General features: G+C 42.6%; 6 protein-coding genes across 13 annotated transcripts; all 6 read left to right on the forward strand.

Moving 5' to 3' along the window:
* Positions 1 to 1,876: 1,876 nt before the first annotated feature.
* Positions 1,877 to 4,154, forward strand: LOC306894833 (uncharacterized protein). Of its 2 annotated transcripts, none has more exons than XM_079457668.1 (8): positions 1,877 to 2,144; positions 2,396 to 2,503; positions 2,580 to 2,690; positions 2,766 to 2,876; positions 2,950 to 3,060; positions 3,132 to 3,281; positions 3,706 to 3,821; positions 3,894 to 4,154. In XM_079457668.1, exons 1-8 carry the CDS (start codon positions 1,934 to 1,936, stop codon positions 3,960 to 3,962), a joined length of 987 nt encoding a protein of 328 aa, XP_079313794.1. In that variant the 5' UTR covers positions 1,877 to 1,933; the 3' UTR covers positions 3,963 to 4,154. The 2 variants fall into 2 exon arrangements, with proteins under 2 accessions (XP_079313794.1, XP_079313793.1); XM_079457667.1 differs by having other exon boundaries at positions 1,916 to 2,144; positions 2,956 to 3,060.
* Positions 4,155 to 8,292: 4,138 nt separating this feature from the next.
* On the forward strand, positions 8,293 to 11,666 carry LOC306894668 (uncharacterized protein). Its single transcript, XM_079457384.1, has 2 exons — positions 8,293 to 8,407; positions 9,236 to 11,666. Exon 2 carries the CDS (start codon positions 9,238 to 9,240, stop codon positions 10,381 to 10,383), a length of 1,146 nt encoding a protein of 381 aa, XP_079313510.1. The 5' UTR covers positions 8,293 to 8,407; positions 9,236 to 9,237; the 3' UTR covers positions 10,384 to 11,666.
* Positions 11,667 to 39,514: 27,848 nt separating this feature from the next.
* LOC306894863 (uncharacterized protein) lies at positions 39,515 to 94,606 on the forward strand (the record flags this gene model as incomplete). Its single annotated transcript, XM_079457702.1, has 11 exons — positions 39,515 to 39,750; positions 39,832 to 39,951; positions 40,024 to 40,142; positions 40,210 to 40,378; positions 40,449 to 40,567; positions 40,684 to 41,156; positions 41,769 to 42,128; positions 46,044 to 46,173; positions 89,546 to 90,005; positions 90,651 to 91,400; positions 94,599 to 94,606. Exons 1-11 carry the CDS (start codon positions 39,531 to 39,533, stop codon positions 94,604 to 94,606), a joined length of 2,928 nt encoding a protein of 975 aa, XP_079313828.1. The 5' UTR covers positions 39,515 to 39,530.
* Positions 52,400 to 54,716, forward strand: LOC306894149 (uncharacterized protein). 3 transcript variants are annotated; one of them, XM_079456433.1, is made up of 8 exons: positions 52,400 to 52,667; positions 52,919 to 53,026; positions 53,103 to 53,213; positions 53,289 to 53,399; positions 53,473 to 53,583; positions 53,655 to 53,804; positions 54,229 to 54,344; positions 54,417 to 54,716. In XM_079456433.1, exons 1-8 carry the CDS (start codon positions 52,457 to 52,459, stop codon positions 54,483 to 54,485), a joined length of 987 nt encoding a protein of 328 aa, XP_079312559.1. In that variant the 5' UTR covers positions 52,400 to 52,456; the 3' UTR covers positions 54,486 to 54,716. The 3 variants fall into 3 exon arrangements, with proteins under 3 accessions (XP_079312559.1, XP_079312557.1, XP_079312558.1); XM_079456431.1 differs by having other exon boundaries at positions 52,440 to 52,667; positions 53,479 to 53,583; positions 54,417 to 54,650; XM_079456432.1 differs by having other exon boundaries at positions 52,440 to 52,667; positions 53,518 to 53,583; positions 54,417 to 54,650.
* LOC306894404 (uncharacterized protein) lies at positions 58,822 to 61,739 on the forward strand. The gene is made up of 2 exons (XM_079456924.1): positions 58,822 to 58,936; positions 59,772 to 61,739. The coding sequence occupies exon 2, from the start codon at positions 59,774 to 59,776 to the stop codon at positions 61,253 to 61,255; it is 1,482 nt and encodes a 493-aa protein (XP_079313050.1). The 5' UTR covers positions 58,822 to 58,936; positions 59,772 to 59,773; the 3' UTR covers positions 61,256 to 61,739.
* Positions 94,607 to 98,657: 4,051 nt separating the features above from the next.
* Positions 98,658 to 100,901, forward strand: LOC306894150 (uncharacterized protein). Of its 5 annotated transcripts, XM_079456437.1 has the most exons (9): positions 98,658 to 98,728; positions 98,860 to 98,885; positions 98,975 to 99,079; positions 99,155 to 99,265; positions 99,343 to 99,450; positions 99,539 to 99,643; positions 99,716 to 99,865; positions 100,276 to 100,391; positions 100,464 to 100,683. In XM_079456437.1, the coding sequence occupies exons 1-9, from the start codon at positions 98,700 to 98,702 to the stop codon at positions 100,533 to 100,535; spliced, it is 822 nt and encodes a 273-aa protein (XP_079312563.1). In that variant the 5' UTR covers positions 98,658 to 98,699; the 3' UTR covers positions 100,536 to 100,683. The 5 variants fall into 5 exon arrangements, with proteins under 5 accessions (XP_079312563.1, XP_079312560.1, XP_079312561.1 ...); XM_079456434.1 differs by having other exon boundaries at positions 98,658 to 98,885; positions 100,464 to 100,901; XM_079456435.1 differs by having other exon boundaries at positions 98,658 to 98,885; positions 99,161 to 99,265.
* The last annotated feature ends 16,518 nt before the right edge of the window (positions 100,902 to 117,419 follow it).

Raw genomic sequence — 117,419 nt, forward strand, 5'->3', positions numbered from 1 at the left:
CCCCCGGAAGAGCTGGAGGAAGTGTCTAGGGTGAGGGATGTCTGGGCATCTCTGCTTAGACTGCTGCCCCCGCGACCCGGCCCCGGATAAGCAGAAGAAAATGAATGAATGAATGAATGAATGAATGAATATTTAAATTTAGGGTTAGGACTACACCTAACCATGAATGACTCTTGCATAGTGCACCTTTAAGGTGTAATGGATTAGTTAAAGCATTCTTTTAAATTCACAAACTCATTATGGAGGAAACACTGATTCAACCTTTTCCACCAAGGGAGAGCTGGTGCTGGTTCTGAGCCAGAGCCTAGTTTCAAATCGGTTCTTTGTTTTTCCACACACAAAGCACCAGCTCCGAACCAGAAAGAGTAGTAGCACCAGATCATTGCTGGTCTAGAACAGAGCCAAGTAAGAACCTCTTGCGTCAGGGGCTGGGTTACCGGGACCAACAAGACGAATAGAAACTTGTGAGCACCATTTTCAAATAGCAGCATGTCGAGTTAATAGCAGCTTGATTATAATATCCTTGTATGTAAGTTACTATTAGCCTGCCCAGCTAATAGTGCACCCCAGCTCCGTCACAAGAGCCTGCATGTCTGTGTAGTGATTGAGCTCCGTTGCTCATATACAAACCAGTGGCCTGGCCAGCTAGCACCATTGTTTCACTGACAGCCTTTTAAATGATTTGTGATTATCAAGTAAAGAATTATATTTTTCTGTACGGATTCACGTCTCATTGTCTTGTGATTGTGGGAGAGAGAGAAACGAACTTGTGTGCCCTTGTAGGGGTATTTCCCCAGCTGGGTCAATGCTGGGGTGGCGTAGTCGTGACATATTATAGTTTTGCTATTTGAGAGCGTGATCTCATTTACCCGTATAGTCGTGAAAATCGAAATCGATTTTTTCTAAAGAATTCTCATATTTGCTTTTTACACAATGTTCCGACTGGCTCAGAGCCATAACAAAAGATAGGAGACCATGCCTCAAACAAGCAGTGCAAAACATACATTTATTATACATGTAACACAAGTTTCACCGACAGAACCAAAATATCAGGTGTGGATGTAAATATCAGTAATGTAGTGCGAGTGCATGGATGTATTGTGTGTATGAATGTGAATGTTGAGTGTAAACATAAAAGACATAAACATGAAAATAAGTTCTCTATTGTGTCTTTCTGCGCGTTTCACTATGAAATACGAGGTTACGTCAAAAACACATGAAAACAGTCCGTTGTGTTTTAATGGAAAGTAAACAGTCGGATCTAAATCACCAGCCTTAAGTCTCTTTTGCATCTTTATTTTAAATCAGTGTGTTTATTTCATTCATACAGTGAAGAAGCAGTGTTTCATTTCTACATTATTCCGTTTCTTTCTTCAAATGCTAATGGCCTGTAAAATAGAGCCACAGTATTCATGTACAGATCAATATATCCTTGCCTGCTTGTGAGTTAAGAGAGGTTTGTACAATCTTCTTATATCGTAATAAACACCTTGAAAGAAACGTCGCATCTTCTCTCAAAAATGGTAAACCCTGAAGTGACATGTACCATAAGGCATCATGGGAACGCTAAAATATAAACACAAGACCTTTAATAAAGGAATAAATTGTATAAAATAAGCGATAATGTTGTGTATGTGCCCACTAAGTATCATAAAATTGTTGAAATATAAAAATAAACAATTTAAACTTATCAATAAATAAACGAAGTAAATACACATGGAATCGCAAAAGTGACCACGGACACATTTATCATACGTGGTTCCTCTGCTTAGAGTCTCACATGAAGATGAAACACCTGAACCTTATACGTCAGTGATTAAACTAAGTTTGTGATTGGCCATGGACATTACAATTGACCAAACGAGCAATATGGGATCTCATAAAGCAGCACAGTAGACTGTTTGTGCACTAGTAGCGTATCTTTGTGCACACAATGGCGTTTTGCAAAAGCAGAGGAAATGAATTTGTTATTCTACTTGTGTTTACGGTCAGTACACTCAGTACTTTAATACACTGCAGAAGTTTGTCTTGGACACAAACGACTAGTGATGAAGGGGAGACATTATCTGATATGTCAGATCAAGAGACACTTTATGACCAGTTTGCTGATTTTGACAACCCCATTGATGACGACACCTTCTTTGGTATGTAATGCACTTGTGCATCATTGCAGTGTATGTGGATTAAAAAAGGATTAAAAGTCCATGTGAACCGGAAGTTGCAGCTGTTCTCACTTCAGTATTTTGATACATTTCAGAGGGAAATGGAATTGTGACCTACACTGATAAACTAAAAACAATATACGCTGAAACATTTCTTGAAAAGATAGAAAAAGTAATTTATTTTCACTGGGACTTTAAATGTTTGTTACGAATCGCTTGCATTTGTATTGCAGATGAAGCTAGTGATGAAGGGGATAAAACTCTTTCTGATATGTCAGATCAAGAGACACTTGACCAGTTTGCTGATTTTGACAGCCCCATTGATGACGACACCTTCTTTGGTATGTAATAAACTTGTCACTGTTGTGTATATGGACTTGAAATGCCGGTGATGAATCGCTTGCATTTGTATTGCAGATGAAGCTAGTGATGAAGGGGATAAAACATTCTCTGATATGTCAGATCAAGAGAGACTTGATGACCAGTTTGCTGATTTTGACAACCCCATTGATGACGACACCTTATTTGGTATGTAATGCACTTGTGAGTCATGGTGTATATGGAATTAATGTCGGTTACGAATCGCTTGTATTTGTATTGCAGATGAAGCTAGTGATGAAGGGGATAAAACTCTTTCTGATATGTCAGATCAAGAGACACTTGATGACCAGTTTGCTGATTTTGGAAACATCATTGATGACGACACCTTCTTTGGTATGTAATATACTTGTCATTGTTGTGTATGGTATTGAAATGCCGGTTATGAATCGTTTGCATTGTATTGCAGATGAAGCTAGTGATGAAGGGGATAAAACTCTTTCTGATATGTCAGACCAAGAGAGACTTGATGACCAGTTTGCTGATTTTGGAAACCTCATTGATGACGACAGCGTCTCTTGTATGTAATGCACTTGTACAATGTTTATGGATTCATATACACTGTTACCAATCACTTGCATTGTATTTCAGATCTGCCGAGAAGCGCTGCAATGCAAGATCAATTTGAAGCCCCATCTGAAGTACCCTGGGATGAAATGTCTCCAAAGCTGAAGTGTGATAAAGATTTTATGAATTTGCAACTCTTTGGTTCTGGTGTGGACCAAGTTGAGCTTTGTCGAGGTAAGTTGGGAATTCCTGTTTGTCTTTGACTTGTATTACCTTCACTGGCAAAATTGACAAATTGTTTGCTGTAATGTTTTTATTTCCTGTGTCAGTTGGACTCAATAAATTATACTTTATATGATGCTCAAATATCCTATAAAATCGAACTGGTGCTTCTAGTTTTATGGAATTGGCCATGTTTCCACTGTAGCACTAAATGGGCAAACTTCTCTACAGAGTGTGTAGATCCTTCGGCAAAAGTGAAAACACAATGACATCTTTGGTCCTTTACCACATAGTGCTTTGAAAGGGAGGGGCTGCGGTGAGCCGTTGGTGGCGATTTGAAACCTCACCGCTAGATGCTGCTAAATTTCACTGGACCCTTAATGAAAAGTGTAATGAGATTTTCAGCATTGAGTCGCCTTTAACTTATTTCTCACAGATAGTTCTGCACCGGTTCCTCTTGGTCATTTGCCGCCTAACTGTGGACACACTTCACACACTCATGGAGGTCTTGTTTATGCTACACCCTATAATGGATGTGGTGTTACACAAAAGGTACTTATGGTTAATTTGCTCTTGTGTGAGGTTAAAAGCTTTAAAGCCAACTTGTGTGTTTGTGTTTTTCAGGGAGGGAAGTATGTCATGCAGATGCAATGGCAGGGAATCCCTGTTTTCCTCTCTTGTCCCATGTCCTAGTCTGTTGTGAATGTGACCATGTTTGGATATCGGCCTCCTTGATTTCAACCAGACACAACTGTTCCACCAGCTTCTACAACACCAACCCAAAAGCCACATCGTCCTTTCTGTCCTTCACATATCTTTCCACCTCTGATGTCTAAAATAAAGTCAAATGTAAGGAATGAAAGTACAAATGATTTTCTGTTTTTAAATTTGAAAGGCTTGGGTAAATGTCCCGAAACTCATAATATACATTTATTCATTTGGCAGACGCTTTTATCCAAAGTGACATACTAGTTTTTACAGTGGCACATTACTGCAGAGCAATCAGGGGTAAGGTGTCTTGCTCAAGGGCAGTTCAGTCATGACCTGCTGGTACTGAGATTCGAACCAGCAACCTTCTGATCAGTAACCCTTGGCTCTAACCACTCGGCAGCTGACCCACTCATAATACACTGCAAATAAAAACATAATACCTGCCAAAAACAATGCCACACCATGCACAAGTGTAATCCACGTGCGGCAGGCGTCAATGTGGTATGGCGCATGTTCTAATGGCCAGAAATGAGAGACTGGGAAGGGACAAGGTAGAAAAAATAAACCACCTCGCTAGTCAGTCCCATACATCACCATCCTAGCCCACAGCTAGATTGGAAACATACAGCACCCACCTACAGGGACAAACCAGCGAAGGGAAAACACAACCATAACCGGAGGAACAACTACACCTACTGCAACACTGGACCAATATCCTCTATCAAAACACCCAGCATTACCGATAGTCTATCAGCTGGTGACCCACTTATTCCCTCTCTCCAATGGTGTCCACTCAGAATAACAAGGAAGTACTTCACATCTGCTCTGGGCAATAGCCATGCACACATGACAAGGAGAGCTCACCCAAAGGCTTCCATACACGTGCAATCTAAACAAAGGGACCGGACCTCATATTTTAGTGTCCTCTCAAACCATGTACTCGGCCACACCCTTCAAGCTAAAGGAGCTAGCTCCCCGGCTACATTGTGTACAATTTGTCCCATTAAGGAATAGTTTATCTTAAAAATCAATATAGTCATACTCCCCATCGTCATTTTTAAGGTGAGATTTTCTGCCTTCTGCAAGACACAAATGAAGAGATTATAACCAATAATAATGTTGGTAACCAATAACGATTGTTCACTTTTATTGTATGGATATAAATCTAATGCAAGTGAACGGGGACCAAAGGTTTTCTGTTCCCAACATTATTTTAAAATGTGTTCTGCAGAAGAAAGTCATACAGGTTTGAAGTGACAATCTGTTGAGTGAATTTTTTTTTCCATAACATTCTATTACACACATGTGGCCATTTTAGTGTAGTTCAATAAGATTCTGCACACCTAAGGTGTTCCAGGTCTTCCTTACTTTACTGTAAATGCAAACGCGTGCACGGTTTGTTTTCAATAAACAAAGCATTTCAAAAACAATACAGAAATACACATACTGAAATGGAATAAAACAAAATGAGTTAAACACGGAGCGCCCACTGGTTTGTTTTCCCCATCATCCTGCTTACAAATATATTTGGACTTACTCTTTCAAAAGTTTGTGAGTTTTTAGTGCTGTACAAACAATACGAGGAATAAATGTTATCAATGGCTTTTCTGTCAGATGACTGCAAACATGCAGGTGTGCAGTCGCTCGCTCTCTTCCACACCACGTGGCTCAAGCTTCCGAGTCCGTTCGCTCTAATGCAGACGCGTCACAGACTCCCGTGAAATATTTGGCATGCTAAATATATATACCTGCTGACGGCGACTCAAAATCCTGCTGTGTGAAATGAGTTTTGACTGGAAAATGACATCTGCGATAACCTACAGCCAATGAGAAAGCAAGATACAAGGCAAAGTTAGGTTCCCGCGAGAACGCTAATATCACGCATCACTTCGCGCGTGCGTTTGGTTGTGAAACGTTGTTTGCGGAGCAGACAGTTGTCAGTGATTGTGACCTATTGTAAAGTCACACAGTGTGTAACCTCCTGTCGCAGATCCATCATCCAATGTGAACACTGCAGCATGATACATAAGTCACAATAACATAGATTTTCATACTATACATTTTGCAATAGATTTTTACAAATAAAAATGTCTCAAATAGAGCAGAAAATACAACTTGTTTTTAACATCCCAACACTCGCATACCAGTAGACACCGTTAAAGCTTCATTTAAACCAATTCCTATTATGTCTTTTTTACCATAATGTTAGTTTGTGCATACTTTAGATTGCATTTTAGGGAGACATCTCGCATCATTGAAATCACAATGAATGCATGTTACATGAGCGCTGAAACATGCATCAATAAAATCAAAGTGCATCCAGGTGGCGGCTCTGGAAGCTGGTGTGTCATGCTGCTCCCTCTTGAGACATTGGCCATATGCACTGTATGTGATGTCAAAACAGCTTTCCTGTATCTCAGTGGTAAGAGCATTGTGTTAACAGCGCAAGGTTGTGGGTTCGATTGCAGATACTTATGTATAAATGTATAGGATAATGCAATTATCTCATTAATGTAAAACACAATTTAAAGAAATGGTTGGACTATTGATACACTATCATGGAAGATTTGCAGAACCCTACATTATATACAGACGACAGAAACAAACTGAAAATCGACTGGATTCATTTATCATCAATTTTAAATGAAACAATCTCTGAATTATATTATATTATATCAATATTTAAAACACAAACATCTGTTTTGTGAGGACATTTCCATGAGAGTTTAAGATATCAGCATAATGAAGGAGGTGAAAATGGGAACTATGGGTGTAGAATAATGACAGCTGTTAACACTGATGTGTCTGTTATACTGAAACAAAAAGAAAACGTTCATGATCATCAGCAGAAGACCGGCAGCTCTATTAACACCAATGGATGTGTTTTCACTGTTAGGCTAATAACAGATAAGTGACAAATGTGACGTTAGGCTATTGAATTTTATTTTAAGTGGAACAAAAACACTTCACCAAATTACAAGCCATTTCCAAAAACCATGACAGTAGTACAAACAACTTACACTTGTCATGGAAAGTTGATCTTGTAGTTTCAAAGAATCGCTCAGACAAAGAAGGTCCAGGTGTCAAAGAGAAAACTTTATTTGTTTGAATCAAAGAAAGTTGAGATCTTCCCAAAGCATCTGAAATGACAGTGTTTTCCAGCCCATAGTTATATTGAAACTAATGCAAGGGGGTTTTCTGTTGTACCAATCAGATAAGTTCCTGTTATCTCTTATTTTTAATACCCAATTATTCTGCCTCGCCACCAGTAGATCCTAGGCAACAGGATACGTTTATAATCGTGGTCGGCGCATCATTACCTCATGTTTAAAAAGATAAGATACACTGGTCAGAGGTTTTCTGTGCCTCATCCTCTGAGCTTTATTCAACTTTAGGCCTCTAGGTCTTACAGACATCATTGGATTTTATGTTGCTGTAAAAGGTTGAAAAGTATTCTTAAACATGCTATAATGATTATTTACATAAAAATACTTATAAATCATTCGTATGCTGCACAGAAAAACTGTTTGGTGAAAAACCTCAAGAAAAGTTATTGTAATATCATCAGTCGACAAATATCACCAGTTCAGTCATAGACGACGGCATTTGATCACTATGGTTACCGCTACTACAGGCACAATTGAGGCAGCTAACAGGTCCTCGTAGGACCCCGGGGGCGGGGCCAGGAGTCGCAGCGGCAGCAGCACACAGAGACTGAACGTCGATGACCGACACGATTGTGAAGCAGTGACGGGAAAATACTGAAGCAGCTGCGGGCCTGTCCGTCACTACTCAGGCTAATGTACATAGCGGACATCCTCATGAATCCTCAGTTATCCTCAAAAATATTGATAGACTACAGCGCAATATTTTTTCATGATAGTGTATCGATATTCAAAACACTACAATCATTGATATATATAATAATATTATAATAATAATAAATAATAAGCAGTTTTAATATTTATCCATCATGAATAAGACCAAAGAAATTGATCATTGTTAGATGTTTTTATGACAACTGCTCTCACTTTGCTTGTGTTTCTGTAGTTGATTTGTGATGTGGCCGAGATGTTTTTGTCATTTTTGTTAAACATGGAGATTAATGTTGGTATTTGATATAGTGGACAGCATCTTGGTCAACAATTGTTGTTTTTAGTGATGTTATATAAGTGAAGCTGAGTTGAGTTATTGACAATGTCTCTCTAACATCTCCAGTTCACACCAACAGTGATTGACACCTTCAGTAAAGCTCCTCCTACATCAAACCACCAATAAATACCAGAAAGCAACAAGCAGAAGAATCACTTCAGGTGTAAGAACTGAAATCTTCACACAGTTGTTGGAGTTTGTGGAAGAGAAGCTTGAGAACACGAGAGATCCAGAACTACACACAACAGAAACTCAGAGGACTAAAGAACACAGAGGTTGGTTTCTGTTTTTAAATCTTTATTTCTGACAGTGGAGGAATTATTAAGCTTTCATTTATTTGATAAACCACAAATGCAGAAGATTAGAACTGAAAGTGAATCACTAAACTGCATCAAATTATCATAATGCATTTGTTCTTTTACTCGACTACATGAGACACAGTCTGTTGGTTTTTAGTTGTTATTCTTTCTTTTACTCGACTATATTTTTGGGGGCATCGTTTCTGCTGTACTGAACTTAAAGTGACAGCAGCTTTATAAATCACAGTCTGTTATTATTGTTAATAAAACAACAAAAGACAAAGAAAGTCGTCACTCAATGCTCTTGACTGGTGTGACTCTAATAAGGATTGATCTATATTCAATTTATACAGTGAAGACTATGTAGTGTTTTTTCACATCTGATGACTTTTATTTTGTACCTGAAAATATTTCGCATTGATTCTTGATATATACTTGATTCATTCAATCCAAACCACTGAGATATCATGACAGTAATGATTTTAATTATAAAACACATTATTCGGAAAAATAATAATAAACATACATTTACTCTCTGAATTGCACAATGAATAAATTTTGTCAATCAAATACAAATGTCAATAATGTACAGTCTAAGCTAATTTTATGTTGTAATTTAAACAGAGTAAAGTTAAAATATTCTCTTAGGATGTGTTCATCTTATATGGCAAACACTTTTATCCAAAGCAATACTCAGTGCACTGAATGACTGTGTTCCCTGAAAATGAAACTATGATCTTGTCTTCTGCTGTTGTTTTGTACAATTGTAAAACTGTGTTTAACAGATAGTTTTGTTCACTTCAGATATGACGGACAGTCAAGATAAAGTAAAAGATGCTGATCAGAAACATCAACGTGCACAAACGTTGCAGAAAGGCTCACTTGAAGAAGCTCTGAGAACAGGAGACAAAAAGAGTGAAAGACAGCACATGAGAATTCACACCAGAGAGAAACCTCACGCATGTCTACAGTGTGGAAAGACTTTTACAGAAACAGGTGACCTAAAGACACACATGAGAATTCACACTGGAGAGAAACCTCACGCATGTCTACAGTGTGAAAAGACTTTTACAGATCCGAGTAACCTTAAGACACACATGAGAATTCACACTGGAGAGAAACCTCATGTATGTCTACAGTGTGGAAAGACTTTTACAGATACGAGTCACCTTAAGACACACATGAGAATTCACACTGGAGAGAAACCTCACGCATGTCTACAGTGTGGAAAGAGTTTTACACAAACAGGTCACCTAAAGACACACATGAGAATTCACACTGGAGAGAAACCTCATGTATGTCTACAGTGTGGAAAGACTTTTACAGAAACAGGTGACCTAAAGACACACATGAGAATTCACACTGGAGAGAAACCTCACGCATGTCTACAGTGTGGAAAGACTTTTACACAAACAGGTCACCTAAAGACACACATGAGAATTCACACTGGAGAGAAACCTCATGTATGTCTACAGTGTGGAAAGACTTTTACAGATACGAGTCACCTTAAGACACACATGAGAATTCACACTGGAGAGAAACCTCATGTATGTCTACAGTGTGGAAAGACTTTTACAGGTACGAGTCACCTTAAGACACACATGAGAATTCACACTGGAGAGAAACCTCATGTATGTCTACAGTGTGGAAAGACTTTTACAGATACGAGTAACCTTAAGACACACATGAGAATTCACACTGGAGAGAAACCTCATGTATGTCTACAGTGTGGAAAGACTTTTACAGCTACGAGTCACCTAAAGATTCACATGAGAATTCACACTGGAGAGAAACCTCACGCATGTCTACAGTGTGGAAAGACATTTGCAGTCTTGAGTAGCCTTAAGACACACATGAGAATTCACACTGGAGAGAAACCTCATGCATGTCTACAGTGTGGAAAGAGTTTTACAGCTGCAAGTAGCCTTAAGGCACACAAGATAATTCACTGAAGAGAAACCTTTCGCGGGTCATCAGTGTCTTTTGCATGACTTCAGTGTGGAAGGATGTATGAGTAACCTCAAGAAGGAAACGAGAACTCAGAGCGGAGAGAAACATTTCACAGTTGAAGAAACACAAGATAACACTTACTGTTCTAGTTGTGTTTGTCTTTAATCTCTACTGTATCATCATACATGTTTTACAGGAGACTGTATGAAAGAAATGCATCAGTTCAAGCTTTAAAACTTGTTTTGGAATGTATTTAAGTTCTAGTTGTTTAAACCATAAACAGTTAGATTCTCTTGGGAGGTGTTCATCTTATATGGCAAGCATATTTTACATGTAATATTGTGTATTTTTTTACAGAATTTCCCAAGTTTTTCATTAAACAGTAAAATGTTGTTGTTTTACAGATATTTGCTGTAATTTAAAGTTTTAACATTGAAATGACAGTATTGTAATTTACAATTACATAAAAATTATGTTTTTAAAGGCATTTCATACTGTTGTGGTTTCTGTAGATATCTGTCATTTGTAAAAAGTTTTTCCCCATTTACATGTTTTATCTAATGTTTACTGGAGCTAAACAATGTAAGTAAAACAAAATGTAACTTGTGGAGAGGCGTTTGGGGTTCGGTGGCCGAAAAGTGAAGTGCCGCTTTAAGAGGGGTGTGCGCTGTGAACATGTGACCTTTGTTTACTACGATAAAAAGAGGCGCGTTTCATTCATTTCGTTAAGAAATCCAACCCGGTGTGCAGCCACTTGGTAAGCTCTCTTCATTTCAAATGTTGTCTTGTCTGCTTTATGATGTACGCTTCATGTTGTCCGCTGTTGCCACGCTATGTTGTTTATACTGCGGTTTCGTCCGTTGCATTTTAAAGGTAATGTTAACGCTATGTTTCGGTGAATCTAAATAAGTTACTGATTATGATAATGCAACTTATACGTTGATGAGATGGCGTAGCTGTTAGACATTAAATTAATCATACCACGAGTCCATTTATGCTTACTGTTTTAGCTTCATAAATGTTTGTCGAATTATGAATCGCGGACCGCTACTTCCTGGTTTGCCGCGTGGCATTGTGGGAGCTGTAGTTTTCTGCTTGCAGAATGCCTTTAAGCATTATACCTAATCCTCAAATTCTGCCAAATCCTATGCAAAAGTATGAAGCGTCTACATGAAAATTGTGAAATGAAGATTATTAGTATATGTATTTGACTAATGCTATTTATTATGGTTGTTGAACCAAAACTGTTATTGTTTCAGGTTTATTACCTGCTGGATTCCATTTGTAAAGTAATAAAGAAACCAAATGTGAAAAACAGAGTAATCTCCTTTTGTACACTGGGTTGCCCTTTCCGTGGGAGGAAAACGGAACACATACTATTTTTACAGATTCATTTTTTTTTCTACAGAACATTACTGTACATTTTTACAGATTTAAAAGATGTACTTTTACAGACAATTACCGTAAATGTTTTATTGATTATTTTCCTGATCATGACAGAAATGTATGTGAAATTACATAAATCAGTAAATTGAAAGTGTTTTAAATGTTTCCCCCTCTGAATGTTCCCTCCAGGAATAACTTTCTCCAGGGTGTGATGTCTGTTTATATTCGACTAGTGATTAAGCACATTATAGCAAACTCCAAATGCTGCAAATTAACTATATTTAAAATTTTGTATAAATTATCATTAAAAATGTAAATGTGGTTTATTTAGGGTTTTACCATGCCCTGGCAGGCTATGCCTACACTGTAAAAAAAAAGGTAAATCGCTGCAAATTTGCCAGACGGATTCCGTCAAATAACAATACAAAAAAACGTAAAAATACAGAGAATATTAGTCATAATTCATTCACTTATAGTATATTACGGTTAATAATTTTTATTAAACTGTAGAAAAACAGATCAATTATCTGAAAATACATTAAAAACAACTACCTTTCAGGTTAATCTCTGTAAATGTATGGCTTTTATTTGTGACTTTATTAAGTTTCTGTGTAATTATACAGTAATGTACTTTTAAAATATATATTTTCTTTGTAAAATAGCCGAGAACAATGGATAAACCCCAATAAGTACATAAAATCAAAGACAAAAATATTAAATAAATATATTTTAACAAAATGATTGGACAATGGAAAAATAATCAACAAATGTTGTTTCTCCCAGTAAAACAAAAACTATAAACATGTAATGGGTCCCTCCAATGAAACAGAAAAGTAATTTTTGTGAATTGCAAACAAACGTTTAATGTTAATTGGACCGTAGAAATACAAGCAGAGCATGAAAATGTAGCCCTAAGAATGTAAAAATGGACAAATAACATTGCACCCCCTTTAAATTTCCCCTTTAAATCTCAAATGTGATCATTCTTGTTAGGTAGTTACTTGCATTTCTTGATTACACTTTGTTCAATTTGGCAAACCTTAGAGTCGTCAGCAGAGGGCACCCGAGAGTTACACCGCGCATCAGTCGCTGATAGTAGAGTGAACGTAGTATTCAGCACGAGATGTATTGCGGTGAACGTGCGGAGAAATTGCTCTTTATTTTATCTGTATTTTCTATCTGTTTTCTACAGGTAAGCTGACAATAATCTTTATATTATTGATGCCTAATAATGTTATATTTTTATGGAGCTGTATTTCGTGTCTGGTACGTTGAGAAAAGTTTAATGTTAGCTGTAATTAAGAGTGTCGTGCGTGAAATGGCGGACGAGAGTGTTCATAACTCACGAGAAGAACTAGTAACTTTTAACGTGAGCAAAACGGAGGAATAAAAGCCTAAAATGATACATACTCGAGAGGAGTGTGAGAAGAGGGATAATCAACCAAATAGATGTGGACGAACATTGATTAAGTCGTGTGTAGGCGCAAGTCTGGGCAGTTTGAGTTCAGCAGGCGCACGTGTCTATTTTTAGTCCACAAATGGACCTGTGAACCCTCATTTAGCGTAACTTTGTCAGCCATTACATGTAAAAGCGCATTCAATACGGTTAACAAGAACTCCAGTCAGATACAGTGGTAAAATGCTTTTATTTAATCATTTTGTACGTTAATAGTGAGAACACGGTAAACGTTAATCCGTTAAAATCTAGTTCATTAGCATATTCCTTGGAAGATAAAAAAAACGGAATTGAAGACAATTAAAACAGTGATTGGAAGGAGTATTAAGAGATATGTACAGTTATTATCAATACTAGTTATGTGCATTTAGACTAAAATATTGTAAATGTCTGTCGGCATGTGAGAGAGGGCACAGTACATGTTCAGACCTATGTTGTGTTGTTTATATAATTAGAGCATGTATTTCTTGAGAGTAACGTGTCTAGTGTTATGTACCCTGTTTTTACACCATGCATCAGTCGCTGATAGTAGAGTGAACGTTCGGAGAAATTGCTCTTTATTTTACCTGTATTTTCTATCTGTTTTCTACAGAAATAAACGTGTTGCCCAAGGAAATGACATCGCTTCATTCTTAAAAGTGTAACAAAAACATAGCTACATTATGATAATAAAGGCCTTCTTAAGCAAAGAGATGTGTTTGTATCCATATTTATAACTTTATAATCGAAATGATCTAGCTATCTAGCGTATGCATTCATATGGTGTCAGAAGAATCGTCCATCATAGATTACACAGATTTCAGATTAAAAACAGTCCTCCATTTCCACACCTGGGTCGCCATGGTCATCTGATGTAGATCCACAAGCACATGTTTATCTATAATCTGAAATCACAAAAGAGGGACATATTATAAAATACTATTTAAATTTAGGGTTAGGACTACACCTAACCATGAATGACTCTTGCATAGTGCACCTTTAAGGTGTAATGGATTAGTTAAAGCATTCTTTTAAATTCACAAACTCATTATGGAGGAAACACTGATTCCCCTTTTCCACCAAGGCAGAGCTGGTGCTGGTTCTGAGAACGCATTGGATCCGCAGTGTTTGGATGCCGATGTATTTTTCGCAAACCCATGAGCATCCATAGTAACGCAACCGATCGAAACTGCGGGAGTGTTTGAAGAGCATTCGACTCGAGCTTTTGACTTGTGCTTTTGGATCGCTTTGGCAGTGCTTCTAAATTATGATCGGTCTGTGAGAAGATGCATCTCGAACAAGCCTGGTGTGTTTGGTGCTGCGTTTCTGGGAAACATGAGATGTATGCAGTGATGTAAGATCTAGCTCTGGGGTGGCGCTCTAGCCGGTGGAAAGGCAAACCGGTTCTTAGTAAGCTCGTCAGTCAAATCAACTCCGAACCAGCTCTGGCTCTGAACCAGCACCCGGTTCTTGTTGGTGGAAAATGGGTATAAAACAACCTGTTATTATGATTGATAACACACACACAAACACACACAACAAGATGCATCTGAATAAAGTGTGCTGTTGAATAAAAGTGTGAATGTTAAATAGTTGTGTGGAGTTGAAAGTAGAACAATGTCATTTTCATTATTCTGTGGATATTTACTAATTTCACTCCGTAACTTGTCTAGGATGCTAAAAAAAAATTTGTCTTCCTTTTAACTCCTTGTTCCATTTCTCCTGCCATATTCTTAAAATAGTTTTCTTTTTTATACACGTTAACCGAATATTTCAGATTATTACCTGCGAGTTGAAGGATGTACTGTTACTCCAATAAATACAGTAAGAGATCTAGGTGTTATATTAGACAGCAACCTGACAATGTCACAAAAACAGCCTTTTTCCACCTAAGAAATGTTGCCAAATGATGAAATATTCTATGTGTTGCTGACGCGGAGAAGCTTATTCATGCATTTATGACCTCAAGACTTGACTAATGTAATACGCTACTTAGTGTTTGTCCTGCATCATCAATAAACAAACTACAGTTAGTTCAGAACGCAGCTGCCAGAGTTCTAACCAGGTCCAGAAAATATCATCACATAACCCCAATTTTATCAACCCTTCACTGGCTACCCATTAAGTATCGTATTGACTTTAAAGTTCTTTAATCACTTATAAAGCCTTAAAGGGTTTAGCCCCTACCTACCTAACAGAGCTTCTATCACACTACAACCCATCACGCTCTCTAAGATCTCAAAACTCAGGACTTTTGATAACACCTAGAATAACTAAATCCACCAAAGGGGTCGAGCTTTCTCATACGTAGCACCTAAACTCTGGAATAACCTTCACGACTCTATTAGAAGATCAGACACACTCGCCCAATTTAAATCTAGACTAAAGACACATCTTTACAGCCAAACATTCACTTCATGCAAAATATGCTAAATAAACCACCGGGAGACTGATGACATTAGATATTATTTACTAGAATCATTTAACTAGTTATATAAACCCCATGTACTGTGTTTTACCTTTTTTTGTGTGTTTTCGTGTGTTTCGGTTTCTATTTTCCCCTGTAAAGCCGCTTTGGAACAATGCAAATTCTGAAAAATGCTTTATAAATAAAATTGAATTACACATAGAAACTCACACCGGAGAGAAAGCGTCCACATGGCATCAGTGTTTAAAGAGTTTCAGATGAGAAGTTTGTCTCAGATCTCACCAGTTTTAACTCTGATCGGTGCTGCTACAAGTTTATTTCTGCATCACATCAACAAGACTTGTGTGCTGTTTGAGAGCTCATGTGAAAATCAATGTTGTAAACGTTTATGTAAATAATTTGTTGGAAAGTAATATTTAAAGTTGTTCATATCCGTGCAGTGTTTTTAAAATGGGACAAGGGCGTAAGTTTGATTTTGACATTGGTGGGGACATAAAATTGGTCTGCAGAGCGCATTGTCAATAAAATTTAGCGCTGTTTACTTGATTTATTCAAACAATATAATAATTTAATTCAATTCAATTCAATTTTATTTATATAGCGCCTTTCACAATTTGCATTGTTCCAAAGCAGCTTTACAGGGGAAAAACGAAAAACCCAAGAAAGGGTAAAACACACTACATGGTGTTTTATATAATAAATCCAATTATTCTAGTAAAATAATATCTAATGTCAGCATCTCCTGGTGGTTTATTTAGCATATTTGCATTAAGTGAATGCTTGGCTGAAAAGATGCGTTTTTAATCTAGATTTAAATTGGGCGAGTGTGTCTGATCCTCGAATAATATCAGGAAGGCTATTCCAGAGTTTAGGTGCTACATATGAGAAAGCTCGACCCCCTTTGGTGGATTTAGTCTTCTATATAACAAAAGTATTTATGCCTACATTGTTAAAACTAATGTATGACTGAGTGTTTAATAGACCTCTAAAACAGAGCAACCTTGAAATAATGCACAACACACCTGTGAGTCTCTCCACCTGGGCTACAGCTGCTTCTGCCAGCTAATGAAATGACACATCTTAACAATTCAAAGCTCCACCTCCTACTGTATATTTAGCCACATGGGTGATGAATCTGTGCAATAAATGAAATCAAATATTTGGTGTAATGCCGCACACACCTCAAAGGATCAGAGCCCAGGTTTCAGCTGGCGCTGTGTGTTCAGCTCCTCCAACATCTGCACTGAGCTCCTCTCTCTTCAAGATGAGCATAATCATCCTGCTCTTTATCCTCCTCTTTCTAAATCCTATGGTGCAGCCCTGTAGTCTCTACAAATGTTATCACATCCCTACACTGCTGACTTTCCCTCAAACCATTTCCAATTATGTCAACAATGTTTACCGGCCCACTCCTACTGCTGTTACATAAATCCTGTTGCTCATCATATTGACTACACTTTACAAAAACATGCTCAACTGTTTCTAACACCATGCACTCATCACACAACCCATTCTCATGCTTTACCATTAATGCCATTGTTGAGTTAAATCTTGTGTGTCCCAACCTTAGTCTTGAAAACACTACTTCTTCCTTTCTATGTCTACCATAGGAATGTTCCCTTTTCCCCACTGATTCCACAATATTATAAAACCACCTGTGCTGTTTTTTCCACCTTTGTTGCCAAACTCGTGTTATTTCCTTATTAAACACAGATTTCAATTCCCTTCTTCCCAGAGGAACCTTAATATCAACCAAGTTTTTATGTAATGATTCTTTTGCTAATTTATAAGCCGTTTCATTCCCTTTTATCTCCATATGTGCTGGTACCCAACAAAATTTTACATTTATACCTTCCATTTTTAATCTATACAATAATGTCACAAACGGATGTGACGTTTAACTTTAATGTTTATACGCTCACAGATGTACTCGAGTCTCAAGAAAAGTTGTTGTAATATCATCAGTCGACAAATATCACCAGTTCAGTCATAGACGACGGTATTTGATCACTATGGTTACCGCTACTACAGGCACAATTGAGGCAGCTAACAGGTCCTCGTAGGACCCCGGGGGCGGGGCCAGGAGTCGCAGCGGCAGCAGCACACAGAGACTGAACGTCGATGACCGACACGATTGTGAAGCAGTGACGGGAAAATACTGAAGCAGCTGCGGGCCTGTCCGTCACTACTCAGGCTAATGTACATAGCGGACATCCTCATGAATCCTCAGTTTTACAGATGTTTGATGTTTGTCGTCTTTCGTTGGGACAGTGAGGGGCAGATCGGGTCACTATGAGTCTGAGGGGTCTTGTCTCCCCGTCACTATAGTGCTGTCTGCGCGCCTGTATGCGCTGTTTGCTGTGACCGCTTTCAATGAGTCTGTTGACGAACAATGTGACATTTCAGACGTTTAAAACTCAACTAATCGCGGAGAAGTTCAGGGAACGAATTTATTATAAGACGCCGCTGTATCGTTTCAAATCCGTTCAGAGAGAATGAACGACCGGCGGATTCTCTCGTTAAGTTTCATTTCAAGGATTCTTGACGGTCTTGTGAACATGCGGAAAAGTGTCATTATTACAAACTAGAATCAACATTATAACGTAACGAGCCTTAATAATACAGTTAAATATAAAGCCTAGTTTCCTTCAGTATAATATATAATATGGTCTTGACATGATGCACCTTTTCTGTCGGATCAGATGAATTCAGAGGGATTTGGTCTGATGTATTCAGAGTTGAGTCAGTCTTAGCACAAGAGATGAACACAAAACACAGGAGCACAGTGAGGAAGATATAACAATGATAAACATATGTTTAGTTCATATATACTGAGACTTAAAATCCTGATTTGTATGTTTGTCCTGAAAGGTTTGTTTCATTAGTGACATTAGCCTAACAGTGAAAACACATCCATTGGTGTTAATAGAGCTGCCGGTCTTCTGCTGATGATCATGAACGTTTTCTTTTTGTTTCAGTATAACAGACACATCAGTGTTAACAGCTGTCATTATTCTACACCCATAGTTCCCATTTTCACCTCCTTCATTATGCTGATATCTTAAACTCTCATGGAAATGTCCTCACAAAACAGATGTTTGTGTTTTAAATAGGCAGAATTTGATATCGATTTTAAAAGCTCAAAACTTCTGTGATTTAAAACACCAGACAGTTTTATATCCTGAGGGTCTTGTTGTAACCGGTCAAATCAAAGTCCTTCAGAAGTTATTGAATGATTTAACTCTCATTCTTTTCAATTTAATCGTTTTTTTATTCTGAATTTCGATTTGCAGCCAATTTCTGTCGGTTGTTCAAAAATATTGATTGACTACAGCGCAATATTTTTTCATGATAGTATATCGATAATCAAACCATTACAATCTGTGATATTTTTAAATTGCTCTTAAACGTCATCAGAACATATGGCCAATGTCTCAAGAGGGAGACTTTTTATTTGTATTACATTTACATTTAATTAGTAAAAATCTATTGCAAAATGTATAGTATGAAACTCTATTGCATTGTGACTTATGGTGATATGTATCGTATCACAAGGCCTTTGTCAATACACAGCCCTAATATAATGAGAGTTAAAGTTAGAAACACTGTAAATAATAAGCAGTTGAATATTTATCCATCATGAATAAGACCAAAGAAATTGAACATTGTTAGATGTTTTTATGACAACTGCTCTCACTTTGCTTGTGTTTCTGTAGTTGATTTGTGATGTGGCCGAGATATTTTTGTCATTTATGTCACACATGGAGATAAATGTTGGTATTTGATATAGTGGACAGCATCTTGGTCAACAATTGTTGTTTTTAGTGATGTTATATAAGTGAAGCTGAGTTGAGTTATTGACAATGTCTCTCTAACATCTCCAGTTCACACCAACAGTGATTGACACCTTCAGTAAAGCTCCTCCTACATCAAACCACCAATAAATACCAGAAAGCAACAAGCAGAAGAATCACTTCAGGTGTAAGAACTGAAATCTTCACACAGTTGTTGGAGTTTGTGGAAGAGAAGCTTGAGAACACGAGAGATCCAGAACTACACACAACAGAAACTCAGAGGACTAAAGAACACAGAGGTTGGTTTCTGTTTTTAAATCTTTATTACAGATTGGATTTAAAATCTAGATAATAAATTTAGTGATTGTTGGTGGACAATAAATGCAGAAAATTAGCAATAAAATACATTTCATTAATAATATGGCAATAGGTTGACCCCCCTTTCTGCTTTGTTTTTAAATAACTTTTTTGACCCTTTTTTACACATTTTCATCAGTCTATTTTTTATTGTCTTATTGGAAAAAAACATGAATGCATTTGTTCTTCTACCTGAACAGAACACGGACGTGATGATTTTAATTACAGGACATATAATTCAATGACACAACTGTTTTTAAAAATAAACATGAATTTGTTCTCTGGCTTGAACAAATAATATTTTAACATAGAAATAATAATTCTATTGCTTTTTTCTGCTGGAAATCTCATTACCGTAAAGCGTCCCGCTACATCTGAGTGCATTTTATAATAAATAAGTAAAGTTAAAAAGTTAAAAATTAAAGTTAAAATATTGTCTTAGGATGTGTTCATCTTATATGGCAAGCACTTTTATCCAAAGCAATACTCCGTGCACTGAATGACTGTGTTCCCTGAAAATGAAACTAAGATCTCGTCTTCTGCTGTTGTTTTGTTCAATTGTAAAACTGTGTTTAACAGATAGTTTTGTTCACTTCAGATATGATGGAAGTGAATAAGGACAGTCAAGATGAAGTAAAAGATGCTGATCAGAAACATCAACGTGCACAAAGATTCCAGAAAGTTTCACTGGAAGAAGCTTTGAGAACAGGAGACAAAAAGAGTGAAAAACAGCACATGAGAATTCACACTGGAGAGAAACCTCACACATGTCTACAGTGTGGAAAGAGTTTTACAGCTACGAGTAGCCTTAAGACACACATGAGAATTCACACTGGAGAGAAACCTCACGCATGTCTACAGTGTGGAAAGAGATTTGCAGTCTCGAGTCACCTTAAGACACACATGAGAATTCACACTGGAGAGAAACCTCACGCATGTCTACAGTGTGGAACGACTTTTACACAAAAAGGAAGCCTTAAGACACACATGAGAATTCACACTGGAGAGAAACCTCATGTATGTCTACAGTGTGGAAAGACTTTTACAGTCTCGAGTAACCTTAAGACACACATGAGAATTCACACCGGAGAGAAACCTCATGTATGTCTACAGTGTGGAAAGAGTTTTACAGGCACAAGTGACCTTAAGAAACACATGAGAATTCACACCGGAGAGAAACCTCACGCATGTCTACAGTGTGGAATGACTTTTACACAAAAAGGAAGCCTTAAGACACACATGAGAATTCACACCGGAGAGAAACCTCATGTATGTCTACAGTGTGGAAAGACTTTTAGAAAAACAGGTCACCTTAAGACACACATGAGAATTCACACTGGAGAGAAACCTCACGCATGTCTACAGTGTGTAAAGACTTTTACACAAACAGGAAACCTTAAGACACACATGAGAATTCACACTGGAGAGAAACCTCACGCATGTCTACAGTGTGGAAAGACTTTTACAGAAACAGGAAACCTTAAGACACACATGAGAATTCACACTGGAGAGAAACCTCACGCATGTCTACAGTGTGGAAAGACTTTTACAGAAACAGGAAACCTTAAGACACACATGAGAATTCACACTGGAGAGAAACCTCACACATGTCTACAGTGTGGAAAGAGTTTTACACAAACAGGAAGCCTTAAGTCACACATGAGAATTCACACTGGAGAGAAACCTCACACATGTCTACAGTGTGGAAAGAGTTTTACACAAACAGGAAGCCTTAAGTCACACATGAGAATTCACACTGGAGAGAAACCTCACGCATGTCTACAGTGTGGAAAGACTTTTACAGTCTCGAGTAACCTTAAGACACACATGAGAATTCACACTGGAGAGAAACCTCATGTATGTCTACAGTGTGGAAAGACTTTTACAGATACGAGTAACCTTAAGTCACACATGAGAATTCACACTGGAGAGAAACCTCACGCATGTCTACAGTGTGGAAAGACTTTTACAGATACGAATCATCAGGGACGTGCACAGGAATTTTGAGGGGCAGTTGCTCTGACCTGAAAAAGGGGCAACCCCCCCTCATATGAAGGACTGAGAATAACAGGATCTTTATTCATATATATATATATAAAGAAGTAAAACACTGAAATACAGCACTCAATCACCTTAACTAGTATTAATAATAACACAGAAAAACATAACTCCCTGAAATATCTCTCCCTCTCCTGAATCCGCCTCTTTTCAGTGGGCATCTTGGCTTTAAACAATACCCAAAATAGTGAAAGGATTTAGGCATTTAACCATTTAGAATAAAATAATGAATGTGATGCATTACTTCCATCATTAATTCTTCTTGCTCAAACGAAATGTGAGAAACTAACTATCAGCAGACACGTAGCTTAGTTTGCCTAATGCCTACCTACCAAAAGAATAGTTGCAGGCTGCTTGTCTTCAAGCTATCTGTCTTATCATTTAGGCTAAACGTGGCAAACTCAGCCTGGATTTTTGAAGATTTTAATTCATTTCATAAAACTTGATGATGATGATCGTTCGTTTGTTATACATCACAAACTCACCTTTTCTGACAACGTTATGGTGGCTATTTCCATAACACAAAAAAGAGGACACTTTGCAGCATTTAGTGAGGCAAGAATAATAGCATAGGACTCTGGTGTACTTGCAACTACAATACAATTTTGTGCATCATATCGATGGTCTCATGATACAGTGATTCTGAAACAGTCTACTCGTTTTTTTTTTAAATTGTCTGGCAATGAATATTTGACCTAAGCTTAAGGGAAGATGTACCTGCAGCTCGTCGGTTACTTTTGTTTTTCTGTGCTGGCATGTCGCAGGTCCCTTGACTACAAACGTCCACTTCACAGCGACATCCAGGAAAAGTGTCTCTACTGTTTTTTATATAAAGTTGTGCTCTTTTGTCCATTCCGGACTAAATGATGTCTGACGTTTCAGCAAGTTACCGTTATGATGTGACGAAGTCAGCATGTGGACTCCACTTCCACGTCGTGGAGGCTTGTTTACGTTATTAACCAATGATATATCAGATATTTATTTGACACCTCCTTCTAGGGCCGCTCATGCAGGCTCAGCTCAGGTGCCGGTCGAGTGCAGCGCTGCACCCACGTAAACAGAGTTTGCCCTTCCCCTTCTGACTTTTACTTTAGTTGCCCGAATACGGAAGTGAATGAGGCTTTTCGCGTTTTTTTTCTCTAGACGTATGTGAAATTCTGCATCCATTGTATGATTTATTTATTTTCCACCTCGGAAGGGCAACGTGAGTCGAGAAGGGCATATGGGCAGTTGCCCGGGCAACCTGAGCAACCCCCCTGTGCACGTCCCTGCGAATCACCTTAAGACACACATGAGAATTCACACTTTAATCTGTACTGTATCATCATACATGTTTTACAGGAGACTGCATGGAAGAAATAAATCAGTTCAAGCTTTAAAACTAGTTTTCATTCTGTATTTAAGTTCTAGTTGTTTAAACCATAAACACTTAGATTCAATTTTCTCTTTGGATGTGTTCATCTTATATTCCAAAGACTTTTATCTAAAGCAATACTCTGGACTGCACTGAATGACTGGGTTCCCTGAAAATGACATTGTATAATATTATATATTTTAAATAAAGTAACAAGGATATTGAAGAAGCAACGTTAACAATAAACCTGTCTAATGTGTTATTTGCAGAGATGGTGAGTAACGAAGTACAAATACTTCGTTACTGTACTTAAGTAGATTTTTTTGGTATCTGTACTTTACTTCACTACTTATTTTTCCGACAACTTTTTACTTTCACTTCTTACACTTTTAACCAAATATCTGTACTTTCTACTTCTTACATTTTCAAACCAGACTTGTTACTTTAATCTGTATTATTTTTTGTCATGCGCGCTGTTTTTAAACAAGAAGCCTGTTGGTTTATCGGTTTTTAGGTGAGTCATTCCAATACATCCCAAGTCTCCCGTAAGTCTCCCGCATATTGATAGCGGCTCCCTGATGCCCGCAAATGAGTTAAAATATCCCGGAATCTAGAGCGAGTGATCAAGAGCGCGCATGCGAGACAGAGACTGTGCTTCAACACATGTAGCGCGCGCACAGCAGAGAGGGAGCGCGAGACCTTGCGTGTGTGTTTGTGTGTGTTTGTGCTAGTCTGCGTGTGTGCCTCGTGAAGCGCAGGTAATACAGAGAGCATCCTGATTGGCCCGTTTCGGTAAATCAACCAATCAATTGTCAGTGTGGGCGGGCTTTTATCTCTTCTCCCTAGTCCCGAACTGAATACTGGGTTTAATGATTGTAAAGACATGTTGAGGTGAGTTCATCAAGTTTTATTTGATTTCATGCGCATATTATTCAGGTCGGATAACAACTAGCTACGTGAAAACACCTTAGACATATTTAAAATGGCAATGGAATGTAAATAAAAGCAGTTTACATGAGAGAGAGAGAGAGAGAGAGAGAGAGAGAGAGAGCGAGAGAGAGAGAGAGGGAGAGGGAGAGGGAGAGGGAGAGGGAGAGGGAGAGGGAGAGGGAGAGGGAGAGGGAGAGGGAGAGGGAGAGGGGGGGAGAAGAGATTTTATTTGTCATTGTGCAGTAGTACCATACAACTAAATTTGCTTGTGCATCCTCTAAAACAATACTCACTTTCATATACACACTCACACAATAAATAAAGTATAAAAATATAAAAGAATAACAGGGCATCCAACATTACTCTGAAGTCCCATTGCATAAAAGCCCTTATCTATAAAGTGCAACTGTGCTGACTGGGTGGTAGGGGTGTATGATTGTTCAGTTCTATGATGGCTCTTGGGATAAAAGTATAAGCAGCTTATATAAATAGTAAAATTAATCTACATATAAAATGAAAGCTTGCAAGAAAAGTAAAAGGCATATGATGTAGGAAATAGGCCTACTACATTTGCAGTGTGTGTAAATGTTTATTTTATTCATTCATTGTTGTTATATTCAACTGTATTTCGCTACACAAGGAAAGTGCAGTTCTGTGGTGAATTGTCATATCCTTGTCCTTCATTTTTTTATGGGGGGGGGGGGGGGGGGGCACTTCGGGACACCTCCCTGAAATGACTTTTTGCAGGTTGGGATGTCATGGCCATATATTCGGGAGATGTTTGAAATTGTCGGTGTTAACAATATTTCCGTAATTATAGTCTATTTTCTATGTTTGCTAAGTCTGTAATGTTATCATGAATTCATATTTTGCTAGCGTGTTAGTTAGATGTTGTTCATTGTTCACACTTCGCATCTTTTTTGACCAGAAAAAGAACACACACATACACTCACCGGCAAACACACACAATAACTTAATGTAGTGTTGCTTGCCTGTTATCTGTTTTTAAGTTTTTCCCTCCAATTTTTTCAGTTTTGTTAAAGGGATGTTGCTAGTGCTGTTCGTGCTGTTGGCACACACTTTAATATTCAGTCTTTAGCACAAATTGTTTAAACCAGCGAATAGGATTATCTAGAAAGTTGCCAATTTGAGCAGTAATGATTTATAATATTTTCACTAGGCCTATTAATCTGTAATCTGGTAAACTAGGTGAGGTGTGAATTATAATTTTACTTTCACTCTTGTTTGCATTTCAGTATAATTAACAATGTAACTCACTTTTGTCTGCCTGTGTTCTCTATAGCAGTTGTTCATGGATACAGGCTAAAGCAGGTAGTAGTAATGGCTACTTTTTACTTAAGTATATTTTAGAGCTCATACTTTTTTACTTTTACTTGAGTAAAATATTAAGTCAGTACTTCAACTTTTACCAGAGTATTTTTAAACATGAGTATCTGTACTTCTACTTAAGTAAGGGATGTGTGTACTTTTGCCATCTCTGGTTATTTGTAATGTAGAATCTGAACTCACACAAATCATGATCTGGATAATTCAAGTCTTTGAACGCACCTGTTGTGTACGATTAGAATATCTGGATTAAATTGTCTGGGATCATTGCACGCTCAAGCGCAGTTTGGAAAGGCAGCTTACTGTATACCAATAGAAGAACTACTGATCACACTGAAAAAAATACCGTTATTTTACAGGTAATATTCTGTATTTTTTTTACAGAGTTTCCCAATTCATTAAACAGTAAAATGTTGTTGTTTTACAGATATTTGCTGTAATTTAAAGTTTTACCATTAAAATGATAGTATTGTAATTTACAATTACATCAAAATTATGTTTTTAAAGGCATTTCATACATAGATTCAATTTTTTTTCTACAGAACATTACTGTAAATTTTTAAAGATTTAAAAGATGTACTTCATTCATTCATTTTCTACCGCTTATCCGGGGCCGGGTCGCGGGGGCAGCAGTCTAAGCAGAGATGCCCAGACATCCCTCACCCTAGACACTTCCTCCAGCTCTTCCGGGGGGACACCGAGGCGTTCCCAGGCCAGCCGGGAGACATAGTCCCACCAGCGTGTCCTAGGTCTTCCCCGGGGTCTCCTCCCGGTCGGACGGGCCCGGAGCACCTTCCGGGAAAGGCGTCCAGTAGGCATTCGTAACAGATGCCCAAGCCACCTCAGCTGACCCCTCTCGTTGTGGAGGAGCAGCGGCTCTACTCTGAGCTCCTCCCGGGTGACCGAGCTTCTCACCCTATCTCTAAGGGATCGCCCAGCCACCCTGCAGAGGAAGCTCATTTCAGCCGCCTGTATCCGGGATCTTGTCCTTTCGGTCATGACCCAAAGCTCATGACCATAGGTGAGAGTAGGAACGTAGATTGACCGGTAAATTGAGAGCTTCGCCTTGCGGCTCAGCTCTTTCTTCACCACGACGGACCGGTACATCGACCGCATTACTGCAGAAGCTGCACCGATCCGTCTGTCAATCTCCCGTTCCATCCTTCCCTCACTCGTGAACAAGACCCGAGATACTTAAACTCCTCCACTTGAGGAAGGAACTCTCCACCAACCCTGAAGTGGGCAAGCCACCCTTTTCCGACTGAGGACCATGGCCTCGGATTTGGAGGTACTGATTTTCATTCCAGCCGCTTCACACTCTGCTGTAAACCGTCCTAGTGCATGCTGAAGGTCCTGGTTTGAAGGGGCCAACACGACAACATCATCCGCAAATAGCAGAGACGAGATCGTGTGGTTCCCTAAACCTGACACCCTCCGGCCCCTGGCTGGGCCTAGAAATTCTGTCCATAAAAATTACGAACAGAACCGGTGACATAGGGCAGCCCTGCCGGAGTCCGACATGCACTGGGAACAAGTCCGACTTTCTGCCGGTAATGCGAACCAAGCTCCTGCTTTGGCCGTACAGGGACCTGACAGCCCTTAGTAAAGGACCACAGACCCCATATTCCCGAAGCACCCTCCACAGGATGCCACGAGGGACACAGTCGAATGCCTTCTCGAAATCCACATGTGGATTGGTTGAGCAAACTCCCATGAACCCTCCAGCACCCTGTAGAGGGTGTAGAGCTGGTCCAGCGTTCCACGGCCTGGACGAAAACCACACTGTTCCTCCTGAATCCGAGGTTCTACTATCGGCCGTATTCTCCTCTCCAGTACCCTGGCATAGACTTTCCCGGGAAGGCTGAGAAGTGTGATCCCCCTGTAGTTGGAACACACCCTCCGGTCCCCCTTCTTAAAAAAAGGGACCACCACCCCGGTCTGCCATCCCAGAGGCACTGTCCCTGACCGCCACGCGATGCTGCAGAGGCGTGTCAGCCAAGACAGCCCCACAACATCCAGAGACTTGAGGTACTCAGGGCGAATCTCATCCACCCCCGGTGCCTTGCCACTGAACCCCTCCCAGGCCCGAGTTTTTGCCTCCACAACCACCCGGGCAGCAGTCCACTTGGCCTGCCGGTACCTGTCAGCTGCCTCAGGAGTCCTACAAGCCAACCAGGCCCGATAAGACTCCTTCTTCAGCTTGACGGTTTCCCTTACTTCCAGTGTCCACCACCGGGTTCGGGGATTCCCGCCTCGACAGGCACCGGAGACCTTACGGCCACAGCTCCGAGTGGCCGCTTCGACAATGGAGGCGGAGAACATGGTCCACTCGGACTCAATGTCTCCAGCCTCCTCGGGATCTGGTTGAAGCACTGCCGGAGGTGGGAGTTAAAGATCTCTCTGACAGGAGACTCGGCCAGGCGTTCCCAGCAGACCCTTACAGTACGTTTGAGTCTGCCGAGTCTGTCCAGCTTCCTCTCCTGCCATCGGATCCAACTCACCACCAGGTGGTGATCAGTTGACAGCTCCGCCCCTCTCTTAACCCGAGTGTCCAAAACATATGGTCGCAGGTCAGATGAACGACCACAAAGTCTATCATCGACCTGCGGCCTAGGGTGTCCTGGTGCCACGTGCACTGATGGACACCCTTATGCTTGAACATGGTGTTAGTTATAGACAAACTGTGACTAGCACAGAAGTCCAATAACTGAACACCGCTCGGGTTCAGAGAAGGTCGGGTACTCTGCACTGCCGTTCGGCCCGTAGGCACAAACAACAGTGAGAGACCTAACCCCGACCCGTAGGCGCAGGGAAACGACCCTCTCGTTCACCGGGGTAAACTCCAACACATGGCGGGAGAGCTGGGGGCTATAAGCAGACCCACACCAGCCCGCCCCCTCTCCCCATGGGCAACTCCAGAGTGATGAAGTGTCCATCCTCTCTCGAGGAGTGTGGTTCCAGAGCCCAAGCCATGCGTAGGCTATCTCTAGTCGGAACCTCTCAACCTCACGCACCATCTCAGGCTCCTTCCCCGCCAGCGAGGTGACGTTCCACGTCCCTAGAGCTAGCTTCCGTGTCCAGGGATCGGGCTTTCGAGGCACTCTCCTCCGACTGCCGCCCGATCCACTACGCACCGACCCCCTATGGTCCCTCCTGCACGTGGTGAGCCCATGGGAAGGCGGCCCCACGTCGCTCCTTCGGGCTGAGCCCGGCCGGACCCCATGGGGAAAGGCCCGGCCACCAGGCGCTCGCATGCGAGCACCGAGCCCGGGCCTGGCTCCAGGGTGGTGCCCCGGTTGCGCCATACCGGGCGACGTCACGGTCCTTGTTATTTTAAACATCATAAGTGGTTTTTGAACCACTCTTAGTCTGACCTGTCGCCTAGGACCTGTTTGCCTTGGGAGACCCTACCAGGGGCATATAGCCCCCGACAACTTAGCTCCTAGGGTCACTCGGGTACTCAAACCCCTCCACCACGTTAAGGTGGCGGTTCAAGGAAGGGTAAAATATGTACTTTTACAGATAATTACAGTAAATGTTTTATTGATTATTTTCCTGTTCATGACAGAAATGTATGTAAAATTACATAAATCAGTAAATTGAAGGTGTTTTAAATGTATGCCCCTCTGAATGTTCCCTCCAGGAATAACTTTCTCCAAGGTGTGATGTCTGTTCATATTCGACCAGTGATTAAGCACATTATAGCAAACTCCAAATGCTGCAAATTAACTATATATATTTTTTTAAATAAATGATCATAAATTTTTTTAATGTGGTTTATTTAGGGTTTTACCATAACCTGGCAGGCAATGCCTACACAGTTTCTCTTCATTTATACAGTAATGTACTTTTGAAATATAGCTTATCTTTGTAAAATAACTAAAAAGACATGTATAAAAACGTAATAAGTATGTGAAAATACAATAAAAACAACTACCTTTCAGGTCAGGGGCGATTCTAGGGTTAGAGCTTTAAGGGTGCTGAGCCCCCAATGAGCCCCACTGCCACCACCCACCCTTTTTACACACAAAAACAAAAAATATGTCAATATAATTTTTTTAATCATTTTAACGTTGATTCAACTAACTCCAAAATCCAGATTTTTTTCTTTTTTTTAGACCTTTTCAGAACACCAGCTTAATTGTGAGAGTTCACACAGACAGCCCCCTGTAACAAACACAAAACCTTCTTCACACAGCTTTTCCTGACCCTTAACTCCATATGCCTCCTTTTGTATCAACAGTCATCAGATTGGTTAGATTAGATCTTTATTGTCAAGGTACTTGGACAACAAAATGTAATTCATCTTCTGTAATTTATTTACAAATGGTCATCGCTATCTGGTCGCACGCCAGTCATCAATAAATAATAATAAAACAAGCTTCACATTAAGAGCAAAAAAAAGAAAAAAAGGTAAAACCAAAAAGTCCAAAATATCCAGATAATTTACAGAGGTCTTGAAAATACTTAGAAAGTAAAGATATAAAAAAGAAATAGAGGGAAATTGTTGAAGTACTTTCCCCGAATCCCCATTTTTGCTCTACTTTGGTAGAGTTCATCTATGTCGCCGCACTTTGAGGGTGGCAAACCTGTCAATGACCCTTTGGGGTTCAATTATTTCAAGCAACTCCTCAATAGACATCACAGCTAGGTGCTGGAGTCTGCTTTGTCCTGTGGTCCTCCTGAGCCATGTATTGCCGACCCAAGGCACTTAAAGACGGCATAACAGCTTCCAATGAAGGGAACATTTCCGAATCTAGGAGTTTGTACACTGCTATCATGTCCTGAACTGTACCAGCCTCACTCTTGTGCTTCAGAAAGTTTTTTGCAACTATCACTTCCTCTGACACTCTGGTCCAAACGCCAGGGCTTCCTGTTTCCATGACGACTGACCAGAAAAGACGCACGTGACGTCTTGTTTACATGACTCCCGACTGTTAAAATGTGAATCAAATTAACGATAAACTTTAACAACAGAGACACATGTACGCACTACACAGGTACGCAGTTTATTTGTCGCGCTGCTGTTTTTGTTTCACGCCAAAGTTGGCCCGCTGCGACCTTTATTTTGGCCCGCGATGCCATATATGGTAAGAGAGGTACATAAAAACGGCAATCATGCAGATTTTAATTTCTGATTTGACATAATATTTTAACATTTTACATGACATGTTTTTGAGTGACAATGATGTAAAATTAAAGGATTAATTATTTATGATTAAGCGAATTTGACTCTTATTTGCGCATGCCTACTGTGACTCGCAGAAACGGCGCGATTTGCGACAAGAAACGTTAACATTAATAATGGAGAGAGGGCGGCAGTGGCACACAGACAAGAGACATTTTAAAACAAATTGGCAAAACGATTTTCTTTTTACTGAGGTTAATTCAAAGGCAGTGTGTCTAGTTTGCAAACAGTCAGTCGCTGTGTTGAAAGAGTACAATATTCGTCTTCATTATGAAACAAAACATTCTTCGGCTTTCTCAAAGTACAGCGGAGAGGCACGAAAGCAAGAGGCTAATAAGCTGCTTGCTAAACTTCGATCGGAGCAGAGTACACTGCTACGTCCTTCGTCGGCTCAAGAAAATGCCACACGAGCTTGCTGGCACCGAGACTCTTTCAGGGACTACTAAAGGTGAGGACCTTTTCTTTGTGGTTGAGCGCGTGTGAAGAAAGAACGAATTAAAATGGAAGAATATGGCTGGAATGACAACTGACGGAGCCCCAGCAATGGTAGGGAAGAAATGTGGCCTTGCTACTTTGGTGTCTCAGAAAGTCCATGAGTGTGGGGGGAAAGTCGTGAAGTACCACTGTATTGTACATCAAGAACAGCTATGTGCCAAATCCATTGGGCTTGTTGATGTGATGCGTGAAGTCGTCAAAATTGTGAATAACATATACGCTCCAAGGCGCTGACTCACAGGCAGTTCAAGGTACTGTTGGACGAGATGGATGCGCAATATGGTGATGTGCTGTACCACCAGGAGGTTAGATGGCTGAGCCGAGGAAAAGTTCTCAAGAGGTTTTTTGATTTGCGTGATGAAATCAGAGCTTTTCAGGAAAGCAAGAACAGTAACTTCCAAGTGCCAATGGACCAGAAATGGCTTTCTGACCTTGCTTTCCTTGTGGACATCACAGAGCTGCTTAATGTTTTGAATGTAAAGCTCCAGGGAAAAGACCAGATTATTACCCAGCTTTTCGATCATGTCAAAGCCTGAGTCATTCATGGATACATTTTGATCACACAGAGACCATCTCAGTGACTAAAATGTGCTTTAATAGAGCATCCTGTGTGTGAAGGGGCTGAATTAATTCATAGGGATTGTTAAATTTCAGGCTCCTTTCAAACACTACATTTTATTAACACGTTCTGTGTTTTGGATTACCATTAAAATCTCAAATCAGAAATAGGTTGGATGTTGTGAGGGAATTCTTCTGCAGATCTGGGAGCACAAAAACAAGACACAGAGAGGCATCATGCTTTCGAACACATTTATTTTAGAAGTCTTTATATACGATACCAAAAAGACATCTGGAAGGTTTCATAGGTCCAGGGATTCACAGAATGACCAAATAAGGTACAGCATTGTAAGACTAAGAATGTTTAGTTTAGAGGGAATCCCTTCCTCCAACTATTTAGCCAGGAATGTATTCAGTGAGCTTAACTACTTCACAATTCATTATTTTGCGGGCTTGCATTCATTTATGCAGAAATTAAATCTAACAGGGATGTACTTTGATTTCAGGAGAACAATTTAGTACCGAGTGGAATTTTGCCATTTCCCTGTGCATTTTATTTAAAACAGTTTTTCTTTAGAGTGAATTAGATATATAAAAATATATCTCATCCACCCTTACATCAATAACATCAGCCATCGTGGCCTCGTGTATTACATCAGAGTATATTCTTTCCCTGACATATTCTCACAAATGGTACTTGGCAGGATTCGAACCGCTGATCAATCTGACTTTGATGCGAAAGTCTGACACCATAACAAGTGCCATACATCATGATATCATTGTTATGATCTAGTCTTTCTCCTTTTCCTGTGCTTTCCTCTCCTGATCACACTCGGTATTTTACACACACACCTACTTAACGCACGCACTCATCACACACTCTCCTCCAGCTGTCTCTTGTTTCCCCCTGCCTTCCGCCTGATTTCGCGCACCTGTACTCTCTTCCCGGTAATTACACTGGCTACTTCTTTCCTCTCCTTTCTCTATCTCTTTGTCAGATCGTTTGTTTTTCTCCAATGAAAGGAGTTACTCTGCCCTAGCTCTCCTGTCATCCCGGGTATTGTAGTGTTGCAGATATTGCTATTTTTGCTCTAACCTGTGTTCTCCATGTCTGCTTAGTGCTACGGCTGTTTTTTGCCATTGCCGTTTCGGGGTTCCGCTGACCACCCGCTGCGTCATCTCCCGAGGGACTAAGTTCTCAGTGGTTCTTTCTTCCCCCATCTACGGACGCTGTTCCGGGTGCTTTCAGTTGATTATTCTACGGGAAGATATCTATTTTGTCTGCCTCTGCGGGAGGCTTTCTGTTTTGTCTACCACTGCGGGAGATTCCCTTGTTTTCCCATTAAAGACTTTATTGACTGTGATTCGCTTTTGGGTTTTCTCTGTCCATATAACAGTACGATCTGACCATGATGGACCCAGCGAACGAGAATCCTTACCAGGTTGCGATGGAACGTCAGGGAGCTCTGCTGGGCAAGCATGAGGAGGAGCTGACAACCACGAGACGTGTCGTAGAGTCCCTGGCGGAGCAGATGTCCGAACTTTCCACGCAGTTTCTTCGCCTGCGTCACGAGTCGTCCTCCACTCCCAGGCCGATCGATTCTCCAGAGCCCCGGATTAATAATCCACCGTGCTATTCGGGTGAGCCCACTCAATAACGCTCGTTTTTGACACAGTGTGAGGTCATTTTTTCTCTTCAACCCTCTACCTACGCTAGGGACCGTGCCCGAGTCGCCTATGTGATCTCACTTCTCGCCGGACGGGCTCGTCAGTGGGGTGCGGCCAACTGGGAGGCGGAGGCGGACTTCATGTCCCAATTTTCCCGATTCAAGGAGGAGATGATTCGTGTATTTGACCGCTCTGCGCACGGCGTGGAGGCCTCTCGCTTACTCTCAGCTCTTCGCCAGGGAGGGAGCTCTGTTGCCGATTTTTCTATTGAGTTCCGCACCTTAGCAACCACTTGCGGCTGGAATGAGCCTGCGCTGGTAGCGCGTTTCCTAGAGGGACTCAACGCGGACGTGAAGGATGAGATTCTGGCCAGGGAGATTCCTAGCCGTCTTGATCCGCTCATTGATCTCGCCAGCCGCATAGAGAAGCGCTTTGATCTGCGCCGGCGAGTCAGGAACTCCGAGGCTGCTCATTATTCTCCACCCCGTTCCTCGTCATCATCCTTCGATCGCTCAGCCTCAGTCGCCGATGCTGCCTCCGAACCCATGCAGCTGGGGGGCGTACGCATTTCTGCCAAGGAACGAGAACGGAGGATGAGTAACCGTTTGTGTCTTTATTGTGGCTCCGATAAGCATTTCGTCTCAACGTGTCCGGTAAAAGCCAACGCTCGCCGGTTGTAGGAGGGAGACTGGTGAGCACTACTTCTCTGGTCCCTCCACTTAAGTCCTGTACTACCATTCCGGTTCACCTGCACTGGTCGGGTTCTACTGTTTCTACCAGGGCTATGATCGACTCTGGGGCCGAAGGGAATTTCATCGACGAGGCATGGGCTCTCGAACGGGGTATTCCCCTTATCGATCTTAAGGAGGCCACTCCCCTTTTTGCCCTAGATGGTAGTTCCCTTCCCAATGTGTGCCGAGAGACTATTCCCCTTTCCCTCACGGTCTCTGGGAATCACCGTGAGACCATTTCCTTTTTAATTTTTCATTCCCCTTTTACTCCCATTGTTTTAGGTTTTCCCTGGTTAGTTCAGCACAATCCCCAGATAAACTGGCTTAAGGGCACAATCTTATCATGGAACCTGTCGTGTCATGTAAAGTGTTTAGTATCTGCCATTCCCCCTGTCTCCTCTGTCTCTGTGTTTCAGGAGGAGCCTGGTGATTTGACCGGAGTCCCGGAGTTGTATCACGATCTGCGGGCGGTGTTCAGTCGTTCCCGGGCCACTTCGCTTCCTCCTCACCGTCCGTATGACTGCAGTATCGACCTTTTGCCTGGTGCTGCGCCACCCCGCGGGAGGCTTTTCTCCTTGTCTATTCCGGAGCGTAAGGCTCTCGAGAATTACCTCTCCGAAACCCTCGAGGCTGGCACGATTGTTCCCTCCTCCTCTCCTGCTGGGGCAGGCTTCTTCTTTGTGAAAAAGAAGGATGGATCTCTGCGTCCCTGTATTGATTATAGGGGGCTTAATGACATAACTGTCAAGAATCGATATCCTTTGCCACTTATGTCATCGGCCTTTGAGATCTTACAGGGAGCAAGGTTTTTCACAAAGCTAGACCTGCGTAACGCCTACCATTTGGTACGCATAAAGGAGGGGGACGAGTGGAAGACCGCCTTCAATACGCCCCTCGGGCATTTCGAATACCGGGTCCTTCCTTTTGGGCTTGTTAACGCTCCCGCTGTTTTTCAGGCTCTCGTAAACGACGTTCTGCGCGATATGCTCAACATATTTGTTTTTGTTTACTTGGACGACATTCTGATTTTTTCACCCTCTCTCCAGGTGCACATTCAGCATGTGCGACGCGTCCTCCAGCGTCTTTTGGAGAATCGTCTCTTTGTTAAAGCGGAGAAATGTTCGTTTCATACGCATTCGGTAACCTTTCTCGGGTCCGTTATCTCGGCGGAGGGGATTAGTATGGACCCCGCTAAGGTCCAAGCGGTCACTAATTGGCCCGTGCCTGACTCTCGCACGGCTCTCCAGCGTTTTCTTGGCTTTGCGAATTTTTATCGCCGGTTTATTCGAGGGTTTGGTCAGGTGGCCGCTCCGTTAACCGCTCTTACCTCGCCTAAGTCTTATTTCGTTTGGTCCGACTCCGCTCAGAGGGCTTTTGACATCCTTAAGTCGCGGTTTACTACGGCGCCCATCTTAGCCACTCCCGACAGTTCAAGGCAATTCATTGTCGAGGTCGATGCCTCAGAGGTGGGCGTTGGGGCTATTCTTTCCCAGCGCTCAGCCTCTGATGGCAAGGTTCACCCATGCGCTTACTTCTCGCACCGTCTCTCACCCCCCGAGCGCAACTACGATGTCGGCGACCGTGAATTGCTCGCCGTCCGTCTGGCTTTAGGAGAGTGGCGGCACTGGTTGGAGGGTGCGTCAGTTCCGTTTATTGTTTGGACCGACCACCGTAACCTTGAATACATTCGTTCCGCCAAGCGTCTGAACGCGCGACAGGCTCGGTGGGCGCTATTCTTTGCTCGGTTCGAATTTACTATTTCCTTTCGACCGGGGTCTAAGAATGTTAAGCCCGACGCGCTTTCCCGTCTCTTTGATTCCTCGGCGATCCCCTCGACCCAGGAGGCTATAATACCCCCTGCACGTGTGGTTGGGGCGACTGTTTGGGGAATAGAGAGGCTGGTAAGACGCGCGCTCGCTCATTCCATCATTCCACGATGCTGCCCTAAGAATTTGCTTTTTGTTCCAGTATCCGCTCGTCGAGCCGTCCTCCAGTGGGGACACTCCTCCAAGTTGGCAGCCCATCCCGGCGTTAGGGGCACCCTCGCCTCGGTTCGCCAGCGCTTCTGGTGGCCCTCTCGCGAGAGGGACATTCGTCGCTTTATTGCCGCCTGCGCCGTTTGCGCCCAAACTAAGTCTGGTCATACCTCCCCGGCTGGCCTTCTTAGACCTCTGCCCGTTCCGTCACGTCCCTGGTCACACATAGCTCTCGATTTTATAACGGGTCTGCCGTCGTCGGCCGGCAATACAGTTATATTGACGGTCGTCGATCGCTTCTCTAAGGCGGCACATTTCATTCCGCTTTCGAAACTCCCTTCCGCCAAGGAGACGGCTCAGATAATGGTGGATCACGTCTTCAAACTACATGGTCTCCCCTCGGATGCAGTTTCTGACAGGGGTCCCCAATTCGCCTCCCAGTTTTGGAGGGAGTTTTGCCGTCTTATCGGTGCCTCTGCCAGTCTCTCGTCCGGGTTTCACCCTCAGACCAATGGTCAGGCCGAACGCGCTAATCAGAGTGTCGGTCGCATACTGCGCAGCCTCGCTTTTCGGAATCCCGCGTCTTGGTCCGAGCAGCTTCCCTGGGCGGAATACGCCCACAATTCCCTTCCCTCCTCGGCCACTGGTCTCTCTCCCTTTCAATGCTGCCTTGGGTACCAACCACCCCTTTTTACCGCTCAAGATTCGGACTCGACCGTTCCGTCTGTTCAGGCGTTTATCCGACGTTGCAAGCGTACCTGGAGTAGGGTGAGATCAGCGCTTAGCCGCTCAAGGACGCAAATGTGCGTCACCGCTAATAGGCGTCGCGTTAAGAGCCCCCGCTACCGTTGTGGCCAAAAGGTGTGGCTTTCCACCCAGAATCTCCCCCTTCAGTCCGTTTCACGAAAGTTAGCCCCTCGGTTTATCGGTCCCTTTCGTGTCACCAAGGTCGTCAGTCCTGTCTCAGTCAAACTAAGATTGCCCCTTACTCTCCGTCGCGTCCATCCCGTCTTTCACGTCTCCTGCGTCAAGCCCGTAGTATCCGCCCCTCCGCGTCCCTCTCACCCCCCTGTTTTAGTCGAGGGCGCCCCTGTCTACAGGGTTCGCAAGCTACTGGACGTTCGCCGTCGAGGTCGCGGTTGCCAGTATTTGGTGGACTGGGAGGGGTATGGTCCTGAGGAGAGAAGTTGGGTTCCTTCTCGGGACGTCCTGGACCGCTCGCTCGTCGATGATTTCCTCCGCTCTCGCCAGTCCTCCTCCTCGGGAGCGCCGGGTGGCGCTCGTTGAGGGGGGAGTCTGTTATGATCTAGTCTTTCTCCTTTTCCTGTGCTTCCCTCTCCTGATCACACTCGGTATTTTACACACACACCTACTTAACGCACGCACTCATCACACACTCTCCTCCAGCTGTCTCTTGTTTCCCCCTGCCTTCCGCCTGATTTCGCGCACCTGTACTCTCTTCCCGGTAATTACACTGGCTACTTCTTTCCTCTCCTTTCTCTATCTCTTTGTCAGATCGTTTGTTTTTCTCCAATGAAAGGAGTTACTCTGCCCTAGCTCTCCTGTCATCCCGGGTATTGTAGTGTTGCAGATATTGCTATTTTTGCTCTAACCTGTGTTCTCCATGTCTGCTTAGTGCTACGGCTGTTTTTTGCCATTGCCGTTTCGGGGTTCCGCTGACCACCCGCTGCGTCATCTCCCGAGGGACTAAGTTCTCAGTGGTTCTTTCTTCCCCCATCTACGGACGCTGTTCCGGGTGCTTTCAGTTGATTATTCTACGGGAAGATATCTATTTTGTCTGCCTCTGCGGGAGGCTTTCTGTTTTGTCTACCACTGCGGGAGATTCCCTTGTTTTCCCATTAAAGACTTTATTGACTGTGATTCGCTTTTGGGTTTTCTCTGTCCATATAACAATCATCTAACACTCATCACTAGAGAACTCATGTGCAGTGAGAACATGACAACTTTGTATTATTATTAGTTCTGTTTTATTTCTGTTGTTTCATTCATTCATTTACTGATTGATGAGTTTGTTTATTGGTACATTTATCTATTAATTTAAACTTGAAGTCATTTTCAGCACATTAGTAAATCCACTGTATGCAGAGCGGAAATGTCAACACATGGTAGGGATCCTCAGAGAGCAGCAAATAAATCAAGTTCTGATGAAAGCATGATGCACATGAAGTAATCACACAATAAAGAACTGTAGAGGTCCTCATTCATCTTCATAGGACAGAAGGTATCAAGTTGCTACACTACACAGTAAAAAACACCAATTTCAGATGCCTTCGATTTTTAAGTTAAATAAAATTATATTATATATCGTATATAGTATTTATCGTGCTTACTGTCACTGCTCCGCCAGCTTCAATATTTTGCAAGTTAACTCTTATCTTATTATGACAAACATTATATCTTTGATGAAATATGTATTTTATAGTCTTAGACCTTTCCAGTGATTTGCAAAATCGATTTGTATATAATATGTGTTTTGTCTTCATTGTGTTCACAAGTCCCTGTCCATTTTGTATTTTTTCATTGTGTATGTTCATTAAATAGGCGATGCCTATCAAGGGGTTAAAAAATCGAGTTGTAAAATACAACTATATATCATTTAAAACAGCTATATTACCTTTTTAAGATGTTTTTTTACATCACTTTGATATATATATATATATATATATATATATATATATATATATATATATATATATATATATATATATATATACATGTGTATATAATATTTTTGTGGCGTCAAACCAAGCATTGGCAAACCTGGATTTTCGTGGTAAAGCAGCAAGAAGACCCACAAAATGGTCAGTTTTTATAATAGCAAGATCAAACTTGACAAAACACTTGGTGAGACTTGGAACTATAACAGATTTAATTTCAAGGTTGAAACAAAAAAAATGTTTTTATAAATTCTCAAAGCAACAAACTTAAACTAAAATAATTTGAACTAAAATAGGTATTAAAAAGTTGTAAAATACAACTATATATTTTTAGTCCAATAAAATTTAAGTTAAATCATTTAAAACAGCTATATTACCTTTTTAAGATGTTTTTTTACATCACTTTGATTTTCAAGTATTTGTAATTCTTTAAAACCACTGTAAACAAATACTGCGCATCCAACGCTTTGGTGTAAATAAACGCGGCTTCTTAGACCACGTTATGCAAACCGCAGTCTTTCCATTGCAAACTACAGGAAACCACCATGGCCCCAGAAATAACGCTTTATCAATACAGGCTTCAGATTTTCTAGATATTTGTGTTAATTCACAAAGTTATTAGACACAGGTGAAAACAATAAGCTAAGTGGTGATTGATTACACAGATGACAGATTTGATTGGTCAGCCATGTAAATTAACAAGTGATTGAGTACAAAAGGTGAGTAAAAATAGCACACTAGAATAGAGTACAGTATTGCCCTTGCGATGCTGGGGCTTAGGGATCTTTTACTTTTTGGCTTGACTGTGGTTACAGCAAGCTGTTTAAGGATTGGTCATGCTGCTGTTTCAGGAATGGGTTTTCCTCATGACACCATTGCCAACAGAACACTCAATTTTGGCAAGCTTATTATTGGCAGTGGTGTATCCAATGCTTCTGCTGGGAGAACAGGAGAAGAGACTAATGGCTACTGGTCTGGTGAACAAGGTATGTTCACAGTAAAATGTTTACATTGCATGTTTTTTTAAATGGGCAACTTGTTAACTTGTTTTATTCCACTAAATTAAGCACTATTCCAACTTGCTGAGGATAAGCTGAAACGTCTGGGTCCTTCTGTGCACTGTGGTAATGATGCCATGACATTGCGTGTTCCTGGTCCAAGAATGCCCCACTTCCTAGTTGATAGAGGTAAGCCTATACAACCTTTTGGTTTCCTTTTCCCAATTGAAGGTCTGTTATGGTATGGTTTCTCTTAAATAGGAGTGGGTTCTCCAGTGCCTGTGTCTGAAATCCCAGCCAGCTGCAGTATCTCTGTGAAGAGGATTCGTCGGGATGTTTCGTTTTCTGTTCCTTTCAGTGGCTGTCCTGTCCGACAACAGGTCATTTATACATTTTTGCTGCAGTTGTTTGTGCAAATGGGTCTTAATCTTTTCTCTCTTCTGACAGGGTGGAAGTTATATTGTGTCTATGATTATAATGGGGGCACCTGTGCAGGCGTCATGCCCTGTGAGTTCTCCCCTTCCTACGGATTTTGCTTCCCATCCTACAGCTACTTGCTTGCCCACTGGAATGGTTGTCTTGCTTGGACTCGGGGCTGAAACTGTTATGATCAAAGGTAGTTTTTGTCTTATTCTTGAGTGAATTTAAACTTGACTAGTTCTTGAGGATTTTCCACCTCCTTTCAGTTGATGGATCATGGCAGCCTCTGCTGTCAGAGTACTCTAAATGTGGGTTCACATTGGATACTGTTCGTGGTGATCTGGTGGTTACAGCACCATTTACTGGAAGCTGTTGGGTAATGAAGGTAAGACGTAATAGTCCTGTCAACTACACCTTTTTTCTTTGCTTTTCTATGTGTACTTGACAACCGGATTGTTTATTATGAAAGCCAATATTAATGTGCTTTTGTCTTTTTTTCAGGATATGGAAAGGTATCTCCCTTTGTTATACCTTGACCGTGAAGTGACTCTTTCCTGCCCTTTGACACTGCCAACAGCATCCCCCACCGTACGTTCTGACCCTCAAGTACCCATAACCATTTATAGGCCGCCAGGGCCCCATAGGCCAGGGCCCCATAGGCCAGGGCCCCATAGGCCAGGGCCCCATAGGCCAGGGCCCCATAGGCCAGGGCCCCATAGGCCAGGGCCCCATAGGCCAGGGCCCCATAGGCCAGGGCCCCATAGGCCAGGGCCCCATAGGCCAGGGCCCCATAGGCCAGGGCCCCATAGGCCAGGGCCCCATAGGCCAGGGCCCCATAGGCCAGGGCCCCATAGGCCAGGGCCGACCCCTGCTGGACCCCACAGGCCAGGACCGACCCCTGCTGGACCCCACAGGCCAGGACCGACCCCTGCTGGACCCCACAGGCCAGGACCAACCCCTGCTGGACCCCACAGGCCAGGACCAACCCCTGCTGGACCCCACAGGCCAGGACCAACCCCTGCTGGACCCCACAGGCCTGGACCCCACAGGCCAGGACCCCACAGGCCAGGACCAACCCCTGCTGGACCCCACAGGCCAGGACCCCACAGGCCAGGACCAACCCCTGCTGGACCCCACAGGCCAGGACCCCACAGGCCAGGACCAACCCCTGCTGGACCCCACAGGCCAGGACCAACCCCTGCTGGACCCCACAGGCCAGGACCCCACAGGCCAGGACCAACCCCTGCTGGACCCCACAGGCCAGGACCCCACAGGCCAGGACCAACCCCTGCTGGACCCCACAGGCCAGGACCCCACAGGCCAGGACCAACCCCTGCTGGACCCCACAGGCCAGGACCCCACAGGCAAGGACCCCACAGGCCAGGACCAACCCCTGCTGGACCCCACAGGCCAGGACCAACCCCTGCTGGACCCCACAGGCCAGGGCCCCCCACTGCACCTTCTGACCCCCACAGGCCAGGACCCCACAGGCCAGTACCAACCCCTGCTGGACCCCACAGGCCAGGGCCCCCCACTGCACCTTCTGACCCCCACAGGCCAGGACCCCACAGGCCAGGACCCCACAGGCCAGGACCCCACAGGCCAGGACCCCACAGGCCAGGACCCCACAGGCCAGGACCCCACAGGCCAGGACCCCACAGGCCAGGACCCCACAGGCCAGGACCCCACAGGCCAGGACCCCACAGGCCAGGACCCCACAGGCCAGGACCCCACAGGCCAGGACCCCACAGGCCAGGACCCCACAGGCCAGGACCCCACAGGCCAGGACCCCACAGGCCAGGACCCCACAGGCCAGGACCCCACAGGCCAGGACCCCACAGGCCAGGACCCCACAGGCCAGGACCAACCCCTGCTGGACCCCACAGGCCAGGACCCCACAGGCCAGGACCCCACAGGCCAGGACCAACCCCTGCTGGACCCCACAGGCCAGGACCAACCCCTGCTGGACCCCACAGGCCAGGACCCCACAGGCCAGGACCCCACAGGCCAGGACCAACCCCTGCTGGACCCCACAGGCCAGGACCCCACAGGCCAGGACCCCACAGACCCACCCCTGCTAAATATCAAGCGGGTACATGAAAGGATAAGTTCTTAATTGGGTGTTCTCCTGATGCCTAGTGTAATGTTTTGTCTTTCAGGTTCTTGAACAAACCTAATAAATCTTGACTAAACTGTAGTTTGTTTCTGTGACTAGTTGTTTAATGTTTGAATTGTGGCAGATTGTTGGTCCAAAAATCTCTTTAAATGCATTTTTAGGCTAAACTAAACCTGACTAAATGATATTTGGAAGAATGTATTGTTCAAACAACCCTATAGACACCGGAGAAAAATCTGGACAAGTTTTATAATACATTTCCAGTCGTTATATTTTAAACCATATCATACAAGAGTTCAAGTTAAGGATTCAACACAAAGGAGACCAGGGGCCTGTACCATGAATATAGCTGAACAAACTCAGGGTTATTGGATTAGTTTTGGGTTGACAAAACCAAACCAACGTGATCAAGCTTTGTTGGTACCATGAAGCAGCTCGTGGAGTTTCTTTGTCAACTCCAGCTTTGATCAAAAATCTTGAAACTGCACAGTTTCAGTGAATGAAGTGTTATACCTGTAGGACAGTTTACAGATGGGACAGAGTTCGACTTCAATGAGAAGAATCTTCAGGTTAAACCTTCAACGCTCCCTTATGCATCTTCCGAGTTTTGATAAAATAATCTTTCAACTGCTTTCCTGGCCTCTCCACCATGATAGATTTTCAAGTAGAATATCTTTTCACCCGCTGGAATAAATTTTTAATAGAGACTCCAGGCTCCACATCGAGAGAGAGCGGTGCTTTATAGCGGATATGTTTCGTTTGTTACTTTGCCTGCATTTTCCACCAGTTGTGGCGAGCAGAGTAACGACACGTACACTATAAATGCCAAACAACCCCGGAGGGCAACTTTTATTGAAATAGCCGCGGGAGCGGGAAAAGACTGGGAAAGGCGCTCCTACTAGCCACGGCAGATAAGTCCTGGATACCAGACCTTTGAGTGGGTGGTTTGTTGCGCTGGTTGTTTGGGTGGCGGTGTCGTCCTGCCGAAGGGTCAGTCGTCTGAACCTCATAAAACACAGAAGACATACGGAGGTTGGAGGTTGTGCGTGCGTGCGTGTGTGCGGAGAGCTTGCTCACCGTGGCTTCAGCTTTTATAACGGCTCTGATGAGCCGCAGGTGGTAACAGGTGCGCCACTCTGATTTCCTCCGTCTCCACGGCGACGCTGATTTTGCAAGGGGTGACTCGTCACATGGCCCTTAAGTGGGCAGTCTCTGAGAAATTTAGGGAAAATCTACAAGGGTCACCCTGTGTTGTGGACACTGATAATAATCCTTTGCGGTATTTGAATACAGCTAAATTGGGAGCAGTAGAGCAAAGGTGAGCCACCGGGATAGCCACATTTGAGATGAGACATCTATTAACCGTATTCAAAGTGCAGCTCAATCAACACTCAAAAGGCTATATTACCACAACTCACCACAAGAGGGTGGGGTTTAGTGAAACAACACTGAATATGATATTATATATGAATATATAAGCTACTTAATACTAAAATAATGATATAATAAACATTAGGCAATAATAACAACTCTATGTAAAAGGAAAGAAGTGTGAGACAGCTTTCGAGCAACTTAGTTGATTCACAACACTACATAACGGGTTCTCACTCCGCGTGTGTTTCGCGCTGGATGACGGTCGTGCAGGTAGAGAGGAGAAGAAGAGAAGAGGATGACACCATTAGCAAAGCGGGGATGTTTTCATTTTCATCCTTAAACCTCAAACTACGTAGTATGTTTTGGACATTTTATAAACATAGCGTAATTATAATAATAAAACATAGTGGGATATTCAGTGATATTGGCCCTGCAATATTGAGTGGATAAAATATAGAAACCCAGATAGCAAAATTTATGTGGCCCAGATCTGGCTCACATTGGACACATTCATCAGGCCCACTTTTGGCATGGAATGATGGCACTTGAGCGGTCCTCCCTTGTTTGCCAGATGTCAACCAAAAGAAAGCCTTAGCAGTGCCACATGTCAGCCAAACACAAAACAAATAAAGCAGATCTGGCCCAAATCTGGGCAACAGTAGATTTAATTTTGGCCCAGATTTGGCCCAGATCCAACACCTTGCTCTGGCCCACATAACGCATTGAATGATGGCACTTGGGTGGTTCACTCCTGTTCGCCAGATCTTAACCACAAGAAAGCCTAAGCAGTGCCACATGTCAGCCAAATACAAAACAAATAAAGCAGATCTGGCCCAAATCTGGGCAACAGTAGATTTAATTTTGGCCCAGATTTGGCCCAGATCCAACACCTTGCTCTGGCCCACATAACGCATTGAATGATGGCACTTGGGTGGTTCACTCCTGTTAGCCAGATCTTAACCACAAGAAAGCCTAAGCAGTGCCACATGTCAGCCAAATACAAAACAAATAAAGCAGATCTGGCCCAAATCTGGGCAACAGTAGATTTAATTTTGGCCCAGATTTGGCCCAGATCCAACACCTTGCTCTGGCCCACATACCGCATTGAATGATGGCACTTGGGTGGTTCACTTCTGTTCGCCAGATCTTAACCACAAGAAAGCCTAAGCAGTGCCACATGTCAGCCAAATACAAAACAAATAAAGCAGATCTGGCCCAAATCTGGGCAACTGTAGATTTAATTTTGGCCCAGATCCAACACCTTGCTCTGGCCCACATACCGCATTGAATGATGGCACTTGGGTGGTTCACTCCTGTTCGCCAGGTCTCAACCAATCATGACAGATCAATCAGATAATTCAGAAACATTTTATTTATTAATATTGCCAAAAACAAACATTGCATGATTACACATACAAAACTGGGAAGCAATCTGAATATGCAAAAAAGAACAATAACAATAAAAACAAATAAAACACAGAAATGGTGTTAAAAATGAATTAGACTATTAATTAGACAGGAACCATCAAAATACATAGGTTTTAATGAACTCCTTGACTGGGCCCATCAGCTCCATGGCAGTCTTGCAGGCTTGTTAAGGGATACACAAATAAAAGAAATTATTGACATGCACAATTTAGAAATCAAACAATTTAATTCATGATTAAAATTATATAATAGAATGATTAAATGACAGAATAAAATTTCAACCTAGATACATTTCACCATGTGCAGAAAGCCCTAATGTGGAGACAGATTCTAACATGGTGTGTGTCACTGAACAGTACATTTAAACTGATGCTTTATAAAATAATTATTTTAAATTATTTGTAAAATTTTAAACCGCAGTTATAGTTTGTTTCAAATTGCTGAAACACAACTTTTCTGAACTATGGCTCCACTTCTCAAAACTTTATACACAATACCACCAAACATGGATACAAAATGTCACATACTTCTTGCAAAAGCGAACACTTCAATGCATTAACAACTTTAAGCTTCAATAGTTATCTTAATTAAAAGAGAAAACCATCTTAATCTCATCCAATAATACGTTTATTATTCCTTTAAGAGTGAGTTTTGTCAATGTTGGAATTTTTTTTACTGTCAGACCTGTGCTACTATGAATTACATCATTAGCTGCGTTTACATGGAACATTGTAATTCAACTAAAAATTCAATCTGAATGAAATATAAACACGTCAATCAGATTAAAAATGCCCAAACCGATAGAATCTTTAGTCGGATTGTAAAGGGTGGTTTATGCCGTTTGTAATGCACTTGATAAGAAGTAGGAAGTTTTGCCCATGTGGCCAGGACCAATCCCTGCTGGACCCCACAGGCCAGGACCCCACAGGCCAGGACCCCACAGGCCAGGACCCCACAGGCCAGGATCAACCCCTGCTGGACCCCACAGGCCAGGACCCCACAGGCCAGTACCAACCCCTGCTGGACCCCACAGGCCAGGGCCCCCCACTGCACCTTCTGACCCCCACAGGCCAGTACCAACCCCTGCTGGACCCCACAGGCCAGGACCCCACAGGCCAGGACCCCACAGGCCAGGACCCCACAGGCCAGGACCCCACAGGCCAGGACCCCACAGGCCAGGACCCCACAGGCCAGGACCCCACAGGCCAGGACCCACCCCTGCTGGACCCCACAGGCCAGGACCCACCCCTGCTGGACCCCACAGGCCAGGACCCCACAGGCCAGGACCCCACAGGCCAGGACCCCACAGGCCAGGACCCCACAGGCCAGGACCAACCCCTGCTGGACCCCACAGGCCAGGACCCCACAGGCCAGGACCAACCCCTGCTGGACCCCACAGGCCAGGACCAGCCCCTGCTGGACCCCACAGGCCAGGACCAGCCCCTGCTGGACCCCACAGGCCAGGACCAGCCCCTGCTGGACCCCACAGGCCAGGACCAGCCCCTGCTGGACCCCACAGGCCAGGACCAGCCCCTGCTGGACCCCACAGGCCTGGACCCCACAGGCCTGGACCCCACAGGCCTGGACCCCACAGGCCTGGACCCCACAGGCCTGGACCCCACAGGCCAGGACCCCACAGGCCAGGACCCCACAGGCCAGGACCCCACAGGCCAGGACCCCACAGGCCAGGACCCCACAGGCCAGGACCCCACAGGCCAGGACCCCACAGGCCAGGACCCCACAGGCCAGGACCAACCCCTGCTGGACCCCACAGGCCAGGACCCCACAGGCCAGGACCAACCCCTGCTGGACCCCACAGGCCAGGACCCCACAGGCCAGGACTCCACAGACCCACCCCTGCTAAATATCAAGCGGGTACATGAAAGGATAAGTTCTTAATTGGGTGTTCTATTGATGCCTAGTGTAATGTTTTGTCTTTCAGGTTCTTGAACAAACCTAATAAAGCTTGACTAAACTGTAGTTTGTTTCTGTGACTAGTTGTTTAATGTTTGAATTGTGGCAGATTGTTGGTCCAAAAATCTCTTTAAATGCATTTTTAGGCTAAACTAAAAACCTGACTAAATGATATTTGGAAGAATGTATTGTTCAAACAACCCTATAGACACCGGAGAAAAATCTGTGGACAAGTTTTATAATACATTTCCAGTCGTTATATTTTAAACCATATCATACAAGAGTTCAAGTTAAGGATTCAACACAAAGGAGACGAGGGGCCTGTACCATGAATATAGCTGAACAAACTCAGGGTTATTGGATTAGTTTTGGGTTGACAAAACCAAACCAATGTGATCAAGCTTTGTTGGTACCATGAAGCAGCTCGTGGAGTTTCTTTGTCAACTCAAGCTTTGATCCTTTGATCCAAAATCTTGAAACTGCACAGAGATTCAGTGAATGAAGTGTTATACCTGTAGGACAGTTTACAGATGGGACAGAGTTAGACTTCAATGAGAAGAATCTTCAGGTTAAACCTTCAACGCTCCCTTATGCATCTTCCGAGTTTCGATAAAATAATCTTTCAACTGCTTTCCTGGCCTCTCCACCATGATAGATTTTCAAGTAGAATATCTTTTCACCCGCTGGAATAAATTTTAATAGAGACTCCAGCTCCACATCGAGAGAGAGCGGTGCTTTATAGCGGATATGTTTCATTTGTTACTTTGCCTGCATTTTCCACCAGTTGTGGCGAGCAGAGTAACGACACGTACACTATAAATGCCAAACAACCCCGGAGGGCAACTTTTATTGAAATAGCCGCGGGAGCGGGAAAAGACTGGGAAAGGCGCTCCTACTAGCCACGGCAGATAAGTCCTGGATACCAGACCTTTGAGTGGGTGGTTTGTTGCGCTGGTTGTTTGGGTGGCGGTGTCGTCCTGCCGAAGGGTCAGTCGTCTGAACCTCATAAAACACAGAAGACATACGGAGGTTGGAGGTTGTGCGTGCGTGCGTGTGTGCGGAGAGCTTGCTCACCGTGGCTTCAGCTTTTATAACGGCTCTGATGAGCCGCAGGTGGTAACAGGTGCGCCACTCTGATTTCCTCCGTCTCCACGGCGACGCTGATTTTGCAAGGGGTGACTCGTCACATGGCCCTTAAGTGGGCAGTCTCTGAGAAATTTAGGGAAAATCTACAAGGGTCACCCTGTGTTGTGGACACTGATAATAATCCTTTGCGGTATTTGAATACAGCTAAATTGGGAGCAGTAGAGCAAAGGTGAGCCACCGGGATAGCCACATTTGAGATGAGACATCTATTAACCGTATTCAAAGTGCAGCTCAATCAACACTCAAAAGGCTATATTACCACAACTCACCACAAGAGGGTGGGGTTTAGTGAAACAACACTGAATATGATATTATATATGAATATATAAGCTACTTAATACTAAAATAATGATATAATAAACATTAGGCAATAATAACAACTCTATGTAAAAGGAAAGAAGTGTGAGACAGCTTTCGAGCAACTTAGTTGATTCACAACACTACATAACGGGTTCTCACTCCGCGTGTGTTTCGCGCTGGATGACGGTCGTGCAGGTAGAGAGGAGAAGAAGAGAAGAGGATGACACCATTAGCAAAGCGGGGATGTTTTCATTTTCATCCTTAAACCTCAAACTACGTAGTATGTTTTGGACATTTTATAAACATAGCGTAATTATAATAATAAAACATAGTGTGATATTCAGTGATATTGGCCCTGCAATATTGAGTGGATAAAATATAGAAATCCTTTTAATTAAAAAAATATATATAAAACCCTCCCCCTTATCATTCAGAGACGTTGCTTTGTGGACCTTTGGCAGTGATGGGGGGTTCGTTCGAACCACCCGAACCCCCCCTGCCTACGGGCTTGTTCTTACTCCAAGTTTTAGGGGTGCTGAAACAATCCCCATGCTGAAGCACCCCTAAAAAGGGGCTAGCCTCGCCCATGTTTCAGTTTAATCTCTGTAAATGTATGGCTTTTATTTGTTACTTTATTAAGTTTCTCTTTATTTATACAGTAATGTACTTTTAAAATATAGCTTATCTTTGCAAAATAACTAAGAACAATGGATAAAACCCCAATAAGTACATAAAATCAAAGACTATTTATTTTAACAAAATGATTGGACAATGGGAAAATAATCATCAAATGTTGTTTCTCCCAGTAAAAGAAAAACTATAAACATGTAATGGGTCCCTCCAATGAAACAGAACAGTAATTTTTGTGAATTGCAAACAAACATTTAATGTTAATTGGACAGTAGATATACAAGCAGAGCATGAAAACATAGCTACATTATGATAATAAAGGCCTTCTTAAGCAAAGAGATGTGTTTGTAAGAAAAATATCCATATTGATAACTTTATAATCGAAATGATCTAGCTTCTGACAGACGACCGTATGCATTCATATGGGGTCAGAAGAATCGTCCATCATAGATCACAGATTTCAGATTAAAAACAGTCCTCCATTTCCACACTTGGGTTGCCATGGTCATCTGATGTAGATCCACAAGCACATGTTTATCTATAATCTGAAATCACAAAAGAGGGACATATTATAAAATACTATTTAAATTTAGTAAGTCGGACTTGTTCCCAGTGCATGTCGGACTCCGGCAGGGCTGCCCTTCTGTTCGTAATTTTTATGGACAGAATTTCTAGGCGCAGCCATGGGCCGGAGGGTGTCAGGTTTGGGGACCACACGATCTCGTCGCTGCTATTTGCGGATGATGTTGTCGTGTTGGCCCCTTCAAACCAGGACCTTCAGCATGCACTGGGACGGTTTACAGCAGAGTGTGAAGTGGCTGGAATGAAAATCAGTACCTCCAAATCCGAATTCATGGTCCTCAGTCGGAAAAGGGTGGCTTGCCCACTTCAGGTTGGTGGAGAGTTCCTTCCTCAAGTGGAGGAGTTTAAGTATCTCGGGGTCTTGTTCACGAGTGAGGGAAGGATGGAACGGGAGATTGACAGACGGATCGGTGCAGCTTCTGCAGTAATGCGGTCGCTGTACCGGTCCGTCGTGGTGAAGAAAGAGCTGAGCCGCAAGGCGAAGCTCTCAATTTACCGGTCAATCTACGTTCCTACTCTCACCGATGGTCATGAGCTTTGGGTCATGACCGAAAGGACAAGATCCCGGATACAGGCGGCTGAAATGAGCTTCCTCCGCAGGGTGGCTGGGCGATCCCTTAGAGATAGGGTGAGAAGCTCGGTCACCCGGGAGGAGCTCGGAGTAGAGCCGCTGCTCCTCCACATCGAGAGGGGTCAGCTGAGGTGGCTTGGGCATCTGTTACGGATGCCTACTGGACGCCTTCCCCGGAAGGTGCTCCGGGCCCGTCCGACCGGGAGGACACCCCGGGGAAGACCTAGGACACGCTGGTGGGACTATGTCTCCCGGCTGGCCTGGGAACGCCTCGGTGTCCCCCCGGAAGAGCTGGAGGAAGTGTCTAGGGTGAGGGATGTCTGGGCATCTCTGCTTAGACTGCTGCCCCCGCGACCCGGCCCCGGATAAGCAGAAGAAAATGAATGAATGAATGAATGAATGAATGAATATTTAAATTTAGGGTTAGGACTACACCTAACCATGAATGACTCTTGCATAGTGCACCTTTAAGGTGTAATGGATTAGTTAAAGCATTCTTTTAAATTCACAAACTCATTATGGAGGAAACACTGATTCAACCTTTTCCACCAAGGGAGAGCTGGTGCTGGTTCTGAGCCAGAGCCTAGTTTCAAATCGGTTCTTTGTTTTTCCACACACAAAGCACCAGCTCCGAACCAGAAAGAGTAGTAGCACCAGATCATTGCTGGTCTAGAACAGAGCCAAGTAAGAACCTCTTGCGTCAGGGGCTGGGTTACCGGGACCAACAAGACGAATAGAAACTTGTGAGCACCATTTTCAAATAGCAGCATGTCGAGTTAATAGCAGCTTGATTATAATATCCTTGTATGTAAGTTACTATTAGCCTGCCCAGCTAATAGTGCACCCCAGCTCCGTCACAAGAGCCTGCATGTCTGTGTAGTGATTGAGCTCCGTTGCTCATATACAAACCAGTGGCCTGGCCAGCTAGCACCATTGTTTCACTGACAGCCTTTTAAATGATTTGTGATTATCAAGTAAAGAATTATATTTTTCTGTACGGATTCACGTCTCATTGTCTTGTGATTGTGGGAGAGAGAGAAACGAACTTGTGTGCCCTTGTAGGGGTATTTCCCCAGCTGGGTCAATGCTGGGGTGGCGTAGTCGTGACATATTATAGTTTTGCTATTTGAGAGCGTGATCTCATTTACCCGTATAGTCGTGAAAATCGAAATCGATTTTTTCTAAAGAATTCTCATATTTGCTTTTTACACAATGTTCCGACTGGCTCAGAGCCATAACAAAAGATAGGAGACCATGCCTCAAACAAGCAGTGCAAAACATACATTTATTATACATGTAACACAAGTTTCACCGACAGAACCAAAATATCAGGTGTGGATGTGAATATCAGTAATGTAGTGCGAGTGCATGGATGTATTGTGTGTATGAATGTGAATGTTGAGTGTAAACATAAAAGACATAAACATGAAAATAAGTTCTCTATTGTGTCTTTCTGCGCGTTTCACTATGAAATACGAGGTTACGTCAAAAACACATGAAAACAGTCCGTTGTGTTTTAATGGAAAGTAAACAGTCGGATCTAAATCACCAGCCTTAAGTCTCTTTTGCATCTTTATTTTAAATCAGTGTGTTTATTTCATTCATACAGTGAAGAAGCAGTGTTTCATTTCTACATTATTCCGTTTCTTTCTTCAAATGCTAATGGCCTGTAAAATAGAGCCACAGTATTCATGTACAGATCAATATATCCTTGCCTGCTTGTGAGTTAAGAGAGGTTTGTACAATCTTCTTATATCGTAATAAACACCTTGAAAGAAACGTCGCATCTTCTCTCAAAAATGGTAAACCCTGAAGTGACATGTACCATAAGGCATCATGGGAACGCTAAAATATAAACACAAGACCTTTAATAAAGGAATAAATTGTATAAAATAAGCGATAATGTTGTGTATGTGCCCACTAAGTATCATAAAATTGTTGAAATATAAAAATAAACAATTTAAACTTATCAATAAATAAACGAAGTAAATACACATGGAATCGCAAAAGTGACCACGGACACATTTATCATACGTGGTTCCTCTGCTTAGAGTCTCACATGAAGATGAAACACCTGAACCTTATACGTCAGTGATTAAACTAAGTTTGTGATTGGCCATGGACATTACAATTGACCAAACGAGCAATTATGGGATCTCATAAAGCAGCACAGTAGACTGTTTGTGCACTAGTAGCGTATCTTTGTGCACACAATGGCGTTTTGCAAAAGCAGAGGAAATGAATTTGTTATTCTACTTGTGTTTACGGTCAGTACACTCAGTACTTTAATACACTGCAGAAGTTTGTCTTGGACACAAACGACTAGTGATGAAGGGGAGACATTATCTGATATGTCAGATCAAGAGACACTTTATGACCAGTTTGCTGATTTTGACAACCCCATTGATGACGACACCTTCTTTGGTATGTAATGCACTTGTGCATCATTGCAGTGTATGTGGATTAAAAAAGGATTAAAAGTCCATGTGAACCGGAAGTTGCAGCTGTTCTCACTTCAGTATTTTGATACATTTCAGAGGGAAATGGAATTGTGACCTACACTGATAAACTAATAACAATATACGCTGAAACATTTCTTGAAAAGATAGAAAAAGTAATTTATTTTCACTGGGACTTTAAATGTTTGTTACGAATCGCTTGCATTTGTATTGCAGATGAAGCTAGTGATGAAGGGGATAAAACTCTTTCTGATATGTCAGATCAAGAGACACTTGACCAGTTTGCTGATTTTGACAGCCCCATTGATGACGACACCTTCTTTGGTATGTAATAAACTTGTCACTGTTGTGTATATGGACTTGAAATGCCGGTGATGAATCGCTTGCATTTGTATTGCAGATGAAGCTAGTGATGAAGGGGATAAAACATTCTCTGATATGTCAGATCAAGAGAGACTTGATGACCAGTTTGCTGATTTTGACAACCCCATTGATGACGACACCTTATTTGGTATGTAATGCACTTGTGAGTCATGGTGTATATGGAATTAATGTCGGTTACGAATCGCTTGTATTTGTATTGCAGATGAAGCTAGTGATGAAGGGGATAAAACTCTTTCTGATATGTCAGATCAAGAGACACTTGATGACCAGTTTGCTGATTTTGGAAACATCATTGATGACGACACCTTCTTTGGTATGTAATATACTTGTCATTGTTGTGTATGGTATTGAAATGCCGGTTATGAATCGTTTGCATTGTATTGCAGATGAAGCTAGTGATGAAGGGGATAAAACTCTTTCTGATATGTCAGATCAAGAGACACTTGATGACCAGTTTGCTGATTTTGGAAACCTCATTGATGACGACAGCGTCTCTTGTATGTAATGCACTTGTACAATGTTTATGGATTCATATACACTGTTACCAATCACTTGCATTGTATTTCAGATCTGCCGAGAAGCGCTGCAATGCAAGATCAATTTGAAGCCCCATCTGAAGTACCCTGGGATGAAATGTCTCCAAAGCTGAAGTGTGATAAAGATTTTATGAATTTGCAACTCTTTGGTTCTGGTGTGGACCAAGTTGAGCTTTGTCGAGGTAAGTTGGGAATTCCTGTTTGTCTTTGACTTGTATTACCTTCACTGGCAAAATTGACAAATTGTTTGCTGTAATGTTTTTATTTCCTGTGTCAGTTGGACTCAATAAATTATACTTTATATGATGCTCAAATATCCTATAAAATCGAACTGGTGCTTCTAGTTTTATGGAATTGGCCATGTTTCCACTGTAGCACTAAATGGGCAAACTTCTCTACAGAGTGTGTAGATCCTTCGGCAAAAGTGAAAACACAATGACATCTTTGGTCCTTTACCACATAGTGCTTTGAAAGGGAGGGGCTGCGGTGAGCCGTTGGTGGCGATTTGAAACCTCACCGCTAGATGCTGCTAAATTTCACTGGACCCTTAATGAAAAGTGTAATGAGATTTTCAGCATTGAGTCGCCTTTAACTTATTTCTCACAGATAGTTCTGCACCGGTTCCTCTTGGTCATTTGCCGCCTAACTGTGGACACACTTCACACACTCATGGAGGTCTTGTTTATGCTACACCCTATAATGGATGTGGTGTTACACAAAAGGTACTTATGGTTAATTTGCTCTTGTGTGAGGTTAAAAGCTTTAAAGCCAACTTGTGTGTTTGTGTTTTTCAGGGAGGGAAGTATGTCATGCAGATGCAATGGCAGGGAATCCCTGTTTTCCTCTCTTGTCCCATGTCCTAGTCTGTTGTGAATGTGACCATGTTTGGATATCGGCCTCCTTGATTTCAACCAGACACAACTGTTCCACCAGCTTCTAACACCCAAAAGCCACATCGTCCTTTCTGTCCTTCACATATCTTTCCACCTCTGATGTCTAAAATAAAGTCAAATGTAAGGAATGAAAGTACAAATGATTTTCTGTTTTTAAATTTGAAAGGCTTGGGTAAATGTCCCGAAACTCATAATATACATTTATTCATTTGGCAGACGCTTTTATCCAAAGTGACATACTAGTTTTTACAGTGGCACATTACTGCAGAGCAATCAGGGGTAAGGTGTCTTGCTCAAGGGCAGTTCAGTCATGACCTGCTGGTACTGAGATTCGAACCAGCAACCTTCTGATCAATAACCCTTGGCTCTAACCACTCGGCAGCTGACCCACTCATAATACACTGCAAATAAAAACATAATACCTGCCAAAAACAATGCCACACCATGCACAAGTGTAATCCACATGCGGCAGGCGTCAATGTGGTATGGCGCATGTTCTAATGGCCAGAAATGAGAGACTGGGAAGGGACAAGGTAGAAAAAATAAACCACCTCGCTAGTCAGTCCCATACATCACCATCCTAGCCCACAGCTAGATTGGAAACATACAGCACCCACCTACAGGGACAAACCAGCGAAGGGAAAACACAACCATAACCGGAGGAACAACTACACCTACTGCAACACTGCCATCAACACTGGACCAATATCCTCTATCAAAACACCCAGCATTACCGATAGTCTATCAGCTGATGACCCACTTATTCCCTCTCTCCAATGGTGTCCACTCAGAATAACAAGGAAGTACTTCACATCTGCTCTGGGCAATAGCCATGCACACATGACAAGGAGAGCTCACCCAAAGGCTTCCATACACGTGCAATCTAAACAAAGGGACCGGACCTCATATTTTAGTGTCCTCTCAAACCATGTACTCGGCCACACCCTTCAAGCTAAAGGAGCTAGCTCCCCGGCTACATTGTGTACAATTTGTCCCATTAAGGAATAGTTTATCTTAAAAATCAATATAGTCATACTCCCCATCGTCATTTTTAAGTTGAGATTTTCTGCCTTCTGCAAGACACAAATGAAGAGATTATAACCAATAATAATGTTGGTAACCAATAACGATTGTTCACTTTTATTGTATGGATATAAATCTAATGCAAGTGAACGGGGACCAAAGGTTTTCTGTTCCCAACATTATTTTAAAATGTGTTCTGCAGAAGAAAGTCATACAGGTTTGAAGTGACAATCTGTTGAGTGAATTTTTTTTTCCATAACATTCTATTACACACATGTGGCCATTTTAGTGTAGTTCAATAAGATTCTGCACACCTAAGGTGTTCCAGGTCTTCCTTACTTTACTGTAAATGCAAACGCGTGCACGGTTTGTTTTCAATAAACAAAGCATTTAAAAAACAATACAGAAATACACATACTGAAATGGAATAAAACAAAATGAGTTAAACACGGAGCGCCCACTGGTTTGTTTTCCCCATCATCCTGCTTACAAATATATTTGGACTTACTCTTTCAAAAGTTTGTGAGTTTTTAGTGCTGTACAAACAATACGAGGAATAAATGTTATAAATGGCTTTTCTGTCAGATTACTGCAAACATGCAGGTGTGCAGTCGCTCGCTCTCTTCCACACCACGTGGCTCAAGCTTCCGAGTCCGTTCGCTCTAATGCAGACGCGTCACAGACTCCCGTGAAATATTTGGCATGCTAAATATATATACCTGCTGACGGCGACTCAAAATCCTGCTGTGTGAAATGAGTTTTGACTGGAAAATGACATCTGCGATAACCTACAGCCAATGAGAAAGCAAGATACAAGGCAAAGTTAGGTTCCCGCGAGAACGCTAATATCACGCATCACTTCGCGCGTGCGTTTGGTTGTGAAACGTTGTTTGCGGAGCAGACAGTTGTCAGTGATTGTGACCTATTGTAAAGTCACACAGTGTGTAACCTCCTGTCGCAGATCCATCATCCAATGTGAACACTGCAGCATGATACATAAGTCACAATAAAATAGATTTTCATACTATACATTTTGCAATAGATTTTTACAAATAAAAATGTCTCAAATAGAGCAGAAAATACAACTTGTTTTTAACATCCCAACACTTGCATACCAGTAGACACCGTTAAAGCTTCATTTAAACCAATTCCTATTATGTCTTTTTTACCATAATGTTAGTTTGTGCATACTTTAGATTGCATTTTAGGGAGACATCTCGCATCATTGAAATCACAATGAATGCATGTTACATGAGCGCTGAAACATGCATCAATAAAATCAAAGTGCATCCAGGTGGCGGCTCTGGAAGCTGGTGTGTCATGCTGCTCCCTCTTGAGACATTGGCCATATGCACTGTATGTGATGTCAAAACAGCTTTCCTGTATCTCAGTGGTAAGAGCATTGTGTTAACAGCGCAAGGTTGTGGGTTCGATTGCAGATACTTATGTATAAATGTATAGGATAATGCAATTATCTCATTAATGTAAAACACAATTTAAAGAAATGGTTGGACTATTGATACACTATCATGGAAGATTTGCAGAACCCTACATTATATACAGACGACAGAAACAAACTGAAAATCGACTGGATTCATTTATCATCAATTTTAAATGAAACAATCTCTGAATTATATTATATTATATCAATATTTAAAACACAAACATCTGTTTTGTGAGGACATTTCCATGAGAGTTTAAGATATCAGCATAATGAAGGAGGTGAAAATGGGAACTATGGGTGTAGAATAATGACAGCTGTTAACACTGATGTGTCTGTTATACTGAAACAAAAAGAAAACGTTCATGATCATCAGCAGAAGACCGGCAGCTCTATTAACACCAATGGATGTGTTTTCACTGTTAGGCTAATAACAGATAAGTGACAAATGTGACGTTAGGCTATTGAATTTTATTTTAAGTGGAACAAAAACACTTCACCAAATTACAAGCCATTTCCAAAAACCATGACAGTAGTACAAACAACTTACACTTGTCATGGAAAGTTGATCTTGTAGTTTCAAAGAATCGCTCAGACAAAGAAGGTCCAGGTGTCAAAGAGAAAACTTTATTTGTTCGAATCAAAGAAAGTTGAGATCTTCCCAAAGCATCTGAAATGACAGTGTTTTCCAGCCCATAGTTACAGTGAAACTAATGCAAGGGGGTTTTCTGTTGCACCAATCAGATAAGTTCCTGTTATCTCTTATTTTTAATACCCAATTATTCTGCCTCGCCACCAGTAGATCCTAGGCAACAGGATACGTTTATAATCGTGGTCGGCGCATCATTACCTCATGTTTAAAAAGATAAGATACGCTGGTCAGAGGTTTTCTGTGCCTCATCCTCTGAGCTTTATTCAACTTTAGGCCTCTAGGTCTTACAGACATCATTGGATTTTATGTTGCTGTAAAAGGTTGAAAAGTATTCTTAAACATGCTATAATGATTATTTACATAAAAATACTTATAAATCATTCGTATGCTGCACAGAAAAACTGTTTGGTGAAAAACCTCAAGAAAAGTTGTTGTAATATCATCAGTCGACAAATATCACCAGTTCAGTCATAGACGACGGCATTTGATCACTATGGTTACCGCTACTACAGGCACAATTGAGGCAGCTAACAGGTCCTCGTAGGACCCCGGGGGCGGGGCCAGGAGTCGCAGCGGCAGCAGCACACAGAGACTGAACGTCGATGACCGACACGATTGTGAAGCAGTGACGGGAAAATACTGAAGCAGCTGCGGGCCTGTCCGTCACTACTCAGGCTAATGTACATAGCGGACATCCTCATGAATCCTCAGTTATCCTCAAAAATATTGATAGACTACAGCGCAATATTTTTTCATGATAGTGTATCGATATTCAAAACACTACAATCATTGATATATATAATAATATTATAATAATAATAAATAATAAGCAGTTTTAATATTTATCCATCATGAATAAGACCAAAGAAATTGATCATTGTTAGATGTTTTTATGACAACTGCTCTCACTTTGCTTGGGTTTCTGTAGTTGATTTGTGATGTGGCCGAGATGTTTATGTCATTTATGTCACACATGGAGATAAATGTTGGTATTTGATATAGTGGACAGCATCTTGGTCAACAATTGTTGTTTTTAGTGATGTTATATAAGTGAAGCTGAGTTGAGTTATTGACAATGTCTCTCTAACATCTCCAGTTCACACCAACAGTGATTGACACCTTCAGTAAAGCTCCTCCTACATCAAACCACCAATAAATACCAGAAAGCAACAAGCAGAAGAATCACTTCAGGTGTAAGAACTGAAATCTTCACACAGTTGTTGGAGTTTGTGGAAGAGAAGCTTGAGAACACGAGAGATCCAGAACTACACACAACAGAAACTCAGAGGACTAAAGAACACAGAGGTTGGTTTCTGTTTTTAAATCTTTATTTCTGACAGTGGAGGAATTATTAAGCTTTCATTTATTTGATAAACCACAAATGCAGAAGATTAGAACTGAAAGTGAATCACTAAACTGCATCAAATTATCATAATGCATTTGTTCTTTTACTCGACTACATGAGACACAGTCTGTTGGTTTTTAGTTGTTATTCTTTCTTTTACTCGACTATATTTTTGGGGGCATCGTTTCTGCTGTACTGAACTTAAAGTGACAGCAGCTTTATAAATCACAGTCTGTTATTATTGTTAATAAAACAACAAAAGACAAAGAAAATCGTCACTCAATGCTCTTGACTGGTGTGACTCTAATAAGGATTGATCTATATTCAATTTATACAGTGAAGACTATGTAGTGTTTTTTCACATCTGATGACTTTTATTTTGTACCTGAAAATATTTCGCATTGATTCTTGATATATACTTGATTCATTCAATCCAAACCACTGAGATATCATGACAGTAATGATTTTAATTATAAAACACATTATTCGGAAAAAAAAAATATTATAATAAACATACATTTACTCTCTGAATTGCACAATGAATAAATTTTGTCAATCAAATACAAATGTCAATAATGTACAGTCTAAGCTAATTTTATGTTGTAATTTAAACAGAGTAAAGTTAAAATATTCTCTTAGGATGTGTTCATCTTATATGGCAAACACTTTTATCCAAAGCAATACTCAGTGCACTGAATGACTGTGTTCCCTGAAAATGAAACTATGATCTTGTCTTCTGCTGTTGTTTTGTACAATTGTAAAACTGTGTTTAACAGATAGTTTTGTTCACTTCAGATATGACGGACAGTCAAGATAAAGTAAAAGATGCTGATCAGAAACATCAACGTGCACAAACGTTGCAGAAAGGCTCACTTGAAGAAGCTCTGAGAACAGGAGACAAAAAGAGTGAAAGACAGCACATGAGAATTCACACCAGAGAGAAACCTCACGCATGTCTACAGTGTGGAAAGAGTTTTACAAAGACAGGTCACCTAAAGATTCACATGAGAATTCACACTGGAGAGAAACCTCATGTATGTCTACAGTGTGGAAAGAGTTTTACAGATCCGAGTAGCCTTAAGACACACATGAGAATTCACACTGGAGAGAAACCTCACGCATGTCTACAGTGTGGAAAGAGTTTTACACAAACAGGTCACCTAAAGACACACATGAGAATTCACACTGGAGAGAAACCTCATGTATGTCTACAGTGTGGAAAGACTTTTACAGAAACAGGTGACCTAAAGACACACATGAGAATTCACACTGGAGAGAAACCTCACGCATGTCTACAGTGTGGAAAGACTTTTACACAAACAGGTCACCTAAAGACACACATGAGAATTCACACTGGAGAGAAACCTCATGTATGTCTACAGTGTGAAAAGACTTTCACAAATACGAGTAACCTTAAGACACACATGAGAATTCACACTGGAGAGAAACCTCATGTATGTCTACAGTGTGGAAAGACTTTTACAGATACGAGTCACCTTAAGACACACATGAGAATTCACACTGGAGAGAAACCTCATGTATGTCTACAGTGTGGAAAGACTTTTACAGGTACGAGTCACCTTAAGACACACATGAGAATTCACACTGGAGAGAAACCTCATGTATGTCTACAGTGTGGAAAGACTTTTACAGATACGAGTAACCTTAAGACACACATGAGAATTCACACTGGAGAGAAACCTCATGTATGTCTACAGTGTGGAAAGAGTTTTACAGCTACGAGTCACCTAAAGATTCACATGAGAATTCACACTGGAGAGAAACCTCATGTATGTCTACAGTGTGGAAAGACTTTTACAGGTACGAGTCACCTTAAGACACACATGAGAATTCACACTGGAGAGAAACCTCATGTATGTCTACAGTGTGGAAAGACTTTTACAGGTACGAGTCACCTTAAGACACACATGAGAATTCACACTGGAGAGAAACCTCATGTATGTCTACAGTGTGGAAAGACTTTTACAGATACGAGTAACCTTAAGACACACATGAGAATTCACACTGGAGAGAAACCTCACGCATGTCTACAGTGTGGAAAGACATTTGCAGTCTTGAGTAGCCTTAAGACACACATGAGAATTCACACTGGAGAGAAACCTCACGCATGTCTACAGTGTGGAAAGACTTTTACACAAACAGGAAACCTTGAGAAACACATGAGAATTCACACTGGAGAGAAACCTCACACATGTCTACAGTGTGGAAAGAGTTTTACAGCTGCAAGTAGCCTTAAGGCACACAAGAGAATTCACTGAAGAGAAACCTTTCGCGGGTCATCAGTGTCTTTTGCATGACTTCAGTGTGGAAGGATGTATGAGTAACCTCAAGAAGGAAACGAGAACTCAGAGCGGAGAGAAACATTTCACAGTTGAAGAAACACAAGATAACACTTACTGTTCTAGTTGTGTTTGTCTTTAATCTCTACTGTATCATCATACATGTTTTACAGGAGACTGTATGAAAGAAATGCATCAGTTCAAGCTTTAAAACTTGTTTTGGAATGTATTTAAGTTCTAGTTGTTTAAACCATAAACAGTTAGATTCTCTTGGGAGGTGTTCATCTTATATGGCAAGCATATTTTACATGTAATATTGTGTATTTTTTTACAGAATTTCCCAAGTTTTTCATTAAACAGTAAAATGTTGTTGTTTTACAGATATTTGCTGTAATTTAAAGTTTTAACATTGAAATGACAGTATTGTAATTTACAATTACATAAAAATTATGTTTTTAAAGGCATTTCATACTGTTGTGGTTTCTGTAGATATCTGTCATTTGTAAAAAGTTTTTCCCCATTTACATGTTTTATCTAATGTTTACTGGAGCTAAACAATGTAAGTAAAACAAAATGTAACTTGTGGAGAGGCGTTTGGGGTTCGGTGGCCGAAAAGTGAAGTGCCGCTTTAAGAGGGGTGTGCGCTGTGAACATGTGACCTTTGTTTACTACGATAAAAAGAGGCGCGTTTCATTCATTTCGTTAAGAAATCCAACCCGGTGTGCAGCCACTTGGTAAGCTCTCTTCATTTCAAATGTTGTCTTGTCTGCTTTATGATGTACGCTTCATGTTGTCCGCTGTTGCCACGCTATGTTGTTTATACTGCGGTTTCGTCCGTTGCATTTTAAAGGTAATGTTAACGCTATGTTTCGGTGAATCTAAATAAGTTACTGATTATGATAATGCAACTTATACGTTGATGAGATGGCGTAGCTGTTAGACATTAAATTAATCATACCACGAGTCCATTTATGCTTACTGTTTTAGCTTCATAAATGTTTGTCGAATTATGAATCGCGGACCGCTACTTCCTGGTTTGCCGCGTGGCATTGTGGGAGCTGTAGTTTTCTGCTTGCAGAATGCCTTTAAGCATTATACCCAGCGGCGGCGCCAGGGGGGGTCTTGGGGGGTCTCAAGACCCTTCCAAAAAACGCCTCGACCCCCCATTTGACCCCCCTTCCTGATTAGAAAATATTTAATATATATATTAAAATCTATATATATGGGATAAAGATTTAAAAATGGTTCTCTTCAAACTACGCAGAACAATAATAATATAAACATAAGAATCACTGCGACGCCCCATGAACGTTGCTGCCGCTGCGCCTTACGTCATTGCGTTCAAGGCGCTGTCGCGAGCCCGCAAGTGCTGCTACGCGCTTAATATATTGAAGCTAAAAATGGATCGCTTCGTCATACCAAAAAAGAAATTTAAAGCAGACGGAAATAGTGAATATATTGCAGTGGAGGGCGAGCCATGCTTGATACTAGATTTTGAAACAGAGGACACCGAGGAATTGGAGGAATCGGAGGTGGGACCGGAGCAACTTGCAGCCCCCGAGGCGGAGGAGACAGGTGAGCGGATGCAAAAAAATGCCGCCTCATCGAGCGCTACAGCGGGCACGGATGGTGGGAATCCTGACGGCGGAGTGGATTTGGCGGGGGATTTAAGCCAAGGCCCAGCTGAGAAACCAAGACAGCCTCAACTTAAATCCTACCCGCGTCGTTCTTTTGGATCGCAGGGGCAGCTAGCATCCAGGGGTTTTAGTTACTCGTGGTTCAAACAGTACCAGTGGCTTGAATATTCTGTGTCAAAAGACGCGGCTTTTTGTTTTGCCTGTCGTCATTTTTTTCACAGTGTGCATGGATCTGGTGGTCACTCAGAAAAGTGCTTCACACAGGAAGGGTTTAAAAACTGGAGAAAAGGAGCAGAGAAACTGGCGCAACATAATGCCAGCGCTTCTCACAAAGTGGCAATGGAAGGGTGGTGTGAATTTAAGGAGAGAGAGAAAAACGGATCGAGGATTTGTACTCATCTCCATGACGAAGGACATAAGAAAATTGTTAAAGAAAACAGGATCTACATGCGAGCAGTTGTTGAGTCACTGCGCTTTACAGCGTGTCAAACCATTGGTCAGAGAGGCCACCGAGAGAATGAACAGTCCACCAACAGAGGTAATTTCCTTGAAATGTTACATCTGCTGGGGAAGTTTGATAGCACTGTATCCAAAAAATTATCTAGTGGGCCAGGTAATGCAAAATATGTCCATCATGACATTCAGAACGAGTTAATTGATATAATGGCCTGCATTTTGAGAGAACAGGTTAGTAACGAAGTTAAACTAGGGGAGCACTTTACCTTAATGGTGGATGAAACAAAAGATGTGAGCAAAAAAGAGCAGATATCTGTTGTTCTGCGCTACATACACAATGATGACATTCATGAAGAGTTTCTTGATTTTGTCCCAGCTGATGGTTTGGATGCAGAGTCTTTACTTGTGACAGTGAAAGGGGCATTGGCTAAATTCAATATAGACAAAAATGCATGCGTTGGACAATGTTACGATGGGGCATCTGTAATGTCTGGCTGCAACAATGGTGTTCAGGAAAAATTTCGCAGAGAAGTCCCACATGCAGTGTACATCCACTGCCATGCACACAGATTAAACCTGGTTTTAGTTGACTGTGTCCATAATGTAAAACCAGTTGCTGACTGCTTTGCCACAGTTCAGCTACTTTACAACTTTTTTTCTGGTTCAGTAACTCACAAAGTGTTCATGGAGAAACAAACAGAACTTGAGCCCACTAAAAGAGCTGTGGAATTAAAACGTCTGTCAGATACCAGATGGGCATGTCAGTACTATAGTCTTTGGGCAATAAAGCAAACCCTCCCTAGCATCTTAGCCACACTAGAGGAAGTCAGCAATCAAACAAATAGCCATAGAGCTATTGAGGCTAGATCACTAAATGGCTTGATTGATGCACAGTTTGTTTTGCAAATCTACATGCTGGAGAAGATATTTGGGCTCACAAAAACTTTATCTGACCAACTACAGGCCACAGATTTAGATTTGGCATCCGCCATTGATCTGGTCTTTGCACTGGTTGACACACTCCAAGAAGAACACAGTGGTGAAACTTGGACCCATCTGTGGCAGGGCGCAAGTGACATGTGTGAGAGAGTGGGCATTGACATGCAGCGCCAACAGGCAAAAAGAAAAATAATACAGCCCTCCCACCTGCAGCAGTTTCATGTCAGCAATAGCCACACAAGGAAAAAGATACTGCAAACACCAGAAGACTACAAAATCCACTGTTTTTTCCCAGTACTTGACCGTTTAATCAGTGAATTGAATAGGCGCTTCTCTGCTGACAGTTGCCACGTTATGAAAGGAGTTGCAGCTATCAATCCCAAACACAAGACCTTCCTGCACAAAGATGCCCTTCAACCCATGGCTAGGCACTATGGCATATTAGAAGACAACCTTTCAGCAGAACTACATCAACTGAAACGCCTCATTGACAGAAAAAAACAAAATGGGGTCTCTCTCAACACCACACATGACTTGCTGATTCTATTGAGGCCATACAAGGAGGCTTTCATTGATTTATACAAACTTGTGTGCATCTCCATTACACTGCCTGTATCAACAGCTGCTTGTGAGAGGAGCTTTTCCTGCTTACGGCGTTTAAAAACCTACCTCAGAAACAAAAGTGGCGATGTCCGAACCAGTAATCTTGCTGTGTTGGCAATCAGCTCAAGAAGAACAAAAGAGATGGATGTTGATGTTGTTATTGATCGCTTTGCAGCCAATCATAACAACAGGCGAATTATTCTCTTTTAAGTGGTGAGTACACTCCTTACATTATATTTTAACAGGTTTAAATTGCACTGTATTTAATGTGTTTAATGTGTTTGCATTCAATTGTTGCAGAAAACCACACCTGTGGAGCATTGAGAAAAGAGAGGAGGAGACTGGACAAAAGAGGAGCCGAGAAGAAGACAGGAGGGGAAGCAAAGCAAGAGGAGGAGACTGGAGAGTAAGGGGAGCAGAGAAAAGGACAGGAGGAGACTGGAGAGTAAGAGGAGCAAAAGAGGACAGGAGGAGACTAGAGAGTAAGAGGTGCAGAGAAGAGGACAGGAGGAGACTAGAGAGTAAGAGGAGCAAAAGAGGACAGGAGGAGACTAGAGAGTAAGAGAAGCAGAAGAAGACAGGAGGAGACTGGAGAGTAAGAGCAGCAGAGAAGATGCCAGAGTATGAGAATATATCCTATTTTGTAAATATGTTTTCTGTCATGGGTGTGGCTATGGCAAGTTCGAGCATATTGTTTGCAAACTGCAATTGATTTATTTAATTAAAAACAAGGTAGTTGATATGCTGTGTTGTTTTATTTGTTTAGTAGCAGTAATAAGCAGTTATTAGCCATGGCCACTGTATTTTTTGTTAGTTTTCATGAGACCCCCCTTCAAATGACCAGGACCCCCCATTGACCCCCCAATCAAGATTGTCTGGAGCCGCCGCTGATTATACCTAATCCTCAAATTCTGCCAAATCCTATGCAAAAGTATGAAGCGTCTACATGAAAATTGTGAAATGAAGATTATTAGTATATGTATTTGACTAATGCTATTTATTATGGTTGTTGAACCAAAACTGTTATTGTTTCAGGTTTATTACCTGCTGGATTCCATTTGTAAAGTAATAAAGAAACCAAATGTGAAAAACAGAGTAATCTCCTTTTGTACACTGGGTTGCCCTTTCCGTGGGAGGAAAACGGAACACATACTATTTTTACAGATTCATTTTTTTTTCTACAGAACATTACTGTAAATTTTTACAGATTTAAAAGATGTACTTTTACAGACAATTACCGTAAATGTTTTATTGATTATTTTCCTGATCATGACAGAAATGTATGTGAAATTACATAAATCAGTAAATTGAAAGTGTTTTAAATGTTTCCCCCTCTGAATGTTCCCTCCAGGAATAACTTTCTCCAGGGTGTGATGTCTGTTTATATTCGACTAGTGATTAAGCACATTATAGCAAACTCCAAATGCTGCAAATTAACTATATTTATAATTTTGTATAAATTATCATTAAAAATGTAAATGTGGTTTATTTAGGGTTTTACCATGCCCTGGCAGGCTATGCCTACACTGTAAAAAAAAAGGTAAATCGCAGCAAATTTGCCAGACGGATTCCGTCAAATAACAATACAAAAAAACGTAAAAATACAGAGAATATTTTAGTCATAATTCATTCACTTATAGTATATTACGGTTAATAATTTTTATTAAACTGTAGAAAAACAGATCAATTATGTGAAAATACATTAAAAACAACTACCTTTCAGGTTAATCTCTGTAAATGTATGGCTTTTATTTGTGACTTTATTAAGTTTCTGTGTAATTATACAGTAATGTACTTTTAAAATATAGCTTATCTCTGTAAAATAACCGAGAACAATGGATAAACCCCAATAAGTACATAAAATCAAAGACAAAATTATTAAATAAATATATTTTAACAAAATGATTGGACAATGGAAAAATAATCAACAAATGTTGTTTCTCCCAGTAAAACAAAAACTATAAACATGTAATGGGTCCCTCCAATGAAACAGAAAAGTAATTTTTGTGAATTGCAAACAAACGTTTAATGTTAATTGGACAGTAGATATACAAGCAGAGCATGAAAATGTAGCCCTAAGAATGTAAAAATGGACAAATAACATTGCACCCCCTTTAAATTTCCCCTTTAAATCTCAAATGTGATCATTCTTGTTAGGTAGTTACTTGCATTTCTTGATTACACTTTGTTCAATTTGGCAAACCTTAGAGTCGTCAGCAGAGGGCACCCGAGAGTTTCACCGCGCATCAGTCGCTGATAGTAGAGTGAACGTAGTATTCAGCACGAGATGTATTGCGGTGAACGTGCGGAGAAATTGCTCTTTATTTTATCTGTATTTTCTATCTGTTTTCTACAGGTAAGCTGACAATAATCTTTATATTATTGATGCCTAATAATGTTATATTTTATGGAGCTGTATTTCGTGTCTGGTACGTTGAGAAAAGTTTAATGTTAGCTGTAATTAAGAGTGTCGTGCGTGAAATGGCGGACGAGAGTGTTCATAACTCACGAGAAGAACTAGTAACTTTTAACGTGAGCAAAACGGAGGAATAAAAGCCTAAAATGATACATACTCGAGAGGAGTGTGAGAAGAGGGATAATCAACCAAATAGATGTGGACGAACATTGATTAAGTCGTGTGTAGGCGCAAGTCTGGGCAGTTTGAGTTCAGCAGGCGCACGTGTCTATTTTTAGTCCACAAATGGACCTGTGAACCCTCATTTAGCGTAACTTTGTCAGCCATTACATGTAAAAGCGCATTCAATACGGTTAACAAGAACTCCAGTCAGATACAGTGGTAAAATGCTTTTATTTAATCATTTTGTACGTTAATAGTGAGAACACGCTAAACGTTAATCTGTTAAAATCTAGTTCATTAGCATATTCCTTGGAAGATAAAAAAACTGAATTGAAGACAATTAAAACAGTGATTGGAAGGAGTATTAAGAGATATGTACAGTTATTATCAATACTAGTTATGTGCATTTAGACTAAAATATTGTAAATGTCTGTCGGCATGTGAGAGAGGGCACAGTACATGTTCAGACCTATGTTGTGTTGTTTATATAATTAGAGCATGTATTTCTTGAGAGTAACGTGTCTAGTGTTATGTACCCTGTTTTTACACCATGCATCAGTCGCTGATAGTAGAGTGAACGTAGTATTCAGCACGAGATGTATTGCGGTGAACGTGCGGAGAAATTGCTCTTTATTTTACCTGTATTTTCTATCTGTTTTCTACAGAAATAAACGTGTTGCCCAAGGAAGTGACATCGCTTCATTCTTAAAAGTGTAACAAAAACATAGCTACATTATGATAATAAAGGCCTTCTTAAGCAAAGAGATGTGTTTGTATCCATATTTATAACTTTATAATCGAAATGATCTAGCTATCTAGCGTATGCATTCATATGGTGTCAGAAGAATCGTCCATCATAGATTACACAGATTTCAGATTAAAAACAGTCCTCCATTTCCACACCTGGGTTGCCATGGTCATCTGATGTAGATCCACAAGCACATGTTTATCTATAATCTGAAATCACAAAAGAGGGACATTTTATAAAATACTATTTAAATTTAGGGTTAGGACTACACCTAACCATGAATGACTCTTGCATAGTGCACCTTTAAGGTGTAATGGATTAGTTAAAGCATTCTTTTAAATTCACAAACTCATTATGGAGGAAACACTGATTCCCCTTTTCCACCAAGGCAGAGCTGGTGCTGGTTCTGAGAACGCATTGGATCCGCAGTGTTTGGATGCCGATGTATTTTTCGCAAACCCATGAGCATCCATAGTAACGCAACCGATCGAAGCTGCGGGAGTGTTTGAAGAGCATTCGACTCGAGCTTTTGACTTGTGCTTTTGGATCGCTTTGGCAGTGCTTCTAAATTATGATCGGTCTGTGAGAAGATGCATCTCGAACAAGCCTGGTGTGTTTGGTGCTGCGTTTCTGGGAAACATGAGATGTATGCAGTGATGTAAGATCTAGCTCTGGGGTGGCGCTCTAGCCGGTGGAAAGGCAAACCGGTTCTTAGTAAGCTCGTCAGTCAAATCAACTCCGAACCAGCTCTGGCTCTGAACCAGCACCCGGTTCTTGTTGGTGGAAAATGGGTATAAAACAACCTGTTATTATGATTGATAACACACACACAAACACACACAACAAGATGCATCTGAATAAAGTGTGCTGTTGAATAAAAGTGTGAATGTTAAATAGTTGTGTGGAGTTGAAAGTAGAATAATGTCATTTTCATTATTCTGTGGATATTTACTAATTTCACTCCGTAACTTGTCTAGGATGCTAAAAAAAAATTTGTCTTCCTTTTAACTCCTTGTTCCATTTCTCCTGCCATATTCTTAAAATAGTTTTCTTTTTTATACACGTTAACCGAATATTTCAGATTATTACCTGCAAGTTGAAGGATGTACTGTTACTCCAATAAATACAGTAAGAGATCTAGGTGTTATATTAGACAGCAACCTGACAATGTCACAAAAACAGCCTTTTTCCACCTAAGAAATGTTGCCAAATGATGAAATATTCTATGTGTTGCTGACGCGGAGAAGCTTATTCATGCATTTATGACCTCAAGACTTGACTAATGTAATACGCTACTTAGTGTTTGTCCTCCATCATCAATAAACAAACTACAGTTAGTTCAGAACGCAGCTGCCAGAGTTCTAACCAGGTCCAGAAAATATCATCACATAACCCCAATTTTATCAACCCTTCACTGGCTACCCATTAAGTATCGTATTGACTTTATAGTTCTTTTAATCACTTATAAAGCCTTAAAGGGTTTAGCCCCTACCTACCTAACAGAGCTTCTATCACACTACAACCCATCACGCTCTCTAAGATCTCAAAACTCAGGACCTTTGATAACACCTAGAATAACTAAATCACCAAAGGTGATTGAGCTTTCTCATACGTAGCACCTAAACTCTGGAATAACCTTCACGACTCTATTAGAAGATCAGACACACTCACCCAATTTAAATCTAGACTAAAGACACATCTTTACAGCCAAACATTCACTTCATGCAAAATATGCTAAATAAACCACCGGGAGACTGATGACATTAGATATTATTTACTAGACTCATTTAACTAGTTATATAAACCCCATGTACTGTGTTTTACCTTTTTTTGTGTGTTTTCGTGTGTTTCGGTTTCTATTTTCCCCTGTAAAGCCGCTTTGGAACAATGCAAATTCTGAAAAATGCTTTATAAATAAAATTGAATTACACATAGAAACTCACACCGGAGAGAAAGCGTCCACATGGCATCAGTGTGGAAAGAGTTTCAGATGAGAAGTTTGTCTCAGATCTCACCAGTTTTAACTCTGATCGGTGCTGCTACAAGTTTATTTCTGCATCACATCAACAAGACTTGTGTGCTGTTTGAGAGCTCATGTGAAAATCAATGTTGTAAACGTTTATGTAAATAATTTGTTGGAAAGTAATATTTAAAGTTGTTCATATCCGTGCAGTGTTTTTAAAATGGGACAAGGGCGTAAGTTTGATTTTGACATTGGTGGGGACATAAAATTGGTCTGCAGAGCGCATTGTCAATAAAGTTTAGCGCTGTTTACTTGATTTATTCAAACAATATAATAATTTATAACAAAAGTATTTATGCCTACATTGTTAAAACTAATGTATGACTGAGTGTTTAATAGACCTCTAAAACAGAGCAACCTTGAAATAATGCACAACACACCTGTGAGTCTCTCCACCTGGGCTACAGCTGCTTCTGCCAGCTAATGAAATGACACATCTTAACAATTCAAAGCTCCACCTCCTACTGTATATTTAGCCACATGGGTGATGAATCTGTGCAATAAATGAAATCAAATATTTGGTGTAATGCCGCACACACCTCAAAGGATCAGAGCCCAGGTTTCAGCTGGCGCTGTGTGTTCAGCTCCTCCAACATCTGCACTGAGCTCCTCTCTCTTCAAGATGAGCATAAGCATCCTGCTCTTTATCCTCCTCTTTCTAAATCCTATGGTGCAGCCCTGTAGTCTCTACAAATGTTAGCACATCCCTACACCGCTGACTTTCCCTCAAACCCTTTCCCAATATGTCAACAATGTTTACCGGCCCACTCCTACTGCTGTTACATAAATCCTGTTGCTCATCATATTGACTACACTTTACAAAAACATGCTCAACTGTTTCTAACACCATGCACTCATCACACAACCCATTCTCATGCTTTACCATTAATGCCATTGTTGAGTTAAATCTTGTGTGTCCCAACCTTAGTCTTTAAAACACTACTTCTTCCTTTCTATGTCTACCATAGGAATGTTCCCTTTTCCCCACTGATTCCACAATATTATAAAACCACCTGTGCTGTTTTTTCCACCTTTGTTGCCAAACTCGTGTTATTTCCTTATTAAACACAGATTTCAATTCCCTTCTTCCCAGAGGAACCTTAATATCAACCAAGTTTTTATGTAATGATTCTTTTGCTAATTTATAAGCCGTTTCATTCCCTTTTATCTCCATATGTGCTGGTACCCAATAAAATTTTACATTTATACCTTCCATTTTTTATCTATACAATAATGTCACAATCGGATGTGACGTTTAACTTTAATGTTTATACGCTCACAGATGTACTCGAGTCTCAAGAAAAGTTGTTGTAATATCATCAGTCGACAAATATCACCAGTTCAGTCATAGACGACGGCATTTGATCACTATGGTTACCGCTACTACAGGCACAATTGAGGCAGCTAACAGGTCCTCGTAGGACCCCGGGGGCGGGGCCAGGAGTCGCAGCGGCAGCAGCACACAGAGACTGAACGTCGATGACCGACACGATTGTGAAGCAGTGACGGGAAAATACTGAAGCAGCTGCGGGCCTGTCCGTCACTACTCAGGCTAATGTACATAGCGGACATCCTCATGAATCCTCAGTTTTACAGATGTTTGATGTTTGTCGTCTTTCGTTGGGACAGTGAGGGGCAGATCGGGTCACTATGAGTCTGAGGGGTCTTGTCTCCCCGTCACTATAGTGCTGTCTGCGCGCCTGTATGCGCTGTTTGCTGTGACCGCTTTCAATGAGTCTGTTGACGAACAATGTGACATTTCAGACGTTTAAAACTCAACTAATCGCGGAGAAGTTCAGGGAACGAATTTATTATAAGACGCCGCTGTATCGTTTCAAATCCGTTCAGAGAGAATGAACGACCGGCGGATTCTCTCGTTAAGTTTTATTTCAAGGATTCTTGACGGTCTTGTGAACATGCGGAAAAGTGTCATTATTACAAACTAGAATCAACATTATAACGTAACGAGCCTTAATAATACAGTTAAATATAAAGCCTAGTTTCCTTCAGTATAATATATAATATGGTCTTGACATGATGCACCTTTTCTGTCGGATCAGATGAATTCAGAGGGATTTGGTCTGATGTATTCAGAGTTGAGTCAGTCTTAGCACAAGAGATGAACACAAAACACAGGAGCACAGTGAGGAAGATATAACAATGATAAACATATGTTTAGTTCATATATACTGAGACTTAAAATCCTGATTTGTATGTTTGTCCTGAAAGGTTTGTTTCATTAGTGACATTAGCCTAACAGTGAAAACACATCCATTGGTGTTAATAGAGCTGCCGGTCTTCTGCTGATGATCATGAACGTTTTCTTTTTGTTTCAGTATAACAGACACATCAGTGTTAACAGCTGTCATTATTCTACACCCATAGTTCCCATTTTCACCTCCTTCATTATGCTGATATCTTAAACTCTCATGGAAATGTCCTCACAAAACAGATGTTTGTGTTTTAAATAGGCAGAATTTGATATCGATTTTAAAAGCTCAAAACTTCTGTGATTTAAAACACCAGACAGTTTTATATCCTGAGGGTCTTGTTGTAACCGGTCAAATCAAAGTCCTTCAGAAGTTATTGAATGATTTAACTCTCATTCTTTTCAATTTAATCGTTTTTTTATTCTGAATTTCGATTTGCAGCCAATTTCTGTCGGTTGTTCAAAAATATTGATTGACTACAGCGCAATATTTTTTCATGATAGTATATCGATAATCAAACCATTACAATCTGTGATATTTTTAAATTGCTCTTAAACGTCATCAGAACATATGGCCAATGTCTCAAGAGGGAGACTTTTTATTTGTATTACATTTACATTTAATTAGTAAAAATCTATTGCAAAATGTATAGTATGAAACTCTATTGCATTGTGACTTATGGTGATATGTATCGTATCACAAGGCCTTTGTCAATACACAGCCCTAATATAATGAGAGTTAAAGTTAGAAACACTGTAAATAATAAGCAGTTGAATATTTATCCATCATGAATAAGACCAAAGAAATTGAACATTGTTAGATGTTTTTATGACAACTGCTCTCACTTTGCTTGTGTTTCTGTAGTTGATTTGTGATGTGGCCGAGATATTTTTGTCATTTATGTCACACATGGAGATAAATGTTGGTATTTGATATAGTGGACAGCATCTTGGTCAACAATTGTTGTTTTTAGTGATGTTATATAAGTGAAGCTGAGTTGAGTTATTGACAATGTCTCTCTAACATCTCCAGTTCACACCAACAGTGATTGACACCTTCAGTAAAGCTCCTCCTACATCAAACCACCAATAAATACCAGAAAGCAACAAGCAGAAGAATCACTTCAGGTGTGAGAACTGAAATCTTTACACAGTTGTTGGAGTTTGTGGAAGAGAAGCTTGAGAACACGAGAGATCCAGAACTACACACAACAGAAACTCAGAGGACTAAAGAACACAGAGGTTGGTTTCTGTTTTTAAATCTTTATTACAGATTGGATTTAAAATCTAGATAATAAATTTAGTGATTGTTGGTGGACAATAAATGCAGAAAATTAGCAATAAAATACATTTCATTAATAATATGGCAATAGGTTGACCCCCCTTTCTGCTTTGTTTTTAAATAACTTTTTTGACCCTTTTTTACACATTTTCATCAGTCTATTTTTTATTGTCTTATTGGAAAAAAACATGAATGCATTTGTTCTTCTACCTGAACAGAACACGGACGTGATGATTTTAATTACAGGACATATAATTCAATGACACAACTGTTTTTAAAAATAAACATGAATTTGTTCTCTGGCTTGAACAAATAATATTTTAACATAGAAATAATAATTCTATTGCTTTTTTCTGCTGGAAATCTCATTACCGTAAAGCGTCCCGCTACATCTGAGTGCATTTTATAATAAATAAGTAAAGTTAAAAAGTTAAAAATTAAAGTTAAAATATTGTCTTAGGATGTGTTCATCTTATATGGCAAGCACTTTTATCCAAAGCAATACTCCGTGCACTGAATGACTGTGTTCCCTGAAAATGAAACTAAGATCTCGTCTTCTGCTGTTGTTTTGTTCAATTGTAAAACTGTGTTTAACAGATAGTTTTGTTCACTTCAGATATGATGGAAGTGAATAAGGACAGTCAAGATGAAGTAAAAGATGCTGATCAGAAACATCAACGTGCACAAAGATTCCAGAAAGTTTCACTGGAAGAAGCTTTGAGAACAGGAGACAAAAAGAGTGAAAAACAGCACATGAGAATTCACACTGGAGAGAAACCTCACACATGTCTACAGTGTGGAAAGAGTTTTACAGCTACGAGTAGCCTTAAGGCACACATGAGAATTCACACTGGAGAGAAACCTCACGCATGTCTACAGTGTGGAAAGAGTTTTACAGCTACGAGTAGCCTTAAGACACACATGAGAATTCACACTGGAGAGAAACCTCACGCATGTCTACAGTGTGGAAAGAGATTTGCAGTCTCGAGTCACCTTAAGACACACATGAGAATTCACACTGGAGAGAAACCTCATGTATGTCTACAGTGTGGAAAGACTTTTACAGTCTCGAGTAACCTTAAGACACACATGAGAATTCACACCGGAGAGAAACCTCATGTATGTCTACAGTGTGGAAAGACTTTTAGAAAAACAGGTCACCTTAAGACACACATGAGAATTCACACTGGAGAGAAACCTCACGCATGTCTACAGTGTGTAAAGACTTTTACACAAACAGGAAACCTTAAGACACACATGAGAATTCACACTGGAGAGAAACCTCACGCATGTCTACAGTGTGGAAAGACTTTTACAGAAACAGGAAACCTTAAGACACACATGAGAATTCACACTGGAGAGAAACCTCACACATGTCTACAGTGTGGAAAGAGTTTTACACAAACAGGAAGCCTTAAGTCACACATGAGAATTCACACTGGAGAGAAACCTCACACATGTCTACAGTGTGGAAAGAGTTTTACACAAACAGGAAGCCTTAAGTCACACATGAGAATTCACACTGGAGAGAAACCTCACGCATGTCTACAGTGTGGAAAGACTTTTACAGTCTCGAGTAACCTTAAGACACACATGAGAATTCACACTGGAGAGAAACCTCATGTATGTCAGTGTGGAAAGACTTTTACAGATACGAGTAACCTTAAGTCACACATGAGAATTCACACTGGAGAGAAACCTCACGCATGTCTACAGTGTGGAAAGACTTTTACAGATACGAATCATCAGGGACGTGCACAGGAATTTTGAGGGGCAGTTGCTCTGACCTGAAAAAGGGGCAACCCCCCCTCATATGAAGGACTGAGAATAACAGGATCTTTATTCATATATATATATAAAGAAGTAAAACACTGAAATACAGCACTCAATCACCTTAACTAGTATTAATAATAACACAGAAAAACATAACTCCCTGAAATATCTCTCCCTCTCCTGAATCCGTCTCTTTTCAGTGGGCATCTTGGCTTCAAACAATACCCAAAATAGTGAAAGGATTTAGGCATTTAACCATTTAGAATAAAATAATGAATGTGATGCATTACTTCCATCATTAATTCTTCTTGCTCAAACGAAATGTGAGAAACTAACTATCAGCAGACACGTAGCTTAGTTTGCCTAATGCCTACCTACCAAAAGAATAGTTGCAGGCTGCTTGTCTTCAAGCTATCTGTCTTATCATTTAGGCTAAACGTGGCAAACTCAGCCTGGATTTTTGAAGATTTTAATTCATTTCATAAAACTTGATGATGATGATCGTTCGTTTGTTATACATCACAAACTCACCTTTTCTGACAACGTTATGGTGGCTATTTCCATAACACAAAAAAGAGGACACTTTGCAGCATTTAGTGAGGCAAGAATAATTGCATAGGACTCTGGTGTACTTGCAACTACAATACAATTTTGTGCATCATATCGATGGTCTCATGATACAGTGATTCTGAAACAGTCTACTCGTTTTTTTTTTAAATTGTCTGGCAATGAATATTTGACCTAAGCTTAAGGGAAGATGTACCTGCAGCTCGTCGGTTACTTTTGTTTTTCTGTGCTGGCATGTCGCAGGTCCCTTGACTACAAACGTCCACTTCACAGCGACATCCAGGAAAAGTGTCTCTACTGTTTTTTATATAAAGTTGTGCTCTTTTGTCCATTCCGGACTAAATGATGTCTGACGTTTCAGCAAGTTACCGTTATGATGTGACGAAGTCAGCATGTGGACTCCACTTCCACGTCGTGGAGGCTTGTTTACGTTATTAACCAATGATATATCAGATATTTATTTGACACCTCCTTCTAGGGCCGCTCATGCAGGCTCAGCTCAGGTGCCGGTCGAGTGCAGCGCTGCACCCACGTAAACAGAGTTTGCCCTTCCCCTTCTGACTTTTACTTTAGTTGCCCGAATACGGAAGTGAATGAGGCTTTTCGCGTTTTTTTTCTCTAGACGTATGTGAAATTCTGCATCCATTGTATGATTTATTTATTTTCCACCTCGGAAGGGCAACGTGAGTCGAGAAGGGCATATGGGCAGTTGCCCGGGCAACCTGAGCAACCCCCCTGTGCACGTCCCTGCGAATCACCTTAAGACACACATGAGAATTCACACTTTAATCTGTACTGTATCATCATACATGTTTTACAGGAGACTGCATGGAAGAAATAAATCAGTTCAAGCTTTAAAACTTGTTTTGTTCTGTATTTAAGTTCTAGTTGTTTAAACCATAAACACTTAGATTCAATTTTCTCTTTGGATGTGTTCATCTTATATTCCAAAGACTTTTATCTAAAGCAATACTCTGGACTGCACTGAATGACTGGGTTCCCTGAAAATGACATTGTATAATATTATATATTTTAAATAAAGTAACTAGGATATTGAAGAAGCAACGTTAACAATAAACCTGTCTAATGTGTTATTTGCAGAGATGGTGAGTAACGAAGTACAAATACTTCGTTACTGTAGGCCTACTTAAGTAGATTTTTTTGGTATCTGTACTTTACTTCACTACTTATTTTTCCGACAACTTTTTACTTTCACTTCTTACACTTTTAACCAAATATCTGTACTTTCTACTTCTTACATTTTCAAACCAGACTTGTTACTTTAATCTGTATTATTTTTTGTCATGCGCGCTGTTTTTAAACAAGAAGCCTGTTGGTTTATCGGTTTTTAGGTGAGTCATTCCAATACATCCCAAGTCTCCCGTAAGTCTCCCGCATATTGATAGCGGCTCCCTGATGCCCGCAAATGAGTTAAAATATCCCGGAATCTAGAGCGAGAGATCAAGAGCGCGCATGCGAGACAGAGACTGTGCTTCAACACATGTAGCGCGCGCACAGCAGAGAGGGAGCGCGAGACCTTGCGTGTGTGTTTGTGTGTGTTTGTGCTAGTCTGCGTGTGTGCCTCGTGAAGCGCAGGTAATACAGAGAGCATCCTGATTGGCCCGTTTCGGTAAATCAACCAATCAATTGTCAGTGTGGGCGGGCTTTTATCTCTTCTCCCTAGTCCCGAACTGAATACTGGGTTTAATGATTGTAAAGACATGTTGAGGTGAGTTCATCAAGTTTTATTTGATTTCATGCGCATATTATTCAGGTCGGATAACAACTAGCTACGTGAAAACACCTTAGACATATTTAAAATGGCAATGGAATGTAAATAAAAGCAGTTTACATGAGAGAGAGAGAGAGAGAGAGGGAGAGGGGGGGAGAAGAGATTTTATTTGTCATTGTGCAGTAGTACCATACAACTAAATTTGCTTGTGCATCCTCTAAAACAATACTCACTTTCATATACACACTCACACAATAAATAAAGTATAAAAATATAAAAGAATAACAGGGCATCCAACATTACTCTGAAGTCCCATTGCATAAAAGCCCTTATCTATAAAGTGCAACTGTGCTGACTGGGTGGTAGGGGTGTATGATTGTTCAGTTCTATGATGGCTCTTGGGATAAAAGTATAAGCAGCTTATATAAATAGTAAAATTAATCTACATATAAAATGAAAGCTTGCAAGAAAAGTAAAAGGCATATGATGTAGGAAATAGGCCTAGGCCTACTACATTTGCAGTGTGTGTAAATGTTTATTTTATTCATTCATTGTTGTTATATTCAACTGTATTTCGCTACACAAGGAAAGTGCAGTTCTGTGGTGAATTGTCATATCCTTGTCCTTCATTTTTTTATGGGGGGGGGGGTCTTCGGGACACCTCCCTGAAATGACTTTTTGCAGGTTGGGATGTCATGGCCATATATTCGGGAGATGTTTGAAATTGTCGGTGTTAACAATATTTCCGTAATTATAGTCTATTTTCTATGTTTGCTAAGTCTGTAATGTTATCATGAATTCATATTTTGCTAGCGTGTTAGTTAGATGTTGTTCATTGTTCACACTTCGCATCTTTTTTGACCAGAAAAAGAACACACACATACACTCACCGGCAAACACACACAATAACTTAATGTAGTGTTGCTTGCCTGTTATCTGTTTTTAAGTTTTTCCCTCCAATTTTTTCAGTTTTGTTAAAGGGATGTTGCTAGTGCTGTTCGTGCTGTTGGCACACACTTTAATATTCAGTCTTTAGCACAAATTGTTTAAACCAGCGAATAGGATTATCTAGAAAGTTGCCAATTTGAGCAGTAATGATTTATAATATTTTCACTAGGCCTATTAATCTGTAATCTGGTAAACTAGGTGAGGTGTGAATTATAATGATACTTTCACTCTTGTTTGCATTTCAGTATAATTAACAATGTAACTCACTTTTGTCTGCCTGTGTTCTCTATAGCAGTTGTTCATGGATACAGGCTAAAGCAGGTAGTAGTAATGGCTACTTTTTACTTAAGTATATTTTAGAGCTCATACTTTTTTACTTTTACTTGAGTAAAATATTAAGTCAGTACTTCAACTTTTACCAGAGTATTTTTAAACATGAGTATCTGTACTTCTACTTAAGTAAGGGATGTGTGTACTTTTGCCATCTCTGGTTATTTGTAATGTAGAATCTGAACTCACACAAATCATGATATGGATAATTTAGTTCTTTGAACGCACCTGTTGTGTACGATTAGAATATCTGCATTAAATTGTCTGGGATCATTGCACGCTCAATCGCAGTTTGGAAAGGCAGCTTACTGTATACCAATAGAAGAACTAGTGATCACACTGAAAAAAATACCGTTATTTTACAGGTAATATTCTGTATAATATTCTGTACAGAGTTTCCCAATTCATTAAACAGTAAAATGTTGTTGTTTTACAGATATTTGCTGTAATTTAAAGTTTTACCATTAAAATGATAGTATTGTAATTTACAATTACATCAAAATTATGTTTTTAAAGGCATTTCATACATAGATTCAATTTTTTTTCTACAGAACATTACTGTAAATTTTTAAAGATTTAAAAGATGTACTTCATTCATTCATTTTCTACCGCTTATCCGGGGCCGGGTCGCGGGGGCAGCAGTCTAAGCAGAGATGCCCAGACATCCCTCACCCTAGACACTTCCTCTAGCTCTTCCGGGGGGACACCGAGGCGTTCCCAGGCCAGCCGGGAGACATAGTCCCACCAGCGTGTCCTAGGTCTTCCCCGGGGTCTCCTCCCGGTCGGACGGGCCCGGAGCACCTTCCGGGAAAGGCGTCCAGTAGGCATTCGTAAAAGATGCCCAATCCACCTCAGCTGACCCCTCTCGATGTGGAGGAGCAGCGGCTCTACTCTGAGCTCCTCCCGGGTGACCGAGCTTCTCACCCTATCTCTAAGGGATCGCCCAGCCACCCTGCGGAGGAAGCTCATTTCAGCCGCCTGTATCCGGGATCTTGTCCTTTCGGTCATGACCCAAAGCTCATGACCATAGGTGAGAGTAGGAACGTAGATTGACCGGTAAATTGAGAGCTTCGCCTTGCGGCTCAGCTCTTTCTTCACCACGACGGACCGGTACATCGACCGCATTACTGCAGAAGCTGCACCGATCCGTCTGTCAATCTCCCGTTCCATCCTTCCCTCACTCGTGAACAAGACCCGAGATACTTAAACTCCTCCACTTGAGGAAGGAACTCTCCACCAACCCTGAAGTGGGCAAGCCACCCTTTTCCGACTGAGGACCATGGCCTCGGATTTGGAGGTACTGATTTTCATTCCAGCCGCTTCACACTCTGCTGTAAACCGTCCTAGTGCATGCTGAAGGTCCTGGTTTGAAGGGGCCAACACGACAACATCATCCGCAAATAGCAGAGACGAGATCGTGTGGTTCCCTAAACCTGACACCCTCCGGCCCCTGGCTGGGCCTAGAAATTCTGTCCATAAAAATTACGAACAGAACCGGTGACATAGGGCAGCCCTGCCGGAGTCCGACATGCACTGGGAACAAGTCCGACTTTCTGCCGGTAATGCGAACCAAGCTCCTGCTTTGGCCGTACAGGGACCTGACAGCCCTTAGTAAAGGACCACAGACCCCATATTCCCGAAGCACCCTCCACAGGATGCCACGAGGGACACAGTCGAATGCCTTCTCGAAATCCACATGTGGATTGGTTGAGCAAACTCCCATGAACCCTCCAGCACCCTGTAGAGGGTGTAGAGCTGGTCCAGCGTTCCACGGCCTGGACGAAAACCACACTGTTCCTCCTGAATCCGAGGTTCTACTATCGGCCGTATTCTCCTCTCCAGTACCCTGGCATAGACTTTCCCGGGAAGGCTGAGAAGTGTGATCCCCCTGTAGTTGGAACACACCCTCCGGTCCCCCTTCTTAAAAAAAGGGACCACCACCCCGGTCTGCCATCCCAGAGGCACTGTCCCTGACCGCCACGCGATGCTGCAGAGGCGTGTCAGCCAAGACAGCCCCACAACATCCAGAGACTTGAGGTACTCAGGGCGAATCTCATCCACCCCCGGTGCCTTGCCACTGAACCCCTCCCAGGCCCGAGTTTTTGCCTCCACAACCACCCGGGCAGCAGTCCACTTGGCCTGCCGGTACCTGTCAGCTGCCTCAGGAGTCCTACAAGCCAACCAGGCCCGATAAGACTCCTTCTTCAGCTTGACGGTTTCCCTTACTTCCGGTGTCCACCACCGGGTTCGGGGATTCCCGCCTCGACAGGCACCGGAGACCTTACGGCCACAGCTCCGAGTGGCCGCTTCGACAATGGAGGCGGAGAACATGGTCCACTCGGACTCAATGTCTCCAGCCTCCTCGGGATCTGGTTGAAGCTCTGCCGGAGGTGGGAGTTAAAGATCTCTCTGACAGGAGACTCGGCCAGGCGTTCCCAGCAGACCCTTACAGTACGTTTGAGTCTGCCGAGTCTGTCCAGCTTCCTCTCCTGCCATCGGATCCAACTCACCACCAGGTGGTGATCAGTTGACAGCTCCGCCCCTCTCTTAACCCGAGTGTCCAAAACATATGGTCGCAGGTCAGATGAACGACCACAAAGTCTATCATCGACCTGCGGCCTAGGGTGTCCTGGTGCCACGTGCACTGATGGACACCCTTATGCTTGAACATGGTGTTAGTTATAGACAAACTGTGACTAGCACAGAAGTCCAATAACTGAACACCGCTCGGGTTCAGAGAAGGTCGGGTACTCTGCACTGCCGTTCGGCCCGTAGGCACAAACAACAGTGAGAGACCTAACCCCGACCCGTAGGCGCAGGGAAACGACCCTCTCGTTCACCGGGGTAAACTCCAACACATGGCGGGAGAGCTAGGGGCTATAAGCAGACCCACACCAGCCCGCCCCCTCTCCCCATGGGCAACTCCAGAGTGATGAAGTGTCCATCCTCTCTCGAGGAGTGTGGTTCCAGAGCCCAAGCCATGCGTAGGCTATCTCTAGTCGGAACCTCTCAACCTCACGCACCATCTCAGGCTCCTTCCCCGCCAGCGAGGTGACGTTCCACGTCCCTAGAGCTAGCTTCCGTGTCCAGGGATCGGGCTTTCGAGGCACTCTCCTCCGACTGCCGCCCGATCCACTACGCACCGACCCCCTATGGTCCCTCCTGCACGTGGTGAGCCCATGGGAAGGCGGCCCCACGTCGCTCCTTCGGGCTGAGCCCGGCCGGACCCCATGGGGAAAGGCCCGGCCACCAGGCGCTCGCATGCGAGCACCGAGCCCGGGCCTGGCTCCAGGGTGGTGCCCCGGTTGCGCCATACCGGGCGACGTCACGGTCCTTGTTATTTTAAACATCATAAGTGGTTTTTGAACCACTCTTAGTCTGACCTGTCGCCTAGGACCTGTTTGCCTTGGGAGACCCTACCAGGGGCATATAGCCCCCGACAACTTAGCTCCTAGGGTCACTCGGGTACTCAAACCCCTCCACCACGTTAAGGTGGCGGTTCAAGGAAGGGTAAAATATGTACTTTTACAGATAATTACAGTAAATGTTTTATTGATTATTTTCCTGTTCATGACAGAAATGTATGTAAAATTACATAAATCAGTAAATTGAAGGTGTTTTAAATGTATGCCCCTCTGAATGTTCCCTCCAGGAATAACTTTCTCCAAGGTGTGATGTCTGTTCATATTCGACCAGTGATTAAGCACATTATAGCAAACTCCAAATGCTGCAAATTAACTATATATATTTTTTTAAATAAATGATCATACATTTTTTTAATGTGGTTTATTTAGGGTTTTACCATAACCTGGCAGGCAATGCCTACACAGTTTCTCTTCATTTATACAGTAATGTACTTTTGAAATATAGCTTATCTTTGTAAAATAACTAAAAAGACATGTATAAAAACGTAATAAGTATGTGAAAATACAATAAAAACAACTACCTTTCAGGTCAGGGGCGATTCTAGGGTTAGAGCTTTAGGGGTGCTGAGCCCCCAATGAGCCCCACTGCCACCACCCACCCTTTTTACACACAAAAACAAAAAATATGTCAATATAATTTTTTTAATCATTTTAACGTTGATTCAACTAACTCCAAAATCCAGATTTTTTTCTTTTTTTTTAGACCTTTTCAGAACACCAGCTTAATTGTGAGAGTTCACACAGACAGCCCCCTGTAACAAACACAAAACCTTCTTCACACAGCTTTTCCTGACCCTTAACTCCATATGCCTCCTTTTGTATCAACAGTCATCAGATTGGTTAGATTAGATCTTTATTGTCAAGGTACTTGGACAACAAAATGTAATTCATCTTCTGTAATTTATTTACAAATGGTCATCGCTATCTGGTCGCACGCCAGTCATCAATAAATAATAATAAAACAAGCTTCACATTAAGAGCAAAAAAAAGAAAAAAAGGTAAAACCAAAAAGTCCAAAATATCCAGATAATTTACAGAGGTCTTGAAAATACTTAGAAAGTAAAGATATAAAAAAGAAATAGAGGGAAATTGTTGAAGTACTTTCCCCGAATCCCCATTTTTGCTCTACTTTGGTAGAGTTCATCTATGTCGCCGCACTTTGAGGGTGGCAAACCTGTCAATGACCCTTTGGGGTTCAATTATTTCAAGCAACTCCTCAATAGACATCACAGCTAGGTGCTGGAGTCTGCTTTGTCCTGTGGTCCTCCTGAGCCATGTATTGCCGACCCAAGGCACTTAAAGACGGCATAACAGCTTCCAATGAAGGGAACATTTCCGAATCTAGGAGTTTGTACACTGCTATCATGTCCTGAACTGTACCAGCCTCACTCTTGTGCTTCAGAAAGTTTTTTGCAACTATCACTTCCTCTGACACTCTGGTCCAAACGCCAGGGCTTCCTGTTTCCATGACGACTGACCAGAAAAGACGCACGTGACGTCTTGTTTACATGACTCCCGACTGTTAAAATGTGAATCAAATTAACGATAAACTTTAACAACAGAGACACATGTACGCACTACACAGGTACGCAGTTTATTTGTCGCGCTGCTGTTTTTGTTTCACGCCAAAGTTGGCCCGCTGCGACCTTTATTTTGGCCCGCGATGCCATATATGGTAAGAGAGGTACATAAAAACGGCAATCATGCAGATTTTAATTTCTGATTTGACATAATATTTTAACATTTTACATGACATGTTTTTGAGTGACAATGATGTAAAATTAAAGGATTAATTATTTATGATTAAGCGAATTTGACTCTTATTTGCGCATGCCTACTGTGACTCGCAGAAACGGCGCGATTTGCGACAAGAAACGTTAACATTAATAATGGAGAGAGGGCGGCAGTGGCACACAGACAAGAGACATTTTAAAACAAATTGGCAAAACGATTTTCTTTTTACTGAGGTTAATTCAAAGGCAGTGTGTCTAGTTTGCAAACAGTCAGTCGCTGTGTTGAAAGAGTACAATATTCGTCTTCATTATGAAACAAAACATTCTTCGGCTTTCTCAAAGTACAGCGGAGAGGCACGAAAGCAAGAGGCTAATAAGCTGCTTGCTAAACTTCGATCGGAGCAGAGTACACTGCTACGTCCTTCGTCGGCTCAAGAAAATGCCACACGAGCTTGCTGGCACCGAGACTCTTTCAGGGACTACTAAAGGTGAGGACCTTTTCTTTGTGGTTGAGCGCGTGTGAAGAAAGAACGAATTAAAATGGAAGAATATGGCTGGAATGACAACTGACGGAGCCCCAGCAATGGTAGGGAAGAAATGTGGCCTTGCTACTTTGGTGTCTCAGAAAGTCCATGAGTGTGGGGGGAAAGTCGTGAAGTACCACTGTATTGTACATCAAGAACAGCTATGTGCCAAATCCATTGGGCTTGTTGATGTGATGCGTGAAGTCGTCAAAATTGTGAATAACATAAACGCTCCAAGGCGCTGACTCACAGGCAGTTCAAGGTACTGTTGGACGAGATGGATGCGCAATATGGTGATGTGCTGTACCACCAGGAGGTTAGATGGCTGAGCCGAGGAAAAGTTCTCAAGAGGTTTTTTGATTTGCGTGATGAAATCAGAGCTTTTCAGGAAAGCAAGAACAGTAACTTCCAAGTGCCAATGGACCAGAAATGGCTTTCTGACCTTGCTTTCCTTGTGGACATCACATAGCTGCTTAATGTTTTGAATGTTCAGCTCCAGGGAAAAGACCAGATTATTACCCAGCTTTTCGATCATGTCAAAGCCTGAGTCATTCATGGATACATTTTGATCACACAGAGACCATCTCAGTGACTAAAATGTGCTTTAATAGAGCATCCTGTGTGTGAAGGGGCTGAATTAATTCATAGGGATTGTTAAATTTCAGGCTCCTTTCAAACACTACATTTTATTAACACGTTCTGTGTTTTGGATTACCATTAAAATCTCAAATCAGAAATAGGTTGGATGTTGTGAGGGAATTCTTCTGCAGATCTGGGAGCACAAAAACAAGACACAGAGAGGCATCATGCTTTCGAACACATTTATTTTAGAAGTCTTTATATACGATACCAAAAAGACATCTGGAAGGTTTCATAGGTCCAGGGATTCACAGAATGACCAAACGAGGTACAGCATTGTAAGACTAAGAATGTTTAGTTTAGAGGGAATCCCTTCCTCCAACTATTTAGCCAGGAATGAATTCAGTGAGCTTAACTACTTCACAATTCATTATTTTGCGGGCTTGCATTCATTTATGCAGAAATTAAATCTAACAGGGATGTACTTTGATTTCAGGAGAACAATTTAGTACCGAGTGTAATTTTGCCATTTCCCTGTGCATTTTATTTTAAAACAGTTTTTCTTTACAGTGAATTAGATATATAAAAATACATCTCATCCACCCTTACATCAATAACATCAGCCATCGTGGCCTCGTGTATTACATCAGAGTATATTCTTTCCCTTACATGTTCTCACAAATGGTACTTGGCAGGATTCGAACCGCTGATCAATCTGACTTTGATGCGAAAGTCTGACACCATAACAAGTGCCATACATCATGATATCATCTAACACTCATCACTAGAGAACTCATGTGCAGTGAGAACATGACAACTTTGTATTATTATTAGTTCTGTTTTATTTCTGTTGTTTCATTCATTCATTTACTGATTGATGAGTTTGTTTATTGGTACATTTATCTATTAATTTAAACTTGAAGTCATTTTCAGCACATTAGTAAATCCACTGTATGCAGAGCAGAAATGTCAACACATGGTAGGGATCCTCAGAGAGCAGCAAATAAATCAAGTTCTGATGAAAGCATGATGCACATGAAGTAATCACACAATAAAGAACTGTAGAGGTCCTCATTCATCTTCGTAGGACAGAAGGTATCAAGTTGTTACACTACACAGTAAAAAAACCAATTTCAGATGCCTTCGATTTTTAAGTTAAATAAAATTATATTATATATCGTATATAATATTTATCGTGCTTACTGTCACTGCTCCGCCAGCTTCAATATTTTGCAAGTTAACTCTTATCTTATTATGACAAACATTATATCTTTGATGAAATATGTATTTTAGAGTCTTAGACCTTTCCAGTGTTTTGCAAAATCGATTTGTATATAATATGTGTTTTGTCTTCATTGTGTTCACAAGTCCCTGTCCATTTTGTATTTTTTCATTGTGTATGTTCATTAAATAGGCGGTGCCTATCAAGGGGTTAATAAATCGAGTTGTAAAATACAACTATATATCATTTAAAACAGCTATATTACCTTTTTAAGATGTTTTTTACATCACTTTGATATATATATACATGTGTATATAATATTTTTGTGGCGTCAAACCAAGCATTGGCAAACCTGGATTTTCGTGGTAAAGCAGCAAGAAGACCCACAAAATGGTCAGTTTTTATAATAGCAAGATCAAACTTGACAAAACACTTGGTGAGACTTGGAACTATAACAGATTTAATTTCAAGTTTGAAACAAAAAAAAGTTTTTATAAATTCTCAAAGCAACAAACTTAAACTAAAATAATTTGAACTAAAATAGGCATTAAAAAGTTGTAAAATACAACTATATATTTTTAGTCCAATAAAATTTAAGTTAAATCATTTAAAACAGCTATATTACCTTTTTAAGATGTTTTTTTACATCACTTTGATTTTCAAGTATTTGTAATTCTTTAAAACCACTGTAAACAAATACTGCGCATCCAACGCTTTGGTGTAAATAAACGCGGCTTCTTAGACCACGTTGTGCAAACCGCAGTCTTTCCATTGCAAACTACAGGAAACCACCATGGCCCCAGAAATAACGCTTTATCAATACAGGCTTCAGATTTTCTAGATATTTGTGTTAATTCACAAAGTTATTAGACACAGGTGAAAACAATAAGCTAAGTGGTGATTGATTACACAGATGACAGATTTGATTGGTCAGCCATGTAAATTAACAAGTGATTGAGTACAAAAGGTGAGTACACATAGCACACTAGAATAGAGTACAGTATTGCCCTTGCGATGCTGGGGCTTAGGGATCTTTTACTTTTTGGCTTGACTGTGGTTACAGCAAGCTGTTTAAGGATTGGTAATGCTGCCGTTCCAGGAATGGGTTTTCCTCATGACACCATTGCCAACAGAACACTCAATTTTGGCAAGCTTATTATTGGCAGTGGTGTATCCAATGATTCTGCTGGGAGAACAGGAGAAGAGACTAATGGCTACTGGTCTGGTGAACAAGGTATGTTCACAGTAAAATGTTTACATCGCATGTTTTTTTAAATGGGCAACTTGTTAACTTGTTTTATTCCACTAAATTAAGCACTATTCCAACTTGCTGAGGATAAGCTGAAACGTCTGGGTCCTTCTGTGCACTGTGGTAATGATGCCATGACATTGCGTGTTCCTGGTCCAAGAATGCCCCACTTCCTAGTTGATAGAGGTAAGCCTATACAACCTTTTGGTTTCCTTTTCACAATTGAAGGTCTGTTATGGTATGGTTTCTCTTAAATAGGAGTGGGGTCTCCAGTGCCTGTGTCTGAAATCCCAGCCAGCTGCGGTATCTCTGTGAAGAGGATTCGTCGGGATGTTTCGTTTTCTGTTCCTTTCAGTGGCTGTCCTGTCCGACAACAGGTCATTTATACATTTTTGCTGCAGTTGTTTGTGCAAATGGGTCTTAATCTTTTCTCTCTTCTGACAGGGTGGAAGTTATATTGTGTCTATGATTATAATGGGGGCACCTGTGCAGGCGTCATGCCCTGTGAGTTCTCCCCTTCCTACGGATTTTGCTTCCCATCCTACAGCTACTTGCTTGCCCACTGGAATGGTTGTCTTGCTTGGACTCGGGGCTGAAACTGTTATGATCAAAGGTAGTTTTTGTCTTATTCTTGAGTGAATTTAAACTTGACTAGTTCTTGATGATTTTCCCCCTCTCAGTTGATGGATCATGGCAGCCTCTGCTGTCAGAGTACTCTAAATGTGGGTTCACATTGGATACTGTTCGTGGTGATCTGGTGGTTACAGCACCATTTACTGGAAGCTGTTGGGTAATGAAGGTAAGACGTAATAGTCCTGTCAACTACACCTTTTTTCTTTGCTGCTCTATGTGTACTTGACAACCGGATTGTTTATTATGAAAGCCAATATTAATCTGCTTTTGTCTTTTTCAGGATATGGAAAGGTATCTCCCTTTGTTATACCTTGACCGTGAAGTGACTCTTTCCTGCCCTTTGACACTGCCAACAGCATCCCCCACCGTACGTTCTGACCCTCAAGTACCCATAACCATTTATAGGCCGCCAGGGCCCCATAGGCCAGGGCCCCATAGGCCAGGGCCCCATAGGCCAGGGCCCCATAGGCCAGGGCCCCATAGGCCAGGGTCCCATAGGCCAGGGCCCCATAGGCCAGGGCCCCCCACTGCACCTTCTGACCCCCATAGGCCAGGACCCCATAGGCCAGGGCCCCCCACTGCACCTTCTGACCCCCATAGGCCAGGGCCCCATAGGCCAGGGCCCCATAGGCCAGGGCCCCCCACTGCACCTTCTGACCCCCATAGGCCAGGACCCCATAGGCCAGGGCCCCCCACTGCACCTTCTGACCCCCATAGGCCAGGGCCCCATAGGCCAGGGCCCCATAGGCCAGGGCCCCCCACTGCACCTTCTGACCCCCATAGGCCAGGACCCCATAGGCCAGGGCCCCCCACTGCACCTTCTGACCCCCATAGGCCGGGACCAACCCCTGCTGGACCCCACAGGCCAGGACCCCACAGGCCAGGACCCCACAGGCCAGGACCCCACAGGCCAGGACCCCACAGGCCAGGACCCCACAGGCCAGGACCCCACAGGCCAGGACCCCACAGGCCAGGACCCCACAGGCCAGGACCCCACAGGCCAGGACCCCACAGGCCAGGACCCCACAGGCCAGGACCCCACAGGCCAGGACCCCACAGGCCAGGACCCCACAGGCCAGGACCCCACAGGCCAGGACCCCACAGGCCAGGACCCCACAGGCCAGGACCCCACAGGCCAGGACCCCACAGGCCAGGACCCCACAGGCCAGGACCCCACAGGCCAGGACCCCACAGGCCAGGACCCCACAGGCCAGGACCCCACAGGCCAGGACCCCACAGGCCAGGACCCCACAGGCCAGGACCCCACAGGCCAGGACCCCACAGGCCAGGACCCCACAGGCCAGGACCCCACAGGCCAGGACCCCACAGGCCAGGACCCCACAGGCCAGGACCCCACAGGCCAGGACCCCACAGGCCAGGACCCCACAGGCCAGGACCCCACAGGCCAGGACCCCACAGGCCAGGACCAACCCCTGCTGGACCCCACAGGCCAGGACCAACCCCTGCTGGACCCCACAGGCCAGGACCAACCCCTGCTGGACCCCACAGGCCAGGACCAACCCCTGCTGGACCCCACAGGCCAGGACCAACCCCTGCTGGACCCCACAGGCCAGGACCAACCCCTGCTGGACCCCACAGGCCAGGACCAACCCCTGCTGGACCCCACAGGCCAGGACCAACCCCTGCTGGACCCCACAGGCCAGGACCCCACAGGCCAGGACCCCACAGGCCAGGACCAACCCCTGCTGGACCCCACAGGCCAGGACCCCACAGGCCAGGACCCCACAGGCCAGGACCCCACAGGCCAGGACCCCACAGGCCAGGACCCCACAGGCCAGGACCCCACAGGCCAGGACCCCACAGGCCAGGACCCCACAGGCCAGGACCAACCCCTGCTGGACCCCACAGGCCAGGACCCCACAGGCCAGGACCAACCCCTGCTGGACCCCACAGGCCAGGACCCCACAGGCCAGGACCCCACAGGCCAGGACCCCACAGGCCAGGACCCCACAGGCCAGGACCAACCCCTGCTGGACCCCACAGGCCAGGACCCCACAGGCCAGGACCAACCCCTGCTGGACCCCACAGGCCAGGACCCCACAGGCCAGGACCAACCCCTGCTGGACCCCACAGGCCAGGACCCCACAGGCCAGGACCCCACAGGCCAGGACCCCACAGGCCAGGACCCCACAGGCCAGGACCCCACAGGCCAGGACCCCACAGGCCAGGACCCCACAGGCCAGGACCCCACAGGCCAGGACCCCACAGGCCAGGACCCCACAGGCCAGGACCCCACAGGCCAGGACCCCACAGGCCAGGACCCCACAGGCCAGGACCCCACAGGCCAGGACCCCACAGGCCAGGACCCCACAGGCCAGGACCCCACAGGCCAGGACCCCACAGGCCAGGACCCCACAGGCCAGGACCCCACAGGCCAGGACCCCACAGGCCAGGACCCCACAGGCCAGGACCCCACAGGCCAGGACCCCACAGGCCAGGACCCCACAGGCCAGGACCCCACAGGCCAGGACCCCACAGGCCAGGACCCCACAGGCCAGGACCCCACAGGCCAGGACCCCACAGGCCAGGACCCCACAGGCCAGGACCAACCCCTGCTGGACCCCACAGGCCAGGACCAACCCCTGCTGGACCCCACAGGCCAGGACCAACCCCTGCTGGACCCCACAGGCCAGGACCAACCCCTGCTGGACCCCACAGGCCAGGACCAACCCCTGCTGGACCCCACAGGCCAGGACCAACCCCTGCTGGACCCCACAGGCCAGGACCAACCCCTGCTGGACCCCACAGGCCAGGACCAACCCCTGCTGGACCCCACAGGCCAGGACCAACCCCTGCTGGACCCCACAGGCCAGGACCAACCCCTGCTGGACCCCACAGGCCAGGACCCCACAGGCCAGGACCCCACAGGCCAGGACCCCACAGGCCAGGACCCCACAGGCCAGGACCCCACAGGCCAGGACCAACCCCTGCTGGACCCCACAGGCCAGGCCCCCACAGGCCAGGACCCCACAGGCCAGGACCAACCCCTGCTGGACCCCACAGGCCAGGACCAACCCCTGCTGGACCCCACAGGCCAGGACCAACCCCTGCTGGACCCCACAGGCCAGGACCAACCCCTGCTGGACCCCACAGGCCAGGACCCCACAGGCCAGGACCAACCCCTGCTGGACCCCACAGGCCAGGACCAACCCCTGCTGGACCCCACAGGCCAGGACCCCACAGGCCAGGACCAACCCCTGCTGGACCCCACAGGCCAGGACCAACCCCTGCTGGACCCCACAGGCCAGGACCCCACAGGCCAGGACCCCACAGGCCAGGACCCCACAGGCCAGGACCCCACAGGCCAGGACCCCACAGGCCAGGACCCCACAGGCCAGGACCCCACAGGCCAGGACCCCACAGGCCAGGACCCCACAGGCCAGGACCAACCCCTGCTGGACCCCACAGGCCAGGACCCCACAGGCCAGGACCCCACAGGCCAGGACCCCACAGGCCAGGACCCCACAGGCCAGGACCAACCCCTGCTGGACCCCACAGGCCAGGCCCCCACAGGCCAGGACCCCACAGGCCAGGACCAACCCCTGCTGGACCCCACAGGCCAGGACCAACCCCTGCTGGACCCCACAGGCCAGGACCAACCCCTGCTGGACCCCACAGGCCAGGACCCCACAGGCCAGGACCAACCCCTGCTGGACCCCACAGGCCAGGACCAACCCCTGCTGGACCCCACAGGCCAGGACCCCACAGGCCAGGACCAACCCCTGCTGGACCCCACAGGCCAGGACCAACCCCTGCTGGACCCCACAGGCCAGGACCCCACAGGCCAGGACCCCACAGGCCAGGACCCCACAGGCCAGGACCCCACAGGCCAGGACCCCACAGGCCAGGACCCCACAGGCCAGGACCCCACAGGCCAGGACCAACCCCTGCTGGACCCCACAGGCCAGGACCCCACAGGCCAGGACCCCACAGGCCAGGACCCCACAGGCCAGGACCAACCCCTGCTGGACCCCACAGGCCAGGACCCCACAGGCCAGGACCCCACAGGCCGGGACCAACCCCTGCTGGACCCCACAGGCCGGGACCAACCCCTGCTGGACCCCACAGGCCGGGACCCCACAGGCCGGGACCCCACAGGCCGGGACCCCACAGGCCGGGACCCCACAGGCCGGGACCCCACAGGCCGGGACCCCACAGGCCGGGACCCCACAGGCCGGGACCCCACAGGCCGGGACCCCACAGGCCGGGACCCCACAGGCCGGGACCCCACAGGCCGGGACCCCACAGGCCGGGACCCCACAGGCCGGGACCCCACAGGCCGGGACCCCACAGGCCGGGACCCCACAGGCCGGGACCCCACAGGCCGGGACCCCACAGGCCAGGACCAACCCCTGCTGGACCCCACAGGCCGGGACCCCACAGGCCAGGACCAACCCCTGCTGGACCCCACAGGCCGGGACCCCACAGGCCAGGACCAACCCCTGCTGGACCCCACAGGCCGGGACCCCAAAGGCCAGGACCAACCCCTGCTGGACCCCACAGGCCAGGACCCCACAGGCCAGGACCAACCCCTGCTGGACCCCACAGGCCAGGACCAACCCCTGCTGGACCCCACAGGCCAGGACCCCACAGGCCAGGACCCCACAGGCCAGGACCCCACAGGCCAGGACCCCACAGGCCAGGACCCCACAGGCCAGGACCCCACAGGCCAGGACCCCACAGGCCAGGACCAACCCCTGCTGGACCCCACAGGCCAGGACCCCACAGGCCAGGACCCCACAGGCCAGGACCCCACAGGCCAGGACCCCACAGGCCAGGACCAACCCCTGCTGGACCCCACAGGCCAGGCCCCCACAGGCCAGGACCCCACAGGCCAGGACCAACCCCTGCTGGACCCCACAGGCCAGGACCAACCCCTGCTGGACCCCACAGGCCAGGACCAACCCCTGCTGGACCCCACAGGCCAGGACCCCACAGGCCAGGACCAACCCCTGCTGGACCCCACAGGCCAGGACCAACCCCTGCTGGACCCCACAGGCCAGGACCCCACAGGCCAGGACCAACCCCTGCTGGACCCCACAGGCCAGGACCAACCCCTGCTGGACCCCACAGGCCAGGACCCCACAGGCCAGGACCCCACAGGCCAGGACCCCACAGGCCAGGACCCCACAGGCCAGGACCCCACAGGCCAGGACCCCACAGGCCAGGACCCCACAGGCCAGGACCAACCCCTGCTGGACCCCACAGGCCAGGACCCCACAGGCCAGGACCCCACAGGCCAGGACCCCACAGGCCAGGACCAACCCCTGCTGGACCCCACAGGCCAGGACCCCACAGGCCAGGACCCCACAGGCCGGGACCAACCCCTGCTGGACCCCACAGGCCGGGACCAACCCCTGCTGGACCCCACAGGCCGGGACCCCACAGGCCGGGACCCCACAGGCCGGGACCCCACAGGCCGGGACCCCACAGGCCGGGACCCCACAGGCCGGGACCCCACAGGCCGGGACCCCACAGGCCGGGACCCCACAGGCCGGGACCCCACAGGCCGGGACCCCACAGGCCGGGACCCCACAGGCCGGGACCCCACAGGCCGGGACCCCACAGGCCGGGACCCCACAGGCCGGGACCCCACAGGCCGGGACCCCACAGGCCGGGACCCCACAGGCCGGGACCCCACAGGCCAGGACCAACCCCTGCTGGACCCCACAGGCCGGGACCCCACAGGCCAGGACCAACCCCTGCTGGACCCCACAGGCCGGGACCCCACAGGCCAGGACCAACCCCTGCTGGACCCCACAGGCCGGGACCCCAAAGGCCAGGACCAACCCCTGCTGGACCCCACAGGCCGGGACCCCACAGGCCAGGACCAACCCCTGCTGGACCCCACAGGCCGGGACCCCACAGGCCGGGACCCCACAGGCCGGGACCCCACAGGCCGGGACCCCACAGGCCGGGACCCCACAGGCCGGGACCCCACAGGCCGGGACCCCACAGGCCAGGACCCCACAGGCCAGGACCCCACAGGCCAGGACCCCACAGGCCAAGACCCCACAGACCCACCCCTGCTAAATATCAAGCGGGTACATGAAAGGATAAGTTCTTAATTGGGTGTTCTATTGATGCCTAGTGTAATGTTTTGTCTTTCAGGTTCTTGAACAAACCTAATAAAGCTTGACTAAACTGTAGTTTGTTTCTGTGACTAGTTTAATGTTTGAATTGTGGCAGATTGTTGGTCCAAAAATCTCTTTAAATGCATTTTTAGGCTAAACTAAAAACCTGACTAAATGATATTTGGAAGAATGTATTGTTCAAACAACCCTATAGACACCGCAGAAAAATCTGTGGACAAGTTTTATATTACATTTCCAGTCGTTATATTTTAAACCATATCATACAAGAGTTCACGTTAAGGATTCAACACAAAGGAGACCAGGGGCCTGTACTATGAATATAGCTGAACAAACTCAGGGTTATTGGATTAGTTTTGGGTTGACAAAACCAAACCAACGTGATCAAGCTTTGTTGGTACCATGAAGCAGCTCGTGGAGTTTCTTTGTCAACTCAAGCTTTGATCCTTTGATCCAAAATCTTGAAACTGCACAGAATTTCAGTGAATAAAGTGTTTGTCCCATCTGTAAACTATGTCCTACAGGTATGAGTTAGACTTCAATGAGAAGAATCTTCAGGTTAAACCTTCAACGCTCCATTATGCATCTTCCGAGTTTTGATAAAATAATCTTTCAACTGCTTTCCTGGCCTCTCCACCATGATAGATTTTCAAGTAGAATATCTTTTCACCCGCTGGAATAAATTTTAATAGAGACTCCAGCTCCACATCGAGAGAGAGCGGTGCTTTATAGCGGATATGTTTCGTTTGTTACTTTGCCTGCATTTTCCACCAGTTGTGGCGAGCAGAGTAACGACACGTACACTATAAATGCCAAACAACCCCGGAGGGCAACTTTTATTGAAATAGCCGCGGGAGCGGGAAAAGACTGGGAAAGGCGCTCCTACTAGCCACGGCAGATAAGTCCTGGATACCAGACCTTTGAGTGGGTGGTTTGTTGCGCTGGTTGTTTGGGTGGCGGTGTCGTCCTGCTGAAGGGTCAGTCGTCTGAACCTTATAAAACACAGAAGACATACGGAGGTTGGAGGTTGTGCGTGCGTGCGTGCGGAGAGCTTGCTCACCGTGGCTTCAGCTTTTATAACGGCTCTGATGAGCCGCAGGTGGTAACAGGTGCGCCACTCTGATTTCCTCCGTCTCCACGGCGACGCTGATTGTGCAAGGGGTGACTCGTCACATGGCCCTTAAGTGGGCAGTCTCTGAGAAATTTAGGGAAAATCTACAAGGGTCACCCTGTGTTGTGGACACTGATAATAATCCTTTGCGGTATTTGAATACAGCTAAATTGGGAGCAGTAGAGCAAAGGTGAGCCACCGGGCTAGCCACATTTGAGATGAGACATCTATTAACCGTATTTAAAGTGCAGCTCCATCAACACTCAAAAGGCTATATTACCACAACTCACCACAAGAGGGTGGGGTTTAGTGAAACAACACTGAATATGATATTATATATGAATATATAAGCTACTTAATACTAAAATAATGATATAATAAACATTAGGCAATAATAACAACTCTATGTAAAAGGAAAGAAGTGTGAGACAGCTTTCGAGCAACTTAGTTGATTCACAACACTACATAACGGGTTCTCACTCCGCGTGTGTTTCGCGCTGGATGACGGTCGTGCAGGTAGAGAGGAGAAGAAGAGAAGAGGATGACACCATTAGCAAAGCGGGGATGTTTTCATTTTCATCCTTAAACCTCAAACTACGTAGTATGTTTTGGACATTTTATAAACATAGCGTAATTATAATAATAAAACATAGTGGGATATTCAGTGATATTGGCCCTGCAATATTGAGTGGATATCTCAATTTACCGGTCAATCTACGTTCCTACTCTCACCTATGGTCATGAGCTTTGGGTCATGACCGAAAGGACAAGATCCCGGATACAGGCGGCTGAAATGAGCTTCCTCCGCAGGGTGGCTGGGCGATCCCTTAGAGATAGGGTGAGAAGCTCGGTCACCCGGGAGGAGCTCGGAGTAGAGCCGCTGCTCCTCCACATCGAGAGGGGTCAGCTGAGGTGGCTTGGGCATCTGTTACGGATGCCTACTGGACGCCTTCCCCGGAAGGTTCTCCGGGCCCGTCCGACCGGGAGGACACCCCGGGGAAGACCTGAGACACGCTGGTGGGACTATGTCTCCCGGCTGGCCTGGGAACGCCTCGGTGTCCCCCCGGAAGAGCTGGAGGAAGCGTCTAGGGTGAGGGATGTCTGGGCATCTCTGCTTAGACTGCTGCCCCCGCGACCCGGCCCCGGATAAGCGGAAGAAAATGAATGAATGAATGAATGAATATTTAAATTTAGGGTTAGGACTACACCTAACCATGAATGACTCTTGCATAGTGCACCTTTAAGGTGTAATGGATTAGTTAAAGCATTCTTTTAAATTCACAAACTCATTATGGAGGAAACACTGATTCAACCTTTTCCACCAAGGCAGAGCTGGTGCTGGTTCTGAGCCAGAGCCTAGTTTCAAATTGGTTCTTTGTTTTTCCACACACAAAGCACCAGCTCCGAACCAGAAAGAGTAGTAGCACCAGATCATTGCTGGTCTAGAAAAGAGCCAAGTAAGAACCTATTGCGTCAGGGGCTGGGTTACCGTCACCAACAAGACGAATAGAAACTTGTGAGCGCCATTTTCAAATAGCAGCATGTCGAGTTAATAGCAGCTTGATTATAATATCCTTTTATGTAAGTTACTATTAGCCTGCCCAGCTAATGGTGCACCCCAGCTCCGTCACAAGAGCCTGCATGTCTGTGTAGTGATTGAGCTCCGTTGCTCATATACAAACCAGTGGCCTGGCCAGCTAGCACCATTGTTTCACTGACAGCCTTTTAAATGATTTATGATTATCAAATAAAGAATTATATTTTTCTGTACGGATTCACGTCTCATTGTCTTGTGATTGTGGGAGAGAGAGAAACGAACTTGTGTGCCCTTGTAGGGGTATTTCCCCAGCTGGGTCAATGCTGGGGTGGCGTAGTTGTGACATATTATAGTTTTGCTATTTGAGAGCGTGATCTCATTTACCCGTATAGTCGTGAAAATCGAAATCGATTTTTTCTAAAGAATTCTCATATTTGCTTTTTACACAATGTTCCGACTGGCTCAGAGCCATAACAAAAGATAGGAGACCATGCCTCAAACAAGCAGTGCAAAACATACATTTATTATACATGTAACACAAGTTTAACCAACAGAACCAAAATATCAGGTGTGGATGTAAATATCAGTAATGTAGTGCGAGTGCATGGATGTATTGTGTGTATGAATGTGAATGTTGAGTGTAAACATAAAAGACATAAACATGAAAATAAGTTCTCTATTGTGTCTTTCTGCGCGTTTCACTATGAAATACGAGGTTACGTCAAAAACACATGAAAACAGTCCGTTGTGTTTTAATGGAAAGTAAACAGTCGGATCTAAATCACCAGCCTTAAATCTCTTTTGCATCTTTATTTTAAATCAGTGTGTTTATTTCATTCATACAGTGAAGAAGCAGTGTTTCATTTCTACATTATTCCGTTTCTTTCTTCAAATGTTAATGGCCTGTAAAATAGAGCCACAGTATTCATGTACAGATCAATATATCCTTGCCTGCTTGTGAGTTAAGAGAGGTTTATACAATCTTCTTATGTCGTAATAAACACCTTGAAAGAAACGTCGCATCTTCTCTCAAAAATGCTAAACCCTGAAGTGACATGTACCATAAGGCATCATGGGAACACTAAAATATAAACACAAGACCTTTAATAAAAGAATAAATTGTATAAAATAAGCGATAATGTTGTGTATGTGCCCACTAAGTATCATAAAATTGTTGATGAAAATAATAAACAATTTAAACTTATCACTAAATAAACGAAGTAAATACACATGGAATCGCAAAAGTGACCACGGACACATTTGTCATACGTGGTTCCTCTGCGCAGAGTCTCACATGAAGATGAAACACCTGAACCTTATACGTCAGTGATTAAACTAAGTTTGTGATTGGCCATGGACATTACAATTGACCAAACGAGCAATATGGGATCTCATAAAGCAGCACAATAGACTGTTTGTGCACTAGTAGCGTATCTTTGTGCACACAATGGCGTTTTGCAAAAGCAGAGGAAATGAATTTGTTATTCTACTTGTGTTTACGGTCAGTACACTCAGTACTTTAATACACTGCAGAAGTTTGTCTTTGACACAAATGACTAGTGATGAAGGGGAAACGTTATCTGATATGTCAGATCAAGAGACACTTTATGACCAGTTTGCTGATTTTGACAGCCCCATTGATGACGAAGCCTTCTTTGGTATGTAATGCACTTGTGCATCATTGCAGTGTATGTGGATTAAAAAAAGGATTTAAATGTTGGTTTGAATAGCTTGCATTGTATTGCAGATGAAGCTAGTGATGAAGGGGAAACGTTATCTGATATGTCAGATCAAGAGACACTTTATGACCAGTTTGCTGATTTTGACAAGCCCATTGATGATGACGCCTTTGGTATGTAATATACTTGTCATTGTTGTGTATATGGAATTGAAATGCCGGTTATGAATCACTTGCAATGTATTGCAGATGTAGCTAGTGATGAAGGGGATAAAACGTTATCTGATATGTCAGATCAAGAGACACTTTATGATCAGTTTGCTGATTTTGACAGCCCCATTGATGACGAAGCCGCCTTTGGTATGTAATGCACTTGTGCATCATTGCAGTGTATATGGATTTAAATGTTGGTTCGAATTGCTTGGATTGTATTGCAGATGAAGCTAGTGATGAAGGGGATAAAACGTTCTCTGAGATGTCAGATCAAGAGACACTTTATGACCAGTTTGCTGATTTTGACAAGCCCATTGATGACGACGCCTTTGGTATGTAATGCACTTGTGCATCATTGCAGTGTATATGGATTCAGAAAGGATTTAAATGTTGGTTCGAATTGCTTGGATTGTATTGCAGATGAAGCTAGTGATGAAGGGGAAACTCTTTCGGATATGTCAGATCAAGAGACCCTTTACGACCAGTTTGCTGATTTTGGAAACATCATTGACGACAGCGTGTCTTGTATGTAATGCACTTGAACATTGTGTTTATGATTCATATACACTGTTACCAATCACTTGCATTGTATTTCAGATCTGCCGAGAAGCGCTGGAATGCAAGAACAATTTGAAGCCCCATCTGAAGTACCCTGGGATGAAATGTCTCCAAAGCTGAAGTGTGATAAGGATTTTATGAATTTGCAACTCTTTGGTTCTGGTGTCGACCAAGTTGAGCTTTGTCGAGGTAAGTTGGAAATTCCTGTTTTTCTTTGACTTGTATGACCTTCACTGGCTAATTTAACTAAATTGTTTGCTGTGTTATTTCCTGTGTCAGTTGGGCTCAATAGAAGATACTTTATACGATGCTCTAAAATCGAACTGTTGCTTCTAGTTTTATGGAAATGGCCATGTTTCCACTGTAGCACTAAATGGGCAAACTTCTCTCCAGAGTGTGTAGATCCTTCGGCAAAAGTGAAAACACAATGACATCTTTGGTCCTTTACCACATAGTGCTTTGAAAGGGAGGGGCTGCAGTGAGCCGTTGGTGGCGATTTGAAACCTCACCGCTAGATGCTGCTAAATTTCACTGGACCCTTAATGAAAAATGTAATGAGATTTTCAGCATTGAATCACCTTTGGACTTATTTCTCACAGATAGTTCTGCACCGGTTCCTCTTGGCCATTTGCCGCCTAACTGTGGACACACTTCACACACTCATGGAGGTCTTGTTTATGCTACACCCTATAATGGATGTGGTGTTACACAAAAGGTACTTATGGTTAATTTGCTCTTGTGTAAGGTTAAAAGCTATAAAGCCAACTTGTGTGTTTGTGTTTTTCAGGGAGGGAAGTATGTCATGCAGATGCAATGGCAGGGAATCCCTGTTTTCCTATCTTGTCCTAGTCTGTTGTGAATGTGACAGTGTCTGGATATCTGCCTCCTTGATTTCAACGAGACACAACTGTTACACCAGCTTCTACAACACCAACCCAAAAGCCACATCGTCCTTTCTGACCTTAACATATCTGCCCACCTCTCTCTGAAATAAAGTCAAATTAACCAAAAAAAGTTTAGTTGAAATGCTTTGGTAAATGTTTTGATTTGTGGCAAAGCTTAAACCAGAGGCCTATTGCACAAAACTAGAATAAGGGATTAAGCCGGGATATCTTTGTGATCCTGGCTCAATATATCCGCGATCCGGTTGCACTAAAGCTGGATGGGGGCAGCAGGATATGTTATGGTATAAATTACCACAGAGATTTATTCTGTGGAGCTAGCCTGCTCCAGATCAGGCTAAATTCCAGGATCTGTTATCTCATCCCTTATGTCAGTCAGCAGTCACCACAAACGGAAACCAATAGTTATTCCACTGCCCACTATACATTATCACATATAACTAGACCCACTGTCATTATTTAAACATTTCTGATCATTAATTTAAATCATTTTGGAATTTTAGATAATTTAGCTATCATTAGATAATTAACAGTTTCCCATAGACTAAGGCTATATATAACATGATAGAATATTTGGGCCACAGAGGAAAAAGAGAATTCACAGACTTCGAGAATGAAGTTATAATATTGTAACCCATTGTTTTAGAGGACAGTTGTTAAAATGAAAGCTGCGAGGCATTTTGTGGACTTGTTCTTCAGTATGGTTTTACAAACATGGAAATACTTAATGTTTTGGCACATCAGCATCACATTGTCATAAGTATCAGGACTGTAAAAAGAATATGCAACTTTTCCGCAGAAAGAACCAGTCTCATACATTTATGACTTTTTCCTTAATACTCAGTCGAACAAAATACACATTCCATATAATTATAAAAACAACGTGTAACATGTTCCTTTATTGAATAAGGAAAAAACCAAGCAGGTAAACCATCAGCTCCTTTCGAAACCCAAGTCACACATTGACACTACAAGATGGAAAGCACAGAATCAAAGCGTATTATACAACAAAAGGATAAATACACATTCAAAGGACTGTATATAACACACCCCGCATGTCTCCACTGAAATAAATGCAGGACAAATCCATACACATCAACTGAACAGACAAATGAATGGATGCAGTAGCCTCCCTGTAAGCTTGTATTACACACAGTATACAGCACACACATCATAAGAGGCCAAATCAATTTAAAAAAAAAATTAACACAAAAGAAACCAAATTCCTCTGCCACCGCAGGACAGATTTAACCAAAATTTAAAGCACACATTCTAAATAAAATAATTCAACACATATTGGTCCCTCAGCAGCAGACCACTGTCGTCATCAGGGAAGATTGCTGGATTGTCCCAGTCCATGGCTGTTGGCACTCTGGGGGCCCTCTCCTTAAAGGCGCTATATAAATGAAAGTGAATATTATTATTAGGTCATCTATTTATTCAATTCAATTTTATTTTATTTATATAGCGCTTTTCACAATTGTTTCAATGTTTCAAAGCAGCTTTACGTTAATAAAAGCAGGAGAACACACAGAAAAAAAATTGGTGGACAACATAAGAAGCAGAGTACAACGGCTAAGATTAAACCGTACTAGTGAGCGTAGTAATAATGTAAAGCTTTGATAATAATTTATCAAAGCCTTATACAATGTGATGGAGTTACTTTACACAATTTCACTCATATCTGCAGTCCATTTCAGTTAAAAATGAAAGTGTTTCAGAATCAGAGTAAAACTGTGTTTTTGGAGATGTGAATAAACTATTTGGATTGTGATCGTAATGTTTCAGCGGAGCGGAGAGTAATTGTGCACTACTTACGCATTCAGGCGGTCTGCAATAGTTTGGCACAGTTTTTCTCTTTGCTTTATCACTGTGGCGGTGTTGCCTTTTTTCTTAATATGTCTTTTACCTCCTCGTATGCCTCCATGAGCATTTGTGCCTCTGACGGGGAAAAGTATGCCGCACCCCACGCAGAAAGCCCGGTACAGTTACAACACAACTTTATTTCTCCTCCTACATGCGCACACACACACCCGGCTCCTGACTTACGGTACGGCCTCTAGTGCTACAGAGGATACGCTACAGCAGTGTTTCTCAAACTTTTGCCTTTGCCATTCCCCACTTTGGAGGTAAGGAAGGGGTGCGAACCCCACCGGTCACCAATAGCCAAAAACAAAATGCTAATAAACTTTAGGTCCACTGTCTGTCTTGGTTTTCTCTGCTGGTGCCGAATCTCCAGTTTTCTTTCCATTCCATGTCACAAACCTCTGACGTAAAATCATTCTTGCAATTTATTTGCAATCTGATGTTGTTTTAAGTAAGGCTTACATTTAAATGTGTCTTTGTGTATGGTCAATAATAAAGTCATTAATAACAGATTACAAATGTTCACCCATTTGTCGCGCCCCACTTGTCATGTCTCTATTCCCCACCAGTGGGGCCCGCCCCACACTTTGAGAAACACTGCTCTACAGAGACCAGATCAGCAAGCGCGGCTGCTAATGTTGCGCGAGAATGCTGATGTCACGCATCACTTCAGGCGTACCTTTGGTTGTGAAACGTTGTTTGAGGAGAAGAGTTTTAAGTGATTCTGACCTATTGTAAAGTCAACCAGTGTATAATCTCCTGTCGCCGATCCATCATTCAATGTGAACACTGCAAATCCTGAATCCATTTATTTAATTCAACAAAGTTCATTTGTGCCATATATTAACCAAATTCTAACAGAAATGACTTAAGTTATTGTGAGATTCCAGAATCTAGGTTTCTGATAAGACACCTGGAGCCTGGTTCCCCATGTGTCCCGGCAATAGCGACCTACGAGGATAATATATGTTTCCTTATAATGGAGTATATCATTGTGATGGGGTGGAGGAGCGCAGAAGTGTTCTGGGTACCCAGAACAAAGAACTAATAATTGTCCTAGACAGAAATACTAACTGATATATGTTCAGAAATATGTTCTGTGCACCAATAGGTTGGATCTGAGCCCAATCTCACTTCCTCTTTTATGCATATATATACTGAACCCATCTTTAATAAACTTAGACACAGCTAGACTAGTTCACTCAAAGTCAGTTTCATTATTAGTCCCCGATGTCGGTTCGTGCCGTTTAAGGGGGAAAACATTTACATTTTCTAGCAACATTTTCTACCATAAATATGTAGTTATTTCTTTTTTAGAAGTGTTGTTTGGCCGAGTACATGTTTCCCATACTCTGCATTTCACCCATCCAAGTGCTCACACACAGCAGTGAGAGTACAGTTTTTGCATCCATTCTTGCTGTGGTGCCCGCGTGTTAAACAGGAAGAACCCTCGCCAGTTTCCGGTTTGCAAGACTTAAAGCAGGGAGAAATGGGAAACTAAGAAAATGTATCAATTTAGCAGATGCCTTCCACTGCAGCACACCGCATTGGTGTATAGAAGAAGAACTCATTTTCCCATTTCACTCTACTTTGAGTCTCCCCAACTGGAAACTGCAGAGAGAAGTCACATGTGCTCAAGGGCTCCTTTGGTGTGGAGAGAGTGGCGTTTATTCACTCCCCCCAATTACATTTTCTGGTGGTCCTAAGACTCACAACCTTCGGGTAACAGTCCAACTCTTTAACCAATGTCTAAAAAAAGTTCCAATAATGTTATTCTAAAAACGTATAACCTTTAGCATTATGAGAACCTTCATCAACCACAAAATAACAATATAATAACGTCCCATAAACATTATTTTAAGTATGTTTCCCCTAACCTTTAAATAACTTCAAAACAACGTTAGTGAACGTTGTGGGAACGTTCCCTGTTCGGGCACAGACCTACAATTAAAAGGGTGAGTGTTTAAAATAGTTATTTGACAAATTTTGATTGTTTATATCCACCTTAAAACAAACAGGCATTATAATGCAGCCAAAATTTTACAAGCCACGAAATATCTTAAAGCAGCGTACATGAAAAATAAACGTATACAGATAAATACACTTTTTAATAAATGTAATACAAAATGTATAAAAAACAGCAGTCACGGTAGGCGATAAATAATACCTGAACCTGCCGTAAAGTATTTCGATTTATTTCAGACAGGAAGTGACGTCAAATCGTGTTTCCGGGACGGATCGGGTAGCAGCAGCACACAGAGACTGAACGTCGATGACCGACACGATTGTGAAGCAGTGACGGGAAAATACTGAAGCAGCTGCGGGCCTGTCCGTCACTACTCAGGCTAATGTACATAGCGGACATCCTCATGAATCCTCAGTTTTACAGATGTTTGATGTTTGTCGTCTTTCGTTGGGACAGTGAGGGGCAGATCGGGTCACTATGAGTCTGAGGGGTCTTGTCTCCCCGTCACTATAGTGCTGTCTGCGCGCCTGTATGCGCTGTTTGCTGTGACCGGTTTCAATGAGTCTGTTGACGAACAATGTGACATTTCAGACGTTTAAAACTCAACTAATCGCGGAGAAGTTCAGGGAACGAATTTATTATAAGACGCCGCTGTATCGTTTCAAATCCGTTCAGAGAGAATGAACGACCGGCGGATTCTCTCGTTAAGTTTCATTTCAAGGATTCTTGACGGTCTTGTGAACATGCGGAAAAGTGTCATTATTACAAACTAGAATCAACATTATAACGTAACGAGCCTTAATAATACAGTTAAATATAAAGCCTAGTTTCCTTCAGTATAATATATAATATGGTCTTGACATGATGCACCTTTTCTGTCGGATCAGATGAATTCAGAGGGATTTGGTCTGATGTATTCAGAGTTGAGTCAGTCTTAGCACAAGAGATGAACACAAAACACAGGAGCACAGTGAGGAAGATATAACAATGATAAACATATGTTTTTTTAAATATTTATTTTAATGCATTTACATCAATATAATGGTAAATAATAGAGTACATTTTACTTTTAAATTATTCTTTTCAGCTTTTTAAATGTTAAACTATTTCAGCATCTTCTTGAATTTTGGGGGTATTTACAGAATTTTATTGGCAACTTTATTGCCAGGTAAATACTGTACTTTAGTGAAATTACAAAATATTGCTGTAAAATCAAATACAAGTTTAATTCACTGTTACTGTAGAAAAAACTACTAATTACTGTATTTCATGTACAACAAATAACTGTAAATTGCTTTACAGTGTTTAACTGTAATCAATTTTACAGAAATTACCAACATTTTTACAGGACTTTATTGGCAACTTTTTTGCCAGTAAATTCCTGTAAATTCTACAGGAAATTTTTTACAGTGCAGGTCTGAAAGATAGGAAAAAAACTTCAAGCAGAGTATCTATAGAATGTATCTCCAACCCTGCTCCTGGAAAGCTACAGTCTCGCCACGGTGTTTAAAATGAATGAAATGTGCACTGTGTGTCGATGGTCACGTCAAACAAGTTGACCCAAAAATAACGCAGACTTGTTGCATGATGATGCTCTTCTCGTGTAACTCGTGAATTTTCGTGTAACAGTCACGACTATGCTGATCCATGAGAAAGACAATGGAGCTCAGAATTATAAAAAAGCGGTGTGTTCAGCAACACAGAGAAGTGGAAGAAAAAGAAGAATTACACTTAATAAAACGGCCTGCTTTTATAACAGAATGCATAACATCTGCATGGATTTCTTTCGCATCCAGAGGCGACCTCTACCTCTGCTAGAATAGTCTTTGTGACATTACCAGGGTCAGTCATCTCATTGAAACCTTAATAAAAACTAAGGTTCAGGACAAGTAAGCGGGAACAACTCGTGCTCTGGTTTTGAACGCTCACATGCATAGCAATTTCTGCAAGAAAAAGCCTGAGCCGCGTGCATCACAAGCTCTATCGTGCACGGAAAACTGTAACCCTGCACATTATATACAGTCTCTGGTGCCAGGAAAAGCCCAAACTGTGTGCATTACAAGCAATCTGTGTGAGTGTGTGTGAGTGAAATCCATGAGATTCTTCAGTAGAGAGGCAACCTTTGGATTAACTGATGAATATTTTTACTCACCACCTTGCCGGTCTTCTTGGAGACTACCTTTCCTCTGCAGGTATTGGAGACTCGTTCTGGTTTAATTCCAATGAAGCGTCTAGGTTCAACAAATTTCCACAGAATACAATAACCATTTATTAATCATTCTGATTGAAGAATTTAGATACACTAAAAAGTAAAAGGATGGAAAACTCTTAGAGGTCATAACTGTGAAGCCTCCTCCTGATACTGCAGATGGAAGATGTAGTACAAAGCAAACATTGTTGCACACTCTCAAAAATAATACGGCCCTCTAGACTAAGCATCCATCTTACAGCATTTGCCTGCCCTCCAATGTCTAAAATAAAATAAAAACATTTACATTATAATTTCAATGAACTGCCTTTGAGATTGCTTCATTTGAACAACCGGTTACCAAATAAATGCTTCTACAGTTTTTGCATCTCAACAATTTTTCTACATTGTCACATAATGAGACACTAACCGAGCAAAATCAGACGAGGACTGGCAGGTAGAATGAGTGTCTTCTCAACATCAGATGAAGATGCAGTAACCTGTAGAGAAAACACAATACATGGAAAAACATCCAAAAATTACTTCAATACAGAAATTTGCATAAATTACTAGTGGAAAGAAAATGAATAAAACAAGTCCATCTTCATGTTCCTGAAAACGGGACAGCTGAAGATTGATAAGCAGGTGGGCCATCTCTGTTATCAGCCTGGGACAGAACAGTCTTCATCCCTCCAGTCTCTAATGTGTGATTTAAGATGCTTATAAAGGTCCTTCAGAGTTTACACCTGACTTGACACAAAAAAACGTTAGATGTTAATTCAAATGAGGTCACTGACACAGATCTGATAACTTGCAAAAAAACATTGCTTATCTTTAACACCACGAAACATTACAAGTCTGAATTTCACTCATTTATATCTGGAGGGATTTACGTTACCTCAGGTAATAGTCACTTTACGGCAATTTACCAAGTCTTCTTGGTCTAGGTAACTTACAAAAGCACACCACACATGTAATATATTGCGCTAACACACACAAAACTGTATTTTTAAATTTATTTGAAGTTTTTTTAGTAAATTATTATGTTATATATCGACGTTGTACTTTACGCAGTTATCGCCAATTTAACGAAGCAAACCACCAGTCTACTGTACCGTATTTGCAACAGAACGTGTGTGTGGAGACACAAACTTCATTTAATAATCAAACTTGAATCCCATGAATTTCTTCAGACGAGACTTGAAATGAAATGTATGCAGCTACGAAAACCGTGAGGTGTGTCACACTGACTAGAATTCATTCAGCAGGTTCGCCACTGACTCTTGTGCTGCGGAGTAAGAACCCAAGCGGTGGGGGAGGGGATAGCAACCGTTACCAAAAGACATACATTATAAACAGACTCTACAAGATCATCTAGCGAACACACATTACAGACTATTATAAAAAGAACAAATTTTTCAATCAGATTAAAAAAATTACCCTCACAGTTTGATATTGTACACAGGTTTAAATTAACAAATAAAATAAAACAATTAAGCAACTGGTTTAGTTCCCATGATCTACTACCTTGTAAATAGCTTCAATTTGAGATTGAATCTGTAACGTTTCTGCTACAACTTTTAGTCGAGAAGTGGCGCTGAATTATCTACCAGTTTCCCCCTTCCGCACCGCTTCTACTTATGCTTAATGCTCGTCAGTGGTGGCCATTTGAGAACTCTCTGTCAGTCTAGGTAATTTGCGCCACGCAGCTCAGTCAAAATATATCATTTTCGAAGCGCAACATAATAAAATAATATATAAATACAAATAAAAACACTTACCTTGAACAGTGTCAAGGAAGATATGGCCGTCTCAACGCTACAGCCACAGGCCCACCTAGAGAGGAATATACTTACCTGAAGGACGGAAAAGTACCTACCAGCCCCCCCCTTCATTACGTCCACGCTACAGCCACGAGCATCCCTACCCTAGCTTTTTATCCCTTTTTAGATGAATAAAAACTTACCTTTTTAAACGCATCCTTGTTGTCCGCCTCTTGGTGTTTTCTGGTGTCTGCTCCTCCGGAGTGTGGTAAATAACCCTTGGCCCACCGGGTGACAGTCGGTTTAAGCAATCCGAGATCAAAACAGCAGGGACGAACACAGGGACCACTCTGAAATGTCACACAGGCTTAACAAGACTTTACGTTGATTGAGAGTCTGGAACCAGATTATATAGGGAGTGGAATTGGAAACACCTGGTGGTGATTAGTCCGAGGATTATGGAAAATGGAGTTGGAAATGGGAAAGGACACAAAAAGAGTCCTTAGTGGAGGGACCTCTACTGGAGTTCATGGGCACTCCAGCTGATGATCTTAATTCTTAAAAGTTAAGACATAATCTTAATTTAAATGATTTTGTCGTTTCAAATAAAGTTAAGTATTGCTGTGTGAGAAATTTACATTTTATTTTAACAGAACTTTTTCCACTAAAATAAATATCTTGACGTGATCAAGTTAGCTCAGACCGACAAACGGCGGACAGCAGCGGCATTCCACCTGTCAATAAAGTGACCTTAACTCTATGCTCCAGGTCTACATCCCTTACTGTCATCTTCAGTCTGAAAATGAGCGACAGCGAGGCATCAAATCGCCTGCAAAAACCTTTACTCATTCGGATCCCTTGTGGTGGAATGAACAACCAGCATCCACCCAAACGGCAGACATGTTCCACATTTATTTGACTAACCAATAACCAAGTCTTTGTCTTGTGTCTATAAAAATCATATTGTTCATTGTCTCCTTTGCTTACTACAGTTTAATCCTCTAAGTAGCATGGCCTTGAAAACTAACGGTACTGTTTAGCGTGATGACAAAATGTTGACTACTTGTAAGTTGGTAATGTAAATGTGACCATGCCCTTAATTATGCAGCACTTTAAGGCTTAATATAATGGAAACAGATGAGTTCACCCCCTAACAGCTGTATTATAACAAAATTAAATAGGTCACCAGAACCTCTTTTTGTACCAAACTATAAAGGTGGGTTTGGAGACAGTCTCTACCAACGGTTTGAAGGTGATATAGAAAGAAATTCATTCAGATTACAGATGTTGAGCCGTTTTCTTTCGGTTTGGTCAGAAAGGATGTTCATATGTCATGAACAGGCAATTTGGTTTAATAAGTTGTAAATATCATGTAATATGTTATTACATTGTGTTATTGTTATTTGGGAATAACCAACCTGCAAATGTCGCGACTGGCCAATCAGAATCAAGCATTCCAACGAGCTGTGTATTAAATGTGCAGTTAATTTAGCACAATCGTGGTGACAATAATGTTTTAAAAGCAAACACTAAACTCCCGATAGCGTCAGAAAATCATGGTTGTATCTTGTAATGGTTGTAAATGGCCACTTGGAAACAGGAAATAAAAGAGCACAAATTTTTTTCACAGCATTTGTACTATTTTAATACTCTCTTGCAAAACACACAGACAAACATGAAGAGTGACCAATAATAAGGATTTATATAAAAAAAGGAGCAACAAGGTTTCATTCCGAAGGTCACAACATTTTCATTTCTGTTTCGACATTTTTATAGATTATTGTTTGCGTGGTTTGAAATACCATGTTGAAGAAGTTCAATGGCAGCAGATTATAACATTTTCATTGGCTGTAAAGTATAGGCCTAATAAACACTCAAGTGAAATTAAAAACCAAAGTTCTCAACTGACAAAATAATCGTGATGATCATTTTACCATCATCGTACAGCCCTACGTTTTACTGCACTGATCCATTGAAGGATTCCGCTCGAGTGTGAAGCCTCATGTGTCTCTTAAGGCTACTCAGATCTGTAAAACTCTTTCCACACTGTAGACATGCGTGAGGTTTCTCTCCAGTGTGAATTCTCATGTGTGTCTGAAGGTTTCCTGTTTCTGTAAAAGTCTTTCCACACTGTAGACATGCGTGAGGTTTCTCTCCAGTGTGAATTCTCATGTGTGTCTGAAGGTTTCCTGTTTCTGTAAAAGTCTTTCCACACTGTAGACATGCGTGAGGTTTCTCTCCAGTGTGAATTCTCATGTGTGTCTGAAGGCTTCCTGTTTGTGTAAAACTCTTTCCACACTGTAGACATGCGTGAGGTTTCTCTCCAGTGTGAAATCTCATGTGTGTCTTAAGGCTACTCGAGACTGTAAAATCTTTCCTCACTGTAGACATACATGAGGTTTCTCTCCAGTGTGAGTTCTCATGTGTTTCTTAAGGCTACTCGAGACTGTAAAACTCTTTCCACACTGTAGACATGCGTGAGGTTTCTCTCCAGTGTGAATTCTCATGTGTATCTTAAGGCTTCCTGTTTGTGTAAAACTCTTTCCACACTGTAGACATGCGTGAGGTTTCTCTCCAGTGTGAATTCTCATGTGTATCTTAAGGCTACTCGAGACTGTAAAAGTCTTTCCTCACTGTAGACATGCGTGAGGTTTCTCTCCAGTGTGAAATCTCATGTGCGTCTTAAGGCTACTCGAGACTGTAAAAGTCTTTCCACACTGTAGACATGCGTGAGGTTTCTCTCCAGTGTGAATTCTCATGTGTATCTTAAGGCTACTCGAGACTGTAAAAGTCTTTCCTCACTGTAGACATGCGTGAGGTTTCTCTCCAGTGTGAAATCTCATGTGTGTCTTAAGGCTACTCGAGACTGTAAAAGTCTTTCCACACTGTAGACATGCGTGAGGTTTCTCTCCAGTGTGAAATCTCATGTGTGTCTTAAGGCTACTCGAGACTGTAAAAGTCTTTCCACACTGTAGACATGCGTGAGGTTTCTCTCCAGTGTGAATTCTCATGTGTATCTTAAGGCTACTCGAGACTGTAAAAGTCTTTCCACACTGTAGACATGCATGAGGTTTCTCTCCAGTGTGAATTCTCATGTGTGTCTTAAGGTGACCTGTGCCTGTAAAAGTCTTTCCACACTGTAGACATGCGTGAGGTTTCTCTCCAGTGTGAATTCTCATGTGTGTCTTAAGGCTTCCTGTTTGTGTAAAACTCTTTCCACACTGTAGACATGCGTGAGGTTTCTCTCCAGTGTGAATTCTCATGTGTGTCTTTAGGTGACCTGTGCCTGTAAAAGTCTTTCCACACTGTAGACATGCGTGAGGTTTCTCTCCAGTGTGAATTCTCATGTGTGTCTTAAGGCTTCCTGTTTGTGTAAAACTCTTTCCACACTGTAGACATGCGTGAGGTTTCTCTCCAGTGTGAATTCTCATGTGTTTCTTAAGGCTACTCGAGACTGTAAAAGTCTTTCCACACTGTAGACATGCGTGAGGTTTCTCTCCAGTGTGAATCCTCATGTGTGTCTTAAGGCTTCCTGTTTGTGTAAAACTCTTTCCACACTGTAGACATGCGTGAGGTTTCTCTCCAGTGTGAATTCTCCTGTGTATCTTAAGGTCACTTGTGCCTGTAAAACTCTTTCCACACTGTAGACATGTGTGAGGTTTCTCTCCAGTGTGGATTCTCATGTGTGTCTTAAGGTTTCCTGTTTGTGTAAAAGTCTTTCCACACTGTAGACATGCGTGAGGTTTCTCTCCGGTGTGAATTCTCATGTGTATCTTAAGGTCACTTGTGCCTGTAAAACTCTTTCCACACTGTAGACATGCGTGAGGTTTCTCTCCAGTGTGAATTCTCATGTGCTGTTTTTCACTCTTTTTTTCTCCTGTTCTCAGAGCTTCTTCCAGTGAAACTTTCTGGAATCTTTGTGCACGTTGATGTTTCTGATCAGCATCTTTTACTTCATCTTGACTGTCCTTATTCACTTCCATCATATCTGAAGTGAACAAAACTATCTGTTAAACACAGTTTTACAATTGTACAAAACAACAGCACAAGACAAGATCATAGTTTCATTTTCAGGGAACACAGTCATTCAGTACACTGACTATTGCTTTGGATAAAAGTGTTTGCCATATAAGATGAACACATCCTAAGAGAATATTTTAACTTTACTCTGTTTAAATTACAACATTAAATACACTCAGATGTAGCGGGACGCTTTACGGTAATGAGATTTCCAGCAGAAAAAAGCAATAGAATAATTATTTCTATGTTAAAATATTATTTGTTCAAGCCAGAGAACAAATTCATGTTTTTTTTTAAAAACAGTTGTGTCATTGAATTATATGTCCTGTAATTAAAATCATCACGTCCGTGTTCTGGTCAGGTAGAAGAACAAATGCATTCATGTTTTTTTTCCAATAAGACAATAAAAAAATAGACTGATGAAAATGTGTAAAAAAGGGTCAAAAAAGTTATTTAAAAACAAAGCAGAAATCCAATCTGTAATAAAGATTTAAAAACCGAAACCAACCTCTGTGTTCTTTAGTCCTCTGAGTTTCTGTTGTGTGTAGTTCTGGATCTCTCGTGTTCTCAAGCTTCTCTTCCACAAACTCCAACAACTGTGTGAAGATTTCAGTTCTTACACCTGAAGTGATTCTTCTGCTTGTTGCTTTCTGGTATTAATTGGTGGTTTGATGTAGGAGGAGCTTTACTGAAGGTGTCAATCACTGTTGGTGTGAACTGGAGATGTTAGAGAGACATTGTCAATAACTCAACTCAGCTTCACTTATATAACATCACTAAAAACAACAATTGTTGACCAAGATGCTGTCCACAATACCAAATACCAACATTTATCTCCATGTGTGACATAAATGACAAAAACATCTCGGCCACATCACAAATCAACTACAGAAACCCAAGCAGAGTGAGAGCAGTTGTCATAAAAACATCTAACAATGTTCAATTTCTTTGGTCTTATTCATGATGGATAAATATTCAACTGCTTATTATTTACAGTGTTTCTAACTTTAGCTCTCATTATATTAGGGCTGTGTATTGACAAAGGCCTTGTGATACGATACATATCACCATAGTCAAGACACAATGCAATAGAGTTTCATACTCAACATTTTTCAATAGATTTTTACAAATAAAAATGTCTCAAATAGAGCTGAAAATACAACTTGCTGATGTGTTTTTATCATGCCAACACTCACATACCAGTAGACTCCATTAAAGTTTCCCACTCTGGTGTCATGCTGCTCCCTCTTGAGACATTGGCCATATGTACTGTAGCATATATGACGATAAAACACAATTACAATGATCACAGATTGTAGCTGTTGGACTATCGATACACTATCATGAAAACATATTGCGCTGTAGCCTATTGACCGGTTACAACAAGACCCTCAGGTTATAAAACTGTCTGGTGTTTTAAATCACAGAAGTTTTGAGCTTTTAAAATCGATATCAAATTCTGCCTATTTAAAACACAAACATCTGTTTTGTGAGGACATTTCCATGAGAGTTTAAGATATCAGCATAATGAAGGAGGTGAAAATGGGAACCATGGGTGTAGAATAATGACAGCTGTTAACACTGATGTGTCTGTTATACTGAAACAAAAAGAAAACGTTCATGATCATCAGCAGAAGACCGGCAGCTCTATTAACACCAATGGATGTGTTTTCACTGTTAGGCTAATGTCACTAATGAAACAAACCTTTCAGGACAAACAAACAAATCAGGATTTTAAGTCTCAGTATATATGAACTAAACATATGTTTATCATTGTTATATCTTCCTCACTGTGCTCCTGTGTTTTGTGTTCATCTCTTGTGCTAAGACTGACTCAACTCTGAATACATCAGACCAAATCCCTCTGAATTCATCTGATCCGACAGAAAAGGTGCATCATGTCAAGACCATATTATATATTATACTGAAGGAAACTAGGCTTTATATTTAACTGTATTATTAAGGCTCGTTACGTTATAATGTTGATTCTAGTTTGTAATAATGACACTTTTCCGCATGTTCACAAGACCGTCAAGAATCCTTGAAATGAAACTTAACGAGAGAATCCGCCGGTCGTTCATTCTCTCTGAAAGGATTTGAAACGATACAGCGGCGTCTTATAATAAATTCGTTCCCTGAACTTCTCCGCGATTAGTTGAGTTTTAAACGTCTGAAATGTCACATTGTTCGTCAACAGACTCATTGAAAGCGGTCACAGCAAACAGCGCATACAGGCGCGCAGACAGCACTATAGTGACGGGGAGACAAGACCCCTCAGACTCATAGTGACCCGATCTGCCCCTCACTGTCCCAACGAAAGACGACAAACATCAAACATCTGTAAAGCTGAGGATTCATGAGGATGTCCGCCAGGGGCGATTCTAGGGTTAGAGCTTTAGGGGTGCTGAGCCCCCAATGAGCCCCACTGCCACCACCCACCCTCTTTACACACAAAAACAAAAAATATGTCAATATAATTTTTTTAATCATTTTAACATTGATTCAACTAACTCCAAAATCCAGATTTTTTTCTTTTTTTGAGACCTTTTCAGAACACCAGCTTAATAATGAGAGTTCACACAGACAGCCCCCTGTAACAAACACAAAACCTTCTTCACACAGCTTTTCCTGACCCTTAACTCCATATTCCTCCTTCTGTATCAACAGTCATCAGATTGGTTAGATTAGATCTTTATTGTCAAGGTACTTGGACAACAAAATGTAATTCATCTTCTGTAATTTATTTACAAATGGTCATCTCTATCTGGTCGCACGCCAGTCATCAATAAATAATAATAAAACAAGCTTCACATTAAGAGCAAAAAAAAGAAAAAAAGGTAAAACCAAAAAGTCCAAAATATCCAGATAATTTACAGAGGTCTTGAAAATACTTAGAAAGTAAAGATATAAAAAAGAAATAGAGTGAAATTGTTGAAGTACTTCCCCCGAATCCCCATTTTTGCTCTACTTTGGTAGAGTTCATCTATGTCGCCGCACTTTGAGGGTGGCAAACCTGTCAATGACCCTTTGGGGTTCAATTATTTCAAGCAACTCCTCAATAGACATCACAGCTAGGTGCTGGAGTCTGCTTTGTCCTGTGGTCCTCCTGAGCCATGTATTGCCGACCCAAGGCACTTAAAGACCGCATAACAGCTTCCAATGAAGGGAACATTTCCGAATCTAGGAGTTTGTACACTGCTATCATGTCCTGAACTGTACCAGCCTCACTCTTGTGCTTCAGAAAGTTTTTTGCAACTATCACTTCCTCTGACACTCTGGTCCAAACACCAGGGCTTCCTGTTTCCATGACGACTGACCAGAAAAGACACACGTGACGTCATGTTTACATGACTCCCGACTGTTAAAATGTGAATCAAATTAACGATAAACTTTAACAACAGAGACACCTGTACGCACTACACAGGTACGCAGTTTATTTGTCGCGCTGCTGTTTTTGTTTCACGCCAAAGTTGGCCCGCTGCGACCTTTATTTTGGCCCGCGATGCCATATATGGTAAGAGAGGTAAAAAACAACGGCAATCATGCAGATTTTAATTTCTGATTTGACATAATATTTTAACATTTTACATGACATGTTTTTGAGTGACAATGATGTAAACTTAAAGGATTAATTATTTATGATTAAGCGAATTTGACTCTTATTTGCGCATGCCTACTGTGACTCGCAGAAACGGCGCGATTTGCGATAAGAAACGTTAACATTAATAATAGAGAGAGGGCGGCAGTGGCACACAGACAAGAGACATTTTAAAACAAATTGGCAAAACTATTTACTTTCTACTGAGGTTAATTCAAAGGCAGTGTGTCTAGTTTGCAAACAGTCAGTCGCTGTGTTGAAAGAGTACAATATTCGTCTTCATTATGAAACAAAACATTCTTCGGCTTTTTCAAAGTACAGCGGAGAGGCACGAAAGCAAGAGGCTAATAAGCTGCTTGCTAAACTTCGATCGGAGCAGAGTACACTGCTACGTCCTTCGTCGGCTCAAGAAAATGCCACACGAGCTTGCTGGCACCGAGACTCTTTCAGGGACTACTAAAGGTGAGAACCTTTACTTTGCGGTTGAGCGCGTGTGAAGAAAGAACGAATTAAAATGGCAGAATATGGCTGGAATGACAACTGACGGAGCCCCAGCAATGGTAGGGAAGAAATGTGGCCTTGCTACTTTGGTGTCTCAGAAAGTCCACGAGTGTGGGGGGAAAGTCGTGAAGTACCACTGTATTGTACATCAAGAACAGCTATGTGCCAAATCCATTGGGCTTGTTGATGTGATGCGTGAAGTCGTCAAAATTGTGAATAACATATACGCTCCAAGGCGCTGACTCACAGGCAGTTCAAGGTACTGTTGGACGAGATGGATGCGCAATATGGTGATGTGCTGTACCACCAGGAGGTTAGATGGCTGAGCCGAGGAAAAGTTCTCAAGAGGTTTTTTGATTTGCGTGATGAAATCAGAGCTTTTCAGGAAAGCAAGAACAGTAACTTCCAAGTGCCAATGGACCAGAAATGGCTTTCTGACCTTGCTTTCCTTGTGGACATCACATAGCTGCTTAATGTTTTGAATGTTCAGCTCCAGGGAAAAGACCAGATTATTACCCAGCTTTTCGATCATGTCAAAGCCTGAGTCATTCATGGATACATTTTGATCACACAGAGACCATCTCAGGGACTAAAATGTGCTTTAAAAGAGGATCCTGTGTGTGAAGGGGCTGAATTAATTCATAGGGATTGTTAACTTTCAGGCTCCTTTCAAACACTACATTTTATTAACACGTTCTGTGTTTTGGATTACCATTAAAATCTCAAATCAGAAATAGGTTGGATGTTGTGAGGGAATTCTTCTGCAGATCTGGGAGCACAAAAACAAGACACAGAGAGGCATCATGCTTTCGAACACATTTATTTTAGACGTCTTTATATACGATACCAAAAAGACATCTGGAAGGTTTCATAGGTCCAGGGATTCACAGAATGACCAAATGAGGTACAGCATTGTAAGACTAAGAATGTTTAGTTTAG

Source organism: Barbatula barbatula, assembly GCF_947034865.1.
Source record: "Barbatula barbatula genome assembly, chromosome: 5".
Lineage (NCBI taxonomy): Eukaryota > Metazoa > Chordata > Actinopteri > Cypriniformes > Nemacheilidae > Barbatula > Barbatula barbatula.

Coding starts and splice junctions, on each gene's coding strand:
- LOC306894668 (XM_079457384.1), top strand. CDS start 9,238: ATGACGGACAGTCAAGATAAAGTAAAAGATGCTGATCAGAAACATCAA.
- LOC306894150 (XM_079456434.1), top strand. CDS start 98,675: ATGGCGTTTTGCAAAAGCAGAGGAAATGAATTTGTTATTCTACTTGTG. Junction 99,266..99,342: donor TGATGACGAAGCCGCCTTTG/GTATGTAATGCA, acceptor ATTGTATTGCAG/ATGAAGCTAGTGATGAAGGG. Junction 99,866..100,275: donor CCAAGTTGAGCTTTGTCGAG/GTAAGTTGGAAA, acceptor TATTTCTCACAG/ATAGTTCTGCACCGGTTCCT.
- LOC306894149 (XM_079456433.1), top strand. CDS start 52,457: ATGGCGTTTTGCAAAAGCAGAGGAAATGAATTTGTTATTCTACTTGTG. Junction 53,584..53,654: donor TGATGACGACAGCGTCTCTT/GTATGTAATGCA, acceptor ATTGTATTTCAG/ATCTGCCGAGAAGCGCTGCA. Junction 53,805..54,228: donor CCAAGTTGAGCTTTGTCGAG/GTAAGTTGGGAA, acceptor TATTTCTCACAG/ATAGTTCTGCACCGGTTCCT.
- LOC306894833 (XM_079457668.1), top strand. CDS start 1,934: ATGGCGTTTTGCAAAAGCAGAGGAAATGAATTTGTTATTCTACTTGTG. Junction 2,504..2,579: donor TGATGACGACACCTTCTTTG/GTATGTAATAAA, acceptor TTTGTATTGCAG/ATGAAGCTAGTGATGAAGGG. Junction 2,691..2,765: donor TGATGACGACACCTTATTTG/GTATGTAATGCA, acceptor TTTGTATTGCAG/ATGAAGCTAGTGATGAAGGG.
- LOC306894404 (XM_079456924.1), top strand. CDS start 59,774: ATGACGGACAGTCAAGATAAAGTAAAAGATGCTGATCAGAAACATCAA.